The sequence below is a fragment of the Pleurodeles waltl genome, chromosome 10 (assembly GCF_031143425.1).
Source record: "Pleurodeles waltl isolate 20211129_DDA chromosome 10, aPleWal1.hap1.20221129, whole genome shotgun sequence".
In the NCBI taxonomy this organism is placed as follows: Eukaryota; Metazoa; Chordata; class Amphibia; order Caudata; family Salamandridae; genus Pleurodeles; species Pleurodeles waltl.
In genome coordinates, this window is record NC_090449.1 from 949,191,062 (window position 1) to 949,335,240 (window position 144,179).

At 42.5% G+C, this 144,179-nt stretch overlaps 1 protein-coding gene across 1 annotated transcript; it reads right to left on the bottom strand.

The window, feature by feature from the left end:
• Positions 1 to 6,150: 6,150 nt before the first annotated feature.
• Positions 6,151 to 109,862, bottom strand: CASD1 (CAS1 domain containing 1). Its single transcript, XM_069211759.1, has 18 exons — positions 109,183 to 109,862; positions 91,087 to 91,183; positions 87,369 to 87,489; positions 72,391 to 72,435; positions 69,834 to 69,896; positions 66,974 to 67,018; positions 65,143 to 65,266; positions 62,304 to 62,518; positions 58,559 to 58,984; positions 56,991 to 57,080; positions 54,872 to 54,991; positions 52,298 to 52,454; positions 50,538 to 50,617; positions 45,882 to 45,983; positions 37,723 to 37,863; positions 26,520 to 26,597; positions 22,136 to 22,228; positions 6,151 to 7,015 (listed from the first exon to the last, which is right to left on the bottom strand). The coding sequence occupies exons 1-18, from the start codon at positions 109,721 to 109,723 to the stop codon at positions 6,749 to 6,751; spliced, it is 2,805 nt and encodes a 934-aa protein (XP_069067860.1). The 5' UTR covers positions 109,724 to 109,862; the 3' UTR covers positions 6,151 to 6,748.
• Positions 109,863 to 144,179: the final 34,317 nt, after the last annotated feature.

The window sequence follows — 144,179 nt, forward strand, 5'->3', positions numbered from 1 at the left end:
GTCCGGAATTCTCCAAATGTTTGTAATTCATCTTTTTTTTTATGGGCATCAATAGATCCCTCATTTATTGCTTCCTGTGACACTGTACGCCACCCCCACCTTTGGTCGCCATCTTCAGATTTTGTTTTCCTCTTCTCTCATTTATCTTCTTGCTGGAGTTGGGTGGGTCACTTATCAATCCAGAAAAATGTTCAAGCTGCAAAACTATACCTACAGGTAAGGAGCTATTCGTTTTGCTGCATAACATTTTGTTCTAGATGCACATGCATTGATTTTGTAGCGGTTTTGTGGAAGTCTTTACTACATTTTGTCCCACTTGAGCTTCCTTGTTATTTGAATGTCCATGCAGTAGTTTTGTAAATGTTTGTAGAGATGACCACATTGATGCCATACAGACATATATTCTAAAGGTGTATTTGCTAGAAAGGTAATTGGTGCACCTTTTTTTGCTTGCGGAGTGTGCTTTTGGGGTTGAGTTCAGTCTCTCGCCTGTACTTGTGTAGCAAAGTTGAATAGTTTGTGTGGTCTACCAGGCAACTGTGCCCTTAGTTACAGGTTACCTCATATTTTTGTCTGCAAATGAGAACAATTGCTTAGTATTCCTGCTTGTCTTTGTCTTTTCAATATAGTACATTATGGCATGTCTTGGTTCTAGTGTATGTAATGCTCTCTGCTTGATTCTTTGGGTTTTGGAAACACTTGGTATTTCCATAGTTTGGTTTATGTGGAAGTGTGAAACTACCTTGAGTAAGAACTGTAGATGTGTACTCACAATAATTCTGTATTTGTGAATTTGAAAATATGGTTCTTGAATTGTGAGTGCTTGTATTTCACTCACCCTGCAAAGAGATGTTATGGCCACCAGGAAAGCTGTCTTAATCATAAGCGTATTTAATGTGGCTTTGTGTAAAGGCTCAAAGAATGTCTTCATTAATTGAACCAGTACCACATTTAGATTCAGTGATTGTGCAGGCATCTCCCTTTGTGGTGCAATTCTCTTTGCCCATTTAAGCACCATTTTAGTACTGAAGTTGCGATGAAGCTTCTTTCTGTGTGAATTCTTGTGTACACCACTATTGTACCCAAGTGTACTTTCAAAAATCCATACGTTAACTTGCAGTTTTCAGTATGTGTGTTAAATATTTCAACATTATTGTGTCCTTAGTGTTTTTCCTTAATAAGGCCTTCTTAAAGACAACATAATGACTAATGTTTCAATTTAGAAATGTAGCACTTCCTTGTTGTATTTCTTGCTTCCTTAAGAACAACCATTATGTTTTCTGGTAATTTTAGATGACCAAATTCTATGTCTTCAAGAGCTAGGCTGTCAGGCTCAAAGACTCTGGTTCTGAGTGTAGCACCCTTCCTTCTTACATTGACAACAGGTCTTGTTGTACTGGTAGTTTTAGAATGTTCCTTGTGCCATTTGTATCAGCTCTGAATACACTGTCGGCCTCCCCCATTGAAGGGTATTAGTATTAGTCATCTTGCTTCTCCTACATTTATCGATCACTCTGTATAACAGCGGTGTCGGGGAAAAGCATATGTAAATATCCCTGACTAGTCTATCAACAGGGCATTCCCTAGGGATTGGTGGTATGGTTGTCTAGATGCAAAATGTTGGCATTTTGCGTTATCTGAGGTTGTGAATAGGTCTATTTTTAGAGTTCCCCAACTCCTGAAGATCTTTTTGAGTTCTCCTTGATTTAGCTCCCATTTGTGAAAACATGAGCTTGTCCGCTTTCACATTGTCTATGCCTGGTAGAAGAACTGCTGTTATCGCTATTTTCCTCTGTGTTGCCCACTTCCAGATTTCTTGTGCTAGCCTCAACAATGCAAAGGACTGAATTTCTCCTTGTTTGCTGATGTAAAACACTGAGGTTGTATTGTCTGTTTGAATAAGTATTGTTTTTCCTAATAGCTCTATCTGAAACGCTTTTAAGGCTAGGAACACTGCCTTTAGTTCCAGGATATTGATATGATGTACTGCATGCTGTTCCTTCCAGACACCTTGAGTGAGCCCATATGAGTTCCCCAATCCATATAAGGCATCTGTTGTAATTGTCACTGTTGGAGTTGATGGAGCAGTTTCTTCCTTATGCTATATGTGATCTCTTCCATCAAGCTATTTCTGGACTGGTCTCATGTGTAGTCTGGCATATAGAATCAAAGGCATATATGCCAATTTTCCTAACACTTTCCCCACTGTCTTCACTGACAGAACTTGCCCTTTTTGGTACAGCTAAGCTTCCCGCAACAGTGACTGAATCATCTTTCTGCTGGGATATACCTTTCCTTGGATTTAGTTGATCCTTGCTCCAATGAACTATTTTTCTTGCTCTGGTGTGGGGGATGACCCCTCTCTGCTTATTGAGAATCCCAAAGTGAGTAGAGTTTTTATTACCTTTGCATGCCTCTTCTAAACTGCTATGGCCACCTGGACTTTGCGGTTTCACTGTCTTTCTTTAGTTGTCTCAGGGTGTCGTTGACACTACACGCGAACAACTGTTCCCCACTGAATGGTGTATTTAGGATATTAGCCTGTACATCTGGCTTGAATCCCAATATTCTCAGCTATGACGGCATAGTGATTCTCCCCCCCCAACCTCTTCATATGGTTGCTTGATGTGTCAGCCCCATCCAGTGCCAACTTCATGCAAGTGTTGGCAATATTCCTGCCATCTTCTGCCAGGTGTACCTCTTTTTTCCTGTACTGTTCTGGCAGGTGTCCCATGAATTCAGCCATCTCCTCTCAGTGCTGGTATGAATGTCTGGTTAGGATGGAATTAGAATTGCAGATGTGCCATTGATTGGCTGCACTATGTTCAAGTTATCTTCCCATGAGATCCATCCTCTTGCTTTCCATCAGGAGGCAGTCACCATATTGAGGGGACTACTTCTGTGCTGCTGAGGAGGTGATCAAATCCAGTCACTGAACTCTTGCTGTATGCCGATATGTTGGATAAATATGTATACTTTTTCTTGGCCCTAGAAGTTACTGCTCTACAGGTGGAAGGTTCCTTGAAAGCCTCCCTTCCTTGATCAAGGATGCTAGTTACTATTGGCAGGAATTTGTTCTTGGTTTGGGATGGGAAGAGGGTTTCCAACAGGAAACAAGAATGTGGTCTCTCCTCCAAGTGCACTTCATATTTTTCTGCATCTTTTTTGATCACCTGGTTATATATACCGGTCATCTGGAGGCAAAGGCCTCTATTGGGAAGCAATCTACACTTCTTCAGTGAGTCAGTCTCCAGGTCCTGCTACTGAGACTTTGTGTACTCGTTCTCCTCTAAGCCCTGGAAGAGGCCTCCTACTTGCTCCTCTTCTTCTTGGTAGAAGATTTCTTCCTCTTCCTCCTCCTCCTCTTGGGGTCCTGGTGTTAAAGGAGGCTTGATTTCTACGACCTCCTTTTTTCCTTAATCTTTTGGTGTCGATGTTCTAGGTGAAATTCAAAATCCCCTTAAGTATTCAGCAAAGTCTTTTTTTCTTTTGCAGCAAGGCGGCCATTATGGCCTTCAAGTGCCTCTTTTCGTCTTGATTTCCTCTGAATGTTCTTCAGCATTTAGGATTGCCATCAGTTTTCTCTTCGACGTTGGAGATTCCTTTGAGAACGTATCGGTCATCAAGCTTTGGTGTTTGTCTTGAGACATCTCCTTTTTTGACACAAACTTCTTTTCCTCAACCGCCTTTCAACAACTGGGTAATTTCTGAAGATGTACCTCCTGCGGTGTCCCATTCGAGGGATCCTAGGGGGTTCTCTTTCTCAGTGCATACCTTCGATCAAATGTTTTGAGGATGAGGCTTCCTTTGACACCTGAGTCCTATCTTTGAGACTTGGGCAATTTTTTCGGATTCGATGTCTCTCTTACCTCCAGTCTCCTGTCCTTCTTGGTTGCCTGGGTTTTGACATTGATGATCCTCTGGTCGGTGTCCGATGTTTAAACCTTGGCATCTTAAGCGACATTTTCCTCCTCAATGCTCAACAGACCCAGGTCTCTCAGGGATGGAGTATTCTCTCCCTGCATGGTGTAATGGGCCCTTCCCTGCTTCTCTCTCATCCTTAATGTCTTTGATGTGAACATGGCACAGGCACTGCAGTCACTGCGTCGATGATCTTTGGGCTGGCAGAGGTTGCAGATCGGGTGTGGGTCCTTCTGCGTGAATTTGTGGTGGCAATTCAGGCAGAACTGGAATGGAGTCTTCTCCATGAGGCCGCACAGGGAGCTCCATGTTAGGGCATTTTCGAAATCCGTATAGGAAAGTCTCTCTTTCCCTCACAACTTCTGTTACAGTACCTCTCCATCAGTGTTCTGCTCCAATTTTGATGTTAAATTTAGGCAAGCTTCTCACAAACTTCTTTGCAAAAATGCATTCTTCCTCAAGTTGGAGATCCTTCTGCCAAGCATCCAGACCCAACAGCGGAAAACAAGAATCTTAAGATGCTGACCAAGCATGGGAGCTTCCAGGAGAGGGCTTTCTACGTCACAGAAAGCACCACATGGGGGACCCATTGGTGCCCAAAAAAAGAAAAATAGGACTAAAAATATTTGGAGAATTCCAGACCCAAACACTAGACGGCTGAATTATGCACAGCATGTGAATCCATAATATATTCACACCGCAAAAACACAATCCTGGAAATCCGATCCCTTGGCACATTTAAAAAAAAAAATGCATATCTTTCCACAATACCCATTTTTCATTCCTTAGCGGTCACCTTTTAAATTGATACATGGTTGCTACACAATGAAAAATAATTCTATGCTGCTGTTTTTTTCTTAGTTATTGTAAGTTTTCAGTCAAGCAACAAAGGATCAATATATCCCTCTGACGGAAATAGTCAGATTAATATAACGGTGCATTCGTTTTGGAAATCACTAATTGGAGCAAAGCAATTGAGATGAAACACTCATGTACTTCTATGTTCTTCTCTTACTATCCTTTGCTTATCAATGATTAGATTTCTAGAAAAAATATGAGCAATCTACAAAAATGACAACTTTTTGAATTCAGAAATGTATCTACTTTTGAAAAACGGTCAGCTTTGCAGTTTCTACCACAAGTTTCACATTGCTTCTACCCCACCTCCCCCAACCAAAATGTAATATATATTTTCTTTTTAAACTTCAAATGTTCAAAATTTTGGCTATTTGCTGGTTCCCTCGGGAGGGGTCCATAAACCTAGATACCTTTTGAATCATGTAGGTGAAAAGTAAAACAGAATTGGACTGAATGGAGGAACAAAAGGTTAAGGCCTAAGCAAGAACTGCACTAAATGTCACAACATGGGCTCAGCAGTTCTTTGGAAGTCTCTGCATTTACAGGTTTAAATAGATCAACATCAACAAAACCAACAGAAGCATCCAGTGTGGAGTGGGAAAGGGGGAGTGTGTGTAGGGTGGAAGAAGAAGAGAGGGAGAGAAAAGCAGGGCAGAGGGCAAAGGAAGATGGAACTGAGAGGAGCCATAAGGAAGGAAGAGAGAGGCACCAAGAGGAGAGAGAGTAGCACAAGACACAACAGCGTTCAGTGCTGGAGACTCTGCAGAAGTGTGGTTGGAGAGAGACAGGGTGGGGGTGGTTCGGCAGGATCAAGGTAAAGACCTTCAGTGAAAAAGTAAAACAATTGCATCACATCAGCAGTGGAAAAGACAACTCACACAACAACAGCATGGGGAAAGAAGAAATACTCCAGCAGTGAGACAAAGAGAAGTGCAGGGAAGCCAGTCATCCCAAAAGGAGGAGAGACCTGAGATAGACAAGAAAGTAATTCAATCATAAGCAAGGTCTGACCCAAAGCCAACTCCTTGTAGTATTGCATGCAATTCTGTCTGCAGCAAGACTACAAAAATGGCATATTCTCTGATGATATAAATCACTTCTGAGAATATGAGCAAATGTGTGTTGGCCGATGCAAAGGATTAAATTGCTTTAACATGACTGATTATATATATATATACATATATATATATATATATATATATATATGTATATATATATATGGCACAAAGAAAGCACTAATGATTTTCAGTCATTAAGTGTCATAAGCTAGCTTTAAAAAGACACATGAAAAATAAAAGTGCATCATTTCCAAATGAGCTGCCAGTGTTTTTATCAACCCACGTAGGGCATAAGTAGCTCAAAGTAAAAACATAACAATAATTTTGCTTTTATTCGTACTACAGTTCACACATACAAACAAGCACACACTCATTTTTTATGTTTAACCTTGCATCTTACACCATGAACATTAATTAAAATACAACAAGATAAATAAACCTTAAATTACAATAATGCCCAAAGTACATAAAAATAGAGATATTACATTTATAGAAGCCTTGAAGGCTAGGAAAATGATTGCACATCCAGTCCGCTTCTCAAAATCTTCTCCAATGATAAATACACCTAAAACTGAGCAGTCCTTAAATATATTAGAAAATATCCCCCACCACAATGGTAAATATCTGTGGATGAAACTAGTTGCCTTCATATATACTTTGGAGGAGAAATATGTAAACTGTAATATGTGTTCAATAGAAAACAAGGAGTCTCGTACTTTTGAACAATGCTCTTGCTGTTCATCAATTCCTTAAAAGAAGTCCTAATCTGACATATTTACACATCTATATATACAGATTCAATAGTCTTAATACAGCTCTCCAAGTAAGATGTGTTGTAGAACACATAATTATTGTACTTCACTTCTTTATCCACTGGGATGTTTGCTGAGTAGTTGAGTAGAACAGATCTTCTAAGATTTTAATTGTTTCTGAATTGATGATAACAACAGGAGGAGAGCCAAAAATCCACCTATTCCAAGTAGTCTCTTGATAAGAGCAGAGTTTTCCTTGGGAACCACAATTTGTGCAAGATCATTAGTGATTTTAGAAATTTCATGTGCCACGCATACAAAAATGAAACTGCTGACGATAATGTTCAACATAGGATTTCCAGGAATCAGCACCAAGATCCCTTTTGTATCAGCTGCAAGCCATATGTGATATTGGCAAATAAACAACTGCAATACAAAAAAACGACAGTAAGTTATCAACTTGAGGCATCGTACTACAATCATCAGAACATTTGATAGTGCCATAATAATTTTTATGTAAAATTAATAATGGTTGTATTTCAAGCTAGAGTGGAAACATACTTTGTGGACATTTTATCTTTGATTTTTTAGCACTGATTTTATCTTTTATTTTTTAATCATTGCTCATAAAGAATTGTTAGGACAAACAGAAGTGAGGAGATGGAGACAAGTCGTAGATGGAGAATGGAAGTTACAATGTTGATTAATATTTCAATTTTCTCATAATCGTCAATGTGTTTGTATGAATGAGAAAATGTGTGCATCTTATAAATAAAGTGAGGATAAAAGATACCAACATCTTCAAGAACTCAGCCCAAGACAGTTTTAGTGTTCGCTGGTCAAAATACGTTTCAGCTTTAGAACAGTTGTGTAATGCAGGGTGCTTGAAAAAAGCTTGTGGAGTAGTCCAAATTACAGCCTTCCAGATAACCTCAAAATACATGTCAAATGTATGAAGAAATCAATGCATATACAAATGTGCCTTTGATGATTTAACTTAGGTGTCAAACTGGAGAGCATCAGTGAATGATAAAGCTGCATTTATGCTGACTTTCTGACTCAGTCCGTATGCTCTTTCTCATTATCAACTTGTGGTGATCACTGCCACATAAATGTGGGATGGTAAAATGCTTCTGTAGCTGATTGAAAATGCAGGCACTTGCAGAAAGTTACAGGCACGTATGCTTGGGGCATACGTGGCATGCCACTGGCTCTATGCATTGCTCCTCCTTGCCAGTTCTTGATTGAATAAGTATTGGGAAAGCCATGTAGCAATGCATGCAAACACAGGAATGTAGAAATGTTTCACATTAAACATATAGTGGCTTTGCTCAATGATTTGTGGTGACTACAAGTATATTGTGAGGGTATTGGATATTCTTGGCAGAATTATTGATGGTGGTATATTAGTGGTATTGGTTATGGTATTGTTGGTGAGGTATTGATGGTGGTGATACTGGTATTGGTAGTGCCTGTGGTATTGTAAAACAAAATAGACTGCTTTTTGTATTCAATGTATGCATGAGGTAAAGAACTGAATAAGCGACACGATGATGGCTAAATGCATTTCTTATATATAAAACAGCCCCCTAGACATTGCAGTACAAGCATTACATAGGAGACAGAATGATGCATGAAGCAGTCCACAGCATGAAGTGAGATGGAAATTCTCCTCTTGGCTGATTTAAGATGTGATGGACAATATCTTAAATTGAAAGAAGCTGATCAAAATATGTCAAAGACTGAAGTTGGTTAACCCAAAGTCTTTGCCATGTGTACTGTACGAAATAGATCAACAGACACTACGCTATCAACTCAGACCTAAAAAAGGCAATTGGTGTGAATGGCTACATTAATGGCTGAGGGTTCAGTCTGAGGGTTTCAGCAACGAAAATAACCTATAGACTAGGAGTGCCATTCACTTTAATGTTCAGTCTATCTTTTTCTTAACATCCCTCTTTCTTATTCCCAAATGGTGTTTATATTCAGAGAAAGGTGGTATCAAGCATCATAGGCTAAGATAAAGGTGTTCCTGTGTTCTTCCCCAAAACCAAAAATGCTCTCATAGGAAGCACTGAGACTGAAGTGTCCGCAGAATACATATTAGGAGTAGTCCACATAGCCTTCAAGCATATAGGTGAGACAGGTGCACAGCAAAAGAATGCCCATGGTGTCATCTACCATCTGGTCTATTGTGTCCCATCACCATGTAGCAGCAGTCCCCCATGAAGACTACAGTATTAGGTGATGCATTACATTATTCAACTGGCATGGATTTTAGATTTATTTTATTTAAATGCTTGGTTAATTAAATTCTTTGCATTAAAAATACCAAAATATTGCACAAGCATGTAAAACCGTTCCCCAGAACGATGTACATAAAATAAAATATGAAATAAAAAATATATGTGATATGATGTGAAGGAGGTGCTGCAATTAACTTTTTAAAACAATGTATGTACAATGCAGTGACAGATAGTCAATGCCATGGTCCAAGCTTAAAATATAAAGTATCTCTACAAATAAAGTAATAACGTAAAAAGAGAATTCTTGCACTATAGTAGCACAAAAGTGTTGTGTTTAGGTGTGCAACTTTTTCTTTCTTGGCCATATGTGTCACTGCTGTACTCTGCCGTTAGTTTCTTTTCGATCTTGATGAGGAATCTCACAAAACTAGCACAGAGGACCTTATGAGTCACTCAGCCAGGGCCTTTGCCACCAAAAGTCCTTAACAGTTGATCTACCAAAGTGAGTCCCCTGATTTAAGTCCATTTAAACGTACAAGGTGGCCTTGGCATTCAAACTGTATAGAATCTCTTTGGTTAAGGAAACATGAAGACACAGAAATAAATTCAGAGGAGCAATCTGTTCAAATGGAATTTTTGTAGCAATTTTTAGATGACAGACGGGTGAGAACGAGGACCCACCAGGCCCTTATAGAACAATGTGAAAAGCTGTGATGTTTAAAAGGCCTTAGGCATACTTGTGTGCTGTGTCATGAACAGAATGGTCTCCCACAAGAAGAGGTTCACTCACAGGAGGCTACTGGTCCGAAAGTCTCGGATATCAAACTGACTAGCACCAGTTTATCAAGTTCCAAAGTGCATGCAGCACTGTATCAGAGATATGTTCTAGGAGCCTAATGGAACAGATATGGGTCAAAGTCAATATAAGGCTTGCAGTTATCAGCCTGTTCCACTGTGTGAAGAAGGTCTTGTGATAGACGACATATCAGCTACTGAGCTAATAAGCAAGTTAACATTCTTTGTTCAGAGAACAGACCTCAGCCACTTGCTCTCATGCTGGGTAATAAAGGAGGATTTATTTATAGTTGAAAGCTCTCCAGTTTCTGAGAAGAGGCCCAGGCACTGAAAGAACAGTTTCCCAGGAATCATATGCTCAAAGGTAATGAAGGTAGGAAGTGGTTTAGAGTAGTCCCCCTCAACAGACAGGGGACACCACCACTGTTCCTGTCTTGGGGAGTCACATCACACACCTGCAGTAGGTGGAGTAGGTCAGTTTACCAAATCTGGAGAGGATAGACAGTAGCCACCAAGAGAATGATATAGCCGGTCACTTCCTTTTCTAATGTAGGACTCTTGGTATTGGATGAGCAACATGGAAGAGGGTGAAGGAGGGGTCATACAGAACTCTAGTCCAAAATCAGGTTGCGCCCCCAAGGCACAAGGTACACTGTTCATCCAAGTATCACTCTGGTCACAACTGGAGTTGATCAGGGTTGTAAAGCCTTTGAGGATAGAGGACACCAAAACTCAAAGATGGCGCTAAGAACTTATCACATACCTTACCACTCTTATGAGGAGTAGAGAAGCCTGCTTAGTCTGTCTACTCTAGTGCTACCTAATGCAACAATATACAAAACAAGCAAGCAACAAAATGGCTTTAAGCAATGTTAACTTCCACAAAGCAAACACTAGCTGGCATAGATGTGATCATTAGTGACCCCTTGTTTTCTGATGCAGAAGAAAGCTATGACATGCTTGTTATGTAACCTATCCCCATAGTACATTAAAGGAAAGTTCTCTGCAATGTTCAAGTCCCATTCTACTTTACTAAGCTATTTGTTACCACAAAAAATGGATAGGGAAGGACGACAGAACATTCCAGATGAAGTTGGGAACATATGCTCATGTTCGAAGGTGAGGTTTGAAGCTGGATTGACTGGGGAACAGCTCTGGATGAACATTGGAAAGCTGTCTAGGTCTCACCAAATGAAGTTATAGTGAATCCATGTGGAGACTGCCAAGGAGTACCACCCAAATGAAGGATACTTGCAGACCAGAACCCCTCTGGAATCTCTGAGCTACTGCAGACTCACTGATCAATAAATGACCAGCTGCATGCTGATAGTTTTTAAACTCTCTGATTGCGGAAAGGCCACTGTCAGGCTGGAGTCTAGAATCACCCCAGGATATAAATCCTTATGAATGGGACCAAGGAGGCACTAGCATAGTCAACTGAGAACCCAAGCTTGAATAGGTACAAGAGCACCAGGTCTTGCTCAGACAGTCAATTTCCCCTTGACGTTACTTTAATGAGACAGTCATCCAGGTAGACTTGGAAGCTTCAGCTACTGCAGAAAGACTGACACCACAGCCATCTTGGTGGAAACGAGACTGAACAGAAGTGCCTGTATTAGAAGAGTTAGTTTCACAATGTGAAATGGAGGTACTTCCTGCACTCCTTTGGGAATGGTAACGAGGAAGTACCTTAAGGTCCAAATAGCACAACCAGACAATGGGCTAAATGGAGAGGGCTGTGAAGCTGTAAAGCCTCCTAAAGACTTAAGTCATGAATTTTGCTGTTCAGACAAGAGTTCATTTTTATGGCTGCCATGCAGAGGAGGTTCCAGGACAACAGCAGTTTTTGCTGCACAGCCTCCTTGTCTAGATGTGAGGTGGACTAATTGTTAAACCTGTGACAGAGTTTGAACTCTTCTGTGGTCATGATAGTGTTGGAATTTGCAAGACCAAACAACTGATCCATAAATGTAGGAGGGTGTAAATGTGACTTTCAGAGAAGCCACTATCACCACTACAAGTTACGCTAGGGCAGTGGATCCCAACCTGCGGTCCGGGGTTCCCTGGTGGTCTGTGAAGCCTCCTCAGGGGGTCCATGTCTGCTTAGAAAGTTAACTAATAGTAACGGATTAATAAAGTGTATATAAATAAAGTGGCTAAATGTACAACTGAACATTTTTTAACATACTGTAAATGTCAAGGAATTTGAAATTGGAGGCTAAAAATTAAATTAGTATCCGCAGATTGATTCATGGGATCAGTGCGAGCCCATCAAATAGAATATAGTATGGACGTGTGTGGTTTCAATTGAATTTAGAAAAACTCAAATCCTCCTATTAAAGTTTAAAACATTTTTTATTTTATTTGGTTACAAATTAAATAAAAAAGTGTTATAATTTGATTATGTGTTTGATGGATGCTTGTTTCTGTATTTTTTGTGTATTGTTTCGCAATTCAAATCATCAGCTTTTAGGCCTGGGTCCCTTTTGACTTTTCTTGGGGGCATGGTACTTGTTTCCCAATTACTTTGAAATGGCAGGCTCAGGACCAGTACAGATTGCCAGATTCAGAGTGGAAGCTTTTATTGTCCTCTCAGACACAAGCGTCCTCTTTATCTGGCAGAAGGCCCAAAATAAGTGGACATCAAAGCAGACTAACAGCGGCCTGGGTTCTTGTGGTCATCTGTATTAGTGGACCAATCAGAGTATATTTTTTAAGATGGGCCTTCCTGCGGTGAGGTAGTCTCTGAGAAAGTTCCCAGGGTGAACTGACCATCCACAAAGGGCCATTAGGCACAGCTCAGAACGAGGTTGGGGCCATCAAGTCCAGATGGGTCAAAGGGAATAGAGCATTGCGCTGGTCCTCCGGCACCAACAGCTGCACTGGGGATTCCATGAAATACACCAAAGACACCAGAAAATGAATCAGAGGGAGTGAGAACTGACCCAGAAATTGAGGCTGAAGGATTACGGTGATCTTTACAGTGAGCTTTGGGACAGCCCATTGCATATCAGTTGTATTTCTTGTCAATCTCATTTGTTTCTTCTTATCTGATGGCCATCCATTCTCTTCTTGGGTTTGCTCCTACCCTGTAGGGAAACTACCTAAACTACACAAGCATTGTCACGCGTAGTAGAAGGCCGTAAACTAAACCATGCTTGCCTCAACAATGCATATGTCGAAGCTACGCATTTGTGTGGTTAAGGCAGGCCGCACATACATTGTTCAGGCAGCGATCTAGCTGTGCGAATGGGCGGGCAAGCAGGAAGGACCAGGAAGATGGATCGGCCAAGGTAAGTGGGGCTGGGGGAGTTTTTTAATTTTTATTTTAGGGGTGCGTCGGGAGGGGTGTTTAGGGCTCAGGGCCAGAGTGGGGGGATGGAGTAGATTAAAGGGCAGGGAGGCTGGTGGGAGGTTTTTAGGGTATGCATGGGGAGGTTTGGGGCTCAGGCCGGGAGAGGCTGGGCAGGCAAGCAGGAAGAAATATCGGTCAAGGTAAGTGGGGCTGGGGTTGTTTTTAGGGGTGGGGATTTTATTTATTTATTTTTAAAGGTGCGTGGGGGGGACTCAGGGCTCTGGGGAGTATGGTATAGATTAATGGGTAGGAGGTCCAGGGTAGTTTGGTGGATTTAGGCCTCTGGGGGCGCAGTTTGGGGAGGGGTAGTTTAAGGGGTGAATGGGGGGAGGTTTAGGGCTCGGGAGGGGTCGTTTTTGGAATTCAGGCCTCAGTGCAGGGTGAAGGGGTTGGGGTGGTTTATGGAGGTATTGAGGAGTGCATGAGGGCTTTTTAGGGCTCAGCATGGGGGTGGGGGTCAGGTAGTTTTTGGCATTTAGGGTTCCGGGGTGGTGGGGGGGCATTGGGGAGAATGGAGGCTGGGGTAGATTTGGAGATGGGGTGGTAGGGGTAGTTTTGTGGATTTGGGACTCAAGGTGGTGGGGGAGGGGGAGGTGCGAGGAACTTTTATGGGTATAAGCAGGGTGGATGACTGGTGTGTTTTAGGGTGGGGGGTTGGGTAGATTTTAATGGGGAGGGGGTCGGGTAGTTTTGTGGATTTAGGCCTTGGGGTAGTTTAAAGAGCAGGGGCGGTTGGAGGAGGGGGTCGGTGTAGTGGTTTAGGGCACAGGGCAGGGAGAGCGGGGTAGTTTTAAGTACACGGGCCTGTTAGGGTGCAGGACAGAGGGGGAGGGAATGTACCACACATACTTCTTTACCACGTATGGTTTTACAACAAAATTTGTTGTAAATGCATGCGTGGTAAAGACGCAGTTGTGGTTTTGACTGTGTTGTGCAGGCACGCATTGTTTTTGCATGCATGGTTGTATCATACAACCTCCTCTGTAGACTAGCTTCTTTACAATCCTGTCAAATAGATGACTTGTATCCTTCCACTGTGTACATGTGTTTTTTTGCCCTCTCCCCATCTCCTCTGTGCTGCTTCCCCTCCATATCCCAGCAGACTTGCCTCTCAGTGCTCTCCTGCTGTCACTTCTTCCACACCTGTTCTGCTTTTTGATCCTTCCAATAACCCCCATTGTTCCTTCATAGCCTTTTCTTGCTCACTGCTGCCACTCATCAGCAGTTTTTAGGTGCCCACTCCCAATCTTCCATTGCTCCCACAACCTTCCCAGTTGCGTTTGGCTTTTTATTTACTATAGTCTCTCCCGTTAATCCCCCACCCCCTTTTCTATTGTATTTATTCCTTCTGCTGCGGCCAATCGCCCACTTCATGCTGCCACGCAACTGGCTTTCTCAATGTCACATTCTTTTGTAATGTGCTGACATCACTAAAGCCATAGCATTGACTGGCCAAGCTAAAAGTACAGAAAACAATACAAAAATATTGTTTACCATATTTTTGAGAAGGCCACCATGTTGCGTGGTGACACATTGGAGAGTAAATACTTTCTGAACTCTCAAGATGGCCATCATAATGAGTCATGCAAACCTGGATAATACAGTGCAAGAATTCATTTTCTTGACAACATGCTATATTCCCGAACATGATAATGTACATACTTCCAAGGTACTGATGGCTAAATCAGCCAGTTGTAGGGGTAAAAGTTGCTCAAATTAACTGCCACAGGCTTACAAACAGAATTCCGGCAGAAGAGAAATCTTCTACAGATTATTAAATGTCACATGATGTCAACCATTGCCATCCTGAAGCTATTTAATCTTTATTAGTGATTAAATAGGTCTGAATGTAGGACTGTGTGAAGGACAGTCATCTGCACGTTCGCTTGAAAAACCTTGAAACGAGTCTTGCTTCAGATTGATGCTCCTCCTCCTCTGCCTTCAGGACCAGAGTTATTGCCACTATAATTCAAATATGGATGGAAAATGCGTGCTGACCAATGGGATTGGAGGGAAGAACGAAACAAATAAGCCTAGACCTTTTTCCTGCCAAGGGTTGAACGCCTGTGCCCTGGTTGATTCTTCTTCAGTGGATTCAAAAACATCCAGGCCTATCACATTTGTCAATTATGACCTGCAGAGACAAACACTAAATTTCATAATCACTTTGTTGTTATTAAATTGACATATTTCGGTATTGGCAATTTATCACCAAATGAAGCTTTCAGAACTTTTAAAGGACCACTGGTTGACCTGGCTAAATATAAGCATCAATGGAAGAACCACAATTTCTCATACAAGAGTGAATTTCTGTTAGTTGATTTGTACCGTGCTGTGGTTATTCGAATTGTGTTGCTGTGATGCTAAACTTCATTTTAGTTGTGTGTGCGGTTTTACTTCTTGCCTGTATTTTGTATCCGTCATCACTAAGTGCCTCCAAAATCCACTAGTTCTTTTTTCAATTGAGGGGCACTCCATCATTGTTTTGGGGCCCTAAGCTAAGACATACTTGCTTAAGCATTGACATATTGAGGTATTAGATGTACTGGTTTGTCCCCACCTGTGGCAGACATTTTGTCCTCTTCTGTGGGTTAGAGGCCTATCTGGGCACGTGCAGGTCGGAGCCAAACAACACAAGTCATCCGCCTGTGCCTAGAGACAGTGGGTGCACCAGCGACACACCAAAGGTAAGCCTGTCTGATTTGTGGCTGTTGTCATGACTAGAATCTATGCTGGTTGGAGTCCAGAAAGAAGAAGAGTATATTCTAAGGAGGAACTTCTCCTTCCGCTGTCTGAAGACACCAACACAAGAGGCCTGAGTTTTAGCCTTATAAAGCCTGTCCGGAAAGCAAATGTCAATGATGGTTAAAAGCTACATCTAGAACCAATACAACATTTAACATAAGTTTAACATGAGTTTAACACCCACTTCTATTGTTACTAGTTGTAAGATTAGCCCCTTTTCCAAGTAATGAACACTCCATAAAAATGCTATCATGTGTCTAAACACTCAGACAGCCGCTGCCCTCATAACACATTCTAATTTTAGTGATCAGATTCATGTTGATCTTTTAAATGTACACTCCCTGATGAACCTTGCTGGCCTCATTAATAGGTTCATAAAGGCTTATGGCCTTGGCATTTTCTCCTTGCAAAAATGTACATAAATGAAATTTCTGGTCTTAACATTTTCTCACCTTAACCCATTTGTTTCAGCAGGGTAGAACTGGTGGTGGCATAGCAATGATGTACAAAGACATCTTAACTTAAGAGTTCTTAACACAGAGGTGTTTCCTTTTGCTGAAATAATACATGTTTCTTTCTCATCCATGGATTCCACATCACTCTCTGGTGTCCACCAGGAAATTCTGGGGATTTCATTTCTGCATCGCACTCTGCCAAGTTTCTTCAGCTTGGAGATTTAATATTTAGGATCACTGCTTAGTTTCTACTGCATAATCTAAACTGATTTCAGATATTGCATTTAATTAGGTTTAAATCAATTAGTTACAAAGCCCACCTATTCTGCTTGCCACAGTTTGAACTTAATATATGCCCTGAATGTGATTTGTTTGATGTGTTCACGTGGGATTTTTGCTAAACTTTAAAATTGACGTTACTCACAACGAAATCCTCAACCAACTGTCAGTCTTTGACTTCAAGGACTAAATTGGTCAACCACACTTTTTCTAAAATGGGTCTGTGCTTGATAAGCATTCCAAAACATCTCATGCTAACACTCAGGATACAAATACTAATATTAATACATGTATTGCTTCCGTTTTAGATGCAGTTGATCCTTAGTTACAGTAGGGTGACAAGGTAGGTCTCCTTCAGCTCCACATGCACTAAGGAACTGCCGGAAGCCAAACTGCCTGTAAAACGCTAGAGGAAGTTGTGTGGAAATTATTCTTTAGTTGAGAAAAACTATTATAAGCAAGAACTTAAAAACTAGAGAGTATAACTAAAGCAGGCTCACTCTGATTACTAGGTGAACCAAATTCTTGTTAGTAAAACCTCCTCACAATAATTCTTTAAAATAGTCAAAGAATTCACTAATGCTAACCAAGCTCACACTGAGGCGTGTCCCTCATAAACATTTTGAAACTGGTTTTCAACTTTCTTTGTGAGAAGAATCCAGCCCCCCTCAGCTGTCGCTACACTGTTTCAGCAGTACTGGTTGACTTACAGATCTGCTTTTCTAGCACCAGGATACCTTTGAGTATTTGCGGGCTATGTAATTACATTAAATTATATATACACAATAATGATTCTAATAGTCCTATGTGGCAGTAGAGTGATGAAAGAAGTGAACACACTTAGTTAATATGACTGGCCTTTACTTGTCAAAAATCCTTTTCTTGCACTACTGGGTCGAACCCCCACTTGCATTAAGCGCTAAGACAACATTTACATCAAAGTAGAAACTTCTCCTTTAAAACCAGAACTGGTGTTTGTCAATGCCAATGCCATCTAACAAACTAATTTGAAGACCTGAGACACAAAGGTTACAGTAGTTCTGCAGGCTCTGGATATTTCTTCCAAGCACTGAAGGACGCATTGTGCACTGACGACAAGAGAATAAGGCTGCAAGAAAAAACATTCCGTTTTGATAAACCCTTTCATGGACTGAATGTAAAAACTTTACATCCTAACTAGAGGGCGAAGAAATAGTATTGTCACAGTATTCACTGCTATCCAGGACTGCCGAAACGAAACAGCAGCCTTGGATACCTTCATGTTGCTATGATCCAGCACACTCACTTTTCTCTACGTGGCGAACACGTTTCAAGTCCTTCAGTGTGGAACATCATCATCTGCTGTAAGACCTGAAGTAAATACTAAATTTTATTGGTAAAAGGTTCCAGCTCATTCATGTCCAAGTTAATCCTAGCATTTACCATTACCCAGTAAAACAGAAAACTAATATTCCCCTGTCTCAGTTCATTTATGCCATGCTGCGATTATAGAGTAATCCTTGGAAAGAAAGATGACCGAAAAGGGAGACTGATCCGAGTGCAACTGGTTAGGAGCATAAGCTTACTGTGGCAGAAACAGGGTCTGTGGCTGTTGCATAATTGGAACCTAAAACAACTACAGTCCAGATTTCAGCAGCCTGGGAAGGTAAGCAAAGGAACAATAGGATAAAATGTTCATGTGGACCTAGAAAAAAAGTCTTTGATTGGGCCATAACTTTCAAATGCATTAACCCAAATGAAAATACCAGCATTCATGAGTAGATATACTCCGAAGAGGTTGTGCAGTCGGTCCACCGACAGGGACAGCGATTTATAATTAGGAGAGCCTGGAAGGAGCAGGGGAGGACCCAACTGCTTAATTTCTCAAAACGTTTGTAGAGGTTGCATTGTCTCCAGTGAATCTCAGCTTAGGGGTAGACAAACTCTACATCCTAGTGTACAAAAAGTTGCAGTGTGCCAAAACACTCCAGATAGGGGATGACAGTTACCAGGAACCAAAACTCAGGTTAACACAGCTTTTGGTCAGTGGAGGTAAAGAGGCAATCTTGGGAGTACATGCTAGAGAGGACTGATTGAGTGGATTGAAACCATCTGTGAAGATAAGAGGTGTCTTTCATAGAAATCAGCATTTCAAGACAGTAGGAGAGTGAAAACCCCCAGATTCTTCTCTTCCGAGCCTCTGGCATTAGACCTCTGCTGTGGGTTGGGACCCTCAGATGGAGTTTCACTCGTAATATTTTGTGTAAAAATGAATTCTGGTTGCACCCTTAAGTGTCCAACTTTTAAAATAAGGTCAGCTTCTGTGTACAGCTGGGGTATAGAGCTATGTGCAGGTTGTGCTTAACACATGCACATATGTAGGAAGGTTGTTATCTGGCTTGGCCTATGAGAAAAACCAAAGGGTCACTGTGTATACTTAGTGACCTGGGCACTGTAAACAGTTATTTGATTTGGAGGTGGGTATTCCTCTGAAGTGACTTAAGATCAATCGAATGAAACAGCATCTATGTGTAGTACTTTTCTATAATGTTTTGATTGTGAGAATCAACGGTTAAATACAAGATGCTGTCCCATTATATCAGTCATTTTGAGTTCATCAGGAAGAGGGAAAGAGAGAGAGTGCAAATCTGAAAAGAATGTTTATACAACATTCTGACTGTGAAGGATACAATTGGCATGTACAGGGGCTGGGAAATCCTTCATCAGTACTTGGGGCTATGACATTTGTTCTAAATCACCCAAATATATTCTTTATTAGTGCAGTAAAATCAGATTATGCATTATGGTTTAAGTGAATGAATTGTTTTGTGGCACAAGAGTTTTGTGTTTAAACTATAACTTTAGAACAGAACAGAACATGAGGCTCAGATTTGGTGGTTTGTACCTATATTCCTCAGCAAAAAGTCCTGGTTTATGGTACATTTTGACACAGCGAGACTCCTTTATATAGTTTAGAATGAGTTTAGAGTCAACAATTAAAAAATGTTTACTCTTAACCTGGCTGGCTGAGTTAATTACTGTGCTGCACCACCTGGAAGATCAAAGGTCGCAAAGAATACCATGCCGATTTCAGGGCAGTAAGAAACGTCTGCTAGAATAAGAGGAGTGGGCTGGAATATCTGCTAAGTAACAGGAGGGTAGCCTGATGGAATTGGTAATGAAAAAGCCCAGACTTTTGTCTCTGCTTCTGACCACTGGATCTCTTGGAGGAACAGGTAGAACTGGATGCATAGAGATAATAGAAGAGAAAGGTGTGATCTGGTTTTGGAAAGATCGTTGATTTGTGCTTGTACCTACAATGCTTCACAAGGGTGGGATAGGCAGCACGCTGTCTCTCTTAGTGACAGTTAAAGATGGAGGGGATGATGTGATACCACACAACTGTGTGGGTGAATCATCAGCCATGGCAATCTCCACCTCGGTCCTAGGTCCTTGCTCTGACTGGGAAGGGCAAGAGAAAGGACAAGTTCCTCTGCCATGAGTTTGGAGGTGCACCTAACTCAATTTGTAGTGTGGACCTTATGAACTCTCCAGTGGTATAACCAAATATGAGGGGGACGCCTGCAACGTACATGGAGGGGCCCCGCCCCAGACTTACTCAGGAGCTATCAGGCCCAGGTACTGTGCTGGGGGGGGTCCCTCACACTGTGGGGGCCTTTGCTATGCAATGGAACGCTCTACTAGGATAAGGACCCAACCTCCCATACAGCCCATGAGTAGTGTAGAGTGGACTTGCTGGACATTCTGAAGGAAGGATGTTTTATGGATTGCTGTTGGAACTGGTCTTCCTGTGGTGTGTGGAAATGTACACAACGTGGGCTCATGCTGTTGTGCACAGTCACCCTACACAAAGCTATACATTTGGGTGGCAAGCAAGTGCAAACAAGGAGAGCAGCTTCCCACGGAAGACCTGTATGGTGCAGCTCAGAAAGTCCCCAGGTCCGATCAGCACTTGAGCTGGGCAGGAGAGGCAGCCTAGAGCCCTGCTGTTAAGCGGTTGGTCTGAGGAGGAAGAAGCAATACTGCTAGTGGTGTAGGGGGTGCCCAGTGGCTGTGGCCACTTGCTGCCACCGAAATGTCCCCAGAGGAAATAGGCTTTCTAATAAAAAAAATACTTTTTGTTTTTATTAGGGCTCCCCTGGATCAGTCTGCAGCTCTGCACAATTAAAAAAAAAAAAAAAAAAAAAGCGTGCTTTAGAGGAAGGAGCTGCCACATTTGTCTGATGACTAAGAGACCAGGAGAAGCGCAGCAACACCCATTGGAGGCCGCCAGACTCCTAAAATACCAGGAACCTCACCTATTAGCCCAAGCTTTCTCCATTTAAAGCAGTAAAAAAGTGTCCTCATAGGTTACCAGGAATATGAATGCCTACTATTCTGATTTGTTTTCAAGACAATAAGCAGCAACCTTACTCATATACTGGGGTAAAACATAAGCAATCTTTCAAATATGACAAACAGACGTCACCATGAACAAAATATCTTGAAGATGAAAACACTAAAAAATATTTCAAGTGCTTCAAAAACGTCTCAGACCTCAGATTGTACTTTCATTTGTTCAAAATTCAAGTGTAATTTTCTTTGTTTGTTAAAACTTTGGAAATAACTTTCAGAAAACCATGCCTGTAAAAACTGATTCTGTTTCCTGAGAGTAATATCATTAGAAAGTAGGCGTACAAATAAAGCTGCAGCTTTATTCTTCCCGCCCCTACTTTAGAAACACTGTTTGGTGCTGTTGTTGAGAGCAGCAAGGCTTCTGCTAAACTGCTGCAGTCTTGTAATGTACTTTTATCATGTGTGCAGGTTATCTTAAATCAGAAAATGAAATGAGCTACCATTTTCCCTTCACTTACAATCCCGGAGACTCGTAAATTTTTAATGATTAGACATTTTGCAGTGCTTTTAAAGATCAGGAAAAGCCATATAACATTGCATCAATTTGATACCAAGAAGGAAATCAAGACAGCCTCCAAGATGCAGCCTATATGAATGAACAATATATGGTACAGCAGAGGTAAAGCACCTACCTGTGCCTACACATAATCAATTTCAGACAGTCCACAGCTGTCACAGCTCTTCTACTATAGAGCAGGTTCCATGGAACAATGAAGGGTTTCTCTCCACAAAACTCAGAATAGCCTTTGGAAAGCGTTTTTTGGAATAGTCATGATATTCATGGTATTACCTCAGTCCTGGTGCGTTTCAGAGGGGTTTGTTTGGGTTTTTAAGTGTCAGTTTGTATCCCATTTCAACACCTAACTATAACACTACTTTATACTTGTTTTCAATTCAGTACATTTCTGGGTTATCATCATCAGCTAAGGTCTTACATACCTAACTATATTAGGTCTCTTTAATCATTTTTTTTCCTTCCCACAGTGAAAAGATCTTTAATGACTTATCGGGGGGTATACACGTACACACACACACACAGCTTTAAATGTAGCACTATGTACTTTTGTTTTCATTTTCTTGCTTGTTTTCGAATTTTCTCTTTTTTCCCATGAATGTAATTATTATCAAACACTATGAAGATTTTCTTGTGATGCAAGTTTTATAATTGCTTCTTTTAATCTAACCAAGACAATAGATGCATGTAAATGTTAGTCTAAGGAAAACTAAAATCTTCTAACAAAATAGCTTTTGTGCATGAAATATAGCTTTTACTTACTTCCAAAGAGATTTTGCCAAACCATGCGAAAAACGTACTATATACTGAGCGTGCATATCCAGGAATATTCCTTACCAGGACAAAAGCTAAAATCTAAAAGGGGAAAAATAACTTCATTTAATTTAAACACATCTTATACAATTCATATTCACTGCAAATTTGAGAGCATTATCTATCAAACAAAAGAATAGAAAATACAGGATTTAAGACTTCACAATTCCTCCAATAAGAAAGTGAGTTTACAAAACTCCATACACACACACACATATAAGCTAATATAGACATGTCAAAGGATGATTTGCATTTCAAAACATGCCATTTGGCATATAGCTAGTGAAATAGAAAATTACCTAACAACAATTTCATGGTTTGGCCATTCTGTGCTGATGTCCCAGAGTTCAGCTTCATAACTTCTTTTCAAGTTGCTGTGTACCACTCATCAGCTACTTTCACTGTGTTACCCATAGATGACTAATACTCATCATGCAACCTCCATAGTTCACCCCTCTTCTCCGATGTACTTACCTTCTGAATCACACCACATCTATGCACACGAAACACTAGAATATCAGTGAAAGTCAGTTATCAAAATAAGCATCTATTAATAAAGTATATTCCCAACGCATCGCAAGCAAGTAGGTTTACATAAGTAGAGGTAATTGATGACATTTTTGAAATATTTTTGTTCTAAACCTTACCCTAAGGAAGTTTCACATATTGCTTATAGACTCAATGTAGCTGTTTAAGCCTAGTCTGATTGAGAACCGTGCATGGGTTGGCATTCTAGAAATACAGACCTACCGAGCACCATGACCTTTGCAACATATAAAACAATGTGAACCACATCTCATTTTCCTAAAAGAAAAATGCAATATGGGAATGATGGCCATTGACTAAGTGATGTTTTTCTGAATTTTGAGACACTAAAGAATAAAATGCTTCATAGATGCAAGGAAACTCACTTTTTGATTCATATATTATCTTATACTAACTCTGAGTGCATATCATTTCAGACAATATAATTCTTAACTATGAACTAAATGTTAACCTAAATATGTGTGTTCTTGTAATACACACACAAAAAGCTAAACAAAGGAAAAAGCTTTAAACCCAAAAATAAATACAACAAAATTTTGTAATAAAAATGTAACTGCATTTATTTATGAAGCTAGTTTAAAAATGGAGTAGCAATTGTTTGAAACATTATTTACGTATATTAGGACAAGCAAAGGCCCACAGAAAAGTTTATGTTTTTTTAAAAAGAGCTAAGGTACCACAGTTAAAAAGTGGTTGTTCCTGGCTCAAATGTGCAAAACAACTGAAACTGGCCAGTTATGGTATGTGACACATAATGACGCGTCATAGTTCAAGCAACAGGTCTTGTTTTGCTCTTGATTTTTTTTTCTGTGCCGTTCTGAAATGGTTGATTCTTTTGTGTTTTGTACATGGCAGGAAACGGCCATTATGGAATGCACTGCGTGTTTTGCATACCATCAATGGCAAATTTCAGTGGTTTTGTATGCTTGAGTAAAAACCATAACTCGAATTTTAATTTTCTTTTTTCAGTGACTTTCCTATTTTCTCAACGACGCACTAAATTTACAGGTCGTAAACAGTGGGAGTTAGCTGCAGGGCTTACCTGTTAGACTGCACTGTCAATGCGGATCAGCAGACTTGAGCAGTCTCCCTGCCCTTGGAACAGTTTAGGAGGCAGACCCCTATGTTTCTCCCACCACATGCACAGGTTATCTCTGGAAGCCACTCTTGACACACTGCACATTCCTCTACCTCCAAGTATGGTAGACCCCACATTAGCTAATTCCTTAGCTCTAATCCAGCCTTCAACACATTCTCTTAGTTTCCTTTTCAGCCCATTTGGTAAATTTATTCTTTCACGAGATGGCTCCTATTTAAGCTTCCTTTGAGCAAACAAGAAAAATCCAGTTTGGAATTTACAACGCTAATAGCTCTAACTCAAGCAAATGCAAGACCCACTGCATTGCAAATGCTTGTCCCCTCCTATCAAAGACTTTAGAAAATCTACTCTTTCTGAATGGCAACCCCAGATTTTGTGCCTTCTGGTGAACTCTATATGTTATCTGGTGTTAATATTCTGTGTACTTTACCTCTGTTAATCAGCAGTAAAGTGTCTGTGCTCTTGCTCCTTCTTTGAACCTGGTCAAATTGGCATACTCCTAACTGGTATATTTAATTTACCCATAAAAACCTAGTAAATCGTACAAAATGTGCCCAGGGCTTGGAAGTTATATGCCAATAGTGGACTGCAGCACATACTGTGCCATCCACTAAGGCGCTAGTGCAAACATGGTTTCAGACCTACTCTGTTTAAACTGACAGTAGCAGTATAAAAACTTTAATTCGACATGCCACAACAAACCATTTTGGCAGGATAAAACCTCCCTTTTAAATAGTAATAAGTCACCCCTATGTAGACCTTATAGTCCACAAAGGCAGGATGCATGGTATTTAAAAGTAGGTCATGTAGACATTTATTGTTAACATGCCCTTGCACTAACTCCCAAAAGCTATTTTTTACTGGGGCAGGCATAGCTGACCTATGCAGAAAACCAGAGCACAGATTCAAATGTTAACATTGTATCCTGAAGGTGGGTCTAGCTAAAATAATTTTACAACTATTTTTAATAGTTATTAAAGTCTAATCGAATGGTGAAGTCATTCTTTTAAGAAATATTCAAGACTATTATCTTTTTTCAGAAATTTACCTTTTCTCTGCCTTAAGTTCCTGGAGGCTAAATTTGCTTTTGCTCTTCTGCAAGCCAGGGATAAGCATTTGAATAGGTGTGAAAAGGTGTGAAATGCTCCTCGGGAGCAAAAAAATAGGCTGGCCTGAATGATCAGAGATTACAGTTCTGAATCTACCAAAATATGCAGCGTGGGGTTGTGAGAATCTCTTTACATATTACAGTGGCAAACCTGGTTGACATATTTGCTGGATTTACATATAACTCTTTGGGGCACACTTGAAAGGCGGAGAACAGGATGCCGAGATAATTCCAGCATATATATATTGGCTGGTTGCTGAAGGACCTGCTCTGTTCCACAACATTTCTGTCTTTGGGTTTTACAGATAACACTCAGCCACACTTCAAAAGTAGGGACAGAAGATGCAAAAACTATTTGTGTGTATCCACTTTCTGGTTGGTGGAAAACCCTACTTTTGTTCTACCAGACTTCAGTCTTTGGGTTTATTGAGTATACAGTTGGTGCCTCAAAACAGGATTTTGATGTGGGAGGACCCTAGGACACACACACACACACACACACACACACACACACACACACTCACTCACTCCCCCCTACCTCTCTCTCATGGCTTGAGATTATTTTGGCTGAAGACGTTTGCTATCTTGAAAATGCCAAAGGTTTGTAGGGTTGTCACTAGGAACCATGGGGGTAATGGAGTCATTCCCACCCACTAGCTAGTGCCAGGCATAAAGGCAGCATCTCCAGGCACCCACTAAAATAGACACTAAGGGTCATAAGGCTGATGATCTGTTCAAACTACAGGAATACAAAAAGCTACAAGGGGAAACCTCTCCTGTAATTGCTAAACTGATTAGTTACAGATGGACCTACACTGGACCCTACTGTTGCCCTATACCTGACACCCTGACAGTCTCAAAGTGTCTCCCTTTGGGTCCCTGAAGGCTTTAGAAGTGTACTCACGCGGAAGTGTGGGACTTAAAGAACTAGAGTCAGAAGGCGTTATCCTTGATATGGACAAACCTGGTTGGTGTTTCTGACCAGCGCTACACTGCAGTCAGTATCAAATTGCACCTGGGTCTACCACGACTACTGAATATCATTGCTTTTTGGCAGTATTCCAACAACATTTTTAAAAAAATATCTCTGGCTCCCATTATTGGATTTGTGTCATTTTGTGTCCTTTTATTTATTAAATTTTACTCTATTCTAATTATGTTTGGGATTTTTATTGTTTTGAAATTTTGACTTTACTACTGCTTTGGAACCACAGACATACTTTACACATTGCATCCATGTTAAGCCTGTATGCTCTGTTTGTAACTCATGAGTTGAGCTCCGGTTAATTTAGTGACTTTGAAGGTTTACCCTGAAAGAGTTGTGATTGTTCCTTGAGGTGAGTAGTCACCCACACCAAATAACAAACCAATTTCTTACAGTGGCCCATTGAGAACATACAGGATGCTTCTATGTAGAGCATTCTAAAACCATGGGGTTTTATACAACTGTGTGTGAGTGAAATTTGAGGTAAACAGTGAATTTAAGGGGGCAGCTGGATTATCACAACAGACTAGATGCCAGCGTTTTTCAAAAATAAGTAAAATTATAGGGTTTCGAAGTTTCAAATGACAATAGTTACCTGCACCACGGAGACAGAAGGATGCATCTCATTACATTCATTTTTGTTTTTACAGCTACTTGCCCAAATAGAGTAGGTCTGAAACAAGATAATATGATAATTATCAAATCCGAAAACCATGTGAACAAAATACATTAAACTGAAATTTAACTACTAACTGGGACACCTAATCATACACATTGTAGGAATCAACAATTAAAGGAAAAACACGCACTTTTTAACAAAAAAGCTCCTTTAAATTTATTCAAGATGAAATAGTTACTTGTCACATTACAATACGCCTTCCCACAACAAATTATCACATTAGATTTTTTGCATATAGAATTAAGTCATTGAAGACATCCACTTTCCAAGCAAAATGTCTATAGATGATGGCACTGAACCCCACTCTACCTGCCACAGGTACTTGCTCTCACAGCAGATTTAGGCTGACATGTACAGACTATCCAAATTAGATTTAGGTGGTACTATCGTCTGATCTACTGTCAATCATTTTGCCTAAACCAAAGCTCGATAAAAAATACATCACTCTGAGATGAGTTCTTGTAACTTTGTTGGAAACTAAATTAAATAAGGAAGGCAGAGAAAGTGAGGAGGCAGGACTAGAAGCAGTGAACAGTGGGATAGTACAACCTAGTTGATGGTGTCCCGCAATTACATGTCACGTCAGGGTCTACATTTTGATCCTGTAACTTGAGACTGATGGTTCACAGGGCAACTGTGTCATGAGCGGATGCATGATGCTGAGACACAGTGCTGAGGATTCCTTCTGGAGTAACTGTTAAATGCGGGCCTAGATCTACATGCTAATTGCGGTTCATATCCTTATTTCAATTGAGTGGGCATTCCAGAGCAAGAGTGTAAAGTGTTTGACTTGTGAAAAAGCATTTAATGAACTGATAGTAGCCATCCGGTTTTTGGAGCAGAGACCAAAGTCAGCACACAGGTCTAAGTATGTAATGGTACAGTATGACTCAACACAGGTTCTTTTCACAAGCAATAACTGATAGTATTGACAAAGGCCCAGACTGTAACTCTAGGATGCAGTCCAAGTAGCTGGAGTGTCAATCTTCACTAGACATCTTAACACTACACTGTCTGAATTACACAAATGAGCCTAATTTATCACTAAGACAATGAAAAGGGGAGACTTGTTTGAGCACAACCATCTTTACTTTTGAGAGAATGGCAGCTGCATTATGGAGGAAGGATGCAGGATGGAATCGAGGTCAGCACCATTCCCACCTTTTCTTTCTTCCCTGCTGTTTGTGTACCATTGCCATATAGACAGAATACACAAGGTTTCCTGCTAGAGCAGCCCCCTGGAGGTTGACCTGACCTTCTGCAGGGAGGTGGCCACACTAATGTATTCTGAAAAGAGAGCAACCTCTCTGAAGAAAGAAATTGCTGGATATCAAGCTGAATAAGGTGCATAGACCCTAAAAGGCAGTGTCTTGTGGCCCATCTGCCAGTTCCCTGACATATAATCAGGAGGCCCACTCCAGCTGAAGGAAAAGCATCTGTTTGATTGAGCTGCATTGATCCAGTTGGTGCTCCAGAATTTTGAGCTGTACGCTTTCCATTTCCTCTTTGCTAGTAACCAGCCCCACGGCCCTGATGATGCTCCATTGGCATGTGTTGCTGCTGACATTACCTATGTGGAAGACCATAACCAGCTGAGAGCAAGCGACATGAACATGGTTTACTGAAGCCCTTTGTAGCTCTTCTCAGAGATGAGAGATGGACTGCCTAAAGAAACTACAATTTTAAGGGGAGGTGGGCGGAGAAGTATTTCCATGGTGTGCAGACTCCTTCTCTTATCAACTATTTCTTGGTATGTTCTTCATGAACCCTGCTGCTGCTTTTGCAGTGGTCTAGCACATGGGTGACTTAATAGCTAGATTTTGCAAGAGTGCCCTATGTGGTCCAAAGAATGCCCTTTGTGTCTGGGGACTCACACTCTGTTGTTGTGAGTCAAAACACTATCTGCATCCCTTCACCACAGTGAATGACCGAGCCAGTGAGGAGCCCCTGACCTATTGCCTTTAATAACCCTTTTTTATGGCTACAGTAATTCACTTGACAAATTAAAGTTATGCTGTATTTTTGAATGCCCAGGGTACTTTGTTTAAGACTGTTTTATGGGTTGGAAATTCAGAAGGACTCTAACCTGTAAAGGTTTGCAAAATCGGCACAAAGTAAATCAATAGTGGGGGGTTGGACTGCAAGACCCCATTTAACAGTGCTACATATACAAACTGGTCGCTACTGCAAAGAGTATGTTTGGACACTGCGTGAACTAGTCTAGGTTTACGGAAGTGGATTGCTAAGATGTTGTGTTATCAATTTCAGGAGTGTATCACTGACTAGTGTTCATGAACAAAATATAATGTTTATGTACAGGGGACTATTGGCCCTGGTTTAACAATGTATTGCAATATATTACCTTTTAGACGTGTTAACTTTGTGTACATTTTACTATTGTAATCAAATTTCAACTTCGAAGGTAATGAAAATGTCACTTACCCAGTGTACATCTGTTCGTGGCATCAGTCGCAGTAGATTCGCATGTTCTGCAATAGCTCGCCATCTGGTGTTGGGCCGGAGTGTTACAAGTTGTTTTTCTTCGAAGAAGTCTTTCGAGTCACGGGACCGAGTGACTCCTCCTTTTGTCTCCATTGCGCATGGGCGTCGACTCCATCTTCGATTGTTTTTCCCCCGCAGAGGGTGAGGTAGGAGTTGAATTGTAGTAATAGTGCCCATGCAATGGAGTGACTAAGTATGCACCTATTTAAGGTTGAGATGACACATATATAAATAATTGAAGGTAACTTCCAAACTGCTACAGGCTCCCGGGGAGGCGGGTGGGCACATGCGAATCTACTGCGACTGATGCCACGAACAGATGTACACTGGGTAAGTGACATTTTCAGTTCGATGGCATCTGTCGCTGTAGATACGCATGTTCTGCATAGACTAGTAAGCAGTTATTTCCCCAAAAGCGGTGGATCAGCCTGTAGGAGTGGAAGTAGTCTGAAATAATGTTCTTAATACAGCTTGACCTACTGTGGCTTGTTGTGCGGATAACACGTCTACACAGTAGTGCTTGGTGAATGTGTGAGGCGTAGACCATGTGGCTGCCTTACATATTTCTTGCATTGGGATGTTTCCTAGAAAGGCCATGGTAGCACCTTTCTTTCTGGTTGAGTGTGCCCTTGGTGTAATGGGCAGCTGTCGTTTAGCTTTAAGGTAGCAGATTTGGATGCATTTAACTATCCATCTGGCTATACCTTGTTTTGAAATTGGGTTTCCTGCATGAGGTTTTTGAAATGCAATAAAGAGTTGTTTAGTCTTTCTGATGTTTTTTGTTCTGTCAATGTAATACATCAATGCTCTTTTGACATCTAATGTATGTAGTGCCCTTTCAGCTACGGTATCTGGCTGTGGAAAGAACACTGGAAGTTCCACTGTTTGATTTAGATGGAACGGTGAAATAACCTTTGGCAAAAATTTAGGATTGGTCCTTAGGACGACCTTATTTTTGTGTAGTTGTATAAAAGGTTCCTGTATTGTAAACGCCTGAATCTCGCTTACTCTTCTTAGGGAAGTAATGGCGATGAGAAATGCCACCTTCCAGGTTAGGAACTGTATGTCGCAGGAGTGCATGGGTTCAAAAGGTGGACCCATAAGTCTAGTTAGGACAACATTTAGGTTCCATGAAGGAACAGGTAGTGTTCTTGGTGGTATAATTCTCCTAAGGCCCTCCATGAATGCTTTAATGACTGGTATCTTATATAGGGAAGTTGAATAGGTAGTCTGCAGGTATGCAGATATTGCTGCAAGGTGTATTTTAATGGAAGAGAAAGCTAGGTTAGATTTTTGTAAGTGAAGCAAGTAACCCACTACATGTTCTGGAGTTGTGTGTAATGGTTGTATTTGATTAATATGGCAGTAGCAAACAAACCTCTTCCATTTACTTGCATAACAGTGCCTGGTGGATGGCCTTCTGGCTTGTTTTATGACTTCCATACATTCTTGGGTAAGTTGTAAGTGCCCGAATTCTAGGATTTCAGGAGCCAGATTGCTAGATTCAGCGATGCTGGATCTGGGTGTCTGATCTTTTGGTTGTGCTGTGTCAACAGATCTGGCCTGTTGGGCAATTTGATGCAGGGTACCACTGATAGGTCTAGCAGCGTTGTGTACCAGGGTTGCCTTGCCCAAGTTGGTGCTATCAATATGAGTTTGAGTTTGCTTTGACTGAGTTTGTTTACCAGGTAAGGAAGGAGAGGGAGAGGAGGAAAAGCGTAAGCAAATATCCCTGACCAGTTCATCCATAGGGCATTGCCTTGGGATTGTTTGTGTGGGTATCTGGATGCGAAGTTTTGGCATTTTGCGTTCTCCCTTGTCGCAAACAAGTCTATCTGAGGTGTTCCCCAGAGTTTGAAATAAGTGTTCAGAATTTGGGGGTGAATTTCCCATTCGTGGACCTGTTGATGATCTCGAGAGAGATTGTCTGCGAGTTGATTTTGGATCCCTGGTATAAACTGTGCTATTAGGCGAATTTGGTTGTGAATTGCCCAATGCCAAATTTTTTGTGCTAGCAGGCTTAACTGCGTGGAGTGCGTCCCCCCCTGCTTGTTTAGATAATACATTGTTGTCATGTTGTCTGTTTTGACGAGAATGTATTTGTGAACTATTATTGGTTGGAAGGCTTTTAGTGCTTGAAAAACTGCTAGAAGTTCTAGGTGATTGATATGCAGTTTTGTTTGATGTACGTTCCATTGTCCTTGTATGCTGTGTTGATCGAGGTGTGCTCCCCACCCTGTCATGGAAGCATCTGTTGTTATTACCTATTGTGGCACTGGGTCTTGGAAAGGCCGCCCCTTGTTTAAATTTATGTTGTTCCACCACAGAAGCGAGAGGTAAGTTTGGCGGTCTATTAACACCAGATCTAGAAGGTGACCCTGTGCTTGAGACCACTGTGATGCTAGGCATTGTTGTAAGGGCCTCATGTGCAGTCTTGCGTTTGGGACAATGGCTATGCATGAAGACATCATGCCTAGGAGTTGTAATACCATCTTTGCCTGTATCTTTTGTGTTGGATACATGCGTTGTATGATGGTGTTGAAATTTAGAATTCTTTGTGGACTTGGAGTGGCTACTCCCTTTGATGTGTCTATTATGGCTCCTAGGTATTGTTGTACCTTGCGCGGCAGAATGTTGGATTTTGTAAAGTTGACGGTGAACCCGAGTGTGAAGAGGGTTTGTATGATCTGATTTGTGTGATTTGAGCACTGTATGAACGAATGGGCCTTGATTAGCCAGTCGTCCAAATATGGGAACACATGTATTTGCTGCCTTCTTATGTGTGCAGCGACTACCGCTAGACATTTGGTAAAGACTCTTGGTGCGGTTGTTAATCCGAAAGGCAGTACCTTGAATTGGTAATGTATTCCTTTGAATACAAACCTTAGGTATTTCCTGTGCGATGGGTGTATTGGTATATGGAAATAAGCATCCTTGAGGTCTAAAGTTGCCATGTAGTCGTGTAGTTTTAGCAATGGCAATACTTCTTGTAGTGTGACCATGTGGAAGTGGTCTGATTTGATGAAAGTGTTCACTACTCTGAGGTCTAGGATTGGTCTCAGTGTTTTGTCCTTCTTTGGTATCAGAAAGTACAGTGAGTAAACTCCTGTGTTTATTTGTGTGTTTGGCACTAATTCGATTGCATTCTTTTGCAATAGTGCCTGCACTTCTATCTCCAGGAGATTGGAATGGTGTGTTGTTAAATTTTGTGCTTTTGGTGGTATGTTTGGAGGGAATTGTAGAAATTCTATGCAATAACCATGTTGGATAATTGCTAGAACCCAAGTGTCTGTAGTGATTTTCTCCCATGCTTTGTAATAATGACCTATTCTTCCCCCCACTGGTGTTGTGTGGAGGGGGTGAGTGACATGTGAGTCACTGTTTAGTAGTAGGGGTTTTGGGGCTTTGAAATCTTCCTCTATTTCTAGGGAATTGCCCTCCTCTATATTGTCCCCGAAAACCTCCTCTATACTGTCCCTGGTAACTGGACGGTGTGGCTTGTGAGGTGCTGGCTTGTGTGCTTTGACCCCGAAACCCCCCTCGAAAGGGCGTTTTACGGAATGTGCTGTAATTCCCTCTGCTCTGCGGGGAGTAGAGTGCGCCCATGGCTTTGGCAGTGTCCGTATCTTTTTTGAGTTTCTCAATCGCTGTGTCCACTTCTGGACCGAACAGTTCTTTTTCATTAAAAGGCATATTGAGAACTGCTTGTTGAATCTCTGGTTTAAATCCAGACGTTCGGAGCCATGCATGCCTTCTGATAGTTACAGATGTATTAATTGTCCGTGCAGCTGTATCTGCAGCGTCCATGGAGGAGCGTATCTGGTTGTTGGAGATGGTCTGTCCCTCCTCAACCACTTGTTTTGCCCTATTTTGTAAGTCCTTGGGCAGATGTTCAATGAGATGTTGCATCTCGTCCCAGTGGGCTCTGTCATAGCGCGCAAGTAGTGCCTGGGAGTTCGCGATGCGCCACTGGTTTGCAGCTTGTGCTGCGACTCTTTTACCAGCTGCATCGAACTTGCGGCTTTCTTTATCTGGGGGTGGTGCATCTCCAGATGTGTGAGAGTTGGCCCTTTTCCTAGCTGCTCCTACAACGACAGAGTCTGGTGGCAGCTGTGTAGTGATGAAAACCGGGTCCGTAGGAGGCGGCTTATACTTTTTTTCCACCCTTGGTGTGATTGCCCTACTTTTGACCGGTTCCTTAAAGATGTCTTTTGCGTGCCGGAGCATACCAGGGAGCATAGGCAGGCTTTGGTATGAGCTGTGGGTGGAGGAGAGTGTGTTGAATAAGAAATCATCCTCGACCTGTTCTGAGTGGAGGCTTACGTGGTGAAATTGTGCTGCTCTAGCCACCACGTGAGAGTACGCGGTGCTGTCTTCTGGTGGAGATGGCTTTGTAGGGTATGCCTCCGGACTGTTATCTGACACTGGGGCGTCGTATAGGTCCCATGCGTCCTGATCTTGGTCACCCTGGCTCATGGTGGTGTGAGCTGGGGAGTGTGATGGAGTTTGTGCTGGTGAAACGTTAATCACGGGCGGAGGAGAGGGTGGTGGTGTAACTCTTTTCACCACTTTTGGTTGTGGTGTTTGTTCCGTCTGGAACTCCAACCTTCTCTTTCTCCTAATGGGGGGAAGGGTGCTTATTTTTCCTGTCCCCTGCTGAATGAAGATACGCTTTTGCGTATGGTCCACATCAGTTGCTTGTAGCTCTTCCTCAAACCTATGCTTCTGCATTTGGGAGGTTAGCGAGTGCTCTTCTGTATAAGAGCCTGAAGCTGGGTCGCTTGCAGTTTGTTTCGGCATCGAAACTTTGTCTGCGTGTTTTTTCGGCTCCGAGGTGACTTTTTTCCTTTTCGGGGCCGAAACCTCTCGGCGTCGATCTGTTTCGGTGCCGCTGTCTCGGCGTCGAGCCGTGTCCACACCGGCATCTCGGTGTCGAGGCTTGTCTCCAGCACTTTCTCGGTCCCGAGAAGGCTGCGTGCCGGTGTCTCGACCGGAGTCGGACGATCTCGGCACTGTTTGGGCCTTTTTCGGTGCCGACGGTCGGTCACCGAATTTATGGGTCGAGCCATGGCCTGGTGGCAGTGGCGTCCCCTGGGCCTTGTAAATATTCCTCTGAGTGGATTTCGACGTCTTACTCACGGTTTGTGTATCGTCGAATCCTTCGGAGTCTGAGTCTTGGATCGAGAAGGTACCTTCCTCTTCCTGTTCCTCGAACTCCCGTTGGGCTGTCGGTGCGGACGCCATCTGAAGTCTTCTGGCTCGACGGTCTCGGAGTGTTTTTCGGGACCGGAACGCACGACAGGCCTCGCAGGTGTCTTCGCTGTGCTCAGGTGACAGGCACAGGTTGCAGACCAAGTGTTGGTCTGTGTAGGGGTATTTATTGTGGCATTTGGGGCAGAAACGGAACGGGGTCCGTTCCATCGGCGTTCTTCAGCACGCGGTCGGGCCGACCAGGCCCCGACGGAGGATCGAAAAAACTACCCCGAAGGGCACCGGAGCTCTTCGATCTTTGATGCGGTGTGGAATCTAAGTACGCCGATCCCGAACGCAACAATACCGACGAAAATCTTCCGAAATTAGCTAATTTTCCGTTCCGAAACTCGGAGCGACAGGAACACGTCCGAACCCGATGGCGGAAAAAAAACAATCGAAGATGGAGTCGACGCCCATGCGCAATGGAGACAAAAGGAGGAGTCACTCGGTCCCGTGACTCGAAAGACTTCTTCGAAGAAAAACAACTTGTAACACTCCGGCCCAACACCAGATGGCGAGCTATTGCAGAACATGCGTATCTACAGCGACAGATGCCATCGAACATATATTTATAGTTTTGGAGATATTGCTGACTCAACACTATCTGGACTTTCACATGCGTACTGTAAAAATGTTGCCCTATACCTTGACCCACCCTGTATCCTGACCCTACAACATATCTTTGAAGTGTACCTTGACTGCTCATCCATGTCTACTGAGAGACAATGAGGCTTAAAAAACAGCTTGCTTTTGCACACCGATTGCAGGAATCTTACTTAGCAGTAACATCTGCTCTCTTACCTTTGTTAGCTCATGGTTGCACCTGCAACTCTCCAGAGTGGAGAATAAGCCCGACAGGAGAAAACTATATTTATTTAAGAGAAACATTTGATGTTTCCTAGATCCTCCCAGGTACAAAGGAATAATTCTGAAGGTATGAATATGAGGAGGGCCTGTGCAGGAGAACCAGATTTCTGTTGGTTGCATCTGGTGATGACTGATGGATGCACTTCTCTCTACACCAGAAACTACTATAGTCAGCTTTATGATGAGTTTTCAAACAGAGGGTCAAGTCAGTGGTATTACTTTTGTTGGACTTCAAAGGTGCATGTGGGTGGTGTGGAAAGATCAGACACAAATCAATAACAAAAATATTGATGTTGTAAAATGCTTCAGGTTAAAGACAGAGAAAAACACAAGACTTTCTTTGTGTTAAACGAACATCCATCTCACCAGAACATGAAACTGACCCTCTATGTAAAGATCGAGAAAAAGAGAAAAACACAGGGAGGTCTCTAGTAAGGGCACACACTTATTCAATTGAGGCATGTCATTCTTCTCACACAGATTCAGAAACATGAATGCCTCCTTTCAGTGTAAGACAACCTGTTATTCGAAAAATAGGAAGCTCAGGTCTTCCGTATAAAGCAGGAGAGCTTTTGACAGGCTCTTTACCTTATGTTTATATATCGCATTAGGGAAACCACACCCCACCGTCCCACCCCTCCCCCACCCCTCAGAGGAAGATACAGACAGACCTTGGGTGTAGATATGTCTTGAGACTTTGAATTTCTAGGTAAATTTTACTCTATGATGGGAGACCTGAAGTCTAGCATCTCCGCAGTAGATGAATTATCAAGCAGGGGAATGACAACTAGAAAACAGACCACATCTCAGCACAGAATAACATAGTGATCTACCCATAAGAGAGAAATGCCCAGAGTGCAACATGATGGGTCTCAGCAGGTTTTAGAGAGGAACTTAGCTAAACCGTGGGTGGTAGGTAGTTCACCCCCATGTTTTTTTTAGCAGCATACAAGTCCTTACCAGACAACTGACCTGACAGGCTCAGGTGAGGATGAGTAAGACGCATAGCATAGGAAGATCTCCAACTGGATCTTTTTCCCAAATGCACGCTTTCATGTCAAAGTGAATTACCCTCAGACACAATACTAAGCTAATTCCACTTCTATAGAGCTAAGTTAACTAGTATGTGATACAGACAGTAGGAAGGCTCACTTAGCATTGGCAAATTCTACCACATTTATTTTAGGAGAAGAGGAAGCAGAAAACGACAGGAGATAACTGAAGAAAAGTTAAAACCCAAACTATTGTTACAAAAAAAAAATGTTTAAAGACAGTAGTTGAAATACTGAGAAGCAAAAAGAATGAAGGAAGAATGGCAGAAATGACAAACTAGTACAAGCACTGGCAAAGCTAGTAGGTATTGCGTTGGCTTTGTTGATGCTTGTTTTGTCAAGGTTTGTGCAAACCTTTATTGTTTATAAAGCTGATGAGCCATCATCAATCTTTAAAATGATTGAAAGCAAAAACAAATATTTTGTCCCAAAAATGACACACTGTTAGTCCAGTCCCTGGCATGTAAAGGAACTACTTTGTGTGTGGATGTCTTCCTTGTGAAAGTTGTGAAACGGCAGAGTGCTGTCATTCACAGTGAAATTAGGCAGTGGGCGGACTCATTGTCCTGAGCTGTAAACTGTAGGGGGAAGAAGAAAATGGATGACGAGGTGTGGCTGATAGCTCGTGTAAGTAAATATATTGTACAACTAATTTTATGAAAATGAAAAGGTCTTGGCCAGAACCAGACCTATAAAAAAAAAAAGATTTTGACAGGAAGGTGGAATTACCAAGGCAGGGAATGTAAATTTTAATTTTGCTATGTGTAGAAGGCTATGTTTTAAAGTGTCAGATCCTTTTCTATAAAGACTTCTAATATTGAGGTTATTTTTTGCTGTTTTATTTTTAAAAGGCTGTACATTATTTTACACGTATGTGATTTCACAAGTGTTTGTAGGTCGTTTGGGAACTTAAACTATTCTGAAAATCAGCAATAAAATTGATGATTCTATTAAGCACAAAATAATGTGAAAGTGGCAAACTGAGCTGTAAACCTAAATGGAAGTCACAGTCACAATAAAAAGAAAGACTGGTGTGGGAAAATACTTCAGACAGTCGTATGTACCCACAGCAGTGCACATGACGGGCCTCCTAATCTTATAGGAACATAGGAGAGCCCTTCATATCACTTGGATCACTAAAGAGCAGAGGGAAAGGAATGCAGATGTTGATTATTTCTCTACTCATTCAAAGCAGAGAAGAAGCATTGCAGTATAAATGTGTGCACTCTACCCTACGTTTCCGAAAAGAAAAGCACTGGGACAGGAACTGTAGGTGAGACTGCTATGGATTCCCCAGGTCTAGAGGGGCTTGATTTGGGGAGGGGCTATGTGGCCATGCTTTGCAGCTAGCTGTGGTTAAAATGCTGGGCGGCCTGGCTAACAACAGCAATCGACATATAAAGTTGTGTAAATATTTAAAGTTGTAAAATGATTCAAATACTCACCAAAAAAGCTAGCACTGAAAAAAATAATAAAACATTGGAAACATTGCTGGAGAACAGTGGTTCTCCTTTTCCTTCTGAAAGTATTTGACGTTTCTGCAAAACCAGGTACAGGAAAGCAAAGAGCATCCCATGGAACACGGCCTACGAAAGAAAGAAACATTAGTTTAGAGTAAAGAATTGCAAGCAGTCATTTCAATATTAGAGGTAGAATAGAAAGCAGATTAAGGTACACAGCAAATATAAAAATAAGGATTCGTGTCAAAAGCGGCAAACCCCTTTACTGGCAAATCTAACAGGTGTATTAGGTCACAGTTGTTTACCTCTGTGTGTGTTGTCTCAGCTGTCTCAAAGAACATCTTGCAATGAAACAATACCTTGGGATACAACAATATGGAAGTTGGAAGTATTAAGCTTTAACGAACAGACTTTATTAGCAGAGTTAAGCGCTGAAAGGGAGTAAGATGATGGTGACTATGTTGTAAATGAACTTTGACATAAGTATCTATAATACATTATATTGACTAAGGGTGACTATTTTTGTTGCATCTTTAACAGAGACAATATACTCCCACATCTTTATTTGGGAACAAATAAAAGTATAAATCCAACAATATGTTCTCATGCCAGCATAGTAAAAGAAACACTGGCAAAAGTCAGTAGGTCTTGCCTTCTGACCTACCTACTGGCATTGCTAGCGGTTAGAGTGATCTTTACAGCATCCTTGATAATGTGTAGGATAGCTAAAGAAAAACTTTAGAAAAAGCCAGGACATGGCAGCCCGTGTAATTGTGTAAGCATGGGTACCACAAATATACAAAAAAAGAGAAAAAGTGTTTTATTTTTATTTTTTTAAGCTGGTGAAGTAACCAACACAACGGTGAAAGCAAAACGGGGGCGGGTTGGTTGAATCAACACCAATGGGGTAGGTGGCTTGAAGCAACACCCTGTAAAGTAGGATGGGGAGGGCGGAGTGAAGCAACAAAGGGGGACAGGTGGTGTGAAGCAATGCTGTTGAAGTAACACTGGGGCAATTGGGGTGCAATAACATTAGCACGTGGGTGAGGTGAATCAACACACATTTTGAAGCAAAACGGGGCACGTGGGATGAAGCAACACATTTGAAGCACTAAAGTGGCAGGAGGGAGGTGGAGAAAAGCAAACTGATGAGACCGCAACATGGAGATCTGTGGGGGAAAACGCATGCACTTCCGTGAAGTTCTTAAGACAAAATAAAAATCAGTTCCCTAAAACTGAGCAGTGGAAGGACACATGCAAACTGACGCAGCTCCGGGGAGCCGAGAAACAAGATGAATAAGACAAGCCATCAAAAAGAAGCAAGTAAATGAGAATTACAGTAATGCCAACCGATGGTAAGAGAAGGGGAGGCTGCGAGCTCCTCTATGGTAAGCCCACAATATGTATTTCGCAACCATAAAGCTGTGCCCCTGTTGTAGCTACATTTGCCAGGCAGTCATCTGAGCATTGCTGTCATCCGTGCACGAGGTTCTAGGTGTGCAAGCATACTAGTAGCTGCAACTGTTTATCTAACTGCAACAGCCCTCAACTAAGTATTCGTTCCATTTTGCCGTTAACAGTCCTGCTATTCTAGGAGAAAAGACAAAGCAATTCTGCCATCAACTTGTATTTCTTTGTGTGCAGTCGCAGATTATTTCAAGGAAACATTATTGTGCTTCTATTTGAACCTGCTGGTCTTGGACTGGTGCAGATGTTTGTGGGTCACTTAATACTGAATGAATAACAGCGAGGTCAGCTAAACAGCTTGCTGAAAGAATTCATTTGGTTGGAGCATGCTTAGTGTGTGAACGTAGTTTGAAACGGAGAAGGAGCGAGTGAGCCACTGGCTACTACTCTAACAATAACAAGGTCACTAAAGAAGCTGACTGAGTTAGACATGTTGCTGTGTCGGAATTAACAGGGAAGAGTTATGGTTATGGTATAAGTATGTACTTATTCTGCTGAATGGTTAATCCAGCCTTGCTCTTACTCAGTCATATTAATGTGTCTCTCATAGCACTATGGCACTTTGGGATAAACTTAACTGTGTCCTGTGATATCAAGCCTATATAATATTCCCGATACAGCACTTAATGGAAGTGTTTTCTCAAGAAATCAGTTCAAACCCAGCTCAGAGAACTCAGTAACAGGATCCTACATTGTAGAATTAATAACTTGGAGGATTACCTGCCGCAAAGTGCTAAAAAAGAAAATATAAACCCAGGTTTGTGTGGCTTAGGAGCGCAACTGAATACAAATACACTGCAAATTTCGGTCTACCGATCTCTGGCTAGTAATACGCAATAACTATTCTTGCCACACGGAGGCAGCCGGCACCCAGAAATAGAGACTGGGCGAAAGTGGTGAAGACATTGCTGCTTTAGCGCTGTTGAAAGGCAGGCCTTAAAGTGAAAGTTAAAGGATATTGTTTAGCTTGCATGAGCTATACAAAGACGATCCTCGGGCAACAAAGTCCTTTGTCAATTGGAATCAACAAAGACGGCAAACGGAGGAAAACATTTTTTCATTAGACTTGTAAACGGCTTAAACGATGAGAGCGCATGCCATGAGACTCATGCAATTTTCTGGTTAGCAACAGCTGCACTGTGGAGGGAAGACAAGCAATTATTTCACTAATTGTAGGTCTGCTGAGGGCTGTGTCAGAAAAGAAACAATAGTTTTTTTTCTTGGTCAAGGGTTAAATGACAGAACCACGCATGCCGGATCAACGCCTGCCTTAACAACGTGGTCGGAACAATGACCGGGTCTTTACCACTTATGCATTTACAACAAATTTCGTTGTAAAAGCATGCTTACTAAAGGCATTAGTGGAAACGGTACACGTGGTTCTATCATACAACCCCCTCACCCGCCCTGAGCCCCAAAACTACCCTCACCCCAAATAAGCTACCTAGACACCCCCTACTCGCCCTGAGCCCTAAAACCTGCTCCCACCCCTAATAACCAAACTACCCCAACGCCCCACCCACCCTAAAAGCTAATCTATCCCCACCCCGGCCCCTAAAAACTAAACTACCCTGACACCGCCCCGCCCTGAGCCCTAAAACCTTCCTCCACCCCTAATAACTAAACTAGCACCCTAAGCACTATAAAAAAGCTATCCTGACCCCTATGCCCCTAAAAACTAAACTACCCGACCCACCTCCACTGTCCCTAAAAACTAAACTACCCCCTCACCCCCCCCACCCACCCAAAGCCCTAAAAAATAAACTATTCTGACCCCTCTCACCCTGTCCCTAAAAACTAAACTACCCCGACCCCCCACCTGCCCTGAGCCCTAAAAAAAAAAAAAAAAAAAAAAAACACACTGATACCCCCACCCCTGCCCCATAAATCTAAACTACACCGACACCCTTCATCCCCTGAGCCCTAAAACCTCTTCCCCAATAGTTAAATTACCCCGAGCCCCCACCCACAGCCCTAAATACAACCCACCACTAAAAACTACCCACCAACCCTGCCCCAACCCCAATTATGTCCCCAGGTCCTTACTCGAGCCTTTCTCTTCGCCTTCTGCCCTTCCTTAAACCGTCCCCCATCCCTCTAAAATAAACTACCCCGCCCCCACCCCAAGGCCTTAAAAAAAATAAAAAAAAATAAAAAAATTGCCTGACCACCCCCACCACTAAAAACTACCCCCCTTACCTCATTGCGTCCTCTCCCGATCCACGCTGCCTTTTTCTGTGCCTTTACCACGCATATGTGTAGATTGGCACATGCATGGTTAAGGCACGGAAAAAAGGCAGTCGCTGTTCCGGCAAGTGTGGTTACGCTTGTGTGGGAAAAGTCTGCGTTGTTCAGGACATTTCCCATTTCATGTATATTGTAATCACGTTCAAGAATGTTTTTAATGTCACCTAAATTAAAGTTGCTGAACCCAGAAACAGCTGCATAATTTAGGTTCAAAGCAGAATCTGACAGAAGCCATTTTGGGCCACACACTGGGCCAGCTTTAGCGCTGGTGGTGCAACACTGTTTTGAAGCACCCCCGCCCCTCAATTACCTCCTCCTCAGATTCCCTCAGTACCGCCCAGCAAATTTGCCCCCACCTCTTCACAGCCCCTCTCGTACATACATTTCGTTTGTTTTAAAGCGCTGGTAAAGGCTGGCTTTATTAATCCACTCAGCTATCCACATAAAATACAGACCTGTTCTTTGAAGCAGGCATATTAACCCTCTATGCTACTTTATGGCAATTCCAAAGTGCCAATAGACAAAACTTCGATCTCTCTCTCTAGCAGGAACATTAATTACTAGAGTTATTTTGATATTTTTATTGCTGCCTGAAAGCTGGATGCACAAGGAACTCTGCAGCAGGTACTTTTAAACTGTGATTCATTCCTAAACACAGCGCCATGCCCTAAAGTGAGCACACTGTGTTGCCAGTGTGGTTGCACCGCCCTAAACCCAGCCCTGGCCACACGTGTGTAGAATTGCGAGGAGTGGAAGATGCCAAACAGAGCAGGGCTGTGATATGGAAACTCCATGGAGCTTTCCTGTGCGCCAGGGTGGACAGTGTGTCAGCATAATGTTGTAAAACATGGCTATTCAAAGGTCACGCTCTGCGTTTCGGTGCCAATTCGAAGAGCACAGCCCTTAGGCTTTAGGTCTCCTTGCAGCCAAGTTGTTAGAGGTAGATGTCAAGATGGTGAAGTTATAAACTAAGAATAAGCAGTGTTGTCTACAGGAAATATCTGCACTGCTCATGTTTTTTTTTCCAGTTCTTACTACAATCGTCCAACATCATAACTTCAATTGACTGTCTGTAGCAAGGTCAGCCTTGGACAGAAAATAGACCAGGCCTTCCACATAAAAGTACCCCCCAATTAGCTAATCAAACAGCTAAAAAATGGCCCGTGTGCACATAGGGCAGTTTTGAACTTGTAAGACAAGCTAACAGGTGTTTTGCAAGATGTGGAAGACTCAATGCATTTGTGCTTGCTACAGGAAATGTTTGTGGTGTGAAATTGACAGTAACAACTGGCCCAGCAGACCACAAAACTGGTCCTCAAACATCCGACATTGGTCTATGGTGTAACATCCATATTATCTGGATTTCAATGGTTTTTATTGAGTTTTCGGATCATACAATTTGAACTGGGCACACCAACCCTAAAGCAGATCAAACTATTGCACCCCTATGTCCAAAAGCCCCACACTGTGACATCACAGCAAACGCACTACTAGCACCAGCCAGCGACACAAACTATTCCTCCATCCGCCCCACCAATCCTCTATGTCTGCCAACCTACAAAAAGGTGCTTTTCACAGTCCAGAAGGCCCAGGACCCGTAGTCTGCTTGAGGTAGGTTAGACCTCTATGATCTTTATTTAGGTAAGCCAGAATTCGTACCCAAATTTGAGTAAATCTGGGGGTTTCTCCTTCCAAGTTGTATGATATTTCCTGGTAAGCGAGCAGGTGTCTAAGATTCTAGAGCTATAGGTATGTATTTCGAATCGTTGTCTTGCCCCATAACCTTAAAATGGTTTGTTTAGGGCCGAGCAGCAAGTAAGAGAAAGATTCTTTTCTGTCTGGTTGAGAATGATGAATATTCTGTCAGGGTACCTAAGATGAGGATGGCTGGCTTTTTATCTGTCTTTACCTTTGATTTGGACTGTAGTATTGAGCACAGTTCCAAAAACTCACCAAGCTTTGGGTATGACCATAGTGCATGCAGAATTATAACTGGCTCCCCATACGGTCTCCAATGTCTCTTAAGGCATGCCATATCTATAGAAGGTATTCTTACGGGTGTGTAATGCCACAAATAAGATCTTGTATAGAGTTCCTCCCTTTTCCATGGTGTGCAAAAATGTTTACCTGTATATAAATGGCATTCCAGTGTTTCTGACTCAAAAAGTAATGCCAAGATCTTTCTCGCAACATATCTGATAGGCAAAGTCAGATTATGGGAGACAAGTGTCAGAGCGACAAGTGTCAAGAATTGCGTATTCTATGAAAAAATGTTCAGTGGGTTTGGAGGAACTGTTCAAAAGTTGTAACTGTGGGGCACTCTAACTAATGTATGGTTGTCCAGCCCAGTGCCTGAGCTGTAAGTATTGGAATCTCTCACTCTCGGCGATTCAATATGTGTTTCTGATGTCATCAAAAGACTGAATTTCCCGATCACGAAAAAAGTATTGAAGCAGGAAGTATCCCTGCATCTGTCACAAATGGAAGTGAATTCGGTCAAGAACCGTGGAAAAGTTTCATTCTCCACAACATGGGTCAAGGGGGATAAGTAAGAGGTGAATATCCCTTAAGGCAGGTCAAATAGTCCCACGTCTCCAACGTTAACCTTGTTATGGGTGAGACAGAGGTTTCAACACATCTGTCGCTTTGGGAATCCCTTAATAAGCAGGTGTGAGATTTGATCTATGAAGTACCATATTATATGTGTTATGATCCAAACCTATTCGACTGCATATATCTGTATCATAATAGTGTTGTATGTCAAACAAACACCCCTACCCCTTATCTAAGGTGTGTCCTATAATCTCAGTATTTCCCCATTTCAAATGAAGTTGTTACAGATATCCTTTACCTCTGATCCTTCATTCAGTGAAGTTGGGGAGGGGGTTGTGTACGACGTAAATATCTTCGGCAGGATTGAATTTTTAAGTGCCGACACTCCCCCAAGCCAGGGCAGGCCGTAATTGCCCCACAGGTTAATGAATGCTTTAGACATCTTAAGTAGAATATTGAAATTCCTTCTGGTGCAGTTTAGAGATCTTTGTTTAATACCTAGCGAAGTAAGCCCTTTTAATGTCCATAAACAGGGGCGCTCAGTGTGTAGCCCATGATCTTTGCAGGCTCTGCCCAGACAAAAACAAGCCAAGTCCGACAGAGCCCTGGACTGCTGCATGCCTTGAAGGGATGTCTGTTTCACCCCGAAGACCACAGGTTTTAATCCCGGCAGGCCCACTTAGCTCATAAAATGAATACCACCGAACTGTGTATTATTGACATATGTTGTGTAGGGCATCGGCAGATTAATGAATTCTGACTTTACTGTATTTAAGTGGACCGCCAAGTGACTTTGAAGAGAGTGCTTAAGAACGTCTACAAATAGGTAACAATAAATGTTTCACTATAAACTGCTCAACTCCTTATGAATCTACAATTATTTATGAAACAAACAATGGGTCCTTACGTAATACCTGCAGAAAGCATGTCTGTAGAGTTCCCTTTAGTGCAAACTTGAACAAAGATGTATTATGCCTCCGAAATAAGAACCCGTGTAAGTAGTACAGCCACTCCGCAACCTTTGGAAGATGCTCACTACTTTTAAGGTTTGACCATCTTAGTCTGGAGGCCTATGCACTGACAGCTGCCAATATATTTTCTCCCAACAATAATCTAAATCACTGTGATTTAAGCGAAGTAGGGAACACATGCGACTTACTGTCACCAAGTAAAACTATGCTAGGTTTGGAAGGGATAGAGAAGAGAAGATTCCTTTTCTGCCTGCCCCCTGCTAAAGGGCACTGACAGAATAGAGTTTGCTGAAACATAAATATATATATATTAATCATGGAAGAGGAGGTAGCATTTCTTTAAATGTTTTCCCATGGACAACAACTAGTGGTCTTTCCCAAAGCAAGCAAAAGCATGTTCTAGTCTCCAAACATTTTACCATGCATCTGGTAAACTATTTTCCAAAAAGGTTTAGCAGAATGGTTAATGTTTACCAAAAGGTTTCATGCTGCAACATTTGTTGTAATCATACTGAACCACGTAGGCTCATTGTAAATGTGTGAAAGACAATGGACTGATACCTTCAAAATATTTCCCAATTATCTTTTTTTTGCATTGGCTATAAAAGTAATTTTAAGATGTTAAGAAGCTATTCAGTAATGTGTGATTCAGACCCCTTACACCTCTGCAGGGGCAGGAACAGATTTTATTTTTAGTATAGTTCTAAAAATAAAGTATCTTGACGTGACAGCTCAGAAGACACTATTGCAAACCAACCTAAAATGTTTAAGTGCAAGTATATATTTGAAAGCAAGTAAAAACCCTTATTGCACATTCCTGATTTCTTGTGATGTTAGCAGGAATGCGCTGCAGTAAACGAATATAATTAATAATATTAATTTAAAAAAAGTGAAAATGGAACATACGTAGCGGTCTAACTTCCATCTAAACCACCATTCGTAGACGTTTCCGTTTAGCTCAAACAGTGTTGATACAGGCCAAAGGGAAAAGATTTTCTCAAACAAACCCTATAAAGAGAAAACAAATATTGCTGCATTAAACCACATTTTTTTTAAAATAAATTACAACCACATTTAAGAGAATAAGCAGTCTCTAAAAATCAGAAATTTGAACACATTTTTATATTTCCGCAACTGCTTCATGCACCACAATGCCACTAAAGAGAATATTAACTGATTTCTCTTTTATTAAAAAATAAAGTTTGTAGCCACCATAAAAGATTACAGCATATAATGCGATGCATAATTATGAAGTTAAAAAAAAAAGCTGTACACAAATTCTCATCAGTGACTTATTTATAATTAAAAGAATTACAGATAACACCAAGGCTGTGGTTATGTGCGATACAACTCAAAAGAGATGAGATCTTCGAAATCCCTAGCATGGCAGGAAAGGAAAGTATTGATGGAATGTGTAATGGTGACGGTTCCCCACCCCTCCACACCGGAAACATCTTATGGGATGTCCCCAGAAACTTTAAAGTGCTGTTGATGGTGGAACAAACAATGCGTCTTTGGAAAGAAACTAAAAAAAAAAAAAAGGAATACTCTGGGCATTGTTTCCAATACGCTCGGAAAGTAAATAAAGCATCCCATTAGGTCAATGGTGTTTGTCATATTCTCTATCAGAAATTAACTCTAAAACTCGGCAGAAAAAGAATCAGGCCCGAATGGTAGACAATGTTGTACGTAAAGGACTTGAAAATTACCAGACTGTTTTACTTTGTTTACCCTCTTGCATAAATAATGCTAAATAAACTGTGCTCCTCTCTGTGATGTGCCCCTGGTGTATGTATGAATAAGAGAGCAATTATTACATTAAATGTAGATGACTGAATTCCAACCAAACCATCTGGAAAGGCAGAGACACCCTTTGCTTTATTTATTTAGGATGTCCACTATGTGAAACCAGGATGTATTTATTTGGGACGTCCACCATGTGCAACCAGGATATACCTACTAAACATACAAATGTGGTTTAAAAAGTCCAAGCTCTACAAAGTAACAATCAGTTTAAATCAAGAACTCATAACGTTAGACGTCTGCTCAACAAGTCTGTTTACGCTCTTTGGAGCTGCTTCCGAAGCAGGTTCACTGCATCTTCACAGTTGTTAAAGGTACTCAGACAGTTGCCAATAGTAGCAGCCGAAAACTACATGCAGAGCCACTAAGAGGCACTAAGGGCCATATGTACGAACACATTTTTCCGTAGACACAAAATGGGTAAAACCCTTTGCTACATCTGGTCCTTAATAACTTGCTTGTAGGTCTGTGGCAGGTGTTGCCCCGCCAGATCACAGTTCAGGCTCTTGAAAATGCAAGTTACTGCGAGGCAGTGGTCAGAAGGGAGGAGAGTTGTTTCTGTGTCATTCAGGGTTGGCACTGGAGGAGCAGCCTCATGGCTGGGCCGCTTAAGTACAGCGAACCATGTACGTGGAGAAGTGCAAATGCATGCATTGTAGAACCACGGTGATAGGCACTTGAGGATATGATTTGCATCATCAAATAACATGACGTCATGCTCATGAATCCAATGAAAGGCACATCTTTACAACTGGCAAAGAAGGAATAGCTAAAGGGGGGACTGCCAAAGGAGCGATGGCCATGGGACCAGCACACACTGCTGCAGCTGATCGCAATGCAATAGTAGACATGCAATAGCTCATTACCAGGCTTGGCATACGAATGATAGTGACAGGTGCCACAACAGCCTTCAGTGAACCCAGCAGTGCATACAAGACGAGCAAGAAGAGCACATAGAAGTGCACTGTAAGTCATGAAGGAGGCTTTATGTCCAGAATCTCAGCTGCCAGTCAGTGCTGGGGGTGCTGTGGGCTGCTGCAGACCACGACTGAGGCCTGCTCTGATCAAGTCCACGATGGAAACAACGGAGGAGAGGACCACAGTCCCGAATTACACAGCAGAATTATAAATGCAGACAGGCCAGGGCAGTGTTGACGAGGAGGCTCTGGGTTCTTAAGTGGGTACGTGTGGGTATGCCTCGGGCTCCAGGAAGCCAGCACAGTCTGGTGAAGTAATCAAGGAATACATGTTCTATTCCTTCGTTCATCATATCCAAGCAAGAAGTAACATATACAGTTAGCAAATCGGTAATGTGTCTTTTTTGTCAAATAAGTAAGAAGAGAGAAAGGAATAAGGTAATAAACAAGAAAGAATAATAAGAGGTTAAAAAGGAAAGAGAGAAAAAGAATGGGGCGACTTCAGAAAAGGGCGAGATGAAAGAAGCAAACATGAGACAATGAGTACGCAGGGACAAAATAAAGCAGATAAAAGAGAAGACGGAGCAAATTACGGTGTTCAAACATGGGAGGGGGTGAAGGGGACCTTCTTAGTTGCCAACATCCTGTGCCAAATAAGGTGTGCGGTTTTTTTTCGGTTTTCAAAAGTAATAATTAGCATAATGATGAAGTCCCCAGAAATGACGTAATATTTATTTTGCTTTCGATCACTTTTTAAATTAATCTGTTTTCAGCAGAGAAACAATATCCATGCTACAAATGAATAACAATGTATATTCATTCATCTGTCATTCTAGGTATGAGTGTATTTTCATTTTTAGTCACGCTAAACCATATTTATAATGTTGTAAGGCGTCTACCCATCGTCACCACTGCCTTCCTCTTCCGCACACCACGTCCGGGTATTTCACTCTGGCATCTATTGTCACTCAGTCAGTACTTAAATGTGGAGATTCCGGTCTGGGTTGTCACTCTGTTCTGGGTCTCTATTCTGAGTTACCGGGCCCAGAATGGCGAATGCCTCTGTGGACTCAGAATCACTGGGTCCGATCCCACGTGTCACCTCCATTCCGAGCGGGTTTCCGTGGACATCTTGTTTTACAGGGCGCATTGCCACACCAGGTAAAACTTGCAACTGGGTGGAGATGAGCCCCAAGGAGGTAACACCTCGCCCTTATACAAAGGGGTCCCTCTGCCTGCTTCCTTGCGCTTTCTCATAAACACCCTCTAACTCACTGTTGCCTTTCTCTGGCCTTCCTCTCAGCTCATTCGTCGCATTCCTACCATCAATTATTACTCATACTTTCAAAAGCCTTTCTCCGCATCTTCTCTTCACCCTCTCCTCCTTTCCATACGTTATTCGTTTCTTTATCCATTCTCCTCCTATGACCTATTAACCTTTTTCCTTTCTCCCTCTCCTTCCATTCATTCATTCATTCCTGGCTTCTCATTAATACCTTTCAGACCCTTCACTCTGACCTTTCCATCCTCATTTCTATGTCCGTCTCCTTCCTCCATTTGTATTCCCTTTGTATTCCTTCCTTTCCTTAATTATCCTTCCTGTTTCTGCTTCTCCTACCCGTACTGTTTTGCCCGCTGCTTCATTTCAGCTCTTCCATTTTCACCCTGGTGCTTCACCTCTCTGACCCTAACCATTTTCTCTTTTATTTCTATTTCCCAAAAGCATCCACAAAGCACAAAATACTGATGCTGCAAAGCTACGTTTTACGGGCAGTCATGGTACAGCACATTTTAGGATGCAGTATTAGCCAACGCCGTTGTTTATTTCCTCCAAACACCCTTAACAATACACCCATATATACATAGAGGGGTTTTAACTCTGCTTGCTTTATTGAATAGTCTGTTTAAGTCTCATTCACATTCTGTTTCCACTACACCATACACTATGGGGAACTGATCAGCCACTTTACCCATTTTATAAGGGAGTGATGGAATTCTGCTGAAGCACAACATTGTCATCCACACAGAAAATAGTGCACTTCCAAGGCTGGGCTTGGAGGGAGCTTCCTGAACACTGCTAACAGGTCACTTGTGCGTCTTGACAGACATGCAGGCATACATCAGTAACTAAAGGCTGAAAATAAATCATTCTAAAAATGCTGCCTGCAAGGATGCATGCGTGTCCACATAACTGACCATATTTGATTGATTGTTTAGCTTCATTCCAAGACTGTCACTCTTGTATGTTCATGTGGCCAAGGTGGCCACCAATTTGTGTACGTGGTGCGCATGTGTGCCTTTGCACTGGCAGCCATGTTAGAATATTTGCATCTGCTATAAAACATTCCAAGATGGTCACCTGTGTATCTGAATGCACGTGCAGATACGGGCGACCATCTCTTAATGGTTTTTGTTAGTCTAACAAAAAAATTTCAGGGAAATAAGCTCGGCCACCTTTTAATAATTTTGCTACAGTTTAACAAAAACCATTACAAAGAAATAAGCAAAGCTAACAGCTTGGTAGCCTAAACTATCAACTTTGCTAAGGTTTATTCAAGTTACTGTGAGTGCTAATATTAATATTTAAGCTCCAAAAATCTGAATGTAGTCATTGATGTCTATGGCTCAAAACTGGTGGGGTTCATTCAGCCTTCTTTTGGTCAAGGGGAAAAGATACAGTTCATTATAAAAGGCTGCTATTTACAGAAACAGTTTACTTGCATTATTTATTTTATTTGTATTAAATAAAACACCACAATAAGAGGTAGAGACATTAGGTATATATTAAAACCAACGATCAAGATGGTGTCCTTAAGCAATCAAATAAAAAGAAGATACAAACCTGAGAATATGTTAGAAAGCATATGATTAGTAGCAAAAAAGCAAGCTTCAGCAGTAAGCCAAAGTTCCACAAGCTGTTCCCTGTTGGACAAGACAATATAATGAGCATATTTAATTTTATAAAAGTGGAGCAGACATTTCATAGCAGTAATTTAAATAACATTCATGACAACAACAAATCAGTAATACATTTTACTCTATCAATGGGTTAACAATGACAAAGAAGACAACCAGCATGAATATCCAGTCTGGATCAAAGAACACTATGGGCCTCATTATGACCCTGGCGGTCTAATGACTGCCAGGGTTACGGTGGCGATCCGAGCGCCATAGTACTACCACTGCAGACCACCAGATTACGACTTAACGTCAGCCTGGCAGTGCTGGCGGTCCTGATCTGCCAGGGCAGCGATGAAAGCAGTGCTCCCCTGGGGATTACGACCCCCTTCTCCGCCAGCAGTTTAATGGCGGTAGTACTTCCATAAAAAAGCTGGTGAAGACTGGGTGCAGGGGGATGCCCATGCACGTGGCATGGGCAGTGCAGTGGCCCCCCTGGCCTGCCCCGCGCAATGTTCACTGTCTGCCGAAGTCATAATAATGCCCTATGTGCTGAATCTGGGCTGAAAATGCATCAGTGAATACGTATTACCAAGGTAATTAGAGGCTGTAAACTGGATTACCCTGCTTATTAGCCTTTACTTATAAGAACCTCAGAGTCCAATGCGTAATGATAGTTTTTCAAGCTCCAGAGTTACTGTAAGTGCTAGTAACTCCGGAGGCAGAAATTACCAGTCCCCTTACCAGGGACCTTGTAATAAAGCCCTAAATCTTCCTCGAGGTGGGCAAACTTGCATTTTAATTTAGGGTGCACTCAGATGACTGTCGTCTGTCAGACATTTGAATGCATCTAAGAATTATCAAAAACGTTTCTGCAGAACTTCCTGAAAGTAAAACAGACTGTGAAACAGAATGACAAAATATTTGTTTTCGGCTTTAACTGTATACCCATAACATCAGTACACTTCGGTTAAGACGTTGGCTAGGAACTAGAGGGGGCTCTTAAATAAAGACTGCCTCTGCAATAACATGTGCACATTTTTATTTAGCAAGCCACATTTATCTTTAACACTCCGTTTCCGAACTGTGGTCACAACAATTCCACTTGATAAAGAGGTTGGATCAATCTTAATGGCATTAACCTTGTTTTGATCAATTTACAATAGCTGGTTAATACAGTGTGTGTAAAATGTTAGTATCGACCACAATGCTTTGCAACATTTTTCAAAGTGAAATCAATCATAAACGTGTAATGTGGTAGAAACTGTTTTCAAACAAAACGTACGTTTGCAGGATTCGTTTGCTCAGATTCTTGTTTTTCCCCAAACCACAAATTTGCCAATGGAAATCTTTGCATTTTATACACACCTAACTTAAGATGTCTTATTTCTTTGGTGAAGCATCACAGCTGTAGGGTGCACTATCCATCATGTTCTGGAGCTATTCCCCTTAAAGGACCCACATTTAAACATATCACGACAGCGGATAAAATCTGCTCTTTCACTCAAAAATATCTGGACAAAATGCATAAACACTAAATACTTTTACTTCTAAAATAAAAAAGGTAGTTTAACTCGGATGAATTTTGATGGCTTTGTGCTTCATATATTTATTTCACAATGTAGTCACCAGGCATTAGAAGAACTGCTCTAGTAACTATAATAATTGTTATTGAAATAACAAAACAAGACACTTTTGCCTTACCATTGGCCTGTTTCTGAATAATCTGCGGCCAGACTGCCAGTGTGGCATAGATGACAACGAACCAGAAAGTGACTAGTGGAACAAAGTAGTAGAACTGGTATGGTCGATCCATAACTATACACAAAACCACAACAAGGAAGTTGAGACGAAATACTACCTGCAAAAAAAAAAAAAAGATACTCATCAACAAAACTACTTTTCAACGGCACCCAATACCATGTTCTGTAGAAAAAATACATTCAACTTTCTTAGCTGGAGTGTAAAATCCCACAGTGGACATGACACTTACTTGGCACTCTTTGCCCATGAGACGCAGGGCCTCCAGTTAATACAGAATCCTGCAAATGTGCTAGATAATTGCACCAACTAGTTAACCTAGTAAGTACATTAAAATCTTGGAAACACATCTCCCTACACCAAACGAATTTGCAACACATCAAGCTATCAACTACAAAACACCAATTATTTTCAAACTACTCCTGACAGATTACAACTCACAATCACCACCAGACTCTAGTCTGCAATGGACTCCTCAGGCCCAAGGTTAGAATATAGTGATCCCAATTAGTGCTCCAAGGCCGTACCAATGGCCGAATCCGTGACATATAATAAACTAATAAAGAACGATCCTCTGATGATCTTACACCATAGGGTCATTCAAATTAAAATGTATCATATCTTCTGGCTGGCAAGAAAACAAACACTGTACATGTATAGTGGGATACTAGGCACCTAGATCATCTGTCCCCATGCATAAAGTAACTTCACATCCCACTCACAAAACAATTGGGTTACAAGATTTAGCAGTGCAAGTAGGTCTGCTTTGTGAATCAAAGAGTTTTTGAGTCATTGGCAGGTTTATGCACTCAATACTTCATTATAAATACACTGTCACTCTTCTTTGCACTCATGCGTCTATTCATCTATTCACGACTCATCGGAGTATTCACTCTCTGACACAACTGCAATAAAACACATACAAACTCAGCAACATTTACAAGACGAACTAAAAAAAATAACATACTTTTGTCTAAACATGGTGGGCAGGTGCTTGCACTAACAAAACCAAACATAGCAGTGGATATCTGTCTTGCAGAAGTATTGCAAATAGTCTATTGTTTTAAAGTTCCAGTTGGCCGCCATAATTACAATCAACCTGGTGGCAATCTTGAAATGCTAGAAATGGTAGAACAATGGTACTTTGTGGAAAATGGCATTCTATACGGGTCTCCTGATCTACAGGAAGTCGCTACATGGGTTGCAGCGTACTATAGATGACCGTAGAGACAAGTAAACAGTGACTTGTTAGGACTGCCTGGAGAGCTGTGGTACCCTCATGAACAACATTCAAGGAATGAAAAATGAACAACTATTATTGAGAAAACTAAAGGACTGGCCAATCAGCCCTAACGTTTAAACACATTTCTTTTCATACATGTGATCAGAAAATGCAGTCATTCACAGTTCACTGCCATGGTATGAAGCACAGTGTAAATGACAATCAGAAAGACCAACATCAGAACAGCGCTCATAAAAAAGCTCTCTATGTATCAATATGAGTATATATTTATGTGCATGGAATTATTATTTATTTGTTTTATTAGACAAGCCTCGCAGGCTGCTAAGGAGACATTCGAGCAAGAATTATTACAGTGCAAATCTATTCCCCCCTGTGTTTGTCAGATGCAGTAACCAACATCACAATTAACATGTCAGGCCTAATGACTATCATAAAATTTCATAATAAATAAAGCAGGCCTATAGCCTTGATCACTGGTTGCTACCATAACTAGCTCAGTCCCGCAGTATAGAGTATAAACTTTACCCCAAGTCAAAAAATTCAAAATAAGCAGTCCTTTCAGTGGAAGCAGGCAGATTTAGCCCAATCAAATCATGTACTAAGGGGCATCAATGTGTGTGGAGCCTGAGCCCCTTTCTCAGCATAAAGCTACTTTTTGTTGATCACATGAGGTAAGGTTACAATTGCACTGTTAAGCCAGACCTAAACATCCTTGCAGATAGTAGCCATGGGCATCCCATACCGTTCTCAAACACAAAACCGCCCTCAAACACAAAACTGCACTTTGAAGTCTCAAATTGATGATGGAAGGGGAGGAGACCTGGGCCTTCAATAGATTCCTCATGACTGCCCTCCTCTCATCTGTCCTGTTGCCAGCACACCATAAACTATCTAGTTATCTAAGACACTTTAGCAACATTATGCTGTCATGTGTGTCCCTGAAATATCTTCTGCCCAATCAAAACATGTACCTACATGTGAACGGAACCAAAACCCCTCTTTGCAAAACTTCTGAAAGCTCTTTATTAGATTGATCACATTACGTCTGGCGACAACTTCACTGTCAAGCCAGGCCACAAAACATAACCTATATCAACGGGTTGTTTAGTGAGGACTAGAGAACAAAGGAAATATCAGCATGAGCTGTGAAGCAACAGGAGAAAAACAACTGTTTGTTAATCGATGCAACCTCTTGGTAACTGGAAACTGCATGTCCTAAAGCTATGGCTGAAGTTGGTAAATATGCTGCATCTTGAGAACATGGTCAAGCCTACCTGGCATACTCTATAGAATCCAAAGTCTCCTTTCAGCCAAAAGAAAGAGAAGTGTCCATAGCCTGTCTGGAAAAGGTATGCTGCAACCAAAACTCGAACATGCATGTAAACAGGCAAAAACTGTAAAGAAAGTAAACAGAATAGTATTAATTCATTACATACCAGAGCCCGGCTATTTCTAAACTATCAATGTTGCTATTGATAGCAAATACCATTCAAGATCACAGCAGATGTTAACAGCGAAGGTTAGCTTACTGAGTCATCTTCCCAGCCTAATCAGGAATATCCAACCAGTTATTATTTACACACTTCTCACGCCACCTTTCTTCATATCTTTTAATCATCAATAATCTCACCAGCTCGATCAAGAACTAATACCAGTGGTCTTCAAATGAAGAAGCCCTATTGAACAGTAGGTTTTGGAGTCATGCCTCAGTGAGATGACGAGATTATTTGGCTGTGAATGTTTAAAGTGTGAATGCAGAACTCCTGTCTGAATAACAGAAAGTCTCGAAGTTCTCATAAGTGTAAGAGTGGTTATGTGAGATCATGCCAGCTTTCTGCAGTGATGGTAGCTTGAAGTATTTGTCTGCAAAGGAAACTGGCGGACAAACATTCTGAAACAGGGCATCCTTACTATGAGACCCCAGACTGGCTGCAGTTCCAATGAAGGTGGAAAGAGGGGGCTAAATTGCTGAAAGACATGGCCCACTCTGAGCTGCTGCTGGGCCTCTGGCGATATGACATTTACAGAAGTCAAGAGCCGACGCTAGGTGGCAAAAATCTTGCTCCTGGAGGGGAAGGCAACTGGGATTAATGACCAGATAATAATGGCATGGTAGCACATTTGAAAGCTCCTCATGGAAACTGATAGGTTTTACAATCGAGATTCCCAGTTCTATATCCGTTCATACAGCATTACGGGTCCTTTGCATCTCCCAGGGCTTGCAGCTGGAGAGCCAGGGATCTACATTTTCTTTTGAATTTGTCAATAGATTTCTACAGAGCATCAGTACCAGGGAGGCACTGGCACTCTTTAGGTTATGTGTTCTGTAAACTGAGAGATAATATATCAGCAATAATTAGTTCACTTTACCAGTCTGGGGACAGTTCTTTCCTAAACAAATTGGTCCCTAGTTTATCCTTACAAGAAGGAGCGCACAGAATTATCTGTTCCTGAGAACAGGGGGGGGGGGAATAGATCTTAGTTTGAAAATAAAATTAAACACATGCTAACGAAGATTAAAAATAGCTTCCTAATCTGTCCTTTCTGTCATCTAAAGAAACCATGACAGATGCACGAGCCCAGATAGTGAGGTACCGGCTATCTAAGCATGTTACTTTATCCGTGCATAACCCTGATACCCATCATTTTTAATGTCATTTTTTTTATAGGTTTTCAAATAAAAACATGCACTGAAAAACGAATATAATGCAGAATAAACCGTGATCTCTAATGCTCTGAATGGAAGCTGCAAACTCTGAAAAATCAACAGATTTACTGGTGTTTCATGTTTGCATTTACAGAGTAATGTGGAAAGTGTGTACCTTTTGAAGGGCACACAATATATACAAAAAACATACGGAATTGGTCTATTTACCCTCTGTCCGTCGAAAAGAGATAAAGGATGAAATTTAGCAACAGCTATTCTAGTTAGATAGAAAACTATTTTCAGAGCGAACCAATGACTAGAATGCTCTGTTCTAGGCTTAAAAGACCACAATGATCTAAGATAAAGGTTAAAAAATAGAACAATGCAAACTGCATGACCAAAGGATGGCATGGCTAACGACTGGCTGGCTGTTCCAGCAATAGCTAATGATAACGTATCATAGAGATCTGTACCCAGTTGCAGACTACTTCAAAAAAAGTCGATATGCTTCTGTCGATTCATTAGCAAACTACTGCGAATACAAACATCAGATATATGTTTACTATTTTCGTTGTTTACTGGTGCGTTCACAATGTGTTTACTCCCCATTAAGTTAACTGTATCTGTGCCCTGAATATAGAAAGAGTATGAAAAGCAGGATCTAATAAATCTACTGTAGAGAAATTACTGCAGTACATTAAAACAATGTAAAGTGTATACTGCCAAAGCTAAAGGCCATCACTCACAGAACTTGCTCCGGAGATGTGGTAGATCAAGATGACGAGCTGCATCCAGCCTTTCCATTCATCAGTCTGGTCTCTATTTAGCAGTTTCGTCTAAACGGGCATTACAAAAAATCATGATCGTGATCTGTCACGAGAAAGCATTGTAATAGAAAAGCAAAGAAGCATAATAATTGTCATGAATGTTTTAAACGAAGCCAATAGACGTTTTAATATTGATTTGAGAAACACAACTAATCACTAAGGCCCAGCAGGAAGGTAAAAAGCCTTGACTACAATGCAAATCTAAAAGACGCAATCAATTTATTTCGCTTTTTTGTATTGCACAATTGCACTAAAGTGCTCCTCTGGGTGTGACAAATGTGATTCCATTACCAGGGCCATTGCCAGTCTACCCCCGTTGTTGGATATCAACCCCAGAGCACTACAAATATATAGGCACTCCAGTTTGCCCGTGTGAATATGTCTACCGGGCCAACTTGGAGGCCTGTGAGTAAAAACATAACACTGGAGACACTGATCTGAATTTTTCTGGATCACGTGTAAGCTGCGCATCCCTGACCTTGTTATGTCTGAATATGGATAGCTTGAACTTTGATAGAACTCACCCTTCAAAATAGAGACCAAAGGGTGCACCGTTCAGTGTTGATTTGGCCAGATAAACATTTTGCACTGTTTTCGCTCTCGTAAGGGAGGCTAAGAAAGTAGTCACTGTCTGTATTTCTGTAATAATTACACGATGGACGCTCCCCGACACAAATGTCCCCCACAAAGCTAACAGTGGCGTTGGTGCACATCCATATCATTCACAACAGCAGCAACCACATATACCACAACAGCACAGAACCTAAGCCCAAAAAAGACTTTCCATTACAACCCAAGCTTTAGCAACAGTAGTGACCATAGTAGTAGCCACAGCTGCCAACATGGCAGAGGGGACAACAGCAACAGAAACTGCCAACACAGCAAGGACATCAGCAACCACTGTTGTAAACACAGCAGAAACTATGGCATATACCACAGCAAGGACAGCAGCAGCAATCATAACTATCAAAGTAATGGCCACTGCTGCCACCACATCAAGGACAACAGCAGTCATGACAAGAGAAACAACCGCAGCAACCAGAGTTATCACAAAAGTGGCAGCAGCAACATGAAGAGCTGCCATGAAAGGAAAGACTACAGCTGCTGCTATGGCAAGGACAATAAAGAAGGGACGACATCTACCACTATGTCAGGTACAACAGCATCAACAACAGCTGTCAACAAGGCAGAGACAACTGAAATGAAAACAGTGGTAGCGGGGACAACTTTACACCACCTGTAACCACAACCAAAGCTGCAACAAAAGCTGCCACTAGAGTAGCAACAACAGCTGTCATACAGCAACAGCCTGTGGCACCACAAGCTTGTGGAATAAAACACAGGACAGATGAACAAATGGCGGTATACAATATTTAACCGCAGGCCTAAGGCAAATTACTTCTGAGCTAAACCATTTAGCTGATAATAATAGTTTATGTCCATCACTGACAAACATATACAGTTTAATAAAAGAAGAAACAACCTACCTCTTTAGTGCTTTCAATGTAAAATACTCCCAGAACCAGAATGTAGATGATCGGAATGAAGAAAGATGAATGAGTGTAGAACTTATTTTCCTTCATAAATAAGTCAGCTCTATCACACAGATAGAAGTAGGTCATAATCAGACCCAGTTTGCAGACTGACTGCAGCAGTACTTCCAAAGTAGAGGCAGCAGGGGTGGCAGTGGTGGGCTTCCTCTCCTCTCCACTTTCTAGGTCAGTGCATGGCTTGGTCCTTCGATGGATATTTCGATGTATCAATGTCTGTATTAAATATCCAACAGCCGAAGCAGCAAAAATACAAGCAGCTAGTTTCTGTATGAGTGTGAGAGGGGAACGAGGCTGGCAGCAGGAACCATCAACGGGTTTTACTATTTTATTGCAGTAGGCATTCATCAGAATCATAGCGCTCTGTCAACAGAGAATACAAGGTCTCAGAAAATATATTAATACATAACAGGCTCCTCACAGAAAAAAAAAAAATCAGAAAGTCTAAATACCAGTCGTACACTCAGAAAGTATAAGGCAGATTAAATGTCAAAATCAGATTTCAATAAATTCATGGCGTGTCTTCATTAATAATGCAGACAGTAAGTTAAAGAATGTTTTAAAAAGGGCGGCAATGCTTATTAGTGTATGTCCCCTATTCAGAAACACCACTATTAACAGACTGAATATATTGAAGATTTGTAGTCTTCATTTAGTGGGGCCCTCACGTCAGTCTTCCACCAGTAACAGAAGAAATCAAATAGTTTGTATCTAGCAGCCATCTTTAATTTCCAAATACCTCGTTGTAGTTTGGTAGATAACACCCACACATATCCTATGTAGACATTCACAGAAGATGTATTTCAAATGAAGAAACCAACACTTTCGGTGGGCAGTTTATAAACTATTTGGCATAGGTCCCCAGCATTCACTTCCTTGTCTCGAGCTGCCAACAAAACAATTGTCCTAATCTGCAGTATTATAATGAATGCTAGATTATTTAAGAAAGGTTGCTCTGGAACACTAATCTATAAAGACTGTCACCAGTCAACATGCCATACTGTTGTTTTATATTTTTTTAAATATAGGCTTATGTTTCACTGTAACTATGTATCTCTATGGTTATCTACAAATCAAATCGTCCATCTGTTAGGGCTATGCGGAGGCAAATTTTTTTGTAACACTGGCGTAATTTTGAGAAATGTTGTGTTAAACCTCTTAAGGGAAGTGGCAAAAATTAAAAGCTAAGAATGGCTACAAGCATAAGTGGTGAATCTATAATTTTTAATTGGCCTGGCAACACTACAGATATCATACTGTAAGAAATTTTATATAAAGAATTGGTGATGTCCTGCATAAGGCAGTTTTCACAAAAAATACAAACTTGCAAAGCAAATTTGCCAGTTTCACTGGCAATACCTCATTGGTTTGGAAGGTACTTCGAAGGAGGCTTAAAATAATATACCTGGGGGGTCAGTTTTGACTCAAAAGGTACATTCGCGGGCCTTAGGGAACTAATCAGTGAGAAGGCCCAAGCTCTAAATCGTGCTTTTGGGAATTTAGCAAAATCAATCCTCGGGCGCCCTCTCAAGCCGATGACCATAGTAATGGGAGCCTGGTACAGAAATAATGAGGGGAGAGGAGGTGGCCCTATTAGATAGGCTATTACTTAAATCGTATAAGCAAGTCTTTCGGCTACCCAGATCGGCTTCACCGGCCCAAATTAGATTGGAGTTTTCCCTAGTAAAGCAGTCCCTGGATAGATTGCCCGCTTTTACTATGGCTTGCTATAAACTAAGTCATGCTACTAAGGGAACGCTAGCTAACCTAGTCTGGGAGGAAATTAATTTGGAAAGGGGTAATAGTAATTTCAAGGAGCATTTGGAAAAAAGTATTGCACAGTTAGAGCTGGGTGAATTATGGGGTAAATCACTGCCGTCTTTTGCCTTTAATAAAGCAGTAAATAAATCTGCCAAAAGCTTACGCTGGCTAGGAGATATTGAAGAGCTATCCAAAAGATCTCATGGATGGTTGGTTTTAAACTCGTACAGACTAGGCACGGAACCACCAATTCTGTCTGCTCCTTTGCCCCTGAAATATAAACCGAGCCTTTTATGGCATAGATTGGGAGTTTTTCCAACCCTTGATTTTTTACCTAAATGGAAAAAGGAGGCTGAGATACAAACCCAGGAATGCAGATTATGCCACCAGACAAGAGAGACAACGATTCATGTGGTTTGTATATGTCCAGTTCTCCAAAGACAGAGAAGGGACCTACTGAGAAGGGAATTTAACGCTCTAGGAGTTCGGTCCCGTAGGCCAGCGGTCATGTCAGCATTGGACCCAAGTAAGGGAACGGTAAACATCAGGCTAGTTCAGTTCCTGAGAATTTGTATTTCCCGTGTCTCTACCCCTTCGCTTCCGCTAACAAAGGAACAGGGGCTGCCTTCTAATGCCACGGACTGTGAGGAATCGACATGTTTTTGTGATGAATGTCGTTTTATTTTGATGAATTATTGTTTTAATGTCGGAAAGATCCGCCTGTAAAGCCTAATTGTGATATGCAAGGTCGTAATGGACACTAGGATCACAGTCTAGGAATCGCCCCTGGATTTTAGGTGTTTCTAATATGGGGTATTGCACTCTGGGATTGTGAGTACAATAGCTCAGTTTGCAAAGACTAAATGTGATATGCCATGTCAAAAGGGATAGCAGGATTCTCTACCTAAGATCTGTTTCTGGGTTTTACTTTTAGTATGTGTATGTTTACTCAACACCTTTCCACCCACATTTCACTGAAAATAAGAGCTTTTGTATGTTAACAGAAGAGGGTATTGGGGGAATGGGCAAGATCACCCCTGGTATTGTTAACTTGGCTTATTTTTTTTAATGTGTTTTATGGTTTTTATTAACTATTTTGTTTATATATATCAGTTCGGATTCACTAGTCATGCTTCTGGCTAATGAATATACTTAAATAGGACTGGGGCTCTGCAGTAAGCTGTAAATGCAAGGACAGATGGTGGTGACAACAGCCATTTCTGTCATTTTAAAGTTCAATGGAGAAATAAGAAAGACAGACGGTGTTTAAGAGTGGAAACTGTAGACTCAATCATGGTTACACAAGTAGGTCCCAGCAAGTGCAGAAAAACCCTACTGCGGGGCACGAGCCACTTGGGGGTACGATGACGAACAATTAGCTTGCAACTATGGAAAAGCTTTCAAAGGCTGTTGAGTATATTATGTAAGGGGCATGCCAACAGGAAATAAACAATCCAAATGAGTCAAAATGTAAGTTTGTGAATTGTTGTAGGCACAATGATTCGCAGTTCACATCTGGCACACTGCATCTAATATTTGGACTGGTGTAAGATCAGTCAGCATGAGTGGCTTGCTCAATATGCTAAAGGCAATATCCTTGTATTTGAGAAGTGAAATTCACCAGGAAGGAATTGGTTTTCGATCGGGGAGAACATGGAGGACACCAGCCCATAACTGTATATTCTAACAGCTATGTATTGTTCAAGCCTTAACTATATTTTGGATTTTTTTTTTTTTTTTAACAGAAACTTTAGAATTAATTCCCACCACATAACAGAAATATGCTCACCACGTTGAAACATGACAAACAAAAGGCAACCCGAATAATATTGAAAATGATAACTTAACTAGTTCCACAGTGGTACCTGCTTTATCAAATATATGTAAAATAATTCTGGAAGTAGTAACAAAACACACTTACTATAGCTCTGCTTGATTCAGGGATATGAAGACCATCCAAAGATTCTGTAATGGTGTCCTGCGATATAAGTTTAGAGACACTAAAAATCTTAATTCTGGATTTTGAATTTCTGGCACTGCTGTTTAAAATACTGACGGCTACTTCATTGTAGGCATCAATCTTTTCATTGGTGATCATTTTTCTACTTTCACTCAGGAGATTTTCATTAACAGGATCTATTGAAAAGAAATACATGGTTGTACTGCTTTTCTTCCAATTATCATCAATTAGGTAAAGCAATAATGTAGCTGTGCACTACAGTTCATTTATTTTTGGTTGCAAGCTCTCTACTAATTAAAACCACGGGTAATTTTCAACACTTTAATCAGGTGGAGAACCAAAACCACAAAATATTTGTACATAAAACCTGGATGCCATAGGCACACACCTAAATTCTGCATAAACTCCCATAGGTAGAAAGTATTGCTCTGCCCAATCAAAAAGGAATATACGAATTAGACACTGTTCATGACACCAACCGTTCGAGAGGATGGCATTAAGGTGAGAGTCTGTTCAATGCATGCAACTGTATCTCTTCACTACAGTTTCTGATGCTACCATCTTGCTTCCCAAATTACAGGCTAAGGGCACCATTTCAACGAAGGACTAGTCAAAACACAAAGGAGAGTTAGCTCTACTAAGAAGAGTGAGATATGCAAAAGAAAGGTTCTCTTGGTACACTCTTGCTAAAACAAAGTAGGATTCAATCTGTGGCCACACAAACCTGAACATTTATACAGGTACGAGGTTCGCGGTGATTCCGTTTTCTAGCAAAGAGAACTTACTATGAGCCATAGTCACCAGACTAACTATTCTGAGCAATGGGGAAAATATATTACGTCTCAAAACTGGTCTACCACCGCTCAACAGACTTAGTTTGTCAACTTATTGAGAGGCTTTCCAATACTAACAGGTCACCTTTGTCTATCCGGGTCAAACAAATTTCACACTTCTGAGGAGATCCATTCAGACTGATGTTTATAGGCAACAACAGATAAACAATTATGTTTGTTCACTGTGTTCACTTGTTCAGTGGTGTACCTTTCCTGTTCAACAGATATCTGCACCACTCATCTTATCAAGCATTTGAGCAAGACAGCAAGTGCTCATTTCCTGGCTTAAGAAATCTTTAGCTTTTTTACACTATGAAGAGAACCCAGACTCCTACACAGGAGGTAATGCTGGTTCACTGACATCTGGGGCAAATCATCAATACTTGGTCCAGACATCTTCCTTATAACACTACCCATCCCAGTTAGCACGAGAAACATTTCTGCTGCTTCTGCCAAGTATTGATCCTTTTTTGCGGCACTGCATGTGGAATACACATTTAAGCCAAAGGATGTGGAAATGCATCGTGCAACACACCCTGGTTAGTAAGATTCCTGCTATAGAAAATATGTTTCAAAGACTAATTAGTCCAAGCATTATCTTTTGTCCTCCTGCACTAACTATAAGGAGAAGTAAGGTTTTCCAGATTGACACCTGAAATAACAATAAATGCAACTTTGCACAGGTAATTAAAGTAACCAGGATGAGCAAGGCTGCAGCTGTTAGCCCCCACCCCCCAAATCAAGGAGGAAGAAAGGGATCTAATCTTTGGAGGCCTGTTATTGGGGTAGTAGGGCTTGAAAACTGAAAAGAACAGGCATGTTGTAAAATATAAGGCAGAAATGAATCGAGGAAAGAAGCATGGCATAAATCACAGCCCCCAAGGGTATGACTCAGCCTTACTTGACTTGCAAGATGTTCGCCATATTGTGTATCACAAAGTGGCATTATACAAATTGGTGGCCATATTCAAAGTATGAAAATGCTATTTTCTATGCTTTCAAGGTGGTCCCCATGTTTGGTTATGCCATGATTCATTTGCAACGCGAGTGCCATCTTTAAAGTACACTTTCAAGACAGGCTAGCCACTCTACTGGCCTTGCCAATGTTGCAGCATTTTAAAAGCATCATGCATTGGCAAAGACAATAGTGGCAGCTATCAGAGTGGGAGATGGGTGGAATTAGAGGGGGAAGGAACAGGAGTGTTCTGTGGGACAAAAACAATGGCATCACCAAGCGAGCTATCTGGCAGGCGTTATATGGCAAGGCTTCACATCTTCAGCCTCATCTATGGAAAGCCCTATGAAGAGTTTATGGACTTCCTCAAGTCCAGGAGAAGGGTATAGAGAGGTACAGAGAAGGGGACAGAGAGGCTGAGGAGTGCAAAGGGAGAGTCCAACAAGCAGAGTAAGGCTGGAAGGAGTGTGGTTGGGGAAACAAGGGAAAAGGCACAAGAACAGAAGGAGCAGAACATGCACTTCCATGTAGTGCTAAATAAGAAATGAAAAATAAAAACTGTATTGCACAGTTGGAGCTGAGTGAATTATGGGGTAAATCACTGCTGTCTTGTAGTTCCATGATGTCAGCTGTGCAAGGATACAACTCAGCCAATCAAAAGCAAGGTTAAAAAAACGTAATGCTTGTGGGATGAAAAAATTGAGATAGTCAAGGAAAGCTATCCTTTTAGGTAGAAGTGGCTGACTTAAAGCCTGATAAATAGTATTGTATGTACGGCAGTCTGTGCGAGACAGCTGATGCGTACTGTAGTGAGATCACAAAAACAAGTCTTTATACAAGACTTCCTGCATAATTTTCAACATGAATCTTATTCCAATGTAGATATAAAAATTCGACAGGTATTCCAACTTTAAAACAAATAATCATGCATTAAATAAATGTTGCGAAGATCGAAACCAAGAGTAATGTAAAAAAGCATCTTGCAACTATTACATACAACATGTTACTTCACCTTGTAAGGCCCAGTAAACCTCGGTGGTCTCTGCCAACTTTTCTAGTATGAGTGCAACTGCAGACACGTTGGCTTTATACTGCATGAAGGATTCTGTGCTGCCATTGTGAATCTTGATAGACCACTAAAGAAGCAAATACAAACCAAATAGTACTTTAGTAGAAAAATATTGGTGCCAGCAAACAGAATGTTCTGGAAGCTGTAGCAATCTATAAGATGATGAGGTAAAAACATTCAAACAGGTATGTATGTGTTAGTGGGAATGTTCGATCAAAAAATTATTTCACAGCTTTTCAATACTTTGGTATGTTTTTCGATGGCTTCAGGGACAACTTTTGAGCCTTCCCTGGTGCTGAAACAGAGCAGTCAATATGGTGCACTTATTTTTTAAAAAAAAGTAATGAACCTCAGTACCACAGATAACCATACACCTTTGTATTCTGCACACACTGTTTATCATTGAGTGGCAGACATTGCTTCAAAATGGCTGGCCAGTATGTTACACTAAACTTGGCACTTTTGTGCTTTCATACAGAGGACTCCAAATGAAGCTCTTTGCTTCTCATTTGTCTCCTTCACAAAGAAGAAACTTACCAGAAGGTAAGTTTAACACATTTTGTTTCTCTCCTTGGGTGATATGAAGGGACACGACTTGGGCCTTTGAACAGAACCAGTACAATTATGCAATTATAGGGAACCTTTTTTGGGAGTCACACAGCATGTCACTTGTAGACACGACGCTGGAACTTCATCAATCTCTGGAAAGGATCATGGGACAGATTACAGGGTGAACAAAATTTGGGCTGGGCAATGACACGTGAACTCCCTATCAATATACAAAATGTTGCCCCCCTCTTATAGGATGAACCTGTAACCTAACTGTGAATCCTAATTCACTGACATTAACCTAAAATATGGGTCCCCCTCTTATGGGATGAAACAATCACTACCAGGAATCAAGTGCTTCACTGTGGATGACGGACCTTTTGACCCAAAAAGAAGTGTGGTAAACCAAACACAATTACTTCAAGACCACCCCAACATCTCCTGGGTAAGGCTGTGTCCCATTATTGAAGGGACAAGAAGAAATTAGGAATTCCCTGGGGATCCAAAAAGTAAACCACTGTCAAGAATAATATAAAAATGAAGCAAACGTACATGTAACTGCATCACAAGATGTCACAGTGATAAATGTCATTTAACATATTATCATTGTTGTCTTGGGTAAAATATTTTGCTCAAATCCTTTGGCAGTGTTGCATGGCCAGAGTAAGTTATGGTATTTGTAGGAGCTCTACCTTTATGCTACTACCCACCCTTTATCCTAAACATCAATGACTGAGTTGTGCCCTACATGGCCTGAAAAAGCCCTTAAAAATCGACAAATTGGGTCTGCAGTTTATTCAGTATCAGTGTAGCATTTCCTATTGAACTTAATGAATTTAGGGAGTACATATGCATGGAATTGTGATGTGCATCAATCGCTTGCTGTGGAAATTAGCACTGCTTTCAAATTATGATTTCTCAGGTGATGGCAAAGACACCACATGCTGCCTTCTGCTGGTATAAAGGTAAGTTCTTAGTGAGATGAAGAAGAATCTTATTCCAGCCACCATATCTTTTCCCTCAAGACTTAGAAGAATGTCCTAGAACTTTTGGTTGGCATTGTCTACTATAATTCAGCTGTATTTCCTGTAAGTGGAATAGCCCTTGGCTAATCAGCTTAGCTTGCTTAGAACTACTTAGCTTGTTCATACACTAATCTGTAACGAAATCATATAAATATAGGAAAAGCAATGATGTAAATACAAGTAAAAGTAACAGTGCTTACCGTGGCTGCTCCCACCACAATTATGTGAGGTTTAGAAGGAGAAGTCTGAAGAACAAAGGAAAGAAATTATCAGTTTGATGGAACACTGAATTTAGTCAGTGTTTAGACAGTAAGGCCAATGGAATTTCCCATCTAAGAGTGTTTGGGGCAAAAATCTATGTTTTGTATGCTATCTGCATTTGATAAACTGTACAGTGCATGAAATGTATCTTTTATCAATAGTATCTTTTTTGCAAACCTTAAAAAATTGCAAAGGGAACTCCTGAACATTCAACCTAACACAATTCTTCCAACGTTTGGGCACACTTTTAAATTTGCTCTGTTCCATTTCTTTATTTTCAGCAGCTCAATTACTTTTTTTCCTTCTTTTTGTTACTATTGAAGCTCCCTGTGCATAATGAGGAGTCCATCTCAATAATGTTATTGCTTATGATAGATGTTGGAGTTCAGGCAATTGTATCATTATCAGTCATTAATAGATCCTAAGAGTATTGCTAAGCTCCTTAACTCTGCATCATTAGCTCTCATGTTACATTTTCAGCTTCTCCCCACCCAGTCACTAGTTGTTGATCTTCATATAATTTTAAAACATTTAACTGAAATGCATGATTTTGTTAGATCTTTTTACAGATGTGGTCAACTCACCTGAAACCCAGTTTCACATTTTATAGTGTTCCAGTCGTACGCTACTTTATTCAAGCCTCCACCGACCCCATATTGGGACTAATGGGCTGCCTGATATGAATTGAGCTTTTGGCTGGTCATGCAAAACAGATCAAAGTACTGCCTATACCGTATCCTCCCTTGAAGTCCACAAGTAATAAGTCAACCTCCTGAAGTGCTAGAGCATAGTTTGCAGGAGTTGCTGCTTATTTAGCGCTCAGCCTCTTGATTCTTACACCTTAAATGTAATTGATAACTTCAATGTTTTGGTCAACGGCCTAGACTGTTTAGCAGGGCAGCATGTATGAAAGTCTTACAGCATTTAGTCTCTTGTAGCTTATTCTTCCTTTGAACCAACTGGATGTGACGGCGCCTTAACCTAGCATTCTTTATGACAAATTGAGCTGATAGACCCAGAACTCTCAGAAACCTTGGTCAGACCAAGGCAGCAGGTATATCTAATTCTCTGTTTTATCTAATTGGCAGTTCTGAAGGGAAGAGAAACTTGTCTTGCCTAACGCTCATTACTGCCTGACTCCAAACACAGAATGTCCAGAAGCTTGAGGTAATTCTCAATATCCCAAGTAGTTGACTACCAATGCCACTGATTGAGCACAATCTTTTGGACCCATTTGCAGTGGTTGAACAACTCTTGAACCTCAGCCCAAATAAAATTATGAAGGTTGTGGCCTTAGCTCTCCGTCAAGGGATCAAGACATCAGTTTTAGCTTGTTTGCTACGCAAGACCACCAACCCCTCTTATGCTCTACATGAGTTTTTCCACTATAGTCATGGATGCTCAGTCCTGTAACCAGTTAGTGGATTTATAGTAGGTACTCTCCGACATGATAACAAACCTAATAGGAGAGGACGATTTTCCACCACTTGGGACAGCTAGTGACAGGGCACTGCTTGATACTTACCAAATAAGCAACAACTGATGATTAAGGCAGACAATGGGGTAACAGCATGATTACTTACCGGTGAGCTTTATGTCGCTGAAGGCAAGATTTTCCCTCTTCATATTCCTTAGATTTTTTTTTCTGCATTCCTCAGAGATTTTGTCTGACCTCAGCCTGAAGAGCTAATGCTTTGTCATACACAGGATTGCTACTAAAGCTTGAATTGCAATAAAGGGACTGATGGATGAGGGACGTACCTTTAAAAAAATGGATATGGGGACTTTTAAAAACCATTTCTTTGAATAGTATGGGAAGACCGCTCTGTCAAGTTTTCTCCTCTGACAAATTCTACATATATAGCACCACGATGTTAATGTTACAAAGCATACATTTACCATTCATTTTTCACAACGCATACATTTGCCACGTATCTGCCTTTACCACGCAGGTAAGTATAAATGAGGTAAGTGATATAGATATATATATATATATATATACACACACATCTCAAACCAATACCCATTCTGTCTTAAAGTGCCACATAAGTTATGCAAAAGAGAAGCAGAGCTCTCTAAGTAGTTCCCAAGTTTAGGTGGGGAGTATCTACTATATAGAGCACCAGTGACACCCTAAAATTGCTCAACTCAAATATCTGTTTTTTTGTCAAAGTGTCTAAGTATAGTCTTATTCAGTGCCATCCACGCTGAGCTAGAAAGAGACGAAGTATGTTGCCATTTATACTGCAAAGTCTTTAAGAAATAGATTAGCTAGTGCCATCTATTCTAGGCTGTCAAAACCGTTCCTAGAAAAACAGACACTAATTTATGCAGCACTCTAAGTGCAAAAAATTTATTGTTTTGACTTAAACTGGGTGCACCTTTGTGCCTGGACAAAGCTAAACATCTCTGAAGAGATGTAATGATACTGAAACATGTGTCAGGGGTTGCTTTTATTCATTCTAAGTTGGCCTGGATGGCATTTTACCAATTCAAACCTGTAATACTGTGCCTGGAGTGGTATAAGGCTTTTGTCATTTTAGAGCTCTGCATGGATGGTAATAGCTAACCCTATATTTAAGGACTATGCTGTAGTTTGCAACACTTAGGCACTCTACAAGAACGCTATCTCTGTGTCTCTCATCTGCTATGTAGTTCTGTTCTTCACCCCGTCACCAAACCCACAGCCTCTTTGTTGCACTGTCTCACTGTGTGCTTCTGTTTCGCCCTGTCAGGCAGCTACATTATGGTAAATGAAAAAAAAAAAAAAAAAAAAAAAGTAGTAGTGCCGGTACTTACCTCACTCCAAGAAATGAAGCGCTGTTTCATAGAGTTGTTAACCTCAGGACACCAAATAAAATCCTGAAAAAACAAACGCCAATAGTAACTAGTAAAATATTTGGCATCTAAATTTAGTGTATACAGGCACAAATTTGCAATTTTATTTATTTTTAATAGTTGCCACACTTATTACTAACATGATGAGCATCAATATTTTGTCTTTATGTAAAATTAATTCCTAGGAGCCTGAAAACAATTAAGCATGCGTGACAAAGATTCCGATGAGATACCTGTTTGCGCAGGCATTGCATTTATAGGTGGTGCACTGTTTATCACAAATAGTAACTGCTGGGTGCAATAAAGTTCAAAACCAGTTAAACCGGTTACATTTCATAAGGTCAAGCTTTCTAGAAAGTAAGGAGTGAAACCAGCCTGGTAATTGTAGGGACATGCAGAGTTTGGTACAGTTGGGCAAGGTGACGTGGAAGATGCCTACAGAATGTACTGAATTTCAGACTTTCTTTCCTCAGACTTTTCATGCTTAATATCTGTTAACTGAGTTCCTTAGAGATAAATGTCCCCACAAATCTATTTGAAATGCTCATGCAGAGTTAATTTTTATGATGTGCTCATTGTGGCAAAACGAATCAGAAATCATGGGTGAGTTAACAAATGACTTGAGGCTGGGTGATAATGTGTCCAGGGCGCCGCTGACTAGCACTGCTCGAAATGTCTGGAAGAAAATTATTTAATAGTATTTGAAATCCATCAACCAAATAAAATATTGCAAAATACTTACCTCTTCACAATGTCTATGGAAGAAATCTTCATGTACTCTCCTACTTTCCTATTTATCAATTTCACAACCTTGCCTATTTTATACGTCTTCTCTTGTCTGATGTAAAAAACATTAAAAATCCTATCAAAACTCCCCCAGCTTTTTGCCCTCCCCATTCTGTCTTCTGACGCCCATCGATCTGTTTCCTACCATCAACATCCCTCTACCTCCTCCTGTCGCTTTTACAGCTCCATTTTCTTCCATGTCCCCATTACTTTTCATCAAAGATATTTGTAATCCACTTAGTGATGCTTTCTACAATGTACGATATTACTACCCACGTCCTTGGCCTTTTGGATTTTCCCAGCACCAGCTTGTCCGTAGGCTTTCCTATCTGATGCCCCTTTTCTCTATCTCTTACCTCAATCCCATCTAACACATTGCCTCAACCAGAATACCACCTTCAGTTCCTCTTCTTTCTCAGTAATATTTTAAATACTGACTCCTTTTCTTCTTCACTAAAAACTATAAAAACTGTTCCTTTCCTCATAAACTCTTATCTTACATCCACCTACTGCCATCTTTCTACTTCCCTTGCAGTCTAAACTCATTGAACAACTTGTTCAACCATATCTGACCTCTTTTCATAATCTTCACTATATTTGGTCCATTTTGACCAGATATTTAGCAAGTCAATTCTACTAAGGCTCTTCTTCAAGTTCAAGATGTGTTTTCACATAAAAATCTTAACCATTTTGATCTATTAGCTTCATTTGTAACAGTGATTCATTATATCCTTCTCAATAAGCTGTCTTCCCTTGAAATTCCTGGGTCTCTTTGTGGTTTAACACATAATTCCTAAGGGTACTCTTCAGTGCATACCTCAGAATTACCCTTCAAATTCTTCTTGTTCTACTTCTTGCAGAAGTCAGCCCTTGACTTTTACTCTCCGCTCCTTTGACACAGACAGCTGCGGTAATCACTTCAATCCAACAGTTTCTTTTAGCTGACTTCTGCTTATATTCTTTCTTGTTTGCTATTTTCAGATCCAGTTCATCCCCATACCTCTTCTTTATTATCTGATACTCAGTCTTGTAGGCACCCTGACTTTTTCCCCTTATCACCATTTCAAAAACAGATTTCTTTTTCCTTCATTCGCCATTCATTGTTTTTCCCAGGTGCATCTGGTTTGATTTCCCCTAATGTCAATCAACTTCCCTTCATCCTTGCCTTACTTGCCCTTTGCTAACTTTTGATTCTGCCAAACTGATCTCTCAGAGTTTCATTCGTACGCAAACAGACTACTATATCTCTACCCCTACTAGCTGTCAACTCTACTTCTCCTCTTAATGTTCTCCAAATTTCTACAGTCTGGTTTATACAGATCCTTTCTTGCACCATGGTCTGCTCAAAAGTATTCGACAGACCAGCCCCTCATCACATGCTGCCTAAGCATGCTGTAACAGAAAAACAAGAAGCAGAAGTGCAGAAGGCAGAGTTAAATCTAATTTCAAATTCATCATAGAACTTAATGTACTTGGCTAAATATCCTTTCTGGTTATAGTGTTGATGGAGAGTTCCAGAAAATACCAGCACATATTTAGTTCAAAACCCTGAAAATCAGATTCCGATCCAACCACAATATTGTTGCAATTTCCATGTACTAGCCATAGGGAAGATAAGGAAATGGGATTCATGGATAAAAAGGATAACCAAGCTAAAACGTCTCTTCCCCAATGGGCGTGCTATATAGGGCCAGCCTATGCAATATATATTAATGATTAACTGCAGTCTTACCACTTTTGTGGATGTTGTTTCATCTTCAAAAGGAATATCTTCATGCTGTTGAAATAAAATAACAAAAAAAAAAAACAATCAGCACTGGGATGGGACCAAATGTTTGATATGCCTATTATAAAACAATGTAGGAACATAATCCTCACAAGTCTGCAAGAAATGTCTCAAAATTATTTTAGCCAATACATGTCACACATACTAAGACTCAACTTGTTACCAACAACCTTTTAACTAAGAGGCCCCCTCAGACATTTCCTGATTAGAATGCAAGCTGTTTGCCAGCATCGTCCTTGCCCACATCTTAAAATATATACCACAGTGTAAATCAAAACCAAAACACAAATATTAATTCAGAGTGCCAAAACCTTAAAGTATTCAGATATTTCAAAACAATATATGCAGAGCAAGCACCATGATCACTGGCTCACTGGTTCAATAATCTCTGAAAATCCCAAAGGGCACTGTTGAACTCCCCTAAACACAACATGATAGCTTCCTAATTGATTGAGCTACCAGCCTGTGTCGCTGGAATATTCAACTCAAAGGCTCTTTCACAGAACCCCACCTACTTCTCACATCTGGAAAACACCTAAGATAACCTAGACCAACTGGAACCTAGACCAACTGGGGCATCACTTCCCTATATGGACAAAGCAGCAAACATCTTTGAGAATATTATGTTAATGATGAACAAGTTACTTACCTTGGATAACCCTTAGCTGGTAGAGACATTCTAGTTACAGATTCCTTACCTTTGAATTCTCACCAGGCCCAAGAACAGATCTGAAAGATTTAAGATTTTCATAAGCAGTACTCCTGCACACTGTTAGATTGCGTTGATTGGCTCTGCAACCGCCGTAGGCATTGTCCACACCGGATATGATGTAGCGGGTCCTCCACAAGCGCCAGCCCAGCGTGCTGACATCAGTTTCTATTCTTGGCTTTCCACACCAGAAGTGCAGAACCATGAAGAAACGGACTACTGGTGTGTCAAAACTAAGGACCTGAAAGGGGAGTCCCTGCCCCTAGAAATCAGTTCACAGAGCGGGGAGAATGGGTGGGTCGGTAAGGAATATGCAAGTAGAATATGACTCTACCAGACAAGGCGTTACCGAAGGAAAGTACCTTGTTCATCAAATAGAGACTTCTAGTTGCAGATTCCTTGCCTTGAATAGATACACAAGCAATACTATGCCCAGCGGTGGGTCTGCAAACCAAGTTCATACTAGAAAGTCATACAGGACCGAAAAGGCAAAGTGCCTGTCCCTCCATACCAAACTGCCCAAGAAGTAATGTTTGGTAAGCATGTGCAAGGCAGGGATGCCCATGTGGCCACCTGGCAGTTTTCAAGGACAGGAACTCTGCGTACTAAAGCAGTGGTTGCTGCTTTGGCTCTGGTAGAATGAGCACGCAAACCTTCAGTGGGTTGCTTCTTGGCCAGTGCGTACCAGATCTTTATACAGAGTATGATCTACCTGGAGATGGTCCACTTCTGCACTGCCCAACTTTTCTTTGCACCCACATAACTGACAAAGAGTTGATCGTCCACCCGGAACTCTTTTGTACATTTAAGGTAGAACGCCAACACTCTTTTTAGGTCCAGATGGTGGAGTATCTCCTCTTTCTTAGAGAGTTTAGGGGGAGGGGGACTAGTAGAGGGGCTGGGGGTGGTAACGTAAAAGTAGGCAAGGTGATGGATTGGCCTACATCAAAGGGCATAACTGCTTTTGGCAGAAAAGATACCGTAGTGCGAAGAACCACTTTGTCAGGATAGACAGAAAGGTATTAAGGCTTTGATGACAAAGCCTACAGCTCATTCACTCTGCTGGCAGATGTAATGGCCACAAGAAAGGCAGCCTTCAAAGTAAGAAGCCTGAGAGGACAATTGTGGAAAGGATTGAAAGGAGCACACATCAACCAACGTCAAAACCAAATTAAAATCCTACTGGGGCATTATGAATGGAGAGGAAGGAAACATGGGTAAGACCTTTAAGGAACCTAGGTTGATCAGGCAACCTCAAAAAGCAGAAATTGCAGAAAATAACCTTTGAGAGTGCCGATAACAGAGCCCTCCTTTACCAAAGAAAGTATAAACAATAGAACCTCAGAAAGAGGGGCAGAAAGGGGGTCAACAGACTGGTCTGTGCACCATGCCACAAATTTCTTGCAACAAAAGGCATAAACGGTTTAGATGGAGGGAAGTCTGACTGCCAAGATAAAGTTACAGACTTCGGGAAGAAAGTAAAAAGCAGGCAACTGTTGCCACTCAATCTCCATGCAAGAAGGTGTAGAGTAGACTGGTTCGGGTGCAAAACTCTCCCCAGCCACTGCAACAGAAGATCCTCCCAAAGGGGCAATCTGATTGGAGGATCGATGGACATTTTTAACAGCTCGGGGTACCACAAGAATTACTTGGGCCAGGTTGTTTGTGATTTTCTTCAGAACTCTGTGCAGAAGTGGTATGGGTGGAAAGGAGTACAGGAGGCCCAAGTTCCACTTGAGATGAAAAGCGTCTCCAAGTGATTTCTGCCTCCAACGCGGAATACTACTGACATTGTATGCTCTGCAGAGGCAAACAGATCTAACCCAGGCTCTCCCCACTGCTGCAAGAGACCTTGTGTCACCTCCGGACGGAGAAGCCAGTCATGATCCGTTAGGCATTTTTGGCTGAGTTTGTCTGCTCTGACGTTTGAAGAGCCAGTCAGATGCTGAATCACCAAGAATATGCCCTGCTGTTCCAGCCACATCCAGAGGCACAGAGCCTCCTCACAAAGGGTCCACAACCCCACCCCGCCCTGCTTGTTGCAGTATCGCATGGCAGTGTCCATGAACACATGCACGGTCTTTCCCTTGACAGAGGGAACAAATGCTTTCAATGAAAGCCGGATCGCACAGAGCTCCAACAAGTTGATGTGGAGTCCAGATTCTGCCAGAGACCAGATGCCTCTGATCTCCATCTCTCCCAGATGGCCGCCCCATCTCAAGAGTAATGCATCTGTCACTACTGTCAGATCTGGTTGGGGATGAAAAAGGGATCTCAATCAACCCAATCCTGGTTCATGAGCAACCACTGCAGATCTTGTGCATTTCCCTCTGATATCTGGACCTTGTCAGAGAGATTCCCCAGATGATGGGCCCACTGAACTTTAGGTCCCACTGCAGAGCCCACATAAGCCATCCGGCATGTGTCACCAGCAGTATGCAGGAGGCCATGAAGGCCCATCAGCCTCAGTGTCATTCTCACCGAAACCAGGATAGAGGCTGAAACATTGGTATCATAGCCTGAATATCCTGGGCTCACCGCTCAGCAGGATAAGCCCGAAAATGCACTGTGTCCAGAATAGCTCCAATGAAAGAGAGCCTCTGAGAGTCAGGAGTGACTTTGGCACGTTTATAGTGAACCCCAGCGAATGCAAGAGGTCCCGTCATAGTCTGGAGGTGGGAGATGACATCCTGAGGCATGACTGCCTTCAACAGCCAGTCGTCGAGATAGGGGAAGACTGAAACCCCTGATCTGCACGATTAACCTGCGACACCGCCATCACCTTGTTGAACACCTGAGGGATGCTGGTAAGGCCACATGGGAGCACGGTGAACTTAAAGTGCTTGGGGCCTACCGCAAACTGCAGGTAATGTCTGTGGGCAGGCAGGGCGGAGATATTGAAATAAGCGTCCAGAAAGTCCAATGCTGCCATCCAGTCTCCTGGGTCCAGGGCACACAGAACCTTAGCCAGACTTAGGATCCTGAACTTCTCCTTCTTTAGGAAGAGATTGAGGGACCGAAGGGCTAGGATACGGTGGAGGGCCTGGTCCTTTTTGGGCACTAGAAAGTAGCGGGAATAGCAACCATGACCTACTTCTGGCACATAACTTCCTCTCAGAGAAGGCACTAGTGATCCTCTGTCATCCGATTGTAGGATGGTGGCATGGAAAATGGGATAGTCTCAAAGGGGAGGGAGTAGCCCCTTTGGACTATCTGCAGAACCCACCTGTCTGATGAGATGGATTGCTACCTCCAACTGGTTCCTGATGAGAGAGCGAGTCAGACTAGGAAGGTTTAGAGGCTGCTGCTAGGGGTTGGCGGACTGGCCAAACTGCTAGCTCCATGATCCACAAGGTCAGTGAATCCCACGTCCTCAGGCAGCATACGCGGCATGGTGGCTGGACAGGAACGGACATGGTTGGAGGTCCCTTCCGTAGGTACAAAAGGAGTAAAAGGCAGACTGGGTGGGATGTAGGGCTCCCCCGAGTCCCAAGAACCTGGCCTTAAGCTGAGAATTCTTCAAGCGCCTGAGCGCTGAGCCTGCCTTGTTTCCGAAGAGATGGATGCCATCAAAGGGCATGTCTATCAAAGATGCTTGGACATCACCTGAAAAACCATGCATCCTCAGCCAGGTGTGATGCCTCATGGCCACTTTCAATGAAACCGCTCCAACCAGGGAGCTGGTCGTGTCCATTCCACAACGAATCATGAACTTTGCTGCGTCTCTCCCATTGGAAACATCCTGAGAGAGTACGTCCCGGGCCTCCTGCGCACTTGCGCAACCATGCCCCACAGAGTGTGGGAATAACGGTCCAAAAGGCATGCGGTGTTCACAGACAGCAAAGTAAAGATGCCGGACAAAAACATCATCTTCCCAAGTGTGTCCAGCCTTTTGGATTCCCTATCCTGGAGAATGGAAAGGAACGTGCCAAGGAAGGTGGCATACTGGATAACCAAGCTCTCAGGAGTGGGGTTTTGCATCAGAAAACTTGGGTCACCTGGAGCAGGGTAATGGCAATGGGCAATAGTCCTGTCCACATGATTCCCTGTGCAGGGTTTGGACCAGGTACTCAGTAGGACATCTGTAAGGGCTTCACTGAATGGGAGCCATCTGAATGCCAGTCCATATATTCTATATGAACATTCTTCAGGGTGTAGGTATTCTAATGGGTCCAGCTACCCATCCCATTCATCCTGCGGCCCAGCCCGGTTCTGTGTCGGAGTTGGGAATTACAATGGGGATGGCGCTGTGAGCATCTGCATCTGGACTAGCACTGTGAAAGGTCGAGGTGTCTCTGTAGGAGGATGGCTCTTTATAGTGTACAAAAATTATGTTCACTGTGCAGAGAGTCTGAGGAACCCCACCTTGGTTTACAGAGGTGAAGACTAGACAACCTAATGCTCCAATTTTTATGGTAGTTTGATCAGGCAGTTAGGCCAATCTTAGGGTACATTTTACTGGTATCAGTTTAGACTTATTGTTCTAAGTTGTTTGATACCAAACAACCCAGGATTCAGAGTGGCCATCAAGTAGCTGTGAAACATGTATTGACCAGTGTCCAGCACATGCATGTAAAATGGTCGCTCTGTACACTTAGTGTCCCAGGTTTGGCAAGGACACAATAGGGGCATATTCCTAAAGAATCTATGGCCACACATGCAGTATAGTGCACCCTGGTTGAAAGGCATGCCATAGGGGTGACTTGCCTATGTTGCTTGCAATTTGTAGTGGTCAGGTTACACAGGCTGTGTGCCATGCCAGTTTCGCATTTTAGGATTGCACCAGAGCATTCAGCCTGCAAAAGCAGTTCTGGGCACACTTGGATGCATGGTCCCTGACGGTGGCACAATCTGTGCTGCTGCCCTCAGGGGCTTACCTTCAGTACCCCATGCAGTGTGTACCTAAGTGCCATTTACTAGGGACTTATAGCGGCAGCTAAAGGTGTTACCAATTGTGGCAATGGATCACAACAGTTTTGGGAAAGAGATCTGGCCCAGGGAACCTGGTTAGCAGGGGCCCTGGGCACTAAAAAGTTTGAAACCACATCAAATACCAAGCAAAAACAGGTGGGGGGATGAACCATGTCCAAAAGAAGTACTTTCCTCACCCCCAAACAAAAGAGGATGAGACTACCCTTTCCCTAGTGAGTATTCATTATCTAAGTGGAAGAACCTGGAAAGGCCATTCCCAGGTCTGAGTTCTACTTGAAAGTCCATTCCCTGTAGGGATATACACCACCAAGGCAGTTTGGGATTTTCATCTTTCATTTGTTGCAACCATCTGAGAAGCATGTGGTCTATCTGAACTATACAGTGAGAGCCAAACAGGTATGGCCTCATCTTCTACAAGGACCAGGCCACAGCAAAGGCTTCCCTCTCTATGACACTCCATTTTTGTTCCCTAGGGAGTAGTCTTCTGCTTATAAAAGCAACAGGCTGGCCATGTCCCTCATCACATTTCTGGGCTGGGACCACTCCTATCTCCATAGCATTCTTCAGAGTATCATAGGTCCTTTGAAAACTCAATGTCCAATTAACCTTTTGGGGCATATTTTTGGATGTCATTTCGGTGAGGGGGCCTATATGGGGCCATAATCCTTCACAAATGTCCTATAATACCCAGTCAAGACAAGGAATGCCCTGACCGGAGTCTGGATTGTGGGAGCTTCGCAAGCCAGAATGGTCTGGATCTTGGGTTGAAGGAGGGGTTGGCTTGGCCTCCACCTACCAGTTGAACCAAGTAAACAACGTTACCCTGCCCTATCTGGCACTTACTGGCCTTGATAGCGAAGCCTGCCTTTTGCAGGACCTCAAGGACCTTTCCTAGGTGATCATGTGATCCTGCAAGGTGGAGTTGTAGACCCTCTATGTCATCCAAATATGCTGCACTAAAGGATTCCAGCACAGCAAGGACTTGGTTCACCTTCAGAAGGGGGCAAGGGCATTCTTGAATCCAAAAGGCATAACAGTAAATTGATAATGCCAACTTGGAGTGGAGAATGCAGACCTCTTTTTTGTTCCAGGGGTCAGGCCAATATGCCAATACCCAGATGTCAAATCAAAAGTACTCATATATTTGGCTGCCCCAAAACGATCTTTGAGCTCCTCAGCCCTTGGATGTTGGTGTGCATCTATCTTGGTTACTGAGTTGAAGCCCCTGTAATCCACACAGAACCTCATTTCCTTTTTCTCTCCATTGGAGTGAGGTTTGGGGACTAAAAATTCTGTCCTAGCCGTGGGGCACTATGAGGGTTCACTGCCACCCAAATCCAACATTTTCCTGACTTCTTTCTGGATGCTCTCCCTGACATTGTCTGACTGTCTGTACATTTGGCTGACTGTCTGTACGTTTTATTTTTGACAGGCAAGCTGTCCACATCATGGGTACACCAATCAGTCCCACCAGGGGCCAGTGAGAATAACTCAGCTTACTGGTTGAGGGCTTGCCTGCAATCAGCCTACTGTTGCTCTCTGAGGGTGTCTGACTAAGACCACTCCACCCACAGAATTGTCTTGAGGGTTGTTGGAGAGGAGATCAAGTAGAAGTTCACTCTCTTCTGCCTGTCCGTCATCTGTAAGCATGGTCACATCAGCTCTGTCATAATAGGGTTTTAGGTGGTTGACATGAATTATTATTTGGGGATTTTTGCAACTGCCAAGGTCTACTAGATAGGTGACTTCCCCTTTCTTTTCAAGTAAGGGATAGGGCTCAGACCACTTGTTTTGGAGAGCCCTAGGAGCCACAGGCTTTAACACCCAAACTTTCTGCCCTGGTTGGAATTCTACAACAATAGTTTTTTGGTCATACCAGTGCTTTTGCAGCTCCTGGCTGATCTGAAGGTTTTGGCTAACTTTTTCCATGTACTCTGCCATCCTTGAACATAGGCCAAGTACATAGTCCACTATGTCTTGCTTAGGTTCTTTGAGAGGTCTCTCCCAGCCTTCCCTTACAAGACTAGTTGGCGCACTAAAAAGATGCCCAAACAGAAGCTCAAATGGAGAGAATCCTACTCCCTTTTGTGGCACTAACCTGTAGGCAAAAAGTAGACATATAAGCAAGACATCCCATCTCCTTCAGAGTTTTTCAGGGAGTCCTCCAATCATGTCTGGTTACATCTTTCAACCAACACATTTGTCTGCAGATGGTATGGGGTAGTGAACTTATAAGTTACACCACATTCCTTCCACATGTGTTTTAGGTATGCAGACATGAAGTTAGAACCTCTGTCTGATCCTACCTCCTTAGGGAACCCAGCTCTGGTAAAACTATCCAGAAGGGATTCTGCTACCGTAGGAGCAGTAATGGTCCTAAGGGTATAGCCTCAGGATATCTGGTGGCATGATCCACTACCACTAGGATATATCTGTTTCCTGATGCTGTCTGGGGTTGCGGGGGGGGTGCAGGGCAACAATATCAACCCCTACCCTTTCAAAGGGTACCCCAACCACAGGTAGTGGAATTAAGATGGCACCTTCTTTGCCACTGGCTTGGCAGGTGACACAAGACTGGCAAAAGTCCTTTACCTTCCGAGATATTCCAGGCCAGTATAAAATATTCACTAACCTGCTCCAAGTTTTATTTTGGCCCAAATGCCCAACGAGGGGTGTGTCATGGGCTAGGATAGTGAGAGAAGAAAGTATCTGTACTGCTGAGGTACTACCACCCTCCTGGTTGCTCCATGCTTGAGGTCTACGGCCTCAGTAATCAGAAGTCCATCCTCCAATAAACCCTGTGGGTACCACGGACACCACCCTTTTCTTCCTGTGCAGCTTGCTGCCTCAGGCCTTCGAGAGTGGGAGAGTCTCTTTGTCCCTTGCACAGATCCTCCCTAGAGGGTCCTCTGGGCCCAAGAGCTCTGGGTGGTAGGACCCAAGCTCTGAAGGCTCAGTTCCCTCTGTGCATAACAAGTTCTTTTCCTAAGAAGAGGGGTTCTGACTTGATATCTGTTTAGAAGCTGGCTTCACAGTCTTCCTCAATTTTCTCTTGGAAGGTTAGTCCACTTTTTCAGGATTCAACACTTATTTTTCTGTCTGAAGTTTGCCTTAGTTCTACCACAGCCTCATTCTGGGGTCCCAAGCATGTCTGCATGGGTCTTCATTTCTACTTCAGCCCAGGGGAATGCTCCAGGTCATTTCCATGCAGACAGTCTACTGGGATAGATGGGGACATAATCACTTCCTTCTGTCCAACTACAACCCCAAGTCAAATGTTACCATAGCCAGGGGAGCGAATTTTGTCTCATTGTCAGCACTGGTGACAGGGCGAGTCTTCCCTACCTACCAGGAAATGACTTCAGTGGACCACATGCTGGGTCATCAAGGTGACACTAGCTCAGGTCTTCAACTCTTCCACACGCCCCACCCCCCCCATTTATCAAAGGATGCTGCTTCTATTTTTGCATATTACTAGGCCCGGCAGCACAGGATAATTCTACCCCTCCCTCTATCCCTGGTGTTGCCTCTGTGGGTTCACTGACATTGTCAGGCTACAACTGTGATCCCATCAGGAGATTAGCAACTGCATTTATTTCAGGTTGGCTAGAGCCATTGTTCTTGTTTTTACAGCTAGGGTCTCTAGTTTGGTGCCCCCTATTCTTGCAATCATAGCACAAAGCCTTGTTGGGATCACTACCTTTGTACCCACCCCTAGACTGTGAGGATTCTCTAGTCCCACCCTCCTGTGCAGGTTTCTGGGGACCTTGAGAAGGCATTGTTTTTATTCTGGCTCCTATCTTTCCCTTGGGGGCGGGGGGCTTATTGGAGTCTTTATTTTGGTCTCCCCCACCAGTGGTAGTTTTGGTCACCCTTATCTTGAACCACTGATCTGCTTTTTTCCCTAACTCTACCAGGTATTGATGTAGCTTCTCATTGTAACAATTACCTTGTTACCAGCTAGCCAACCACCCAGCATTTTTACTCTACAGTTCAAAAACTCTAGGCAAGATTGGTTCTGAGTTTTTCAAGCCTCCCTGAACCTTATGAGGTCTTCAGTTGTAAATGCAAAGCCATCAATCAGGGTGCCCTTCATAAGGTTATAGTATTTATAATCTGCCTCCTTCAGGTCAGGAGCCTATCCCTGCACTTTCCTGATAATACCTCCCACAACAGTGTGCCCCAATGTCTCTTTTAAATTTCCCACCAAATACAGGCTCTTTCAAAGGCAGAAAAACATTTCACTACATCATTCCCTTCTGAGAGGGGAGGGGCAACTCCTTCTGGGAGCCTGAGATTGAAAGTTTTTTCTTTCAATACTCGTATGCTGCCCCCAGAGAAGGGCCCTAGGCCCAACTCTTTTCTCTTTGCTTCAGTTTTCAAAACCTGATCCTCTAGGGCCAGTCTTCTGCTCAACCTGGCTAAAACCAGGTCCTCTTCTGTGGGTGCACTAATGCTAGGTGAGGAGGGGATACCCTCATCCCCATTGTGCACAGCATCATCATCTTCACCAGACTTCACCATCTATTTCTTCTGTGGAGTGGGCTTTTTAATGTTGTGCCACCAGAAACCTAAGCTGGTCTACTTTGACATGTTTCCCAGTATGGATTTTGTACAGCTTGCATGGTTCAGTTAACTGGGCTTACGTATGTTCCATGTAAGGGGGCCAGGTCGAGCTCCTGGCTCTGGTTCTCGGAGTCTGACATGTTTTATGCTACTAAAGTTGGGACATTTTAAAAAATTTGGAAACCCTTTTGGATAAGGCCAACTAAAGTAAGGACTTTTAACTCTAGCTCTTGTTGTACATACTTAACCAGGGCCCTAGCAGTTAGTTTAAACATTTGGAAAAATTTTAGCCGATTGAAAAAAATGCAATTAAGCTAAGGGCAATTTGGAGAGTTTTTCATGTAATCACAAATTGACAAAGTGGTATCAGCAAATGCAAAGTCTATATCTCACCGCTGAGACACCAAACGTAGCAAGCTAGCACTCCATATAGTGTACAAAAATGATGTGCACTGTGCAGAGAGTCCAAGCCACCCCGCCTTTGTTTACAGAGGTAACAACTAGACCACCTAATGCTCTCATTTTTATGGTGGCTTAGTTGAGCAGTTAGACCAATCTGGAACAGTGTAAAGCATTTGTTGTACTCAGAACATCAATAAAATGAACACACACTCAAAAGAATAACTTGAGATCAATTTACAAAAATACTTCAGATTTTTATAAATTCTTTAAGACCAAGATCATCAAAATCGGGTAAGTACTTTTAAGCTATGAGTTTTCTAAGTTTAGAAAATGTCTTGCTTTTGTGAATAATTACGCACTATAGGAATTAATGGGAAAAAACGTTAAAAATGTATACAAAATCAGGCAATGCGTTTAACAGTTCTTCTTTTGTTTTTAGGTGGAGGTCATCAATCGGTCCTGTGGACCAGCCAGAGAAGTTCGGGAGGTTCCCAGTTTTGGCAGGAGCAGTTGTTGAATAGTCTTCGGAGCTCGTGCAGGACCACTGCAGTTGACCACTTGAAAAAGAAAGGCACAGGCGAACTACAAGGTGATTCCTTTGGGCGGCCTTGGAGTGTAGAGGTCGCAAGGGGTGTAGGACCCCTAGAGCGCAGCTGGTTCTCCAGTGCAGGGCCCAAGGAGGGCAGGTGCTGAGCAGATAAGTGAGCCAATACCTGTGGGCAGTGGTGCCCCTGGAAGCAGGAGAGAGGACATTTGGGGCCAGGGGCTGGGGTTCTTACTTGTCCTGAAGTCCCTTCTCTGGGGCTTGCACCTGGTCCTTTGGGAGTCCAGAGTGGACTTTTCTTCTGGCTGGCTGACATGGAGGGTCCAGTACCCTGGACGATTGCATGGTTCAGCAACTGGATGTCGCAGTACTACCAAACTTGGCACACTTGGAGGTTTTGTCCTCCGGGTCCGTAGGGTGAAATTTGGTTCAGCTGTTGTGTCCGGTTCCTTGGTCAGCAGCTGATCAGTGAACTGGACTTCACTGGTCTTTTACTTCTTTGTTGCAGGGGGTGATGCCTTCATTCTGGAGGGAGATCTTTGGTGATTTTCTGAAGGTTGGAGGACTTCTCGGGTTTTGTAGAGTCCAGCTGATGTCTATGCAAACCCTCAGCGGCAATTATCCAGACCTGGGTGCAGCAGGCAGGGTTTGGCATTGTTTTCTTTGTGCAGCAGGAACACAATTCTCGAGCCTTGGGTCTTCTTTGTTGCAGGCCTTTTTGTGTCCTAAATACTGCATTTAGTGGGCGTTTAGTGGAGTTTCTAGTAGTGAACAATGGGTCATCTACTTTAGGGTGGCTATACCCACTATGTGACCACTTCCAGTGGGCAGAGGTCCCTTTCCTATCCCTGGTAAGCTATTTTCCTACCATGCTAGATGGAGGAAAATGAAATGGAAAGGTCACCTCGCATGCAACACCTTAGGGGTGGTGCAAGCTCGGGGTGGCCGCTCCTCCTGTCCTTTGTGCATTTTCCTGCCGTTTCTCCCTCCAAAAGAGGGGGTTTGCAACAAGAGCGGCCATTAGCTCCTAGCAGCAGGGCACTGAGTTTCAAGGTTGGCTAGGCCTTTGAAGCTCACAAGCAGGACTCTGCACATTCCTGGGGAGGAGGTGCAACACCCCTGCCTAGGAAGGGCTTTGTTTTCTGAACCCAGAGAGCAAGGCTCTCACCCCAGGGGTTCAGAATCTTGTCTGGTGGTGGCAGGCTGGTTGTGACCGGCCTGCAACCATGGCAGGGATAGTTATGTTTTGCAGAGGTCACCTATAAGGTGGCCGCTGGGTACATATTGCAATAAATCCAATACTGGTACCCGTTTGGACTTATTGTTCGAAGTTGTTTGATAACAAACAACCCTGGGTTGAGCGTGGCCACCATGTAGCTGCAAAGCTTGTATTGACCAGTGTTCAGCACATGCATGTAAAATGGCTGCTCTGTTCACTTACAATGTCCTGGGTTTGGCAAGAACACAGTAGGGGCATATTACTCATGCATCTACACTTGCTCATGCATCTACACCCACACGAGGGATAGTGCACCCTGCCCTAGGGCTGAAAGGCCTGCCGGGGGTGACTTATCTTTATTTCATGCAGTGTGTAGTGGACAGGCCACACAGGCGGTGTGCCATGTCGGTTTTGCATTTTAGGATTGCACCACAATACTCACCCTGCAATGGCAGTGCTGGGTGCACTTGGATACATGGTCCCTGAAGATGGCACAATCTGCCCTGAGGGGCCTACCTTTAGTACCCCATGTCCAGGGTACCGAAGTACCATTTACTACAGGCTTCATAGTGGCAGCTAAAGGTTTTACCAATTGTGCCAATGCATCACAACAGTTTTGGGAAAGAGATCTGGCCCAGGGTACCTGGTTAACAGGGGCCCTGGGCACTAACAACTTTGAAACCACATCAAATACCAGGCAAAAAGTGGGGAGCTAACCATGTCAAAAGAGGCACTTTCCAATACTCTTGACTGGAGTCGATCAGGATCCGAAATCGGATCCTTGGGTGCCTGTCGGGCCAGAGCCTCTGGCGTGGAACCCGAAGGGGACCCTTCAGACCCTATAGGGCCCAAAGGTTCCAAGAAATGAGGTGCTTGGCCTCATAAAGTTTCTAAAGTTGGGTAGGGGTCACTACGGCTTCCTGAAACTCTGATAGCTGCGGAGTTCGCCAAGGCGCATGTTCCTTGGAACGAGGCCTAAAGCGTGGATGCTCCCTCGCCTCATGGGACAAGGAGAAGGCAAAGCACACTTCGAATTATTTTTTGTCGTGCTTAACCGAACGTCCAGAGGACTTGGAGTGGGGCAATGATAAATTTGGGCTCCGCGACCAAACTCCAAAACTTTCCACACAACTGAGATCTCAAACTGCACAGAGCAGAGTGTCGGGCCAACATCAGCTGTAGGGACCGCTCCCTCAAACCTTTCGGATTGATGGCCCGACACACGGAGCACGACTTCGGGTTGTGGTCGTGCTTAAAACACAAAGGGCACACAAAGTGCGGATTTGTCACCAACATCGCCCGATGACAAGAACCCCAGGGCGTGAATCTGGTCTTCCTAGATGACATCATTGACACACTGGGAGTATTTAAACTCGGAAAAAACTCGAGGGGTAGCTCTCTTCAATCAGCGCTTTCTGGTGCAGAAAGAAAAGAACTGATGTCAGCAGGCCGGGGTGTCACCTATATAGGACCTGTGACATCATATCCAGTGCGGATGATGCAGACGACCGACGCGGAGCCGATCAACGCCACCTAACAGCGAGCAGGGTTACTGCCCACGAAAATCTTCCGGATCCAGTCTGACACTTGGGAAGAATTCAAAGGTAAGGAATATGCAAGTAGAAGTCTATTGGATATCTGTACACCAAATCTCCCATTGAGATGGCTTCAGAGTGATGACAGTCTTGTTTTGCAGCATCTACAGTGGCTACCATCTTCAGCTCTGGTGTTGCCTCACTTTGCTGTTTGCCCAAAGAGAGGTAAACAGTAGGGCCCTTTAGCCTTGCAGGGGTGTGTTTTCCATCCTCAGTGCATCACAGCCTTCATCCAACCTGTACTGCTGGTGCTGCTTTATATGCCAAGGACACAGAACACATGTTAACAATTCTGCACAACACTCAACGGAACCCACCTTTTAATGGAACTTTTCTAGAGTGCACCCCTGAAGTTGGAGATGGAGGTTAGGTAGGTGGGGGTGATTGAGCATATATAACAATACCTACATACTTTATGCAATGTGTGTTGTATATCCAACTTGCCTTTGATCTCCATTGTTAGCACTGTATGATAAAGTTTTGGTACATTATTGAATGGGGTGGTACTTTTTATAGGTAAGGTGGATTGCTATAATTTCTTTAACTGCACATTATTTATTGTACTAATCCCTTGTACATTAATTCCTTTTTGCATGTCCCTCGTGGCTCCATGTGTCAATGCTACACTGGCAAACTCTAGTTAACCAAGCTGCCTGGAGGCGGTGAGCTACATTACATTAGTTCCAGAAGGAAACTTTGGGATGCCCGGCCCGGCCTACTTTTAGTCAAAACATCCCAGGCCAAGCCTGCCATAGAGGGCATCTGCTATGCAATATTGTACGAACAGAATCAATCATATGCATATAATAACAACCCTGAGCTACACTACTTCTGGAAATGAATGAATACAAAGCCTGAACAACTAAAAACACATTAAAAGGAAAAAAAGGCAATGTACGATGTAAGCAGTAATCGAACTGCATTAGAAACAAAAGAAATGCACTGAACGACGTTTACCTTGACTCCTTCTTCTTTGACTTCAGGGTTTATAATTTTTACGAAAGAATAGAACAACTGACGAATTCTTGAATCTCCTATGAATGTAATGTGCTTATCTGCAAGACAATTTTTTGCTTCACTGAAAAATAAGGAAAAAACAGTACATCGATGAAGAAATTTATAAAATATATGGATCTCAAATTAGTAGACCGGAGTCAGTGTTTCAGTACTCGTTTGTGTAAAATAGACATGTACTTACTTTAAGAATTAACAATTGACCACTGAGGTCCTCTTTACATTTTTCCCTTAAATTCCAATTAGGGGTGATACAGAAGTGAAGCCATGCTCCTGAGTTCCTTTCTCCAAACACATTTTGCTAGGATAAACCTGGCAATATGTGCACAGGGAAAAGGTAGATGAATTGAGGAAAAGAAAATGGTTGCCTGCAAAACAATGATCCATACAGGTTTTCCCCCATTCCTTTGATTAAGACAAGTAAGGGTGCAGCATTTCAGTACCCCTGAATTACCATACTACAGGATCATTAAAACTGGATGTGGTATTACCAATGCAGTTTTCACACACACAATGCAATGTGGCGTCAAGAGATAGTGGGCATCAAAGAGCAGCAGATCTCTGATGATTGTTGTGTTTTAATCATGAGAAGTTTATAAATGAATCTCTGTGTACTGTGTGCAGGGAGTAAGGCAAAAAAGTTATATACCTCTTAACAGTGGTAAGTTAGATCAGTCAAATATTAATTTTATTTTTCAACCATAGCAATAAAATGTGAATTTTTGAGAAAGACAACATAAGGTATATTATAGTATTCCTTGATGGTTGAAATTGCAAGATATTTAGTTTCTAAGCTTTATGAAGGTTGAGGGAGGAGATGGGGCCTAGGGCCCGGCTCTTACTTAAGGCCTTTGGAACCTCGAGTCCTAGGTTCGAATCCTGGCCCCGGCACTAGACACTATCATGTGAATCTGGGCAAATCACTTAATCTCCCTGTGGCTAATACCGGTAAAATGTACTTGTGTAACCCCCACCTGATGTTGATGATCTTGCAGGTGGTCTCCCACCCCTTCACGTAGCTCTCCTTTGTTCTGCAGCTAGATTTGTTCTACATAAATATAGATACTTACATTACATAGATATATTTATTGGATTTCTCCACTGCATCCATTTCAAAGATTGTGAACATGTATTGTATGGTACAAGCTAATAATAGCATAGATACCATTTGATTAAACTATGCACATATAGGTCTTCCTTGATTTACATGCCCGTTGTTAAGTTAACCAAAGTCATACTCTTATTGAATTAAAAAAACACATTTCTAGTAGAGAAGACCGATATATTCTAATCAAGCTTCAGGCGTACCACTATTGTGATGCTCCAGGTTCCTGAATAAATTCCAATTGCATCGGAGATGAATGGTGCACTACGCTTGTCTCAGTCTGTCTACCACATCACACATCCAGGCAGGTCTCAATTGTCTTTCTAACAAACGTTTGAGAACACCAGTATGCAATCACTGACCCCTTAATAGTAGGTGCATCACAACAAAACAAGCATGTTGCCTGGAAATACTTTATTTGTATTGTAATGCGCCAGTTTTAACTGAAAAACAAACTTCTTTTTTGTATACTTAAATACATTTGCCCTCTCACAACACTCCAATATACATTCGTCCAGCCTCACCACTTAGCCGTACAATTGTCATTTATTTCTTAAGTAGAATCCTATGCAAACTTGTCCCTCTGAGCATGCTTGACTTGAGCTAAGCTGGTCTCCTTGATATAAACACCGCTGGCATGCTTGCATGATTTGTTTCCAAGCTAAATGGCTGATGCGTTTGTTGCCAAGCAACAATGTGCCAATATCTAGTCTGAGTGTGACCTTTATGTGCTTTTATTGGTAGGTCATGCTTAACATTGAGAAAATTGCCTCATTTTAGACTGTGTGGCAGACGCTTGCTTATCTCAATTACGGGCTTCCATATTGATTAAATATCTTGTCTGGTGCATCACAATTCTACTTTCCTTATAGCTGGTCAGGTGTGATCAGGAATTAGGCAACTTTGGTTCCCACAACAGTTCACACCACAGAGAACTGCAGGGAGATGGAATCTGTGGTGGTTCTGGTAACCTCACTGAGAGTGAGGAACTTGTTTTCAGTGTATCTAGTAATGCCAAAAATGAGCTTTTGTTTTTTTTCGAAATCGCGTGACCCCAGTCTAAATGTGTCTGACTTCATAGAACAGATGCTCATATCAGAAGTCTGCTAAACACTGTGATGTGATATCCATCTTTCTTCTGTGATAACAGGCGAGGCTCTTTCATTTCTTGCTTATTCCCAGGATGACTGCAGCCATGGTGTTTTGTGATGAACTGTATTTCTCACGCTCTTAATACTCTGAATCATAACCCTACAAACAGCTGTCTCATGCCTCAAACGTTAGGGCTGGAGGTCTGTGTATGGTAATGAGTATCCTACAAGGATGCAACAGTTTTATTTCTGGATTTTTGTTTTGGATCAAACAGCATCTAGCACCGACCTACTAGGATGCAGTCCAAAAATTAATTTTTGGCTTCACTACTGTCGTGACCATGAACACTGTGCAATTAGAAACCTTGTAAGACCCTGTTGGTCTAGTTATATACTGTCTGAAACAATGAAAAGCGAACATGGTCGTAATCTTTTGGGATATTCCTGATGCTATAAACACGTTGCATACCTTAGCCACTGAAAGAGAGTGGTCCAAAACTGAGAAAGCTAGAAAGATGATGAAGCGAAAAAAAATTTAATGGGGGAAAGCGTATAGTGTACATTCAGCAATTGGTACAGTCACGTACTGATAATGGAGCCAAGGAGTCTTCCCAAATTGATTTTTAGAATTTCACCACAGTGTGGATTCATTTTAAGGTGCGCCATCATCAGTCTGATCCTCTCTTAGGTGGATGTGCAGAATAATCGGATGCCATGGGCCTCAAAATCAAATATTGGAACCCTAAAGACAGCTATCTAAAGTGACAACAAGGATTTCCGAGACACCTTCCAGATAAGTGAGGATTGGCTGAGGATAACTGGGGATTATTCCAATCGTGTGATGGTAGAGACTCTCATACTGCATTTTGAATGTCCGGAATCACTACTAATTATTATACTTTGTATACTGAGGCACATGGGCTACATACAAGTAATGTCTCTGATAGCAAAGGTGGATGGCCTGACTCAGCCATATTTCAGCCGACTCTTCACATCACAAACGCTACTGCCTCCAGTTTTACCCTTAATGCACAACTCGGCAACTGGATGCCCATTACTATTAAACGTAATGTAAACCACTTCACGTGGTCAGAGCAAGGGGTGCACTAATTGCTATTACTGTTCCTACTGATCATGAGGGTTTAATCAGACGTGGACAGCGACCACTTTTCAAATTAACACGGTATCAGGTTGATCAGTTAGAGAGCACCTGTTTTAAGCATTCTTTACTGAATGTCGCTGTTATCAGGCAAACCTGCATCCAAACTGACGAGTTTTTATGTGAGTAAATACGTACTGTTGTCTAATTTAAAGGTATTTAAATAATATAGCTTTAGCAGGCCTTCAGTCTTGTAGGACAAAAAAAATGCATGGTTGAATTTTCTTCCACACTGACAATGCAAGTGTAGACATATAAGACGCATCACCCCTCTGCCTTGAGGCATTTGTACCTTCACACACTTACCTGATTTTATATTTGTGCATCATACAGCTCTGAGGTTGCCAGACATTTCCTCCAAGAAACCTGCCGCTTGAAAGTAGCTGCTCGCATGTATCTTCCCCTATGGAAAAAACACCGAATCATAAGGTGACCTGGTGGATTTATAGCAAAGATGCGCGCATACGATCACTACAAATATACTACGCGTTTCACTTTAATCCAGAGTTAAGTAAACTCAAAACTACAGAAGGAGTGTCGGAATTCCTGGTGGAAGACCCAGAAGAAATACAATAATATAAGGGTGACTCCCATAGTAATATTTCAGATTGGTCGCACGTTTGGGAAGGCTTTACAAGAGCCGAGAAAAGACCAACTGCACTTTTTTGCTTCTCTGGAAAAGTCGAAGCTGAATGACAGACTGCAAATCATCCTTACAGTGCTTACCATCCTGTCCTTGTTGAATAGTCTGACATTGGTTAACCCCAATGTGCCCAGGACGTAATGGTTACGTCCTCTGCTGCAGCGCTGCTGTGCCAAGGACGTAACCATTAAGTCCTGGGACCGACCCACGGGGAAAGTGCTGGTGCTCCCCCCGTGGGCCACAGACCCCCACCAGGGATGGCAAACGAATATCTTCCGCCCCAGACACCTCCCCCGTGATCTGATGATTTAGACGCACCCAGAGTGCCTGCATTTTATGAACATACACTCTGATTCTGTTTTGTAGGCTTCTAAAGCATTTGGGGTATACATCCATGTAAGTCCCCATGTTTCTTCAGAGATCTCTCCCTCCACTTAACATCTAGTAAGCCCACTGACACTTCAGTTGTTCGCTTCTCAAGATTGTATACAGGAGCAACATCAAATCCTTAATCGATTCCTTGTACTTTTCAAGAGGGGTAGCCCCACGAATGGCTGCCTAATTATTCGGAAGTTGCACGGCCCAAAGTCAAATTTGGGCATAATGGAGCTTAATAGGACTTGTTATCAGGAAGAACATTTTAGACCTAGGGAAGGATTTAACCTAGCATTTAGCAAACATATCCCTTAACCTGAGACATTCACCATCTCCATCTCTCTCATTCTTCTTCCTCTATCCCTAGGGTGAATTGTGGATTGAAATGTATTTGGGTATATGGCAAGAGGAAAGTGATGAATGTCTATTATACAGCAATTCTACTCCACGCTTCTAAGGGAGTTGCACTCTTTTCAGATATATAAAGGTTTTGGAGTGAGATTCTTTCTGCAGACATGGGATATTCAAGAGGAAACATCACACTACTGCATGCTCTATATGCAGCTATCTTTTCTCGTTCTTGCATACTGAACATTTAACTATAACGCTGAGGTGAAAACATAGTAATACCCTAGGATTTCCTAGGAAAGCCAAACCTCCCATTTTCTCAAGGGCTCATCACCACCTTCATAATTCTGGCATGTCTACCCACTCATAAAAAGTTAATGGCAGTCTTTACAAGACCATGATATCTGGCCCTGGGAAGGGGTAAGGCAGGGCCTGAAAGATGAACAGCAGGAAAGGCAAGATAATAATAATCAACATTAACACACCAGAACCAGGAGCTATATAATGAGTACGCTTTGGCACTGGTAAATTTTTTCCTAAACCCTTCCCAGCAATGAATGTTCAGTCTTGTAACTGACAATTCTTTTATTTTTAGTTTAGTGTCACTGGAAGAAGGACCCAGTATAATATAATAATGTGCTAATAAACACTTAAATACTTACATAAAAAGTTACCTGCCTCACATCTCTATTCAAATCAGTCCTCTTTTCTAACCAGAAGGTCTCAAAGAGAATTCCTGGTGCAATTCCCTCACCAACTTGCAAGACAATATAGGGTAACCCTCAAGAAGTGATCCTCTGATCCCTTTTTTAAAATATTTAATCTCTTGCACATTCACTGCACTCACGTGGTGCAAAGTTGTATCCAGATGCAGACCATACCGTGATTATATTTAACTTAATACAACCAAAATCCCCCTACTTCACTCTTTCTTCTTGCCACCTCACACCTTGTCTAACAGCATGGCGGAAGTCTAAACATAGTTTTCAAATTCACCCACAGGTTTTCTTAACAGATGTTTCCTCTCATTACTGGAATGCTACAGAATGGCCACTTTTAATAGATAGCTGGCAATGCTCTGCGAAAACAGTTGGCATCATCCTGGATGAAAAATAACCTTAGAGTGGCAAGTACAATTAGCAAAGAAATTGGAATGGAAGTCTATTGTATTTACTTGAAACAAACTTATCAATTTAGGGACAGGATTCATCTTATTGTTATTTATATTGTCTAATAAAGTGGAAAACATCCCCTCAGAGGAGCACTGCTTTAATTTTTCTATGATCGGGAATCAGCCTAAGCAGTGAAGCAAACAGGTTGCAATCCAGATGTCTAAATATACAACTTTGTAGGGATAGGTACATTACTGCATGCAGGGGTAAATGTGAATCCACTTTCTGGACATTTTACCCAGAAGTCACACTACACAACAATAATTTATCAATTCACAAGACTAGGGAGTTGAACTCACAGAGTCAGAGAGACAATAGGACAATCTCTTTGCATAGAGAATTATTACCTTACATATTACCAGGGCCAATGGAATTATGCAACTGTGGGGCTGGGCTGCAATGTTTTCCATATTATTATGTATATGATGCATTTGCCACATAACCCATCCCCTGTGGCATAATCTGTAGTTTTAAACAACAAAAAATAGTTTCAAGCTGAAAAGTTGCTAAAACACAGCAATAAGTGTTGCTGCGAAGTGAAAGGCCCTTTTCAAAGGTTGATTGATCACTTTTCTGTTACCTATTTTTGCATTTTTTTCAAACTGGTACTGGGGGAGGGTGCAACCTAGTAATCAGGGAGAGAATGGCCAACAAAACACAAACACAGCTCCTAAAGTAAACAAGCTGCTAGACATTGCACTGAGCGCCGAACAGTGGAGTGTGAAGCCTGGCCCCTGCACGACTCCCTACCGCAATGCACGGTCTCTTTCTGTGGGACGACCAAAAGGAATCATAAGTGAAAGCGCCAAGGCAGAGAACGAAACACACAAAGCAGGGACAATTACATGTAATAAACCAATAAAATGAGAGAGGGCACAGGGACATCAGGCTGCCATGAGCAGGAAACAACCCACAATGGTTAAAATAAAAGTGGGCGCATCGTTAAAAGAACGGCCTCCAAAGTAAAACAATAATTAAACCTGTGATGTAAACCAACGAGTAAGACAGCAAGGAGAAAGGAGGAAAGCCTTTGAATGCACAGCAAATGTGACCAAATAAGATTTACAACCCTGTTTACAGCAGAGCTCAGAAAGACGTGCACTTCTCTCCAGTGCTCCATATGAAAGATCAAAGTAGAAAATGGTAAGCAGTGTATTTAGAAAGTAGTTGGTCCGATCCCCTGGGAGGAGACAAAAAAGAAAAAAGATGGGACCAAGAGAAAGATTACCCAGTAGCAAGCAAGGATTTTAAAAGGACACTGGCATACACAAATCACAATGAGTGGGTGGAGCGGAACCTCAGAAACCATCTACAACAGGTCGTTAAGTGGCAGTGCAGGCGCTGTCGTGCTCGACCGAAAAAAAGGTAGAACAAAGAGTAAATTACCCAGTAGCAAGCAAGGGCTTTAAAGGACACTGGCAGACACAAATCACAATGAATGGGTGGAGCTGAACCTCACAAACCATCTACAAAGGTCGTTAAGCAACAGCACAAGCGTTGTCTAAGCTCAACCCAAAAAACACAAAATGATGAACTGACACTATCAGAAAATGTGTTGCATTATGCAGCATAACTTGCCTTTTCTTGCCACATAATTTAGTAAAACCTGCCATATAATTTAACCCTCTCCTGCAGCATAATTGCAGTGGCCCTGCATACTACCTATCCAGAACTCTGCGATTCATGTTGTGCACACCTTGCCATGAAATGGTTAAACAACAAGCAACAAGGAGTAAGAGATGTCACTTCCCACTCTGTATTGGGCCCAAGGCAAAGGGGAGTAGGGAGAAATTCATTAGTCAAAACAGAGGCTAGGCGAAACATTCAACTCCCTGACCATCTAAAGAAATAGGCCCCAAAACACTTGGGGGGTTATTACAACTTTGGAGGAGGTGTTAATCCGTCCCAAAAGTGACGGTAAAGTGACGGATATACCACCAGCCGTATTACGAGTTCCATAGGATATAATGGACTCGTAATTCGGCTGGTGGTATATACGTCACTTTAGGGACAGATTAACACCTCCTCCAAAGTTGTAATAACCCCCAAAATCATTCCAATATCTCATTCCAATATCCCAGGTAAAGGCCCTTTTGGCATTATGGAGAGTAGTACGATAATATAGAAATAAAAACATTTCATAGATACGTTAGCTAGAAATAAATGTAATAAGGACTACAAAGACCGAACTGAAGCACTGATATTTTTATGCATCTAACAAAAGCAACTTTAATTCCAAACAAGCAATAAAATTAATGAACAGTAATTTTTGCACTTATAAACCTTACTGACTAGGAGCGAAGTTTGCCTTGGCTATGGCAAAAAGCTATCAAAAAAATAAGGATCGTGGTTGTATGTGTGGTTTTTATGTATAACAATAAAATATTAAGTTAATCTTTTTTTAGAAGACTACGCAAAAAAAAAAAAAACAGCAAGTTTGGTCAGAAACGTTGTCACATCTGTGGTTTGTATATTTTATAATAAAATATATAAAATGTAATCAACTCCCTCTTAATTGTAACACCCTAAAATTAAATGTATGAGTGATGTTTATGGTAACCCTAAAATACTACGTTATTGCAATTGAGTATGGACAAGAAACAACTGCTGGTGTGAAGGATTTGCTTATTGATTTATCGGGCACAGAAAACGGGAGCAGGTATGCTAACGCCTTTTCAATCTTATTATTGTAATGTATCAACACTGCTACTGCAATAGCCACCTACTTTGTGAGAAATAATGCATTATGTATCAGATGAAGATTCAATTAAACCAACTCTTATTACAGACGCGGTACATGCACATTTCTTTTGTAAGGGACCGCAAATCAGAGTAAAAGATTTCTTCATACCGGCTGATGTTAAGTGCTATAAAATATCTGGGTTGCAGAGGCACTGGGTGAACCACCACTGTGGTTTTTGAGTAATGCTGCTTTCTTAATGGAGTTTACTCGTAACCTTCAGCAAAACGTATTGCAATACTTTGAATTAAGTTGAATTTCCCTTTGAAAGGGGATGTATCCGCTTGGAAATGTTCTTAAATATATTCTATACCTTATACAAACAATAAAATAATAAAAATAGATCTATGCGGTCATTTTACCTTAGTTGAAGGCGTCAATATATACCCTTTTGTTGCACAACTGATATGCTAAACCTTGATCACTGTAACACAAGGCTTTCTGGTTACTAAGCCACATTATTGCTGGGTTTAATAATAAGGGCTTGTATTGCAGTTTGACAGATGGCTTGGGCGCTTTTTTGCAAGTGTGACAGGATTAAATACACTAGTAATAAACAAAACTGGATATCGTCAATGTTTTTAATGGAGTAACCCATCCCCCAAACTCTTGGTTGCGCCAGTCTCTTATGATTCTTTTGAAATGGCTTTCACCCTTGGCGTTAAATAATAAATATGTGTAATGACAGTGTACTCTCCTGTTGATCCATTCATCAACAAATCACTTCCACTGTAGATCTAAATAATTATTTTCATATTTGTTATCTAGTGTACTGTCTTGCTTAGTTTTTTGGGTACAAACTTTTGATTTACGAACATTGTTTTTAAGGGGCATTGGAAGAACCAGAAATCAGCTTTCTAAACTCAAAGGTACTATAATAACCTTGAAATAGCAGTGAAACTGAATCATGATTTAATTTTTTGGGGGCGGGGTGAGGCCAATTGTAGACCAAAGAAGGGATAAGCTGGTAGCGTTCAGACCAGGAGCCAATGCGAATACATAGATAATAAATAATAATAAATAAATATAACTAAATTAACCTTATTCACCTGATTGTTTAGTAAATGTGCTGGCAACCGTGTGCCTCGGGCTAAAAAGAAAACTGCGAGAACAAAACACACAGCAGAGACCTGGTGAAACCAGGCTACCTTTGTCAGCCCTAGTTTACAGGGCTGGGCCATGCTGTCAAGATCCGTAGTAGTCCAGTGGCGTTGGAGAGGGAGAGCATGGGATGTTTCAAAGGTGCTGGGTGCCCTCATCAGCTGACTGTGCACCACTTTAAGTGAATCCTGATGCTGTACGTCAAACATGTTCTTCTGTCTGCCTGGAGAGCACTGGGCAGCAGGAGTGACCCGTTATGCAGTTATAAGTGACAAAGTTGGAGAATGTGATGCGAAGTACAAAGGACACCGCACCCAAATGTATATGTAACAGTGGGATATTGCTGCCAGCTTTTGACTAATCCCACTTCCCTGATCTGAGGTTCTGAACCTAGTGAGGCCAGAGGAAAGGTGGTCATAAAGCAACTTAGAAAGTGAAGTGAAGGATTTAGTGTAGTGGAAAACTGCTTGGACCAGGACTTTTCTGGAGTCTCGAGGTGGGTGCCCTAAGCAGATGGGTTTGAGGGAGGGGCAGAACGGGTCTAGTAGCATCTGCAGCACCTGCCTCCAAAAAGGCACACAATTTTCACTCTTAACTGGGTGCTTCCCAGTCCATATGGGAGATTAGGAAGAAGCTAGGTTCCTCTCAGGGACTGGGTGCGTTTTCTTTGCAGGCTGGGTGGCCAATACATGGTATGTGCTGTAAGAGAAGGGAAATGATGATTGGTGCATCAAAGGCCTTGGGGTCCTAAATAGAAATATGTGGTAAAGCAGCATAGCCAGTTGTTATCAATGGTGAGAGGACGGACCCGGGATCACTTGGAGTGGAGCACTGAGGGGCAGACTGGGCCCAACAACCCCAATTTGACAATGGCTCTGGAGCGCTAATGCGGATGATCATATGGACCGGACAGCGTGCAGGAGAGGTGGGTGGCTCATACAAATACCATCATCAGAGGCAGTGAAGGGTTAACAGCGTCCCTGTCATTGTGAAACAAGGAGCCCTACAGATGCCGGTGCCTAGCAATAAACCAACCAAAATAGTAGACAGAGACTATGCTGGTAAATCCTGCATTACTAAGTTGTGTGACTTTGGGCCAAAACACATTCAGAACAAAAAGCAGGTCTGCTATCTGAAGTAGAGGTGTTACACGAACACTGTCGTACAGTGGGAGGGAAGTGGATGTGATAAATCCCAGGTTACTACATAATTGATTTTAGCTGGAAAACAATGCAGAGTCTTTATGTATGTGTCCTAGACCAGTGGTTCCCAAACTTTTGACTTCTGTGGACCCCCATTTTATCATTACTGGAGCCTGGGGACCCCTAATGAATCTGCATTGGAATCGGGGGACCCCTCACTGAGTCATTACTGAAAGCTGGGGACCTAATCTGTTGATATTATTTAATTTTCTAAGCAGTCGCGGACCCCCTGATGTTGCTTCGCGGACCCCCAGGGGTCCCCGGACCACAGGTTGGGAACCACTGTCCTAGACCAAAGTGACTAGTATGAGCAAGTTAGAAAAGGACGCATACATAATAAGTGCTCTACCTTTGAATCAAATCCTCCAGATGGTAAGTTCTGATATTATACCAGGGCAAAATTGGCAAAAATACATAACAAAAGCAACATCTCCAATGGAGAATGGCCCAACTCTTTTGAAAAAAACAGGTAGTGTTGCAGAATACACAAGAAAGATATCTTCACCATGATGATCTTTATGTGACAGATGGGGGAAGTTTGTTGAAGTTTCTATGAATGCTGCAACAAAACACCTGGAATGTGCTTGACACAGCCACCAAACGGAAGGGAGAATCTCTGCATTGGAAGATATGGTCAGTGACTTTCCAAGCTAAGACTCTGAAGTGAGGGGCTTCTCAAGATTTCTAGTGGAGAGGGTCAGAGACGTGAAGGACCTGTCAGCAGGAATAAGTTAAGTCATCTAAATATTAGAGGAAGTTGGAAATATAAACAGGTAACTATTCTTGGAGAAATGGTTCCAGGCAATTGTAGATTCCGACTGGTTCTTTAACTGATTTGTAATGGACAGTCTCGCCATGCTCTGACATAGAGGTGTACAGCGCATGGCTAGGACACTAAATCATAGAGACGGAGATAACATTCTAAGGGTCCCAACTTCTTTGGAATCAGACAGAGTAAGTCACTCCAATAGTGAGGTGATAAAAATGCTATGTTCAGCCTTAAACATGGAGCAGAAGCTGAGCTGTAGTTACCGTCCTGAAGCTTCTGGATTGCTGGAACAAATTAATGGAACTCAGAAGGCTTGACTGGCAAAAATGTGTGCATCTACTAATCTGAAATGGCCCAATGCTTTACCCTTAGTTCTGACGAGCATGCGAAGTACATCCGACAGAAAGACTGGACTCTCGCCACATGAAATATTAATGGGCAGAGCCATGAGATTGTCAGCTGTTCCTGCAAGTGCGCTTGTAAGCATAACAGATGACTTGGTGCTGGATTACTGTGAGGGTCTAGCTGATGTGGTTCGCTCTTTGTCCCACCAGGTGGAAGCAACAGCTGTGCCACCATCCCAAGATCAGTGTCAGTCTACGGGCTGGTGATTGGGTGATGATCAAGAAGCATGTGTGGAAGACTTGCTTGGAGCCAAGGCGAAAGGTCCTTTTCATGCCACATTGGTAACAATGACTGCTGTGAAGTGTGTGGGAATTCAAAACTGGATTCATGCGAGCAATACTCATGAAGTGCCATATCCTTTGGATGATGAAGACCCAGTGTTCCTGAGAGCACCAACAGAAACTGTACAGTCTCAAGAGGAGCAAGGGACAAAAACAGAGCAAGAGACTGCAGTGGTAAAGAAAGTGTAAGCTGGTGAAGATCCAGATACAGGTACTCCTGTGACAGCTGAATTAGAGGACAATCCTTATATTTCTCTATCAGCAGAAACGGAAGTGGATTTAGCAGGATAGTCGAACAGGAGAAATCTCCTAGAAGCAGACGATTGGGAAAAAGAGAAAACAAATATTGTTTCCTGAAGTAGCCGAAAGTGGTGTTGAGTTGAATCAATCACACAGATTTGACTCCTCCTAAAGTGGCTAATGGTGCAAGTGAAACAAGTCAAAGACAAAAAAGATTTTGTCAAATCGCTGCTAGACCAAGAAGAATCATTAGTGCAGCTGTATGATCACAGTCTGGAAAAACTCTGAAAGGAGATAAGTGGTCTTCCTCGCCTGCAGTTCTAAAGGTTTCTGATAAGTTGCGAAGCAAAAATAGCAGAAGGAACAAATATGAGTGAAGGAGAAAAAGTACAAGTTGAAAATCAAAAAGGAAAAGAGTTGCAAGTCGAAGATACAAAAGGGACTGAATGGGAGTACCTTGCAGCTGATGATTGGGAACACAAGTTTATGTCCTTTTGTTTTGACCGGGAGATTCCAGTTCAGCATTTTGGAACTTGAAATCACACTTGAACTGAGTTCTGAAATTTCATTGAGAACTGACCAAGAAAGTCATAATACACTGGTAATAATAGTGGGTGAGCAGTAGACTGATCTAATCAAGAGACATTTGAAACCGATTTTGACGAAACTCTTAAACCGATTTTTGACAAATTCTTGAAAGGCTTAAAGTTGCTGTATATAATCGTAAAGAAAACTGAAGATTATTTTTGAATTTTAGTTGTGGCTGCATAGTTAAGTCTAGATTTTTCTTTCTTCCACTTTTTGAATCTTCACAGGACATGAATATCAACTGCAATAGAAACAATGGATGCAAGTATGTGTGTGGTGGATTGGCAGTTGTATGTGTGTTACATTTGTTGTTGATTATAAGCATAGCCTGGCTTGCCTACTGCTTCTGCTCCTATAAATATCCCCACAACACATCAGTAAACAATGCTGATTACAAAATAACATTGAGAAAAAAAAAATCTATGCAACTGGTAGTAAGATGAAATTGCACAAGCACTACTACATCTCATTTCGGCTGGTAGAGTATTACTAGTATATCTCTGGTCCTCACATAATGATCATACAAAGTCTATAACAAACATTTGCCATGCTATACTTTGCCACTTTATGAGAAACACAGATGAAGTAGCAGACAGGTGCCACTCTGGGTGATAGTTCAGGGTGCTTCAGTGTTAGAGAGGTGCTGGGTTTGAAATGGGCACATAAAAAAAGAACAAAGAAAAAGAAAAAAAAAGCAATGCTATATGGGCTACTTTTTCAAGTAATTCACATTGGCGATATGAGCTGGGCTGATATAAGCCTGATGGACACATCTTTTAGCCAATGTTAAAGCCAGATGAACCAGAGGAGCCACAGGCTGAAAGAGGCTGTGCTTAAAAAAAAAAAAAAAAAAAAAAAAACCTTCTATTGAGAAAGAGAGAAAGAGACTCTGGGCCTCATTACGACCTTGCCGGCGGGAATTATTCCGCCACAAACACGACGAACATCCCGTCTGCTGTATTACAAGTTCCAAAGGATATAATGGAACTTGTAATATGGCGGGTGGGATATCCGTCAAGTTTGTGACTGAGTACCCCCTTCGCAAAAGTCGTAATCAGGCACTCAGTCTGTTTTTGCATGAACTTCCTCAATGTAAAAAGTGGAAGGACATGACATCCAATCAGAAGATACTAAAGAAGAAATGCATCATACTTGGGAAGAACAAAGAATCCGAAGAAAAGCCACTGAATAACAAGCAAGGAAATAAGATAAAGATGAAAGCCAAAACAAAACAATGAAGAGTGAATATTATTTTATGTGTATTTGTAAAGCGCAGTGAAGTGAGGAGGAGGCTGATGTGGAGTGGGAGACTGTTCCACTCTTTTGGAATGATGTAAGAGAACGCCCATCCTCCTGATCTGTTTTGCTTATGTGTTTAGTACATTTATAAACACTTAAACATTTTAAACAATGCTATCAATTACCTTCTTTACCATGGGATTATTGTATAAAATAGCAGACTGAGGGCCTGGTTTAGAACTCGGTAGACGGGTTATTCTGTCACAGAGGTGAGGGATGTCCAACCAAATACCATTATGTGTTCTGGGATTTAGATTTCGGCGGACCGGATATCCGTCACAAATTCTTGAGAGATATCCGTCTGCTGAGTTCTAAATCAGGCACTGAATCTTTTGCAAAAAATACAAAATGGCAGGTTCCAAATAAAATAATTAATCATGCATCTACTGAAAATCAAATTCCAATTTTGATAAGCTGTGACACATGCCATTTAAAATATCCAAAGGCTGCGCTAAGCACTATACTAGCATCAAACACAATAATATTGCCTTCCTCATGATCTCATAATTCCTAATTTAATGCATCCTAAGGCCTCAATATCCCGATGTGCTCTGCAGCACTTTAAAGTACCTTAACTAAGAGAGCATGGATTATACAGACAACCAACATGATGTTACAAGTTCATATAACCCATTTAATAGAAATAGTTTTTACTCGTGTACATTTCTTACAATGCTTTCCTGCCTTTTACCTACCTAAAAAGCATCAGCAGTGTGGACTGAAGATCCTCTAAATCAATACTATAAAAAAATTAAGCATTCTATCCCTCACTCCTCTACACTCCACTCCGCAACTCAAGAGTTGAGGAAATATGACAAAGTATGAGCAGGGCCACTGGAATTATGCGACTGTGTGGCGACAGCGATTTTCTCATAATTACAGATTTGCTGCATTTGCCACATAATCCATCATCTGCCACATAATCAGCAGATTTTAGCAAAACAAAAAAGTTTCTAGCTCAAACGTTACTAAAAGTGCAGCGACACGTGTTGCTGCGTAGTGAAAGGCCCTTTCAAAACTGGACTGGTCACGTTTTCATTGTGTACTAACGAGGCGCAACCAATGCCCAGACAGTGTTATGAAGTTTAAAAATGGTGAAATAATGAAGTAATATTATGACAAAATGTACCGCATTATGTCACATAATTAGCCTTTCCCTGCCGCATAGTTTATTAAACCCTGCCGCATAATTTGACCTGCATGCTGCATAATTCCAGTGGCCCTAGTCATCACACCACCAAAACCACCCCTATTCAGGACACACTACACGGCCACACTTCTCTGTCTCATCATACCTCATTGTTGTAGTTAGCTATTCGTGTGCCAAAGTGTTTCGCACTCATCATTGGTATAAAGAACTCGAGAAATGTGTTTTTCAATACATTACAATCCTCTTCGACACGTTTTCTAAAATCATGAGAGTTTGCTATGAAAATAAAGCCTTATGTTTGGGATGTTTACGGCATTTCTTGGCCTCTTAACTATAAGGTTGCACACCGCAGTCAGGTTTATCCCAGATTTAATCTAAAGGACCAGAACGGAGTGCACAGGGCCCCGAAATGTGGTGGAGAATGCTGGCATTTGCCATGTCCCATGTTATTGATTGTTTTTTTCCCCTAAGGAATAAATGTTGTTCCACTGAGTTGTTCTACAGCTGCGTCTCCAGAGATGGTTTATGTAAAGATTCTCTAATAAACATCTGTGATCCAGCCCAGCTAAAACAGAAAACGTTGAACTAAAGGACCACGAGCACAATAAATTCTTTAATTCTAGAGCCTATCCTATTTTGCTGTTTGTTTAGGACTCTGTGCTGCATTCAAATGATGTCCTAGTGGCTGTAATTGCTGAGACACAATCCTCGCTAATTTTATATTTGCTTAGCTCGGATTATTAACAATTGGAGACAATAAATGGTATTTGTTTTTCAACAGAGTTGTGAGCCGGATATTGTTGTGGTACTACTGTATGATAGGTCATTTCTGTGGCATATTGTTTATGTGACAGTTGAATGTATGATTGATTGTTGTGTAGATGAGTTGATTCTAGAGGACTACTATTCTTTAAGTGTATCTGTTTAATACATGAAGGAAGCTTGGACTGCTTCTCCGTAAAATATACCTGTTTGGTGCATGAAGGAAAATAAGCACTGTCCATTTAAAATCATAAAGTAAATAGTGAGTGCAAAACAAAGTTTGTGAGAGATTTGTGTTATTCGAGGATGCTACATTGTCACCGATTCCTCCAAAGAGTTTGTAGTAGTAACTGATATTAAACTAACAATGGTTTCGCAAAAAAGAGATGTCTTTTAGTGCACAGTTGTCATCTGAACTGTCTAGAGAATGCCCTCATTGGTGAATCAAATACAAATAGTAAACCACCATCACATAAGCAGAACTCAACACATTAAGATTTCACTTCATGAAGAATCCTTGGTGAAACTGATGTGCCTTCAGAACACACTTTCAGCACCTTGAATCTCTCAGAGGAACTGTGCCAGAAATCACATAAAGGAGATAAAAATGTGTTACTATCATAGCACAGCAAATTCCTGACCACCTCCCGGACGTTCCAGAAGCAATGACACAGTACTAAGGGACTCATTATGAGTTTGGCGTTCAGGTAAGCCGACCAACAAACTTGTGGGAATGAGGCAGCATCATCAAGCCCCCACCGCCCCTCCTCCCCCACCACATTCCCCCCCCCCACCGGCACTGACATCATACTATGACATTCCCTCTGGTCAGCCCGTTAGGAACAGTGCTACGGTATTGGTCTTAAAGGAGCCGAGGTCAATAACGTAGCACACCAGCACCCTCAGAATGCACACCGTCAAAGCCGAGAGTAAGCATTCCGAGAGGCTGGGCGGGGTGGTGGGGCGTGAGCCACCACTGTGTTTCCCCCAGCCTTTTCAAAGTGGGGTCCCAACCATGGAAAGACTGGGCAGAAACTGGACTCGTGATCAGTGCAGCAGCGCTGAACTCAGTGCCGCCGCGGCTGTCCAAGACTCCGCCTGCCGTCAGCCTGCCAGGAACCATGTTCTGGGACGGCATGGCGGTCTCTTGACTGTCTGACCACCAGGGACATAATGTGCCGGTTGGACCGCCTGGAGTGCAGCGGTCCAACTCGACTGCCACCATGGCATTGGCGGTCCTATGACTGCAAATGTTGTAATCAGGCCCTAAGTCTGAAAGTGGGTCTATAGTGATGTGTTGTACAATCTCGACTATTGCTCAATTTATTCTGTTAGAGGTTTTTATATGCAGTAGCTAGTGAGCCTTAAAATGTTACAAATTTACTTCAGACCTGGTGAAGTGTTGTGAACTAACTTAAAGCAAAAACACTACAATAATATATCATAAAGACAAATTAAACATTTTCTTTGACACAGAGAAAGTCCTCATTGAATCATAACCTACAGGTACAACATGGAGTGTGTGTTTACATCTAGGGTGATCATGCCTTCTCTCAATCTGGTCACTCTGTCTACACCATGTGACTTAATCGCAGACAACTTCAATCAACCAATATTATTTTCTAGAAATTTCTTGGCACATCAATTGACTGTAGGATAAGGTGTTGCATCACTTCCACAGCTCCATCCGCCCTCCGGCAGATCAACCAATCACATCAGGAAATGAATTCTCACAACATAGCCCAGATTACCTGCATTATGTTTTTGGTGTATGGCTAATTGCCAGTAAATAGAATTAAACACAACTGAAATTTCTTAATGTTGTAATGCACAATGTCTAGTGTTTTCAAGGGAAGAGGCAACATGTAGCGTATATAATCAGAATAAACTATACCCTATGCGCTCAACAGATTGAAAAGCACTTATAGTGCTTGGTGAAAACACAGACTTCCCAGTTCATCAAAAGATTGGGCAACGCCTTTTACACAAGATTGAAAACAATGAATTCCAATAAATAATGCTGCGCAAAGGCCACAGGATCAGAAGCCGTGCACTGGGCATTTAAGGGAAAGTGCATTTAAGGGAAAGTGCATTAATCACTGTATATAAAATACCCAAAACAAATAAGGGGAGGAGCCATATTGAAGATCGAAACAAGCAATGCCCAACGCATCCAACCGAAGTAAACATTGCTGAATACACTGAATGGGGGTGAGCAGTGATCAGTGTATACAATCAAAATAAACAATGGACGGTGCAAATCACTGAAGTAGGTGCAAAAGGTAAGAATTAAAAATTATAATTTCTAGCGCAATCAAATGCATGTGCACTCTGAACACTTGTAGAATATCTAGTGTCCTGGTCATTCTAAAAGCTGGAACCACAACCTATAGGGCCTGATTAGGACGAGCTAGTTCCAATTATGTCCTGTCGTAAACCTCTGTTTACGCACGGGTTGGAATTACCAGTTGTTAGGTATTCAACACATCCAATAATTATCTGCTTCATTAAGTAACACAACCAATGTTAACTAACTGCAGTCAAACCTAACATACAGAATTTACGGTAGCATGCGGATTTTGGTGCATTAAACACCAAAATCCACATGTTAATCTCAAAAACTTTTAATAGGTGGTATTTATTGCGCTCAATAAATAATGTACCCCATGGTATAATTATTTATCATGAGTGAGCAATACCACCTATATCACTGGCTCGTGAAACTGCGTTCCATGCGTAAACCTCTGATAAAGCAAGAGACGGAATTACAAGTTTGTCTTGATTTAAAGCATCCGATAGCTACCAGATGTGTTAAATAACCCAACATCTGTCAAATTTCAGCAGGTCATACCTGTTGAAATTTAAGAGGGGAAAACATACAATATTTACCATATCATGTGGATTTTGCTGCGCTAAACACCCTAATCTGCATATAATTCCCCATAAACTCCTAATAGGTGTTATTTATCGCACCTGATTAATAACTTACCCTGTGGCATTGTTATAAATCGGGGTAATAAATAATGCCTCAACTCGTGGCTCGTTATATTCGGATCTAAGCATAAAGCCTTGTTTTAATGTGGGTCAGAAATACAAGTTAAAAGGTATTTAACACACCCGATAACTATCAGATGCGTTGAATACCTCACAATTGTGAGTGGTATTTACCATACCATGCGGATTTTGGAGTGTTAAACACTGAAGCCTGAATGATATTCACCAATAAGGCTTAATAGGTGTTATCTATTGCACCTGATAAATAGCGTACCTCGTGGTATTGTTATATGTTAAGTAACTTATTAAATATTCTAATACTTTAAATAACAGCTAAACTTGTAATCAGGGCATAAGAGTCCAGGATCAAAAGAGACAGAGTCTGATTAAAAGTGTAGGTGCTATTTACCGCACCTGGTAAAAACCAATACAACTAGGTTAGCTATTAATCAACTGTGATAAATAGCACCTATCATGAGTTTCTGGGTAATAACTGCTGAAATAACAAAGGTTGAGGTATTTAACACAACCAATAATTAATTGGATGTGTTAAATAACATTAAACTCGTAATTCTGACCCAGGAGTAAACGGGGATGTACGAAAGACTCGTACTAACGCCCTCAATGTTCGAGCACCAAATCGAACAATCCGTACTTAGCACAACTATCATAAGCATTCTAAGGAGAGAGACATGCTAAGGACATTGGATAAGTTAACAGCACTTAATGAACATGGTTAGAATAAACAATACTCAATGCATCCCCAGGAAGGTGCAACAATACCAAGCAAAGCCAACAGAAGAACCATGGCTCAGTGTAAAGAGAAGAATTAACAATGTACAAACAATGAATTGCACTGCAGAACGCCGCAGCCAGAATCATCCTCGGCCTTTCCCGACGAACCCACATCATGCCCTATTTCAGGCAACTTCACTGGCTCCCCATACAGAAGAGTTGCCAATTCAAGCTGCTGATCCATGCACACAAGGCTCTACACAATCTAGGACCCGTCTACATTAACCACCGCCAGAACTTCCGCCAACCATTGAGAAGTCTACACTCTGCCTTCCTTTCACTTGCCCATACTTCCCACAACTACAAAGCAGAAGTGGAGGACGCTCCTTCGCTCACATTGCAGCAAAAACATCCACGCACCTCCATACCATCACCTCACTTCGGGAATACCAAATGGCCCTCAAGACCTGACTGTTCAAATAAGCATCCGGGAACCCGCCAGCGGCTCGATACCCTATCGGGTGATCAGCCGCACTTTATAAATCCCGATTGATTGAATTAATGTCACCCATCGAAGGGCATGCCTGCGAGTAGTGGCTCTTGTCTTTGAGTTGCGTGTTTCAAAGACCCTATGCGAAGCGGTGAGCACATTTTAAATCCCGTTCAGAAACGCTGAGACGAGTTTTCTATGAAGTATGTGTATCCTCACTGGAGCTTGCACGCTTTTGACAAAGGAAAGGCTCGTTTACTTAGAACACAATGATAGTTCTCCGTTATGAAATACAATGGAGAAGGGACGTTAGATCAAAAGGCTTGTCAGCACACCAGGGGGTGGGGAGGGATGTCACAGGTCTACAAAGATGGTATACAACGTCTGCTGATCACATTATTTTGCGAAGTGTAAAAACGCGAATTTTGCGCATCAGCATATTAGGAGAGCAACATTTTTTCTAGTGAATAACATATTTTGTGAGTCCTGTTTTCCCCGTATCGGGTGGGAGTAGCTGAGGTTGCTTTCTTGCAGTGTTCTGCACAAATAATTGTTCACGCTGCAAGTAAACACTCAATGTTTATCTCTGACACGGAAAAGGGACTGACCAAGGGGAATGGAACCTTGTAGCACAGAGCGGTATGTATCAACGCATACGCACAAATACCTAAATACAGCCCCAGCTTCAAGACAATTACGCTTGCAGTGAGACAATCACCACTCTAATTATTTCCAATACAGACAGCCTGCTAGGCATGTGGAATATTATAAGTGTCCTCTTTACATCTCTATTATCGGTTTATAGACACGCGATAAGCACAAAATAATGAGTGCACGCTCTCCTGACTAGCTGCACGAGTGCACTGCACAGAAGAAATATAGAGCATACTACACTCTATCCTGCGCGGCTGCACGGGCGCAGAATTACAAGGAATATACTGCACTCTCTCCTATCTAGGGGCCCGAGTGCAGAGCCCAGCATAACAATGAACATACCGCACTGTCTCCTATCTAGTTGCACGAGCGCAGAGCCCAGAATAACAAGCAGCATACTCTCCTGTCATGCTGCGCGAACGCAGGGAGATTGCACGTTCGCGGACGCCCCTACCTGCGTAATGGCGCGTGAGGCCATGCCCGGCGGCCAGCAGCAGCGCGGCGGCCAGGGACAGCAGCTTAGCGTTCCTCACGCTGAAGTGGTAGTTGATCTCTCGCTTGCCCAGGTTGTAGGCCAGGGCCGCCATCTTGGCTCCTCCATGACAACAGTGTGCGATGGAGCGGGCGGACGCTGAGGGGCAGCACTGGGTCGGCAGCAGCTGCAGAGCCCGGGAGGAGGCGGAGGGGCGGGAAGCTGGGGGAGGCGGAGGCTGGCCGTCAGCCGAGGCCAGCTGCCTGCCGGGGGCCTCGTCGTGCCCCTCCTCCTCATCGGAGGAAGACTGTAGCAGCGGCTCCCCCTCTGCATCTCGCTTCCCTCGAGGCTGCTTCTTCTTCTTGGGTCCCTTCTCATCCTCTTGGCGCGGGCCGGGGGCGTCCTTCTCCCCCACGCTCTCCTTACGGTAACGGGCCGCCACGGTGAAGTGCTTGGATTCGGCGTCGCCGGTGTCTACTGCCCCCGTCGCTCGGCTCTGCTCCCGCCCGTCCGCCGCTGACATCTAGCCCAGTAGGCGGCTGCCGGAGTCCCGTGCGCGCCTTGCCCCCCAGCTCTAGGCGGGAGACCCACTCCTCGCCAATGGGACTCTGGCGACGCCCAGGGTCACTCTTTGAGATCAGACTTTGCGGCTGAGCCAAACTTTTTGGATCAGGATCCTGCTCCCACTCCTCTCATTAGGGTATCATTTGCACAGGCTCCTGTCGTTGGGTTTGAGCCGTTCCTATATGTGCGAAGCCCTCTCACCTTTATGGCTTTATATCAGTTTGGGGTCCTGGGTTGGAGATTGGTTTGTTTCCTCTGCGGAAGCTTCAGTCAGCGGGCGAGTCCCGTATTAAACTTTTTGACTCCTGCCTCAGGGTCAGATGTTCTTTCCTCAGCTGAGAGATCTGGCCTTGGTTGAGACCCCAGAAACAGGACCCGACTGTTTCCCCAACACAGGTTTCCGGCTCTCGGTAGAGCAGTTTACGGAGTTCAGTTGTCTTCTGCAGAGCCCGTTTAACTTGTTTCAGGAAGAAGTTTTTTGTTGGATCTTTCCCGAGGTTCGGTGAAACGAAGAATGTCCAACTTTCTCGAAGTTGAATTTCACTTTTGTTTGCAGAAAAATAAGTGGTCGAGACAGTCTACCTTCAAGCAAGGTCCTGCAATTATAATGTTAATTCCCCAAAAAAGGTACAGACTGTTTCATAGAGGAGTAAAAGACCCGAAGCCGCAAGCCAAATGTTGCTAAAGGAAAAAAAAAGAAGAGTAGTAAGACCGCAAGTGCAGGTGCTCCTAGGTTCTTCGTGCTCAGGTATACAGTGAAGGCCAATGTGGCACTAGTGACGGAGAAGGAAATGGGGAGGAGTTCAGGGCGAGCAGATCAAGCTCCAAAGCAGGTTCAGCCTGTCTTTGGTTGCTATCACTTATGCTGCCTGCCAGGCAAACCTACATGCGGGTGTGTTCGGCCTGTTGAACTCGGGATAAAAGGAGACAATTACACGTAACTTCCTGGCTTGATACTGCTATGCTCTCCCTGTTCTGGGAGGAAACCAAGCTTACATTATCGCTGTCCGATTTGTTTCTGACCTGTGATAGGTTGATGGTTTGCACTTCTGCTTCCCTAGCTATACCTGTCACCTGAAGTAGGAAAACTTGTAATGTTTCTGCCCAGGCCAGTACACAGCTTGTGTGGGACCCAAGGCAAAATATCTGTGGGGCACTAACCCACAGACTGATTTCAGTCCCAGGTTTCCAACTTGGCTTAATTGGTTGATTCTTTTTTTGCAGTGCCTTCTTTTCTGTGACAATTAAATTTGAGAGCGCCTTCAAATAATTAGTTTCAGGATGCACTGCACAAATACATCTATTGTGCATGGTTTAATATATCACAATCTTTGGTCCCCTTTAAAAATAATAAAAGACTATTCGAGGATGCCCAAGGTCATTGTCTTACCTCTAGGGTCATTAATACATTTCTTATCAAGGTAGAAGGAGAAAAGGATGATATGGAGGGGGGGGGTGGAAGTCGGCGTCCGACAGTGGGGGCTGCCTCAAGCCGTAGCTTGACTCCAATGCCATCCTGGGGGACACTGTCACTCAGCACCTTTATCTCCCAGCTCCTGCGGGGGATTTTGAAGATGAATTTGCCCGGCTGGGGTCTGCTGGAAGTAGGAACGGGGGAGCAGCTCTCTGGATGAATGGCCTAGGTCTAGTAGCTCGCCTTAGCATGGCCGCTAAGCCCTGACACAGTGGACTCTACGGACTCATCCCCGCACCGTACACCACAGACCCTGGTGTTTCTCGTGCCCCTCCTCTTTGGCTCCCCCCACTGCTGCTTGATGACACTGCAGGGTGCCCCCACACATCACGGGCATCATCAACGCCTGCTCGGCCACCTAGCAAGTGGGGCCTCGTCCATGGCCCTCGCTCATAGCCGCATTGATCCAGCCCCCACTGGTGTCCCATCCTGGCTGCTGAGGGGGCCCGGAGTGCACCTACCCACCATTGTTCCTCAGCTGTTAGGTGTGTAGATCCTTCCCTTTACCTGGGGACGACACTGCCTGGCACTAAGAGAGCCATTGCGGCCTGGATTGCTTGAGGCTGCATTGCATCATTCTGCACTGGTGCCCCGCCCTGCCTGCTGAGGTGGGTCCAGTGCACACCATTTACTCCTCTGCTGGGGGGGGCATGGATTCCCTCCTTTAACTAGGGGTAATGCGGAGTGCCCCTTGCCCACCTCCTTTTGTGGACAGGGGTCGGTGGTGGATGTTTCTAACCCCAGGGAACCTCTGGAGATTGTCTGACATCCCTCTGCTCCCATACCTGCACCTCGGATCCCGTCGCTTTTCTGACGACTTTGGGACTAGAAGGGGTGAGCAGATATGAGGGCCCCGTCCCTTTTGGAGGATCACCTGACCTGGTTTTGCTTCCCACCCTGCCACAGCCAGAGTGGGACTGCTGGAGAAACCACCCCCCCTAGAGACGGGTGCAACATTTTTGCCCACTCCCTTCATTTGGACCCCTGACAGAGGCCTCAGGGACCACTCAGACAGTTCTGGGTGTGCACCCAGACTGTGTGCACTAATCTCCCTTTCCCTATCACGACCTCATGGGCCACTGCAGGGTCTAGGTCTTGGGCTGACGCCACGGCCCTTGGAGGTACTCTTACTGTGACCATTCAGTGTCCCAGCTGTATCTTCCTGTGTTCCTGTGTTGATGCATTGATCTTGTGAAGGGACCCTATTGGATCGCCTGGCCACTGGGGACTGAGATCACCTGCACCCTCCTGCCTCCTCTGTCCTGACGTGGTACTCCTGGCCCAACCTAGGGTGGAGTATGCACCCATCTTTTACTAACGAGGCCTACTTCTGGACCCTGTGCCTGAATGCTGCTATGATTTCCAGCTCTCTATCCTCTTTGTGGCTGCTGTAAACCCCCAACTCTTGTGGCTTCTGGCAAGACACCCAGAAGCCTGCTCTTTTCTGAGGCAGTGGCACTCGCCAATCCTCCAACCCACCAGATGACCCCATGACTCATATTCAACAGAAAATCGTGACAGTAGGTCACAAACTGTAATCCATGGATGCCAAGATCACAGTCCTTACATCTGACATGAAATCCATCCAGGCAGAGATCAGGGTGTTTTGGGGAAGCCTAGATGGAGTGTAGCCCTCACTTGACATGCTGGCTGCTGAGGCTGCACTTCGCCGTCTCTCCAATAAGACTTGGAGTTCAGGAGCCAGAGAGATGACATTCACTGTTTTGGCGTCCCGGAGCAGGACAATGCTGGGCTCTTCCTCTGTGACGTACTTCCCTGCCTCCTGGGGCTCACCTTCACCCCTCCACTGGAGATCCAACGACCCCGTTGCATCCAAGCTTTTTGCTGGTAATAAAAAGGTCATCTATAAACCGACTCCATAAAACCATCTGTTCTGACCATTCCGTATATCATACTGGCTTTGGAGTACCTGCTCCTCACACGACCCCACATGCACATTTTCATACCCGAGCGCAAAGCTGGTGCTCATCACCATACCTCTCACCTGCCTGAAAGTTTGTTAAACATGGAATAATTGCCAGGCACCATTTAACTATATTAGGCAACATCTGTGTATGTTTCTAGAGTTTCAATGGTCTTGCTGCAAATGAAGAGTTCAGTTGGTCTTAATCCATCATCATGTCTTAGTAGTATACAATGATGTAACGTCCAAAGTCATCAAGCCAAAATTTCTCTCTCAAGGAATATCGAATATGCGTTTAAGAAAATCACCAGTATCCTGCACATAGGAGGGTAAATGTCTTACAAAGTGCTTTAAGAAGTAATCCACATACTTGAATGTGTTTTCAAAGATGTTGTCAGTGGCCAGTATTATTGGCCAACTGGGAAAAGATATTTCATTTTTGTGCACCTCAGTGTTTAAATAAAAAACGTGAAGTCTTAGGTGATCATTCCTCAAAAGTAGGTATACTTTCTGCTTAAGCAGTGTTGTAACTTTTTCGCAATTCAGCATGGGACTTAATTTTGACTTCACTGATCTCTTGACCTGCCACCGTGAAATAAGTGTCATCAGTAAGTTGTTGGTATACCTCCATTCTGTACATAGCCATAGGCCAAAGGACTATATTGCCATCTCTATCTGGTTCCCTAATCACACCATCTGATTTTTTTAAATTTATCCATGTGGTCATCGTATTTCTTTTATTTAACCCCTAGGGTGCCCAGGACGAGCTGGTTTTGCCCTCTGCAACGGTTGCCCGGTGCTGAGGACGAGAGCAGCTCGTCCTGCTATGGGCCCAGATGGCCAAGCACCCCCCTCTCCTGGGCAGGATGGAAGAGGAATTGCTACCCCTTCCACCCGACCCCCTCAGTAGCGTTTGATGGCGTCAGCGTGCTGTTGCGCGCTGACATCATCAGAGGCCTACCCTTCCGCGCTGGAAGCTCAGCTTCCAGTGCCAATCGGAGGAGAAATGCAAAAGCATTTCTCCTCCAATCATGTGGAGGGGCAGAGAGGCATGAAAGGAGAGGAAAGGTATTTCCTCTCCTTTCATGTCTCTAAGCATTTCTGCTGCCCGACTGTGATGCGATCGGGCAGCAGAAATGCCATCAGACACCAGGGAATTTTGTTTTTTTGTGTTTGACATAAGGGGAGGGGCCCTTTGCCCAAGGGCCGCTCCCCAGGTGAGCAATTTATTTTTAGGCTATTTCTGCCCCCCCTGCGGGCAGATCGTCCTATTATAATTAGGCCGATCTGCCCCCAGGGGAGGCAGAAACCCGTAGACACCAGGGATTTATTTTTTTGGGTATGTGGGGTGTGACCCCCTTAGGCAAGGGTCGCTCCCCTAGGGGCAAAATTAATTCTAGGCCGTTTCTGCCCCAGATCGGCCTATTTTTATTTGGCTAATCTGCCCGCAAGGGGCACTAGACACCAGGGATTTTTTTTTTCGCGTCAGTTTCACACAAGGCGAGCGACATCTTAGGCAAGGGTCATTCCCCTAGGGGGAACATTTATTTTAGGCCATTTCTGCCCCCAAAGGGGGCAGGTCGGCTTATTTTTATTAGGCCGATCTGCCGGGGGCAGAAACCATTAGGCACCAGGGATTTTTTTTTTCTGCCAAATTCACGCAAGGGGAGCGACCCCTTAGAGGGCAAATTTATTTTAGGCCATTTGTGCTCACCTTGGACAAAGGCCAGCCTGACAGACACTCTTCATTTTCAGCTCAGACAGTCAGGAGTGAGCCATGCGTGATTTGCACAGACTCCTGGCTGCCTGAGCTGAACTTTGCTGGGCTGAGGAGGTCACAGCTCCTATGGGCGTGACCTCCTCGGCTCAGCAAAGGTGCCTCGAGTCCCTCCCCTGGGTGACGAGGAAAGCGTCACCCATTGACACTCGCCCTGGGCGCTTCAGCTCTGAATCGCCCAGGGTGAGTGTCAATCAGTGACACTTTGTCACAGAGTGGGGTGGGGACAGCAGTCTCACTGACCCCATTCCACTCTGTGACGAGGCTGGGACTGCTGCCTTCCCTCATTGGCTGACCGGAAGGCAGCAGTCCCAACCCTCCTGGAACCTGGAGGCTGAAGGTAAGTGTGTGTGTTTTTGATGTTTTGAATTGAATGTTTGGTGCGTGCGTGCATGTTTGTGTGTTATGAGTGTTGTTAATGGATGTGCATGTGTGTGAGAGAATCTGTGTGTGTGATCTTTTAAAATGAATGTTTGGTGCATTTGTGCATGTTTGAATGTTATGAGTGTTAATGACTGCGTGCAAGTGTGAAAGAATGAGTGTGTGTGATGTTTTAAAATGAATGTTTGGTGCGTGCTTGCCTGTTTGAATGGTATGAGTGTTATTGATGGATGTGCGTGCGTTTCTGTGTGTGAAAGTATGTGTGTGTGCTTCCCGCCCGCCCCCTCCCTCCTGAAGCTGCCGTCCGTCACTGCCGCCAAGTCTCCCTGATAAAAATGGTACCTCACTTGTGTGGGTAGGCCTAGTGTCCGTGACAGGAACTGCCACAAAACACAACGTGGACACATGACATTTTCCCAAAGAAAACAGAGCTGTTTTTTGCAAAGTGCCTAGCTGTGGATTTTGGCCTCTAGCTCAGCCGGCACCTAGGGAAACCTACCAAACCTGTAAAAAAAATGTAAAACTAGACACCTAGGGGAATCCTAGATGGTGTGACTTGTAGGGCTCGCACCAGGTTCTGTTACCCAGAATCCTTTGCAAACCTCAATTTGGCTAAACAAACAATTTATCCTCATATTTCGGTGACAGAAAGTTCTGGAGCCACAAATTTCCTTCCACCCAGCGTTCCCCCAAGTCTCCCGATAAAAATGGTACCTCACTTGTGTGGGTAGGCCTAGTGCCCACGAAAGGAAATGCCCCAAAACACTCTGTGGACAGATCAAAATGATCAAATACACAACTGTTGCAAAAAAACTGAACCGAATGACTCACATGAACTGTAAAGCCACGACAAAGCACCAACCACTTTACAGTCCATTCACACGCCTTTAATACATGACATGCACAAGACCATTCACACCACCAGCCACGGGCCCAGCACATTACAACACTCATCGACAGGCAGCGCCACTCAAGGGCCCATCACTTACATACGCCCTCATACAGCAATCACATCAGCTGATGGGTGTGTGTGGACTCGCGTTTGGGTGGCAGTGTGTTGCAGTAGCCAACAGCAAATCAATATTTACCCCGCCAGCCAAGCACCATCCTATGCACACCGCCAGCCAAGCACCAGTCCATGTACACCACCATCACTTTTGTTGTTGTTTTTAAACAACAAAGAAACCACTAATTATAAATAAGTACAAAACTACAAACACAAAAGCTCTAACTGAATACATGACAGTAATGTGAAACTGAACATATGAAAATATAAAACAGCAGTTCATGCTCACGTAATTTCCCAATAATTCTTCTGTGTGTGGTAGCTCCTGAAACAGCCACCCACACACAGCTCAGGCTTTGAAAGACAATCGGGGCAGTACATCCTAGTCTCCTTCCTGATACCTCTTCGAGCACAGACTCTACATCTCTTAGCAGGAAAGTTTTTTTTGGCCTTGGGAGGAATGTGCTCAGCAAAGTGACGATCTTTCGATCTAGCCACATCCTCCACCACTGCTTCTCTATGAACTCTTGCCTTGTCCAGCACAACAAGGGCTTGCTATGATAGACTCCTAAAATTTCACAAATGTCATCCTTGACTCTGGAGAACTGTCCTTGAACACAACAAAGCATTAAAAGTTTCCAAGTGGAACAGGTGAACCGCTAATTTCTTATACCAAACATAAGACTTACAAGCAGCAATGTAAGGTTCCAACCTCTGATCTACTCTATCAATACCACCCATGTGGTTCTTGTAGTCTAAAATGCACACAGGTTTGCACACTTCAGCAACTTGACCCCAAACAGCCACAGATGAAGTACTCTCATCATGGATGGTAGTTAGCATGTACACATCCCTCTTGTCTACAGATTTCAGAGCTAGCAGCTCATCATTCCACAAGGCACTGCACTGTCCCTTCTCAAGTTTTTTTTTACAGACAAGCTACCTTGGATAGCCTTTCCGATTAGAGTGGATTGTGCCACAAGCAAGTGTCCACTCTGAACAACTCCTTGAACAACTGAACTCCAGTGTAAAAGTTATCTACACATAAATGGTGACCTTTGTTAAACAGTAGTCTACCAAGTTCCCACACAATTTTCTCACTAACTTCAAAAGTGGGTGGACAACCAGGGGGTCAATACTGGAATCCCTTCCAGTGTAGACCCCAAAATTAAAAACATATCCTGTACTACTTTCAGGCAGCATATACAATTTAATTCCATACCGTGCCCTCTTGCTAGGAATGTACTGCCTAAAAACCAAACGACCCTTGAACAGGACCAAAGACTCATCTACGGATATTTCTTTGCCTGAAACATAGATCTCTGAAAACCGATCTACCAAATGATCAAGGACAGGTCTAATCTTAAAAAGACGGTCAGAATCAGGGTGATCTCGTGGCAAAGCTAAAGCATTATCTACAAAATGCAACATCCGAAGAAGAAGCTCATACTGGTTACGACTCATGATTGTAGGAAATATAGCAGTTGCTATCAAGGGACTAGTAGACCAGTATGAAGACAGTGATTGCTTCTTTATCAGCCCCATCAAAATAGTTAAACCCAAGAACATTTTCAACTCTTCCAGATTTGTGGGAATCCAACGGCTAACTCTAGAGAGTGGCATAAGTGTGCCAGAGTTGTCCTTCAAATACTGCTCTACATACAAATTAGTCTGCTCAACAATCTCTTCCAAAAATATATTGTCCATAAACAACTCAAAGAAGTTGACAGGTAAAAAGTTTTCAGTATTAACTCGACACCCTGGAAAACCAGTAAACGCAGGCAACTGTGGCTGTTCCATGTTTGGTGCAACCCATGTGTCAGGTCTTCCAATGGGAAGCCTTTCAGCCGCTGGCTGCTGCACCATTGGCACATCAGTGTCCTCCTCTAACACAGGCCCTTCATCAGCACTGAGAGTGGCTTCATCATCCGATGATTACTCTCTGACAGAAAATTCACTTCCAGAATCTTGCACTTCCTCCTCTGCCTCAGATGCAGAGTCAGTCTCCTAATCATGGTCAGAAGACGACTCAACAAGCACACCAACAACCTGCTGAGCGGTCATCCTACGGCTAGCCATGATCCTTCCTACAGAAAGTAACGGGACATATGCACCACCAAGATAAGTAATAAACAAAGTGTAGCTTTATCACTAAGAGTTACAAACTCAAAAACTATACCGCTCATTTTCCTGAAAAACCAGCAACTACTCTGCACAGCAATCACCAACTAAAAAGAAAAGCAAATTAGAGATAAGACAACACAGATATCATTGTTCATAAATCTAAGGCCAATTCCACATACAATCCTGCATTCAGTACACCACCTACAAACATGTCATTCATGCATGGCAACAATACTCCTTTGGAGTAAATTTATCGACTTACCTAAAACATGCAACTATGCAAACCGCAGGACAACCACTGCTAAAACAGCAACAAGCCACAGCAAAGGAAGCAAAAGCTTTGAACTAGAACAAAAAGGAGAAATAAACTGTTATAATCACGAATGCAAATACTTCGCCAGTGAACAAACACCCCGCCACTAACCATTTACAAATTTTCCCTAGTGTCTAGTTATCTCTGCTTGGTGGCAGATGGGTTTAAAAAAACAAAACAAATAGGCCAATCTGTCCCCATGGGGGGCAGAAATGGCATAGAATATATTGCCTCCTTTGGGGCGTGACCCTTGCCCAAGGGGCCACCCCCCACACAAAGCGCGCACACACACACGCACAATCCCTGGCTCTAAGTGGATTCTGCCCCCCTTGGGGAGAGATGGGCCAAAAAGTAATAGGCCGATCTGCCCAATAGTGCAATTTTCCCCTTGGGGGCGACCCTTACCCAAGGGGGCGCCCCCCAACACAAAAAAAAAAAGAAAAGAAAGAAATTCAAAAAAATTCGCTGGCGCCTTTATGGTTTCTGCCAGAGCAGCAAGGCCTAAAAAAATAGGCCAATACGTCCCCAAGGGGGGCATAAATGGCATAGATGATATTGCCCCCTTTGGGGGGCAACACGTGCCCAGGGGGCCATCCCCCCCCCCACACAGCACACACACACACACGATCCCTGGCGCTAAGTGGATGGGCCTAAAACCAAATAGGCCGATCTTCCCCCAAGGGGGGCAGAACTGCCCAATAGAGCTTTTTGCCCCTTGGGGCTGACCCTTGTCCAAGGGGGCGTGCCCCAAACACAGAAAAAAACAAAAGAAAGAACACAAAAAAAATCTCGGGGGTCTTTATGGTTAAAAAAAAAAATAGGCCAATCTGCCCCAAGGGGGGCAGAAATAGCATAGATTATATTGTCCCCTTTGGGGGGTGACCCTTGCCCAAGGGGCCACCCCCCACACAAAGCACACACACATACACACCCACACGATCCCTGGCGCTAAGTGGATTCTGGGGCAGATGTGCCTAAAACAAAAAGGCCGATCTGCCCCCAAGGGAGGTAGAACTACCCAATAGTGCTTTTTGCCCCTTGCGGTGACCCTTGCCAAGGGGCCACCCCCCAACACAAAAAAAAGCCTAAAAAACAACCCTTGGTTTCTAGTGGTTTCTGGGGGTTTGAGGGCAGATCGGCCTAAAAATAAAAGGCCGATCTGCCCCCAAGGGGGGCCGAAATGGCGATAAATATAATGGCCCCCAAGGGGAGCGACCCTTGCCCAAGGGGTCGCTCCCCCATACTGTATTCACACACATACACACACACACTAATTCCCTGGTGTCTAGTGGGCATTCCTGCTGCCGGATCGTATCGTGCTAGCGCTTCCCCCGAGGGCTGGTACCTGGGCGTAATGGTTACATTTGTGGCGCCTGACTGCCGCAGCCATGGATGTAACCATAACGTCCACGGCATAAATATCTGTCATAAAGACAGATATTACTCACTTTTTTGCTTAACATAGGATAATTTTGGTTCCTTTAGTGATGTGATGGTACAACTGGGTTGACGCTATGAGATGGGTACATGTCTTTTATCTTGACAGCTACTTATACATGTGGATGCATGACTCTATGTATATAATGGAGACTGACTTTCATGTTGTTGTTAACTTTGCTACTTTTCAGGTAGAGCTCTTGCATAGTACTCCTTTTCTTTATACTCACCATATTCCGATTGCACTTGTGTGTGTGTGCACAGGGGAAATGTTGAATTTTAGATAATATGGATAATTAATGTAACATTCACATTTTATAAACTGTACTCTGTTGTAGCTCACGGAGGAGCACTTTGTTACGAAGTTATCAACAATATTTATATGTTACACTCTAATATTGTTGTCACCTTTTTGTAATTATTACAATGGAACATACAAGTACTTTGGTTTGCATATTCAGGGTGTTTGGTGACGGAATACTAAACTACTACATTCGTGATTTCTGAATTTGTAATGAGATTATCTTCCTTTGATGATGTCTTTAGCCCTGATGGAGTCGATGGGTTACCTCTGAAGATGAAACACGTGTTGGCTGTGTCAAAATTGAAAGCATCATCTGGCAAACACGAGAGGAAGTAACCTTTGGTTTACTGGTCTAAAATTGGATTAAGGGCTGCATCACATATAAGGACTAAAGTGCTTTCTTCAATATTTAATAGTATTGGAATTAATTATGATGTGTTGATGGGGATGTTGGTACCTCTTTTTGTTTACACACACTAAGCTTGTAATGATAAGATAGGATGGAATTTACTATATACTCTAGGGTGTGCCTTGAATGTTGATTGGTTTCTGACAGTCATTGACTGGTCAGGTCTTTGTGGGGAGGAGGGTGTTTTTCCCATACAAGAGCACCGCTTTTTTGATATTACTGCTACAATACGTTTATTGGGTCTTTGAGCTACAGTTCATTCCTATAAAAACACCCCTCATATATATTTACCTATGAAACACATGCTTGTGCCTGAGAGCTTTTGTATTATTGACAATGCATGCTTTATAGTGTTAGAAAATATAGGCAAGCCTACCTGCTATTCTTGTTTCAGGTCAGGTAGGGCCCTTTCCAAACTGTTGTACAAGTGCTTGCTATCTGGAAAGTTCTTTTTTTCTTTTTTTGTGAGGCACTCCACAAAAGAACATGTGTTTTCAGTTGTCTCTCTTGTATCCTATTTCGGAAGCAGTAGATGTGTTGTATTAATTTGAAATGTTTCATGCCTCCTATCTTATTGCTTGTCTGTTTATACCTATATTTGCCATTTTGATCATCAATACGCATGCCTGTGAGTAACAATGTTCTGTCTACAAGCTTGTTTATTTTGTTCAGTGGTCTTTACTAACAGCATAACTTAATTCTCTTCTTCAATTTTATACCCATGCCATGGGCCCTGAAGGTAAGGGGGTGTTGAAACACCCCCAAAATAACCATGCTGGAGTTCATAACAGAATGAGCAATCATCAGGCCTTTACATTTTGTTTTTACCTGGTCATGTTGCTGGGCATTCAAAGACAGAGGTTAATGTTAGGTGAAAAGGATGCACGGCATGCTACTGCACTCCACTCTGTGACACTCCACGCCAATTCATTCTATACCACTCCACTTTACAACACTGTGCCACGCCACAACCCACTGTGCCACTCCACTCTGACACTAAGACACTCCATTCTTCGCCACTCCACGACACTTTACTCCACTCTATGCAATTCCACTTTTCTCTGCAACACTCCACTATACACCACTCCACTCTGAATCCCTATTCTACAATACTCCAATGCACATCACCCCAATCTATAACACTCCACTCTGTCAGTGCATGCTACTCTACCACAATCTACTCCACTCTGTGACACACTACACCACTCTCCGCGTCAATCTACTCTACACCACTCCACTCTGCTCTGTCACACCACTCTATTCCTCTCTACAACACTATGCCTGTCCACTTTATGCCCCTCCACGACATTCTACAACACTCTATGCCACTTCACTCTATACGACTCCTCTCTACCCCACTTTACACTGCTTCACACTCTACCACTATATGCCACTCTGCTGCACTTTACAACACTCAACTCAAGGATACTGTACACCACTCTTGGCACTCTATTCTACCCCACTCCACTCTTCGCCACTGTTGTTCAATCCAGTCTACAACACTCTACTCCACTCCATTCTATGCCACTCCACGGTACTCCACTGTATGACACTCTACTCCACTCCTCTCTACGATGCTCTAATTCATAACACTCCACACAGTTCGATGCCGTGGCACCCTCCTGTATGCCACTAATTTTAGCCATGCTGAACAGCGCCGACACTAGTGTACAAATCTAATGGCTCTCCCTAGGCGAGTCCTACTGACTTTGCCAATGATTGTTTCTTTTTCTATCAGCACTCCATAAGAGTACATGTTTTATTCCCACTCCTTTTGTTTGGTGCTTCCACCTTACATTCCTGTCCCCCCACTTGCTCCATGTTGCACCCTTCTGCCTCCCCCCCACTACAGCTCATCTGTTACTTTACGCCACCTGCTTTTCATTTGTTTTTTTTAATTTCTTTCCAAACTTCAAACTCCTCCATTGCTCCATCACACAATCCTCATTGCTCCCTCATGTTGTCTTCACCTCCTCCCACACGCCCCTCCATTGGTGTTTCACTTGCCCCATAGTAGTCCGTTAAATGTTTTTTTTTTTTCCGTTTTGTGAGGGCTCTCGGCTACTATTACTGATGAGCTGCTCCTTTTTAAAAAGCATGTTCACACACTTTTTTTAAATGTACCACTCGAAACGGCGTTTAGCATTTTATTACAGTAAGTAAAAAAACATAAGAAATAGAAGGCTGCGTAATGCCTTATGCATGCATGCATGCATGGTGATGCGTACACATACACCTCAAAGTGCTCTTTTTTTCCATTGTTGTGTTTTTTAGGTTGAGCGTAAGCGTACAGCCTCTTGTATACTGTCAAGAATACTTCTTTTGTGGGCTTCGAGCAATTTCATTTGTTAGTTTCAGTGTCATTTAAAAATCCTTGCTTGCTAGTGGTCCGTCATGGCTCTTTGACCCTTCTTTTGTGTTGGAGCAGGGATCAACTATTAGATAATTATGCTTTGTCCTGTTTATCTGGCCTATAGGAGACTTTTTTTTTTTTTACTTCCTTTACTGCTCGTGTCCAGAGAAGCTTCCCTTTTCATTTGCAGAGCATTCTTGCTCTGAGTTTAGCTTATCTGTAAACAAGGCTATAGATCAAGCTATCTTGCTCACGTTTGCTGTTCCTGGAGCCCAGTGTCGCGTATGCTCTCATTATTCTAATGAGACTATTGGATTTGAGTGGCAGAATCACTTGCACTGTGGTGGACTGAGTCTGAACCCACTACAGGTGACACCTGTCGGCCTAAACTGGGTTTTGCTCCGGCTAACTAGCAGTGCCTCATCTCCACCCTAGAGCAGGGATGATTGGGCAGCCGAACACATGAAACAATTGGTTCCTCATGGAAATCGTGGTTACTAAGATCGCATCTGTTTCTCTCAGTTACATTAGTCTCACATATACAAGGACAATCAGAGGCAGTATATATTTCAATAAGGTTTTAATGAAGCAACTGCATCTTAGATAATAAAGCATGTACTGCAATAACTAGGAGGATGTAGCATGACAGGATTAAAATTGTGAAAAGGAGAGTAAAGCATAAAAATAACGCAACCATATTGTCACTAGAATCATCAAAATAATTCCTACCTAGTCTATGTTAGAGCACAGCATGTTAAGCTCTAGTTCTGCCCTTCAGGTTCCCCTGGGAAGACGTTATCCTGTGTACCTGCACAAACACACTTCCCTTTCTTCTCTCCTTGGTGCACTCAATTGTTTTCTTTGATGTCGACTTTAGTAGAGATTGGCATTTGAAGATTTGCCATTAGCTCACAACACACCCTCTCAGACCCTAACCTGTTTAGCTTTCACAATGTTTGTACACTAAATATGCAGGCTTGAACGACAATAGGCACGTCTTAATTCTGTGCAGCCACATGGATTAGCTGTGGTAATGCGGTCTCATAACACAGTAGTTATTTGTTAGAAAAAAATTGCTACCACTAGTTATTTGTTATACAAAAATTGCTATTGTTACAATTTTTAATTAACATTGCCCCAATTTAATGTAGCGGCCGCATGTCATTCGCGAGGATATCATTAACGTCACGTCATGAGGAGGCAGTCTTCTTTTCGCCATTTATTACGTGTTTGTGAATTCTATGTCAGTTTCCATCTCATTTCCAGCGAGCAAACCCAGGCCGGGTTTCCAGCGTGCCGTTCTATCTAAATAATAAGAAGAAGCGGATGAGCGCACTACATCTCCCATAATGCTCCAGCACACAATCATCCATTCACACCAGATTGATTTGATTTAGTTTAAATCCTCTCCCTCCATTCCGAGCACTGTCACCTTCAGTGAGACGGCGTTTCTAACATTACAATAACAAAGTGACTGACAAAGTGCAGCGTATACCAGCCAGAAACCGGTCCCACTGCTAACAATTAAATTGGGGGTTGCCACCGGCTTTCCCACTCGTTCACTTCCAGCGGTGTGTAGCATCTCAGAAGATTGTAATGAGGTATACTCCTGCGGCATGACTTTTCATTTTTGGCCGCAGAAAGAAGAGGAAGATAAATGGAAGTGCTTTAGTTATTTGCAGGGCCACTGGAATTATGTGGCAGGAGAAGACCAAATTATGAGTCAGGCCTGACCAATTTCTGTGGCAAGAAAAGTCCAATTTAAATTTACAGTGCCAATAGCTCCAACTCAACCAAATGCGAGACCCATTACATTGCAAATGCTTGTTTTGCAATGCTGTGCAGCCCCAACAAAAAAGCATTACGAATGCCATAGGTTGCGAATGCTAGGTGTACTGGCTGTGCCACTGCTTGTATTATTTACAGTTGTGTTAGCACATCTGCCTACCAGCTTAACATGAATGGGCCAGTCATTTTCAGTACCTTAATTTAGTTTTAGTAAGTCTATTCTTACTGCGCCAATAATTGGGCTACTCTCTCTCTTTTTGATTATACCAAGTAAATTCTCAGTTGCAAACATACTAACGTGTTATGTAAATATATTATGCCAAGCTCTGCTCCTGCCAACTGTTTAACTGTGACGTCATCCTTCTCTTTGCGTTGAACGGAAGGAATTTATTCAAAACCAAGAGCACCCATTAGGGAATCAGGGGCTCTTTAGATGTAGTTGGAGGCCATTCGAAACGCGAGTATCTATATTTATTCAACCAATATCTGATGGACAACTTGCTGATTGTAAATGGGTCTACCTAGGGGAGGGCTGTTCCCTTTCCTAATTTGTGTGCACCTACTTACTTGTGATTTACATAGTGTTTATTTATATTTGAAACATTTTGCTGTGTTTAGAACGAATTTATTCAGCAGGTGTTTCCCAAGGCGAGCACCCGCACTCATTGGCTCGGAACGTTTCAAGTGTTATGTCGTAGGCTGCTAGTTGATAGCACTGAACATCACTTGCCAGAAGTGAACAATGAGACAGAATCTTTGCCGTAGTACCAGCTAGACTCAAGATAGAAGTAGGAATGCAGCGTGAAACCTGCTACAAGGATGCAGCACGCTACCCTGCATAAGCTGGTACATAGGCAGCGTTGGTAGAACTCAACCAGACCCCACTGCCACCAACCCCGAGACAGCCTCTCTCAATGCAATGAAGTGCCGGATCTTCTTCCGAGCACTTCACCTTTCCATGGTCTGTTTTTCCCTTCCTCGTGTCTGTAGGTTTCTTCCTGCCAATCATAAGCTGGAGCTTAGCTTTTTGCAGAGCACGAGCCTGTCTCTGTTACCACCCACACCTTCCAGTGTCTCCCATACCAGCAGGACTCCAGTCTGTTACAGAGCAACTCGCACACCCGCTTTCAGTGTAACCTCGCCTGGTTCCTGCCTTGTGACTGTAGTAGTTCTGGTCTCTCTGTTGTTCCCCCAACATCCTTCCTGCAGCCCTCATATCCTTGGTTTGAACCTGCGTCTCTCACTCTCTGCAGAACCGCAACAACCTGCTTCCCTACTCTTGCGTTATTTCCTCTTTTTCCAATCTTCCCCTTCTGTGCTCCTTTAGTAGCTATGACTCTTAACACCTTACTGGTTCATCCCTGCTATTTTCCCCAGCCCACCAGTCTGCAGTCTGCTCTAGTGCCTGCCACTACCGCTCCAAGTAGTTCTGGATCATTACCCTTTCTCACCACACAACTCGGTCCTGAGTGCCTCTACTGCTTCTCCTGGTCTCGTACTAGCAGACGGGGACCTGGCCATTCTGTCAAATGCTCTATACTCGGCTTGTTTGCTCCCCTGTAGAGGTGGGAAGTCCATCTGTAGTCTGCAGCAGGGGGTTGGGATGGAGATGTCTCCCTGCATGGTGTACAGGGGTATTCCCCTACCCTGCTTGCATAATGAGTATTTCTGGTATTGCGACTTTTAATTTCTTGGCGCTGGTAGGTTTTTAATCTAGTGGGTGCTCCAAGGCTATCCCTGGCATGTGAAGGATCTGAACTTCTCCGGTGACCTTACTAACAGTTGGCCACTGTCCCTGGTATTGGTTTAACACATAAAACAGTGGTGGCTGCATACTGTGAGAGCATAGTGTGATCAGACCTCTTTATATGAGTTACGTGAGTGAAAGCCTACTAGCCCACTCGTGTAAAGTTCTGTATCTATGCCCTTACCCAACTCATTGCACTAACATCTAGAGTTTGTGTTATGCTTGATGTGAGTAACATGCATGTTGTATGTGAGTGAGCCATATTAATGGAGGCCGGTGGGATTCATTTTAGATAACACTTATCTGCCTTTGCACAAGGTAGAGGTGAGGGTTGTCCATCCCTGAAGCTGGAGGAAGGAGACCAATACATCCAAGTGAGGAAACTGGAGATTGACTTCCTTTAGATATTTCATTAGGCCATTTGCTTAGCAAGGAGAGTCTGATGGATTGATAAGTGGCACTCAGACTCTTATGCAGGGTAAGGGAACCTTTAAGTGACGCCTGGCTTTTTATATTTAGCTATTTACTCCTTCAGTGAGTCTGATGACAGCCAGGGGCTGAAACCTCTCACCTCTTTGAGCCTTTTCTCTGAGTGTTCTAGGTTGGAGACTACCCTGCTGTGAGAAGCATCACTCTACACAACAGCTTGAAAAAAACAATTTCAACAAAAATCACCCAAAACGGATTCTACCCTTTCACACAGTGGATGCTGTCTGCTGGTTGTGTATAAAGGTGGTAGTGACAATCACCTTGTGCATACTAACAGCTGCCCATGAGTTGATAAGCCAGTGCGTGGCCACAGCTGGCAAAGTGTTACCAGCTGATGCTGGCCTCCACCTACTGAAGTTGTATCGAGCTTGTGCTAGGCTTCTTTGGGCAAATTTGTAACCAGACGGAGGGTGATGCATCTGTCAAGGTGTCATCTGGGCTGATTGGCCTCTATCGGGTATCTGCCAGCCCCAGAGAGATAGTCCATGGACCACAACACATCAGGACTCCAGCTTCCTAAAAAGATTCAGAGCTGCAGCATCACCACATGTGGCCCATGTGCTTCAGGAGGGAGATGCAAATAGACAGTGTGTTTGCTGCCATTCAGCCAGAGGGTGCAGGCATGTCCGAGAGTCCGGACAGCCAAAACAGACCTGAAAATCTCACCAACATGTCGTAAGAAACTTGTTGAGGCTGTGTGCACACAATATGTGAGAGTGATTCTTTCTGAATCTGACGTATATTCTGTTATTCCTTTTGAACCAATAGAGAAAGGGAGGGGGGCCATTCAGAACCTGGTGAGGGGGAGCTGGGACACAAGAGGAATCAGTGAGAGAGAGGGTGACTTGCAGCAATGCCCTATATAGCGCCAATTATACTAACTTGTTTTCTAACATTGGCATTGTGTAGTATTGCATGCTATTATATAATAAAGTACTTTCTTTCTTGAAAACAAAACTACTGAGCTGTACATTCATTTATTAGGTTGTTGGTTGATTGTTGAATTTTGAGCGTGAGCACCCCAACACTATGTCCATGAAAAGCCTGTAACTGTGTCACATTTGGAAGGAGTTGTACTTAGCCCAATTTACAGAGCCATAGTAGGATGCACCCCAGAAACATCAGAGGTAAATAACATCAACCCCCACAGTTGAGGTTCAGTGGCCCCTGTTCATCCCATGTCCCCCAAATGGCACCTGATAGCTGTCAACTGTGGTCTTCCCTGTCAAGGCTCCAATGAATTCAGATGGTATACAGCACCCTTACTGGACAGCATGCATTGGCTGTCCAAGTTATATGGCTGCTCACAAAGGAGCCCCCTGTTCCTGACATTCATCTGCTGTTAGTGTTGAAGAAGAGTCAGCCATATGTGGAGTGTGCTCTACACTTCTGAAAAGCTAATATGATCAACTGGAAGTTTTCAGATGTCCCTAAGGACCTGGCACTTTCTAACAAGCATTGCCAACAATAACTCTGGCTTGACAACACAGTTGTTGTTATCAATTCTTTAAAAGGGCATGGATCGGGCTTTGGTTCCACCAAGAAGTGCATTACTCTCTCTTCCCATTCTGTTGGCTGTTCGGTGTATTATTCCATTTATGGAGTGCTTGCACTGTAATGCATGAAGGACTGGTTTACTTCTCAAAAGGACACTGAACTATCACACATTAAGTTATTTATGTAGATGGTGCATTCTAAACAGAAAAACACTTTTTGATTTTTGTTTTTCTCATTACAGCTTGTTTTTTTCCTCATCTTTGGTCAGGACTCGTGCACTTTTTCCCTGTCTGCCTTATCTGTTGGTCTTTCACCTCTGTCTCTTTTCTATTGACTTTACATGTTTTTACATTTCCCATTGTTTTTCCCTGTATGAAGTTTTCTATAGCTTTCTCCATCTATCTCTTATACATTGTTCTTCCTTGTCAATGTTTTCAGGTAAAAAGAAAGAAAATTGCCAAAACCAATATTCATGGCTTTAAGGAGCCAACATCTTCGAACACAGACATGCACACAAGCTCTTCATTGTGTTAGTACATGAAATCCAGACCTATTGGCCTAGTAGTGCTTTTCCTGGATAGTGCTTTACACAGAGGTGCACCCAGAAAAAGAACAAGCGGCTTACAGGCTTTACTTGATTTACTGATTGGTTATTTGATTTAATGCATTTCTACAGCACACATCATACTATGGAAGGGTTCCCTTAGTTCTTTTATGTGCACACCCAATCAGACACCAGTTCACTCAGAACACAAAGGGCTAGACACCCGTGCACACACATGTGCGTGCCAAGAATTTTGAACTGCTAATACACAAGGGACATGTCTTTGTGAGATTCCACTGCAGTTACCAGCATGATACCCACCATAGGAAGGATCAGTGTAAGCCTCATAACACAGAAAACATGTACAGGACAGTTGGCAACTCTATAAGCATAATCATGTGCACATAACAGATGCAACATGTGCAGTAGCAGTGCAAGTCCTTGTTTGAGCCATCTAGGGACTGTAGTATTCACATTTGTAAAATCTGTGCAAAATCTACCTAAATATATTCTTTCCAAATTAAGAAATGCACAATGTACGCAGACTTGTACTTAAATAGTTTACGGCCAATAACATGTCTACAGCTTTTACTGTGTGAAATTACAGTACTCACTCAACACTTAAACCATCGGTCTGATCAGTCATTGACTGTATCTTTGCCTTTGACCCTGTACAGCGCCTTGATGTCTTTTGGCTAGGTTTATGCTATACAAATAACACATGCATACATACATAACATACAATGTTTATGTTTAACTTTAATCTTAATTTATATGTACACCCCTACTGTTGCCATATGTAACATCACCATCAAGTAAAAACATTTAGCAACACATGCAGTGTTTCTATTATACATAATGTCAAGAAACATAATTTCATATTTGTTATCCTTCTTAACAGCCTTTTATTTGAGCTTCCCTACACATATACAATCCAAACCAATAGGCCTTGTCGGTGTTTGACACTTTTGCCCAGGTGTCCATAAGGTTTTCTATGGAATGACATATTTTTTCTAATTCTGTCAGTTAACTATCCCATCATTTCCATTGGTTCCAATAGTTCTATTTCCCTGGCGTTTATGCTAGCTCAGATAACCTGATAGGATATAAATACATCACTTATGCAGGATCGAGGACAGTGTTGATCCTCAAGAGTATATGAAGCAATGCGTCCCTAAATGCCACAAGGGCACAAATGTATTAAACAGCATTTCGTAAATGAATGTCCTGGAGTCAAGAATAAAAATATGAACCATGAAGGTTTATTAAGAATAATTCAAAAGCAATACAGTAGACAAAAATAATAGTCAATCAGATTCCATAGGGTCACTCAAATGCAATAAGGAAATTACATGAACTTAAGACAAAAATATTTTAAATGCTGAATATAAGACAAAACTCCAAGGGATTAGTCTCCAAATGCAGGGAGTCACAAGACTGTCTCACCTCCAAAATGCAGCCTTTTTTATAAGGAAATTGACAACAGAAGTTAATGAAAATCTCACAGTCAGCATAGGGTGTGCAAGTGTAGCAATGAACTGAAAAATCACAATACAGAATTATATTTCATCTAATGCCACCAGTCTAGCCCCTAAATGTTTATTTCTGTGCCCTATTCTAACCTTGTATCTCAGGCATAACTCCTTATGTCCTGATGATGATCCTCATATCTGGTTAAGGTATTAAAATGTTGTTGACTACAGTTCCTTAACTCTGCTGTAATTAAGTTGTATATATGGGCATGGGTACTTGCAGTTTGCGACCTTACCATTGTGTCTTCATTTATGTATTCATTTATGTCACATGTGAAATGCCTGAGTGTGGAAGTATTTATGACTTTTCGTGTGGTTGTTTCCCTACTGCAATGTTTTTTACTTTGACTTACTAAATGCATAAAATTGTCCATTCCAATATTAGACATAGACCTCATTGTATCTCTATGTTTTAAACTTTTTTGCATTTTGCACTCAAGGGGACCTTTGTTCCTTTAGAAAAACTATTCTAACCTAAAGTAATCAGAGGTAGCAGTACAATTCTAGTTACATAAACAATGGAAGTCTAACAAACAATGATACAGGCAGGAAGAACCTTGCATGTAACAGAAGGCTTCCTCCATGGTTCTTCGAGAACAGCATGTCAATACAGACCATCAGTGCACATTTTAGTTATTTCCGGCGTCAGAATGAAAAATGAAAAGGCATGTCACAGCTGCTTTAAAATCCAAGATGCAAGCCAGGCCTAGTTTAGACAAACATAGGAAAATACAGTTCTGGCAAGTGCAGTGTTTTCATTTTAGTGCATAAATGTTCATATTTAGCACAATTATTTAACAAATCAAAATCAGTGTCATCCCTGGAGCATCACTTTGTATACTGAGACTTTTAAGCCCATTCTTACACTCATAAAAAACCAAAGTGTTATTACCCTTGTGCAAGGCATTGTGTGTTATATTGACAACAGTGGCTTAAGGCGTAATATTTGGAGCTACCTATCATCTCTGAGAGAAGTGCAGCAGATCCTGTACTACAATAGTGAGAGCTCTCCTGGACTTTCTTTTGCTACAAGCTCATCTGCACAGAACCACTTTTCTTTTCCATGAGTAGCAGAGGAGATTGGTTCAAGCAGAGGGACAAAGCAATAAATGTTGTAAATGGAAGTACATTTATAAAGTGCCCTAACACGGAATGTACAACTACTTTGTGCATATTATTGTGACTGCATAAAATAATGTATATAATTACACAGCAAACAAAATAGTGTAATCAGTGGATTATTAGTTGGGGGTAACAATGTCACTTTTTTGTTAGGGCCAGTAAAGGTTTAGTTAATGTAACCATGACCTCACCTCCTGGTACCTATGGCACAGAGCAGAGGAGCTTAACTTAAGAAAATGCATAAAAGCATTTAGAAGTACCAAAGCAGTCACAAAGTAGAGAACATAATAAAAATCCCACCCCAATTTATGAAAATAGAGAATATTTTAATCAACAAAATCACAAACATTTAATGAGGGGAGCCAGAGATAGAAATGGTAAATTTTTAATAAAAATAGCACCAAAAAGCACAAATCACCAACCTTGGGAACATATCTCTTTAGACTGGGACAAGGGTAAGTTTTCAGGCCAACTGTGATGGAGTGTGGTTTGGCAGAAAAGTTACTTCGTTGATGTTCACAGCATTCTGAGAAAGCAGACATTAGCTGGCACAGAGAGAAGGATGGTTCCATGTCAACAGAGTCTAACATCAAGATGGAGCATCAGTAAAACCGTTGATGTAGGCAAGAAAAGCTCAGGTGGAGAAATTCAAGTTCGCATGCCGTGGAGGTCTTTGGCATTGAATGGTCCACAGTAGTAGCGGCGTTGATAGAGCTGTTGGATGGAGTCAGAGCTGCCTCAGAACCGATAAATTCTGACACAGAGCTGAGAATTTAGTGGGAGCTATGGCGAAATCAGGCCAATCAGGGATGCACCCTCAACAGATCCACTGGCAGGTTGGTTCTGGTCCCTCAAAAGTTCTCCAGGCAAAACATTTTTTGAAAGTTTCTAAGTCCTCAGGTTTTAGGGCTGAACAGGTGGAGTAAACTGTGACACCACCTAAGGGTTCCAGGACATCAGGAACAGGATTCGAGAGTCAGAACTAACTCTACAGAGGCTATCAGCAGGGTTCAGGGCAGGTCCATTTGGGTCTGGTGAGCTGGTTTCTTTCTGGAAAGTTAGCTTCTTGCAGCTTTTGGTACCTGTAGCTTAACAGCAGGTCAGCTAATTGATCCTTGTACTCCACTTCTTTTTCCTGGGTAAACTTGGGAGCAGGTCCAGCCTATAGGGTTCTCCTCACGTCTCAATAGCAGGCACAGCCCTTCTACTGTGTTCCGCAGGTCCAATAGTGTTCTGAAGAAGGTACCCAAGTTGCCAAATGTATGACTCACTCTAACCTGTGGGTGTGGTTAACTCCTAGGCCCCTCCCTAAACAATAGGGAAAAGGTTTGCAGGGGTAACCCTACTCACTTTTGCAGCAGTGCCTATGTGCCCTAGTGAAAATAATCCCATAGGACTGCTCTGATTAACCCAATATGGCAGAACCTTTCTTCCCCTGTGTAGAACTCCAGTGCCCACCCTAGAGGAGTGGCCAAGGAAATGAACATCCCTCCTCTGTGGTCACTCAAAACCAGTTATCTGGGCAGCTTCTCTCCACTGAGATTGGAGCCTAGCTGGCTAGGAAGAAAAAAGGGAGGCAGGTCCAGGTGTGAGCTACATCTGGCAGTGACAGGGTAGGCTTTCTTTGAAGTTTTCAAGAAACTGGGCACAGGCCCCAGGCCATCCTGACAGGGAAAGATCAATCTCTAACCACACCCAAGGTCATTTGTCTCAACTCTGGGAGCCAATTCAGACCTCATCAAGGAGCTATTAATCTCCTAGGTGACAATTGGAAGCTCAGGTAAATGGACATCTATAGACTTTAGGCAGGATAAATGTGTTCTTTTAAAAGTAGCTTTTTATGTAATATTTGTTACAAATTCCAATTATACCAATGAATAGGATTTGTAATAAATATTTTGAAAAGTCTAAGATTGAGCTTTTTATCTTGTTCCTAGTTGGAGATAGCTTTATTAACTTTAATAAGATATCCCAGGCCTTTCCTACAGAACTACTAACTAGCCCTGCTACAGCGAAAATAGCTTTTAGGGCATTGTCGCTATAAGGACATGATTAACATTAAATGTTTACATGTCCTACTATTAAATATCCTTATGGGCATACTTAAGGGTGATTTATTAATATTCAAAAGGAGAGTTTAGGCGTGCCAAAGAGAGTTATTGTGACTGGTCGAATTTGCAATGTAAACCTGCACAGACAGGGTACTGATGGCAGGCCTTCAGAGAAGTTTTACATTGCTACTTTATGGTAGTACAAAATGTAGCTTAGTCCACTAGTGACATTTAACTTGCCCTGTCCCTTTCTGCATTGCTTGACTCCAAAATTTCACTTCAGCTGTGTGGACGAGCATGGTGTGGGCATGACTAGACAAGGTGAGGCTGAAGGACTCAAGCCCAGTTGCTGTGAGGGGTCTCCAAGACCCAAAAGTTTGAAGTCCTGCACCCCCCTCCCTCAGCACTCTCCTCCCACAGCCAGTTTGTAACAGCCAGATGGAATTTAAAAATGGTCGGCCATGCAGTGCAGGAAATAGTCCCAGCACCACGTGCTGCAGGTTGGAGCGGTGATCGGCATGGGATGTCAGTGCATTAGCAGAGTAAGCAGGTAAGGCCCTAGAACTGCAGTTCTTCACTATTATGCACGGAAGCAGCCGGCATTAGGCTGGTGCGGCTTGTACCTTAATAGGGGGTGCTGCATACCCGCCTCTATCCCGTTCAATATGCCAACACAGCCCTGCAGCCCCTTTCCTCAAACCCGTCCTACCTCCACATCAGAACATAGCCACCGCAACTGCAACCTGCAGTCTGGACTACTACAGGATCACTACTAACTCAGTTTGCACTACCTTTGGTGCACATAGCACTTTCATTATTTGCATACTGTCCTAATACACTTCCACAATTTCCCTCTAGAGCATCAGCTCTGGTTTTTTACTGCGACTAGTTACTAGCTGCTACTGAGCACCAGACGCCTACCTACCTGCTAGAAACTCCAAATTTTCACTGCCAGCAAAAATAATCTCTACCCTAGGACTGGTCCTGCATCCACTGGTTAAAACCTGGTGACTAGGTCATACAACTTCTAGGCCTTGCTTCCTGATCTCAGATCTATGTGTTCACACCCATCAGAGTCAAACCCGGGCATCTTAAGGAAACAATGAACAGGAACATTGTAAAACTCTCGTTATTGGAACAAGACTGCTGGATTCAGGGAGACAGCACCACCCCTTGTGGGTTACTGAGTCAATCCCTCACCGCCTTGGCAGCTGTGGGCCCAACCCTTTTGGCTAGCTAGAAGCACCTCACCCAAACACAGAAAGCAAAGGTGATTTGTGGTAGCCTGACGCATGACACTCTGTGACCTCTCAGAGAAGTTGTGGTTGACAAATCTCACCACTTTCTCTCACTAGCAAAGATCAGTATGGTTTTCAATACATTTATTGAAAACATGGCAATCTATGATAAAATATATGAGCTGCAATTATTAGGGCAACAAGACATAGCAGGATTAAGATTCTTACGGCCAATGAGAGACTAGTGAGAAGAAAATAAACCACCCAAGCATGTTGGAGTAACATATAGATAGGAATCCTACCTAACCCCTAACTCCTAAGCAAGAGCATAGTGATGATAGCCCAATCTGTCTGTACTTAGTCCATGAAAGGAGCACCCACCCCCATTACCTGAAAATAGGGGTCTGTCTGCTGTCTGCTGTCTCCTGGGCTGGTTGTAGAGAAAGCGCTGAGGTCAGCAGTGAAATGGCATACAGCGTGGATGGATATCCTGGCCAGAATGACCTCCCTCCTTTCCCTTGACCTGTACAATGTTTTATAAGAAACATATTTCTGTTCTGTGAAATAGGCCTGAATTAGGCATGTGCCTAAGTGTTGGACTGTTTACGTACTTTTGTAGAGACAATATTAACAAGATTATCATGTACTGTTCTTGTCAGCCTTGGACAGAGGTACATGGTGAAATGTTGAGCACAGAAATAATAACAACGCTTTTGCAGAGACTTAGCTGATTAGGAAAAATAAAACATCTCTGCTGAAAAGCAGGCTAACTAAAATGAATAAAAGGAATAAAATGAAATTAGAGCACATGTGTAAGTAAAAGGCCGCAGGCCCAAACTAAGCTAAAATATGTGTGCCCAAGCAAGGTGCGAAATGAACCCATAACACCCTCCCCATTGTTGGGACAAGAGTGCAAATTCCAAAATTGTAATGCTCTAAAACTAAAATACTAAAAGCATATTAAAATATACATGAAAGAGTTCAAAAATCCGAAGTTGACAAGCAAGGCAGGACAATTTAGTAATTAAAAATAATGCCAATAATTGAATCTCAACAATAATGATGGTCCTGCAGGAAAACTCTGACGTCTTCAATGGTGCTGGAAGCCAAGGAGGATTCAACTTCCACAGGCGACAAGTTGACCAGCGCATTAACTGAAGGATCCACAGAGCATATGTGTGCAGATGCCGCAACCATAGGAAAGGATGAGGGGGCCACATTCCTCGCAGTGCTAGATGTAGAGGAGCCAGGAAATCCACACGTGGTGGCTCAGAAGATGCCTCATGTATCAACTGTAGTCTCAATGACCATACCCGTAAATGAACCTTCATCGCGAACATTAACCGATCTGTGCACACAGAAGGCACAGGCTGCATGGCAAGACACACCTTCTGTGCACACTTGAAGAAGTACCACAAGCATTGGAAAATCGCCTGCACACAGGTCAGTATTGGTCGGAATGTCAATGAGCAATTTAGCTCAAGCTCCTCCAGCAGTGAAGCTCTGAAGTACTGCATCATGCAATCATGACACAGGTGGGCTGGTGAGAGCTCCATTACTCCGCTTTGCTGAGATGGAACAGCCATTGCGTACCAAAAAAGCAACAGCAGGATGCCACCAGTCAACCCCAAGGTTGTTGGGAATACACCAAAGACACTCTTGAAAAGAGAATGTATGGATGGCCAAATGTGTGACTCCAAATACAGTCTGGAAGGTGCTAACAAATCCAGAAACGACAGCCTTTAAAAAGTGCACAATTCTCGCAGTATTAGATGCATTAAATATCCTGTTCACAAACTCTCCAAAATGTTTGGGGAAGTTGGTATTTAATAAGGGTTGTATCTCTACTGATGACCTTACAAGTTGGAGGTCATAGGTCTCGCTGGCTGATGCCAGAGCCACATGTTTTTAAAACAATAGCACCTTTAGTCTTCTCAGCTTGTCAAAATTTACATTTGAAGTAGCAATGCGCGGCCACATTTCTGCTACTTTTCTCTCTTGTGTGGGGGAAATAACACATGGCCGCAGCAAGCTACAATTTGGGAAACCAAAATCACATATGTGATTCCAGACTTCCTCCCCCAACAGCCTTCACTACTCAGCATCACAAAACTTCCTTTGAATGTATTTGAAATACTGGGTGAGTCAAAGAGATGAGAGGACCTTTCAGATAGCAAGCCAAGCTCACTATGGCCGCATTACAAGTGGAGTGCAAGGACACCTGCTTACAAATCATAGAATGACTTACATCAGTCTCACATTCACTTCCGCTATGAACAAGTTCTGATTAGCCATTTAGACATTTGTAATCGAAAGGTAACTCCCGCACCTTGTGGATGTAACTGTCCCATAACTGCTCAAATCTGCCAACTGCAAAATGTTTCAAACACTTGCTGAACTAAAATGTGGAAATGGGCAGATTAATCACACCGTGTACTAGCCATACTGCTGGTGGAATTTCCACTACAGTAAAGGGCAACCTTTCCAACTTCTCAATGTTAAGCTTGATGTAACTAGCCTCTTTTTTTTTTAGCCATTATCTACTGCTGTCTTGTCAAATTGGACGCAGCAAATAACTTGCTTTAGTTAAAATGCTGCCACGGCACATGGCCACTTCTAAGAACCTTTTTATTTTTTTTTAGCAAAAGTAAGGGACCCCCTGTTTTGGATTGCAGTTCCAAGGACAGGGATATATGGCACAATATAAGAAAACGGCCCTGGCAAACCTATTTACGCACTACCATGGTATATATGGCTCAGGCAAAAATATTCTTCTTTATACCATACTCTTTATTCCCTATAACAGGTTGCATTCAATTCCTATATTTCTTTTTTTATTTATTTTGTGTATAATCTTTGTACACGCAGTATCCCACAAGTTAAAAACCATATAAACCTCACCACAACACTCACCTCAACATACTTTCTTTGTCTCACACGTACCTCGCTTTCACCCTTCACACATATCAGTTTCCCATACTTTACATTACAAATTCTGCTATACATCTTTTATCATACTTTGATGTCCCACTTACAATTTTATATTAATCTTAAACACGTATTGTGGAAAGCTGTGCTAAAACATACATTATGTACAAAATCCTATTTTCACTGTTTTTCATTTCCTATTTCAATTCTCAATATTTTAAATTGGTTCCAATCTTGAGCAACAAGGCTTGAATCTTTTCTACGCATGTTTCAGAAAACTAGCGCCTTCTTGAGATACGCTATATATATAATTTGTCTTGACTGTGTTGCAATCAGTTATGTATGTCTAAGGTGCCAAATCCCTAAAATTCTATGATTCTTCCGGCGTTCAAATGCAGATAAAATAGCAGCTAACGATATAAATACTGCAGAAACAATAGGAGTCTCTTAACTTGAATAGTCCATACCAGCTGGCCAACATAATTGATTCCAAAGTTGAAAAATGTTGAATTTGAATGACCTCAGTAGTTCCAAATTTCTGATTTGGTACTTTACCCCACATAATCCCATCAGGAATTGGAACAGCAGAAATGTTCACAAAGGACAAGTCTCTTCAGACCTAATGGGAAGAAAGGTAAGGTGTCAAAACCTCATCCACCAGTTCAATAGCAGAGCTTTCAGGAAGATAGTGACCATTTATCAGTAAAAAGAAAACAAAGACAAACCCAATCCAAACCAGGAAGGCAAGCAATGTCAACAGTATCCATAGATAGTACCATGGACGAGCCAAATAATTGTTTTTAAGCCAGTTATAAAGTTTACGTGTACGAGTCAGGTGCAGTCGCAGATGGCAGAGGAATTTGAAGAAAACTTGTCAGTGTCGACAAAGTAGCCAGAAGCAGTTTGTGCAAAAACAGGAGCCTGTACAGAACTGGTAGATGGACCCAATGGTTCATAATAAACAATGTCATCCATTTGTGCTGAATTGGAATAATAGAGATCCATGTTTTGGATGTTTCTTATCAGTTAAGTGGTGACAGGAAGTAACAAAAGTTAATTCTCTGCCCTCCCCAAGCTCGGGAGACAACTGTAGCACTGGTATTTGCAAAAGCATGGTTGAGTGCTTGAAGAGTTATATTCCATTGGGGAGTGAGGGAGGCTAGGGAAATACCCAGGAATCCTCATGGTCTACTGTGCAGGATCGGCTACATGGTGCAATTTGACATTGTCAATTGAAACAAAATGGTTTTCTTTAGAACCAGGTAGCGGTAGAATGATGACAGTTCTGGTACCTTGTATTCCCAGGACTACAACCAGTGCTCTAAATAATGGGCCAAAATACATTTTCACAGCAATCTTTTCTCATTCTAGATCCCCAACTTTAGGAATCCAGTCAGTAGATTTTGTTGGCAAATCTCTCATTCCCAATGTGGTGGCATGAGCAGATTAATTTTCGTCACGGAATTGCTGGATTTCCTGTAAAACAGCAACACGTTCATATATGTCAAAAGGTGTTTCTGCCACCACCTTGCCGGGGCCATCAAGGTCTGGGACATCCATTTGTATCCCAAATAGGACCTTGTAAAAGGTGCTCTCCTCCTAGTGACCCTCTGGGCAGATTATTTAGTGCTCTCCGGACCCCGTATAGGTTATGAAGCCAACTACGACCAGAACATAATACCTTTGTGGTTAAGGATGAACGTTCCTCTGGATGATATGGAGATGAGACTTGGAATCGTTGCCATGGTGTCCCTGAGTTCCCTGGAGGCAAAAGCAGGGTCTTGGTTCGAGTGGAATGCTGCAACTGCATATGCTCCGATAAAGACTTGCAAATCTTTAATAAAGTTTGAGCGTCAGCCGATCATTGTGACCATACCCACAGGAATCTAGAACATGAGTTTGCAGCAACTAAGATGTATTTCTATGCACCATCAGGTTGCAAGGGACCGCAGTGGTTCTGGTACACACATTGTAGTGGTTTGTTGGACACTAAGAGGGGTGTCAGCGGTGGGCGTTTGATGGTGGACCCCTTAATTTGTTGACATATGTCACAACAAATGACATACTGTTTGGTCTGTTTGTATATCCCTGCCACCAATAGCGTTTTTGCAGCAGGGAGATAGTAGCTGCCACACCAGCATGGGCAGAAGCAACACCCTCATGCACTGCTTTAACATCAATATTACATGATATTGGCCACTGGTTGTGCCGTTTTAGAGATTCGTTATCAGAGTAGGGAACATCAATGTGGGAATCCTTTCAAGATTCAAGCTTGAACAACCTACAACCTAGATAAGTCCTCCCTATTCAGCTGAGGAGGAATTTTCCCTAAGACCGCAGACGTCTCCGTATAACAGTACGTAAGGTACCTTTAGCATATGTGAGACAAAGATACTCGGGGGACCTGTATAATTAGTGCTTACCAATGTTTGCATGCCATGTCGTAAGACTCTCATTAATGGACAGAGACTGCTGAATTCAGGCTGGCAGCACTACTGCTTGTGGGTGATTGAGTCAATCCCACACTGTCTTGGCAGCTGTTGGCCCAACTCTTCCGGTTAGCTAGCAGCACATCACCCAAACACAGGAAGCAAAGGTGATTTGTGGCAGCCGGAAGCATGACACTCTGTGACCTCTCAGGAAAGTCCTGGTCGACAAATCTCACCTCTTTTGCTCGTTGGCAAAAGGTCTCATATACACACATAGGTCAAAGAAAAGATGCAGGATGGTTTGCTATACATTTAGTGAAAAGACTACAATCTACGATAAATTATATAAAATGAAATTATTAGGGCACTGAGATGCAGCAGGATTACGATTACTATGACCAGGGAGAAGAAAATAAACCACCCAAGCATATTTGAATAAAATGTACATAGGAATCCTACCTAACCCCTAACTCCTAAACGAGAGCATAGCAGCGACAACCCAATCTGTCCATACTTAGTCCCTGAAAGAAGCACCGACCCCCATTGCCTGAAAATAGAGGTCTGCCCACCGTCTCCTGGTTGGTTGTAGAGACAAGGCTGAGGTCAGCAGTGAAATTGCGTACAGCATGGATGGATATCCTGGCCAGAATGGTCTCCCTCCTTTCCCTTGGCCTGTAAAATGTTTTATAAGAAACATATTTCTGTTCCGTGAAATAGACCTGACGTGGCCATGTGTCAAGTTTCAGACTGTTTACGTACTCTTGTTGCAACAATACTAACTGGATTATCATGTACTGTTCTTGTCAGCCTTGGAACGAGGTACATGGTGAAATGTCATGCACAGAAATAATAACAATGCTTTCGCAGAATCACAGCTGCTTAGGAAAAAAAACATTTTCCTGCTGAAAAGCAGGCTAACTAAATGAATAAAATGGAATTACAAACTGATATGTAGATAAAATGACACAGGCCGTAGGCCTAGGCTAAGCTAGAATATGTGTGCCCAAGCAAAGTGCAAAATTAACCCATGACAGGAATAAGGACTAAGGTAGCACAAAACCTATCACAAGTTATATAAGACAAGCTCCATAGGAGAACGCCCACATGGAACGAGTGACATGAGATCTGGCAGAACTTGAAGCCCTCTCCCTGTGACCCAGCAAAAAAGAAAATATATCCCTCACACTTGCGGTATTGCCACTGTGATTCAGTCATCACAGTGACAATACCAAAAATATTGCCAATGAAATTAAGCGAGGATAGTGCTCCTTCCCCCTACAATGTACAAAAACCACTTAAAACACCAACCCAAAATGTACACTAAATTTATTTTCTTCAGAGATCTAGCATAAGCTATTTTCACATCCATTGCGGACATTCTGGGTCTGCCATCTCCCTTTGAACCTACCGTCATTCAATAAATTGCCTCACATGGTCTAGCACAAGACATTACTGAAATAATGCAGTTTATCAACAGTTGCTCCCAATCCCTGCAGGAAGATACGAAACATCATCTGGATTCCAACATTTCCACCTCCCCAAGTGCTTTGATGCCGTCCGAGCAAGTACACCAGGCATAGACAATCAGGGGACCGAAAAAAAAGCCCTCATTGCTCCAAAGAACCTCATAAGGGTGTTAGCGCATCTGACCTTAATAAGTAAACTTACAAGGGGACGCGAATAGGTCGATGAACCTTTTGACTCACAATTAAGATGTTCTTATCATAGCTCCAGTACATAATCAACAACCAACACACAATATCAATAACCACCAACAATCAATAATCAATGGAGTCAGTAATTGTCACACACCATGAACTTTCAGTCATGGATAACCACACCTTTTAGTAAAAGTTAGAATATTTATTTCCTTATAGTAACAATGCTAAGGTCATGTAGATTAATCTCAATATCAAATGAAACAAATACAGAGACAATACTGGCTGTCCAAAGTGGCGGAAGAAACGTAATCTAATCAAAGCTTGTACTACAACACATTCTAAGGTTATAGTGCAAATTAATAACAAAGTCAATTGCATCAAAGTGATTACATACATTTAAGTTCAGCAAAGATATTCATCAAGCATTATTCCCTATTAGCACAATTTCCTTAGTGAGGATCCTTAACTAACACCAGATTAGCATCAGCATGTTGGGCTTCATTCAAAACAATTTAGTAACACAAATTTGGAAAACACATCTAACTATGGCTCCATCAAAACAGTGCAGTTGGTACCTAAAAAGGAAAAACAAATATGCATAATAATCAACAGTCTAATTCATAATACCTATCCTCAATGTGGATCAGCAAGCAGAGTCAGTTTTCATCCTCAGGACATCAGTCAATCAGCAAGGCATCAGGATTCAGCATCAGAGTTCAGAAAACGCATAGTCTTTAAGCATTAAAGTTAAGCACGTCTCTTGTCAAGACGCATAAGGGAATATTGACCTTTCAGCCAGCAAGAAAATGGGCAATTAATCTGTCTTCTCTCAGTGCAGCGTCATTAAATTAAAACTAGTAAAACTACTTCCCAAATCCCTATTGGTCAGTTAATTGCATGTTCAATAAACTAAAACTCCTAATCTATGAATTCCTCCATTACTCCGTTCACATGTCGTTGATTGGTTTGTCCTGCAATGTCCTCATCATCCGGCTTGTCAGGTAACAATGTTGTTGCAGCTTCCACTCCAGTCAGTGTCTCCATTGTTCTTCTCCTTAGAAAGTCAGTCTCACACACATTACACATAAAATGTTACATTAACAAGAACAGCATCTTCTAGCAGTCGGTTCTCCTCAGAAAACATTTGTTGTGAGCTCATCTACACAATGCAAAATGAAATCACAGTTTAACTCTCTGAGACAGCCATTTATTAAACGTTAATAAATACAGCTTTGACATGAGGCCTGGCAAACGAGGCCAAGACATTCGCTAAGTTGGGGCCTACAATAAATAAAGCTAGAGCATTATGTATAACCCTTAATATTACATATTAATACATTAGTCAAACATATATTCAACATTTAACAATATTAATTTTCTAGAAAGTACGCTTTGTGAACATTGGCGGCCACTCTTCGTAATCACATTTTCAAATAAGTGCATTATTTTCTACATTATCATATTTTTTACACAAATCACTTATTCAGAATACATGAACACTTGTTAATAATTTTAATAATACACCTGCGCTAACTCCTCTGATGACTAATTGTGTCATCACACTATCACCCACAAGTTTTTGCATTAGCTAAAATTCTGTCAATTCAAACCCTTCAAACTTTTGTTTCCCTTTTGGTTTTTCCCTGAACAATTTTTCCCTTTTCTTTTCTTCCCTTCCTTCCTCTGATTATTCTTTGACCTTTTCAATTTAATCCTTTTGCATAATTTACACAATCCCCATATTCCAATTAGGCAAATCACAATAATTAATATTCCCTGCAAGATTTTCAATAGTATCCCATTCCAAATGTTGCTGAGCCAATTTCCCACTGAAGCAAAACCTTTGCCAATCTTTTCCCAAACACTTTTTTTTTTCAATTCTTTCAA

What these genes read in the sequence shown, in the direction of transcription:
- CASD1 (XM_069211759.1), bottom strand. Translation starts at nt 109,723, where the DNA reads ATGTCAGCGGCGGACGGGCGGGAGCAGAGCCGAGCGACGGGGGCAGTA. An exon ending in ACATCTCCGGAGCAAGTTCT is followed by an intron (nt 54,992 to 56,990) that starts GTGAGTGATGGC and finishes CTTTCTTTACAG; the next exon opens with TTTTTGCCTGTTTACATGCA. An exon ending in GATTCTATAGAGTATGCCAG is followed by an intron (nt 52,455 to 54,871) that starts GTAGGCTTGACC and finishes TTTTTTTTGCAG; the next exon opens with GTAGTATTTCGTCTCAACTT.